A 144179-nucleotide genomic window follows, 5' to 3' on the forward strand; every position below is an offset into this window, starting at 1 on the left:
ATTATCTCACCAAGACTGGTCATTCTGTCGTACCAAAATAATGTTAATAAAAGTATCAACTTACTGATTGTTCGTAGAGTAATGGGAAATAACCATTAATCAATAGTAATAGTAATGTGGTTAAAAAATGTTGTTGTTTTTTGACAAACTTCCAATAAAATTGCAAAATTTAACACTAAGCAGTTATCTCAGACATTGAAAAAAGACAAGTTATGTGATGTGTGATATACATAAATCACAATAACATGATCAGGTATACTGAGTAGTCAGTTCTCTGATCAAACTCAAAAGTAAAATAACACAAGGATATAAAAGTCAGGCCTAATAATAGTGTCCAGTGCACTTTAGCTTATCTACTTTACTTATGACAGTTGTGCACAGCTCTTTAGGAAGTAACATCCTTGGCAAGCTGTTCCAGATTGCCAAATTGAATTGTTCCATCTTCAGCCTCTATGTAGGCATGACGGTAGAGACTTCCTACATACCAGCCCTTAATAACAACACTTGGTTTACTTCCATCAATAAAACTGGATATTTAACATTAATAACTTCAATAACAAGGTCATCAATGCTCCTTTCGATAACCAGATTTGATGTGTTTGTATATGTCATTATAATTTTATCCAGAGCTTCATCATCTGCATAATTTTGAATTGTCACTGTGCCATTTGCTGCAGTAAGGTTGTATGTGTCGTTGCCATTTCCACCATTCAAAATGTCATATCCACTACCAGGAACAAGGTGATCCACTCCCCCTTGACCAACTAGTATGTTATCATTCTCATCACCCAATAGGATGTCATTATGGACAGTACCATAAGCATTCTCAATGCTAGTCAAATTGTCCTTATCATTTCCATCATGCATACAAGTACCACTTGCTAAATTCAAATCAATTCCATTTAATGTACCACCATATATGACAGTATCACTTCCTGGCCCACCATTAACATGGTTACTACCAATACCAGGGGAAATTACATCATCCCCTTCTTCACCATTGAGCTGATCATCACCACTACCTCCTGCAAGGGTGTCAGCACCTGGCCCACCAAACAACATGTCGTCTCCTCCTCCTCCTTTAAGTATATCATCTCCATCTAATCCATATAGTCCATCTGGTGCACTTCCTCCAACTATTGTGTTGTGTTGGGAATTCCCTATGATACAGTTCTGGTGATTACTTGAGCCTTGCACTGTTCGTACTTCAGCATAGTCAGGGATTGCAGTAAGGTTTATGTGTTGTCCAGTTGTTGTTGTAGCTCTGTTAATCAATAATGGAACTGGTTTATAATTAGTGGATGGTGGTATGACAAATGATATACCATCATCTGTCAGAACAGTTAAATGACGAGTTTTATTATCAGTATAATAATCTTTAAGCTTCACATTCACGCACCCATTTGTTGTGTTTGAAGTTAATTGAATATCTCTACCTTGAATAAATGCACTGATACTGAAATATGAAACTGGAAATCTCAGGGTGTCTGGAGAGTCATCTTCAGCATGATTGTAAATAACATTATGTTTGCCATAAGATGAGTCAATGACATAAGTGTCACCACCATCGTTTCCTCGCAGATAACAATTTTCTTCTCCAGGGTCCATGTAGTTGTTTAGTGTATTTCCAATGATAGTATCTCTTCCACCATTTGACCCTATTACATGTTCAACATGTGACCACTTTCCAGTCAGACGGATGTGACTATCTGATGTCATCTTTGAGAAGTCTATTGTTTTGGCTATAGTGGAATGGGGACCATATGAACTTGTTGGTAGCTCAAGTACTACTCCATCAATCGATCGTACTAACAAATGTTGATGACATGGATTAAACCAATCTACCAGTAATATTTTAATCATTTTCACTGGGTTTTTTTCATGAGCTGCAAGTACTAGTGTACCGCATTGGAGCTTAACTTTTATATCAACACAATTAGCACCAAACAAAATTGTATCTACCATATTATCATCAGCATAATTATTGATGATGACAAATCCATCTCCCTCTTTGATTACATAAACATCTTGACCATCTCCACCTTCCAAATAATCTCTTCCTTTACCAGCAGAAATGTAGTTACCTTTATGGTTGCCTAATATGTAATCATTGTCATTTGATCCAAATACTGTTACTACATTACTCAGTAGTGGATCAAGGCTAAGATCAATTTGACGATCAAGGTAAATCTTGTAGTCAAGGTTCCTACCACAAAGGTTTACTTCTGTAATGATGGCTGCAGATTGAGTTTGTCCTGGTGGTCTTATTGGTGCTCTTAATGACATGTCAACAAATATAGGCTGCAGTGATGGGGAATGTGATGATGACACATTAAATACTACTCCATCTTCTGATACAAAAATCATGTGACGATGCTTCTCATCCCTGAACCAGTTGGTGATTGTTGCTCCAGTAAGGGTGCTTCCTCTTTTTGTCAACTTAAGATCAGAGCTTTGCATTTTGATATCAATGTCATCAACGTTACACCCCAGTATTAAGGTGTCTATCATTCCATCAGTTGCATAGTTATTGATTATATCAACACCTTCATTCATACTAACAGTATAAGTGTCTCTTCCATTTCCTCCTTCCAATTTGTCTTGTCCTTCACCACCATCAAAATTTTGACTCATGTCATTTCCATAAATGATATCATCAAACCGACTGCCAACAACTGAAACAACTTGTGAATATTCATGTTCTCTTGTGTCATATACCGTAGCATTAATAGCCATAACACCACTTAGACCATATGGTATAAGTTCAACTTCTCCCATGTTAGTGGCTGATATCTTAAACAACACACCATCTTTAGTCTTAAACACTAAATGTTGGTAAGACACACTAAGAAACCAGTTACAAATTTTAATATCATGTGTACAAGTGTCACCATCCATACTGTACATCTGCAGATCTAGTCCATGTCTTTGTGCAGTGATTTGATTGTAGTTGATTTGAAATATCATATGATCTGTTATGTCATCAGTAGCACTATTGTTGATCTCTGTGTGTACTGCAACTTTATTTATGAAATAAGCATCAGCACCGTCATTTCCCTCAACATAGGAATGCTGAGGACCAAGATAAAAGCTATCATCACCTGCTCCACCATACAGCTTGTAGTAATATTCTGTTAAGGTGAATCCCAAGTCAGCATTTGGGGGAAGTTCTTGAACAGCGATGAACTTATTATTTCGAGAATTACCATAGTAGGTTCCATGCAAACTTTCTCGTAATCGTGTCGTTCCAGATATAACCCTTTGTGAATGTACTGGAATAAACCAAAGAAATTTTACTTTTTCTGTCTTAAAGCTAACTTTCTCTGACTCCCCAATTCCCATTACTATATCTTCCACATTAGCTGTGTTAATTTTTTGTGTTTCAGTTGTCAAGTCATCTTGTGAATTAACAGTCTCTAAAGACAATGTAGATGTGCCAGACTCTCCTAAATGGAAAGTGATGTCACCTCCATACAAAGAATCCAAGCCACCAGCAAAATTTATTTCTGTTTCGCTTGAACCATTCCCCTTTACCACTGTAAAATAGTTTTGATAATTTGATAACATTTTAAGATACTCCTCATCTTTTTGATGCTGGCGATCAAGTTTGTGTGAGCTGTCTATTGCACCAAATATCTGTCCACCCAATGTAAATTCCTTCCAAAGATCTACACCAGCATTTACAATACCTTTGAAGACTGCCCCAATCTTCTGACCAACTGAAGCATCTGAAGGTAGATTTTCTAACTCTTTACTAATGTCAGAATAGAATGTATCAATTGTCATGCGAACAACAGTCAACGCTAAAATAACTGGTTCTGTTTCTGGTCCCAAAAATCCCAAACCTGTTATTGCAGTATCTAGACCTCCATCAATGTACCCAATTACTGTGTGCTGTTGAAAATCTTCATAAATATTGTAGATGCCAAAAGCTGTTCCAATTATAGGAATGTTTTCCATTAGTTCACCAACTCTTCCAACTGTTGAAAGTACTTCTCCCTCAGATGTTAGCAGCAACCGTTCAGCACTCTCTCCACTAATAGTTGAAACAGCTGTATCGATATTCTCAACATCATTTCGTAGAAGATTACCTAGAATTTTTCCTGATTGTCTATATATTACTTTATTTACTCCAGTAAGTTCCCCAATTCCATGGAGGCTCTGTGCTAAGCCAATAGCTCCCTGTTCAACATTGCCATCCTCCAGTGCTCCAATTGAACCCAACAGTCCCCTTGCTACTCCATATATTGCCAGTCCACGATTGATCCTTGAAGCTCTTTCTTGAAGACTACTGGCACCTGATGGTTCTTCATTAACTCCATTAGCTCTTTGTTTAAATTCTTCAAGCAAATTGTTGGAAGCCATCTTTTCTTCTTCTACTTCTACTGTTAATTCTTCCTCTTCCATTGGATTTGATTTAACATGTACTTTGAATTTTATTGAATTTTCTGTGTCTCCAGCTGCAATAGAATCTGGCTGTATCTCATATTCTTTTTCTGTTTGTTCTTCTAGTGACTCTACTTTGTTGGTGATCAATTCACTAATATAAGCTTGATCATTTGCTATTGCTAATGATGCTTGTACAGTGGAAGCGATATCTTCAGTGATGGAGAATTCCTCAATTTGATTGTCAATTGCTTCTATTCTTGGTTCTGCCATTGCAATTGAAAGAAGAGGTCCTGCCAGAGTTAATTCATACTCTCGGAGGTAATTTTTATCGAGTGAAGATGATTGTCCAATGCTTGTAATTGACTGTAAAAGATCACTGGTGTATTTCTCTGCAATTGTTCCTGGTGGTTGGTGCCATGATCCACTGAGACCCTGAGTGTCAAAATGAGATATCCATGTCTTGCTAATCTGTGAAATCCTCTTTGAAATGCTATCAAATAGTCTACGTTCTTTAATTTTATTAATTTTTCTGGATGTTTCATCATTATCTTTTAGCAAATTCAAGCCTGTTTTCCTTTTACCCTCTCCATCTTTAATTTGCTATGTACCTCCACGGGCCATTGGGTGAGTTTTAAATAACAAGTCAACATTCATGTATCCTTTTTCAATTAACTGGAGACTCATCATATTTGTAAAGTGGTTGTGAAAACATCGAATTGATTCAGACATAAACATTGCCATCCCACATTGTGCATGAAAAGCACTTTCCCTGTTTAATCCAATTTTTCCATGCTCTCCATTCATCCAGTGACGGACTTTTTCTATGAATTTTGCTTCATCAATACCTTTTCTCATTGCACCATAAGATTTAGGAACTTCCTCCCAGTTTGTAGTAGTGTAGTCATTAATTTGCTCTTTCTTTCCATCACTGTCTGTACTGGTCACTATGATTCCCTCAACATCAACATAGAATGTATCTAGTCTCATTCCCAGTACCCAGTCTCCAAAACGATAATACTCTTTTGCATTTGCATCAGTTCCTGGTCCACTTTCACCATGATAACGTAACTCTTTCAAGAGATCATCAATCTCATTGATCTCTCTTACTTCCAAGCCTTCTTGTGCAGAATTACTAAGAATATGCACTGTTTTTTCAATTAAATTACCACCTCTGTTATTATCATTATTGTTATTATTATTATTAATTTTATCATATGTGTCTCTTGCTATTCTGTCAACCCATGAGAAACTGTCTTCTATTCTATATGCTTTATTAGAATCATCTTTTGGTTTGACATATATGGGTTCATCTTTTGGTAGAATTCCATAGTAGTATGGTTTAAGTTTAGCTTCATCTGTTGCTAATGTCTGTTTGATGGCAAATTCATTTTCTTTTTCGTTATATTCTCCTATCCACTTCTTAGAAGCATCTTTACGTGACCATTCAATACCATGAGTGGGTTTTCCTCTTTCATCTAAATCAACTTGAAGTTTTCCAGTTAGTTTATTCCCATTTGAGTCAACACTTACAACAGCAGATTGAATACTGACTGATGTCTTAGTGTGACCTAGTGACCTCCAGAATTTTTCAAGATATGGTGGAGCTCCTTGGGTTGGTGTACTACATAAACAGCCTACAATACTTATTTTTCCAACATCACTGTTACTTGTTAGCTGGTTGATTTTTTCTGCTAACTGTTCTGGTAACAATGTTCCTATCGTTTGTGATTCTGTATTACTTCTACCATGCCCAATGACTACAATCTTTGTCTCTTGCCAATCTACTAGAAGGTTGTCATTATTAGGTACAAAGGTTTCTGTTTCATAGTCCCATTTTACATGCTTAAACTCTTGATCTGTGTTCAACATTACAACTTGTGAGATGCCTTTGTTCTTACAAAAAAGAAAGTATCCAGCTTTCTGAACTTCTTTATCATTTTCCATAACAACAATAACTTTTTGATTCAACTTGATTTCATCTCCACTTGAGGCCACTTGATTTAGTAATGAAAAAGCTAGCAGTAGTAGAAACCACTTGCTGTGATCATTTGAGTATTTCATATTCCTAAAAATGATGAAATTTCTTAAGTGTGACTATATGAGCTTTCCTGTGAGTGTTATACTAAAATTATTGCGTGGAAAAAAACAGCACTAGACTAAGTATAGTTCATCTCACACCACTCCTTGAATGCTACACAGTTGTCTTGTCACATAATAGGACAATTATTTGACTAGTGTAGATAATTTATAAGTATCTAGTACTGTGAATTCTACAAAAAGGTGAGATTATTCAAAACTTATCAAGTATGAACTGCATCAATTTATACTATCAATTTCACATACATAATTTTCTTGCATAGTACCATTTTAGGTATAGTTTTATGCGCAGGTGCCCACACATCATTCTATAACTCCTTATGTACATTCTACAACTATTCTGTGTATGTACACACCATAATCATGTCTTATTTCAGATGGCATAATATATCGATAAACTGTGGTACATCAAAATGAATTATAGCAATAAGCTGATGCTGTACAACCAGAAGTCAAAATCATACACTACGATAGTAGTTATAGTAGGGACCACAAAGGAGTAGGCGTGGCCCACGGGATAAGATCACCCAAAAACCAACCTCAATTTCCCTGATGACGATGAGGCAGTATTGGTAGGTAAAACTAAGCCCAAAGTAGCGATTCTGGAATTCCGTAAATTCTGCATAAAATTTTCTCCGTGAATCCTCCATTGGGAAGATGGCACAATTGATTCGCTGCCGTACTAGTGTTTGATCAAACAGTTAGATCGTTTCTAGGGTTTCTGGGGACGAGGAACACGATATGCTTATGATACTAGATATAGCAATTTTAATTTCCTGTACATGCCAAACACTAGAGCTAACCATCAATTAAAATTTTCTCACTACCAATCAAGAACAGAAATCTATCGAAACTCCTTTTCCCCCAAGACGACCATTGAATGGAATTCCTTACCCTATCCTGATCTTCATGAGATTGACGCAGACACATTTATTATTTACTTAATAATGTAATTGTACATTAGCGTGTTACCCCTAAGGGTTTTGCTAATCAATAAATAAATAAATAAAGAAATGCTTTGATAACTATATATATTTTAATACTGTAGCTAAGCATTCCAGTATCCGAGATTTTTTAATAAAAAAATTCTCCGTATATTCCCCAATAGAACCCTGGCACAAAATGACAACTCGTGTTGAACTTGGGATTGCTCCGTCGTCCGAGCTCCAATAAGAGTGAAAATCGCTGTGGGATTTGTCCATACGCTGATCATCATGAAAATCTTAGTTTTATCGTGCGCGTTACATATAAGTAAGTTTTGTGTTGTTTTGTAATCTTTTCAAGCCTTGTAATGTATGTAGAATACTTTAAAACTTTAAAAAACGTACGGTCGGGTGGAAAGTAGTCACTGGTGCTTACTTTAAAGTGCGTAGTTACTTCGCTTGGGTTAGCGATTTTCAGCTCCAGAGCAATTTTCTGATGGTTGTGTCATCAGCTCAAAAGTATAAACCACTTCAAAGTCGGCATAACAATGCCATAATTGAAACCACAACTCCACCTTAAGTATTGTTGCATCATTGTGGCACCTCCACTTTAGTTGTTTACCTTCATAAGTTGTTAACTTGATGTTTTTACCAACTTGAGATAGCCACTTGCCTATGGGCATACACCATTGTATTGAGAACTGTGCAGTAGGTGAAACATATTTGCTCACCACAAAGCATACAAAGATCGCTGAGATCCAATAATACCTGAAGTTACTCTCATTACATGTACAAACTTGCAGCTAGAAGCAACTGCAGTTTCAAGATGGTCCAGATTGCTAAATGGCTTCCTGATTCAATTGTGCCATCTTCCCCTGTAAAATGTATGGGGAGCCCTGGAGAAAAAATGTACCTTTTTTCAGTTTTTAAGCACTGTGCATGCCAAAGTAGCTAATTCCAACCCAACAAACTATATATTTCTGAGATCGGCAATCAATACTCTATCTATTGAGCATATAAAAAGCCCGTTTTTCCAAAATTTTAAAATCAGTCTGGAATGCCTACTGTAGCTAAAGTACAATAACAATAATAATAATTTTTAATACTTCCTTAAACGTATATTCCTTATTAGGTAACTTGTTTTCTTATGACTTGATTCAGCCAAAGAGGAACCTCAGTGAAGTACTTGTGAAGCTAACTGTTGCAAAAAGTAGCATATAGAGAGTATAAACAGGAGTTGCATGATTTAGTCGGAAAATTGGTAGTGATCAGTTTCAGTTCGGTGAGTACATGCGTAGCTATTATAAACTGTTATACGTAGCTATATGTACAGTATTGCGCACACAATAGTAGGGTGGGCCAATGTAACATACAAAATAATCTGCTAACTGCTGTTACATGTTAGACTAGGAATACAGCCACTGCAGTATGTTGTCTTAGTCAATTCTTCGGGTAGAAATCGCATAACTCTGATCCGAGCCTGATTATCCCGATTACGAGCACGTCGAGCCATATTAACTCTTAGTCTGGTACATCGCAGACGAGGGGTCCGCCACGATTCGGAATCGCGTCGAAGACCTCAGGAATCACTTAGTCTTGCGTGGCCAGACCCTTTCCGCGCGGCCGCTTATCGATTAGAGATTATAAGCGGCGCGGCGCGCCGCTTATAATCTCTAATCGATAAGCGGCCACGCGGAAAGGGTCTGGCCACGCGAGACTAGGAATCACTGGAATCAATCAAGGAATCATGGAATCTGAAGCGGAATCAACTTTGTAATTAGAAATATTTTGAAATAAATGTTATGAAAATTATATCGTAAATTACCGTTTAACACAGTATAACACACTCATAAGCTAAAGACGCTAACTCTCACTTGTTTTGCACCTGGTTTTACACCTTGTGTATACGCCTACGTGCATTATAGTGAGTGTTCCTGTGCGTTTCTAGTCAGTGAGGTTTAAGTCTTCGCGAGTGCGTGCGAGCCGTCGCAGAAGCAGCTAACTACAGCCACTATATACTAGCTAATTCATTCTCCGTCGGCTGGCTGTTGGATCGAGGTTTCCCGGATTCCAGAACATCCTGTAATCTAACAATTTTCAATAACAGCTCCTACAAGTTCTCAGTGGGGCCCGGATCCGGTGTTCCCAACAAGACTTATACTAACCCTTAGCTAACTAGCTTGTTAATGAGTTGCAATACATTCTTACTATAATTATTGCAGAACTCATATGGGTGAGTATATTACAATATAGATGTAAAATCATGAGGCTACAAATATAAGGCCACTCCAAATGAGACTGTAGTTTCCCGTCCTGGTGTTTTCCCTATTCGATGCGGGCGGGAGGCTTATTATCATTATTCATTATTAGAGATGTGACTGCTCTATTAGAGTATCTCGATCTTGAGAGGATTTCAAGGTCATGAAAATGGCTTCTTTGCAAGTGAGCAACCACCAGAAACGTTCATTTTTAGGTTTCACTGTGCTTTTTAGCAATGCAAAATAAAAGGCTCCATGAGAAGTTTCCAGAAAGCAGCACAGGAGGTGGTTTTGGAAAAATAATGACAATATTGACATGCAATGCGGGTGCCTAGACGTGATGCGGGCGGAGGACGGGAAACTACAGTCTCATTTGGAGTGGCCTAAGCTATAAAAATAAATTACAATGTAATATGTTTCAGAAGTTCCTTAAAAGTATCTATATTGTCACAATTTATATCACTAGGTAGAGTGTTCCACAATCAAATTGAAGCAGGAAAGAAACTGTATTAATAAGAATCAATAGCTGTGTCTGGCTGTATAAATTTGTAAGTTCACTACTTCTGGTATACCTTGATCTATGAGCTATATAATCAGGAAGTGATACATCCGCAATGCTAATAATTTTATGGAACATCTGAAGCCTTAAATGTTTGAAATGAGTTTCAATGGTGCTCGAGTTAAGACATGATAACATGTTTGATACACTGCTGGTTTGATATTAATCATTCATTACAAAGCGAGCAGCACATCTTTGCACAGACTCAAGTTTGCTTTTGACCGTCTGCTGTAAGGAGCCCATGCTGCAGCTGCATATTCCATTGTGGGCTTGACGTAAATAAGAAACAGGTCAATTCTTTGATTTTACAGGAGCAGTTTGCAAAATTTCTCCTCACAAAACTTAATACAGACTTTTCCTTTTTGCACACATTGTCCACATGTTGGTTAAAAGATAATTTTGAATCAATTGAGACTCCCAGGTACTTGGCACACTGAACCACAGTAAGTTGTTCTCCATGAAGGTGGTAACTGGAGTATATAGGGTTTCGTTTAAGAGTTATAGGTTAAAGAGCAATCAAACTGTCACCAGAACCTTCGTACGTGCTAAGTGCCTCTAAAAATAATTGTATTGCTGGTGTTTAAGACTTTCATTAGTTTCATAGCCTTTTAAACCTTCACAACCATCTGCAAAGGCCACAATTACAAACTAAGGAGTGATCATTGCTGCTTAAAAAATATAGCAACTAACAAGAGAATCTGCTCTCCCCAACCACCTATAACTTATGCCCCTTCCCTTGCCAGCTCCTGGATCTGCCCCTGAGGTGGATATGATAAGACCACATCATAGTACTATATGCAGCCTGACCCCTAGGTATAGTCGTGCTAGTCCGGGATACTCAAGAGTATAGTAAACTGTGGGGTTGAAGTAGGTGATTTTATTTGTCCACTGGACAAGTCTTGTTATAATAGTCTTGATCAGGTCATTATTCTAAATAGCACACAAGAGACAGATGAAGGAAGTAAGTGCTCTGGGGAACTCCAGACAAGACTTTCTTTGTGTTAGATGTGTAATCTTCAACTGAGACTGTGTAAGCCAGGTGATAATCCATGCATTTATGAATGGGTGAGTTTATTAAGTAGTAATTTTTTGTGAGCAACTGTATCAAATGCTTTAGAGAAGTCAAATGGTACTAGGTCAACCTGATAGTGAGAATCCATTGCTTTTAAGATGTCATCCACAAGAAACATTAGTTGGGTATTGCAGGAAAAGCCAGATCTAAAGCCATGTTGGTTTAGATTGGTGTTGTGGGTATTTAGATGTTCCGTAATGGAGTGGAATATGATGTCTTCCATGACTTTGCAGCAAGCAACAGTCAATGATATCAGTTGATAAATGGTAGGAATACTTTTGTTATCTTTTGAAATACTGGAATAATGTTGCAGTAAGCCAGTCATTTGGTAAGGTAAGGTGACTGAATTAAGCAACTGGGTGAATATCACTTGTAACACTGGAGCTACTTGTTCCACCACACAGGTTTTGAGGATCCGTGTGGATATATCATCTGGGCCAGCAGCTTTATCAGGCTTGAGATTCTTTAGGGATACCAATGCCACCGCATGGTGTTAAATGTTATGTTGGGAATTGAGGGATACTGGCTGGTGGGTATTACAGGAATATAATGTTATGTTATCATTTTCTCTGGTGAATAGTGAGAAAAACTGTGATCTGCTTTAGATTTTCACACAAGTGCAGATGGTGCCACTGACTGGAGATCTCTTTACTAGTGACCAAAACTATTAATTTTGTGAAAGAATCATCAAACATGTGCTGTGAATAATTCTCATGAGCTTGCCTTAGAGATTTGGTGACCACACTATGTGCAAATTTAAATACTCAGAGGGGGATTGTGTACATCTGGCCTTGTTGTATATATTATAATCTTTCGTTTCCACATTGGAGCTTTAATGCTTTTGTTGATCCATGACAGGTCTCTGTATGGGTTGATGGTTTTGTGCAAAACATGTAATTCAACTAGCTATAAGTGCGATAAAATATTTTAAAGTCACTTCCAATTACTTTCAACAAAGTATTGATAGGGTTCTTGAGAAAGAAATTTACATGAGAAATGATTCATTTCCTCTATAAAATTCTGTTGGTGCTAGCCCTATACAGTCTTTTCTGACAACACTAAAATGTGATGGGAATATTACAGAAGATAGGTAAGTGTTGTCAAGATGAGATTCACGATAATTTCAGCTCTATGTTTGTCAATGATTGTATGCAGCAATCCTTGTTTGGCTTGGCTTCTGATGCTGTAACAATTCAAGCTTAGGTCAGGAGGATTATTTGTGCTAATTAGACAAGTGCACAAAAAATTTGGAATTTTTAAATAGAGTAGAGACCATGACACATCGATAAAAAGTACTAAAACAAGCTGGAGTAGTGTACGATAATAAATCACAGTAAGATAATAATTATATCCCTACTGTGCTCAAAATACCATAACAACATTTTATTGTTGAGGCTATGGGATGAGAAATCTGGACCTTACATGCAAGCATTACATTTCTCTTATACCTTGGGAACAGTTGTGGCACCTCTACTAGCCATGCAGGCCTTTCATATCACACAATGCCATACCAGATATACCCACACTGATTTATTTTGCTGTTGTACTAAAAGAAGACATCCCAAGTTTTACACAGAGATCATAGACTCTGCAACATTAGTATTGGTTGATGAACATTTGGAGGTGACAGGAATGGTTACTGCAATACTTGTGAATGGAGCAGCACAGGGTGATATGATGTGCTTCCATTAACTGTTGGACTACTTGTTACAAATGTTAATTAGTGTTACTGAGGATCATAGGCGGCGGAAAGGGGGGGGGCTTAGCCCCCCCTCAGAATGATATTACACCGAAATCATCTTTCTTGGAGTGGGGCTGAAAATCGTGATAAAGATCGAGATACTCTAATAGAGCAGTCACTCTAATAAAGTAGTCAGTGTGTAGCGAGCTATGAAAGGATTTTCATGTAGTTTATCAGCTAGAAATGGTAGCTAGTGAGGTGAAAAGCTCTTGTCAGTTGGTTGTGACCTTTTTTTTTTTTTTTTTTTTTTTTTGGTCTCACCTTACCAAACTATAGAAATATATAAGTCTGGGTCAGCCCAGCCCCCCCTCATATCAGCTACTTCCTCCGCCGCTGCTGAGGATAGTGTTCAAACCATTGAGACTACTGGTCTTTAATGTATTTATTGTTTGTACATAAATATATTTTTATATTATTTACCAAAGCAGTGGTGGCCAAACATACTGCTAAATGTTAAATATCATTGTGTATCAATCAATACATTCTCTGTTACCTACATATAATCTTTTGAGGCCAATTTTCTCCAGGCAGGTACCAGTACACTTGTGCTCTTAGTACATGTTAGGCTTTCTAATATCCAGCAAAGCCCACTTCATTTACATGCATCATAAAAACATATGTTTTAAATGTTATGTCAAATCAAAACAGTTGGGCTATACTGAAAGAGTGCAGCTTTGAAGAACAGCCAATTTGATTTCAAATGTGGTGGCCAACAAATGGCTGCCGCAATAGTATCACTGCAGTAGTTTTTTGGCTGCCACTTTTTAACATCTCTCTGCAAGTACTAATTGGGAAAATGCTCTTGTAAGATATATATATATATATATATTGTTGTGCATGACTGCAGTATTATAAGTGGTATATTATCTCACCAAGACTGGTCATTTTGGCTTACCAAAATAATGTTAATAAAATTATCAACTTACTGATTGTTCGTAGAGTAATGGGAAATAACCATTAATCAATAGTAGTAATGTGGTGATAAAAAATGTTTTTTTTTGACAAACTTCCAATAAAATTGCAAACTTTAACACTAAGCAGTCATCTCAGACATTGAAAAAAGACAAGTTACTTGGTGTGTGATATACATAAATCACAATGACATGATCAGGTAGACTGAGTAGTCATCAAACTCAAAAGTAAAATAACACAAGGATATAAAAGTCAGGCCTAATAATAGTGTCCAGTGCACTTTAGCTTATCTACTTTACTTATGACAGTTGTGCACAGCTCTTTAGGAAGTAACATCCTTGGCAAGCTGTTCCAGAGTGCCAAATTGAATTGTTCCATCTTCAGCCTCTATGTAGGCATGACGGTAGAGACTTCCTACATACCAGCCCTTAATAACAACACTTGGTTTACTTCCATCAATAAAAACTGGATATTTAACATTAATAACTTCAATAACAAGGTCATCAATGCTCCTTTCAATGACCAGATTTGATGTGTTTGTATATGTCATTATAATTTTATCCAGAGCTTCATCATCTGCATAATTTTGAATTGTCACTGTGCCATTTGCTGCAGTGAGGTTGTATGTGTCGTTGCCATTTCCACCATTCAAAATGTCATATCCACTACCAGGAACAAGGTGATCCACTCCCCCTTGACCAACTAGTATGTTATCATTCTCATCACCCAATAGGATGTCATTATGGACAGTACCATAAGCATTCTCAATGCTAGTCAAATTGTCCTTATCATTTCCATCATGCATACAAGTACCACTTGCTAAATTCAAATCAATTCCATTTAATGTACCACCATATATAACAGTGTCACTTCCTGGACCACCGTTAACATGGTTACTACCAATACCAGGGGAAATTACATCATCCCCTTCTTCACCATTGAGCTGATCATCACCACTACCTCCTGCAAGGGTGTCAGCACCTGGCCCACCAAATAACATGTCGTCTCCTCCTCCTCCTTTAAGTATATCATCTCCATCTAATCCATATAGTCCATCTGGTGCACTTCCTCCAACTATTGTGTTGTGTTGGGAATTCCCTATGATACAGTTCTGGTGATTACTTGAGCCTTGCACTGTTCGTACTTCAGCATAGTCAGGGATTGCAGTAAGGTTTATGTGTTGTCCAGTTGTTGTTGTAGCTCTGTTAATCAATAATGGAACTGGTTTATAATTAGTGGATGGTGGTATGACAAATGAAATACCATCATCTGTCAGAACAGTTAAATGACGAGTTTTATTATCAGTATAATAATCTTTAAGCTTCACATTCACACACCCATTTGTTGTATTTGAAGTTAATTGAATATCTCTACCTTGAATAAATGCACTGATACTGAAATATGGAACTGGAAATCTCAGGGTGTCTGGAGAGTCATCTTCAGCATGATTGTAAATAACATTATGTTTGCCATAAGAAGAGTCAATGACATAAGTGTCACCACCATCGTTTCCTTGTAGATAGCAATTTTCTTCTCCAGGGTTCAAGTAGTTGTTTAATGCATTTCCAATGATAGTATCTCTTCCACCATTTGACCCTATTACACGTTCAACATGTGACCACTTTCCAGTTAGACGGATGTGATTATCTGATGTTACCTTTGAGAAGTCTATTGTTTTTGCTATAGTGGATTGGTGACCAGCTACACTCCTTGGTAGTTCAAAAACTATTCCATCAATTGAACGTACTAACAAATGTTGATAAAGTGGATGAAACCAATTTACTATTAATATTTTAATCATTTTTATTGGGTTTGTTTCATGAGCTGCAAGTACTAGAGTACCGCATTGGAGCTTAACTTTTATATCAACACAATTAGCACCAAACAAAATTGTATCTACCATATTATCATCAGCATAATTATTGATGATGACAAATCCATCTCCCTCTTTGATTACATAAACATCTTGACCATCTCCACCTTCCAAATAATCTCTTCCTTTACCAGCAGAAATGTAGTTACCTTTATGGTTGCCTGATATGTAATCATTGTCATTTGATCCAAATACTGTTACCACATTACTCAGTAGTGGATCAAGGCTAAGATCAATTTGACGATCAAGGTAAATCTTGTAGTCAAGGTTCCTACCACAAAGGTTTACTTCTGTAATGATGGCTGCAGATTGAGTTTGTCCTGGTGGTCTTATTGGTGCTCTTAATGACATGTCAACAAATATAGGTTGCAGTGATGGGGAATGTGATGATGACACATTAAATACTACTCCATCTTCTGATACAAAAATCATGTGACGATGCTTCTCATCCCTGAACCAGTTGGTGATTGTTGCTCCAGTAAGGGTGCTTCCTCTTTTTGTCAACTTAAGATCAGAGCTTTGCATTTTGATATCAATGTCATCAACGTTACACCCCAGTATTAAGGTGTCTATCATTCCATCAGTTGCATAGTTATTGATTATATCAACACCTTCATTCATACTAACAGTATAAGTGTCTCTTCCATTTCCTCCTTCCAATTTGTCTTGTCCTTCACCACCATCAAAATTTTGACTCATGTCATTTCCATAAATGATATCATCAAACCGACTGCCAACAACTGAAACAACTTGTGAATATTCATGTTCTCTTGTGTCATATACCGTAGCATTAATAGCCATAACACCACTTAGACCATATGGTATAAGTTCAACTTCTCCCATGTTAGTGGCTGATATCTTAAACAACACACCATCTTTAGTCTTAAACACTAAATGTTGGTAAGACACACTAAGAAACCAGTTACAAATTTTAATATCATGTGTACAAGTGTCACCATCCATACTGTACATCTGCAGATCTAGTCCATGTCTTTGTGCAGTGATTTGATTGTAGTTGATTTGAAATATCATATGATCTGTTATATCATCAGTAGCATAATTGTTGATCTCTGTGTGTACTGCAACTTTATTTATGAAATAAGCATCAGCACCGTCATTTCCCTCAACATAGGAATGCTGAGGACCAAGATAAAAGCTATCATCACCTGCTCCACCACACAATCTGTAGTAGTATTCTGTTAAGGTGAATCCCAAGTCAGCATTTGGGGGAAGTTCTTGAACAGCGATGAACTTATTATTTCGAGAATTACCATAGTAGGTTCCATGCAAACTTTCTCGTAATCGTGTCGTTCCAGATATAACCCTTTGTGAATGTACTGGAATAAACCAAAGAAATTTTACTTTTTCTGTCTTAAAGCTAACTTTCTCTGACTCCCCAATTCCCATTACTATATCTTCCACGTTAGCTGTGTTAATTTTTTGTGTTTCAGTTGTCAAGTCACCTTGTGAATTAACAGTCTCTAAAGACAATGTAGATGTGCCAGACTCTCCTAAATGGAAAGTGATGTCACCTCCATACAAAGAATTCAAGCCACCAGCAAAATTTATTTCTGTAGCACTTGAACCATTCTCCTTTACCACTGTAAAATAGTTTTGATAATTTGATAACATTATAAGATACTCCTCATCTTTTTGATGCTGGCGATCAAGTTTGTGTGAGCTGTCTATTGCACCAAATATCTGTCCACCCAATGTAAATTCCTTCCAAAGATCTACACCAGCATTTACAATACCTTTGAAGACTGCCCCAATCTTCTGACCAACTGAAGCATCTGAAGGTAGATTATTTAACTCTTTACTAATGTCAGCATAGAATGTATCAATTGTCATGCGAACAACAGTCAATGCTAAAATAACTGGTTCTGTTTCTGGTCCCAAAAATCCCAAACCTGTTATTGCAATATCTAGACCTCCGTCAATGTACCCAATCACTGTGTGTTGTTGAAAATCTTCATAAATATTGTAGATGCCAAAAGCAGTTCCAATTATAGGAATGTCCTCCATTAACTCACCAACTCTTCCAACTGTTGAAAGTACTTCTCCCTCAGACGTAACTAACAACCGCTCAGCACTCTCTCCACTGATAGTTGAAACAGCTGTATCAACACTCTCAACATCATTTCGTAGAAGATTACCTAGAATTTTTCCTGATTGTCTATATATTGCTTTGTTTACTCCAGTAAGTTCCCCGATCCCATGGAGACTCTGTGCTAAGCCAATAGCTCCCTGTTCAACATTGCCATCCTCCAGTGCTCCAATTGAACCCAACAGTCCCCTTGCTACTCCATATATTGCTAGTCCACGATTGATCCTTGAAGCCCTTTCTTGAAGACTGCCACCCAATGGCTCTTCCTTAACTCCATTACCTTTTTGTTTAAGCTCTTCAAGCAGATTTTTAGAAGACATCTTTTCCTCATCTACTTCTACTGTTATTTCTTCTTCCACCCTTGGATTTGATTTATCACGTACCTTAAATTTTATTGAGTTTTCTGTGTCTCCAGCTACAATAGAATCTGGTTGTATCTCATATTCTTTACCCGTTTGTTCTTCCCTTGACTCAACTTCTTCAGTGATCAATTCACTAATATAAGCTTGATCATTTGCTAATGCTAGTGATGCTTGTACAGGAGAAGCAATGTCTTCAGTGGCAGAGAATTCCTCAATCTGATTGTCAATTGCTTCTATTCCTGGTTCTGTCACTGCAGTCGAAAGAAGAGGTCCTGTCTGAGACAAATCATATTGTCTGAGATAATTATATTTTTCATTGAGTGAAGATGCTTTCCCAATGCTTTCAACTGATTGCAATAGATTTGAAGGAGCACTACTGTATTCCTTCACAGTTGTTTTTGGAGGTGGATCCCATGATCCACTGAGATGTTGAGTGTCAGAATGAGATAACCATGTCTTGCTAATGCGTGAAATTCTCTGTGATATGCTTTCAAATATGTTCTTGTCATTAAGATTGCTGTATGCTGCATTATCATCTTCCAGCAAACTCAAGCCTGTTTTCTTTCTACCTTTGTTTTCACCTTCACTGTATTCAACTTGCCATGTACCTCCACGGGCCATTGGGTGGGTGTTAAATAACAAGTCAACATTCATGTATCCTTTTTCAATTAACTGAAGGCTCATCATATTTGTAAAGTGATTGTGAAAACATCGAATTGATTCAGCCATAAACATTGCCATCCCACATTGTGCATGAAAAGCACTTTCCATGTTTAGTCCAATTTTTCCATGCTCTCCATTCATCCAGTGACGGACTTCTTCTATGAATTTTGCTTCGTCAATACCTTTTCTCATTTCACCGTAAGGTGCAGGAACTTTCTTCCATTCTGTCTTGTACTCATTAACTTGCTCTTTCTTTCCATCACTGTCTGTGCTGGTCACTATGATTCCCTCAACATCAACATAGAATGTATCTAGTCTCATTCCCAGTACCCAGTCTCCAAAACGATAATACTCTTTTGCATTTGCATTAGTTCCTGGTCCATTTTCACCATGATAACGTAATTCTTTCAAGAGATCATCAATCCCACCGATCTCTCTTACTTGCAAGACCATCGGTGATTTATTTGGTAGAATATGTACTTGGTGTTCTGCTAAAGTACCCCCTCTTCCATTAATATTCTTGTATGTGTCTTTTGCTATTTTGTCAACCCATGAGAAACTTTCCTGATCATTTAGTCCATATGCATTAGAATTACCCTTTGTTTTAACATATATGGGTGCACTTTCTGGTAGTACTCCATAGTAGTATGATTCAAGTTCAGCTTCATCTGTTGCTAACTTTTGTGTAATTTCAACTTTATTTCCATCATATTTTCCTATCCATTTCTTAGACGGATCATTGCGCGACCATTTAATTCCATTAAGATTGCCATTTTTATCTAAAACAAGCTCTCCAGTCAGTATATGTCCTTGTGAGTCAACGCTTACGAGAGCGGACCGAATACTAACTGGTGTGCTAGGGTGATCTAGTTGTTTCAGGAAAGCTTCTAGATATGGTGGAGCTGTATCAGTTGGACTGCCACTACCTGAACAAGCTACAATACTAATTTTTCCAACATCACTGTTGTGTGTTAATTGATTTTTTTTTTTTGCTAAACCCCCAGGAAGCAAATTTCCTATCTTTTCTGAATATATATCACCATGCCCAACAATTTGAATCTGTGCATCTTTCCAATTTGTTGGAAGTTTATCACGTAACTTATCAGATACAAACTTTTCTGTTTCAGTGTCCCATTTCACACGCTGAAATGTTTGTTTTAAGGGATCCAGTTGAACAATGTCAGTGTCCAACTTCACAGCCTGTGAATTTCCTTTGTTCCTGTTTAAAAGAAAATTTGCAGCTTTTTGAATTTCTTGATCATTTCCCAGTACAGCAATAACTTGTCGACTCCATACTGAGACAGCCACTTGATTTAGTAATGAAAAAGTTAGCAGTAGTAGCAACCACTTGCTGTGACCATTTGAGTATTTCATATTCCTAAAAATGATATAGCATAACATAACATCTTAAGTTTGACTATAGTATACTAAAGTGGAAAGTGAGCAAGATGCAATCACAAGTAATACAGGTCATCTAAAGTTCGTGCACTCTTTAAATTGCAAAATGGAGTGAGCAAACACTCTGAGTGAATAATCAAATCAAATCAATTAATTATCACTTCTACTCCTAGGGAGAGGATTTCCAAGGGTTTTAGAACCCCCTTCCCACTTTGAATTTTGTTTACAGCAGAAACCTATTAAATATATCATTTAGTTTGGCATCACAAAAATGAGTGAGTAACAACATGTTGTATACAGCACAATGTTTAACAACATGGAACTTGCATGCATCTGTCAGGGAGTGAGGACAAGAGCCTTTTTGAGATGAAACATTCCAATTTGACAAATCATTATCTTCTCTGGTGAATAAGGCAACAACTTGAAACTTAGTCAACTTAATGCTGCAGCTGCATAGCACAATAACACAACAGAGACAAGTGGTTTCATTCATATGGCATAAGTTTACCAAACTTGGAAAGACTATAAGCCTGGTTTTGTCAGAACAGGTCACATAACGTTTTGATTGTTCATCAGTCATTCCTTTTCTGTCAATGAATTCATATCTGTATGTGTAGCCCCACTAGTTAGCTGTTTCACAGGGGCTATACAATTATAACTAATTCTCTATCGCATTATTATACTACTTTGTACATGAATGATGCAATCTGCTGAGTTTTGAACCATCAAACTATCCATGGTCTCAAACAGCGGCTGGAGGCTGTGTCCCCAGACCCCTACTTCTGGTAGCTCAATACTGCAACCCCCTTTTAAAAATCCTTAATATGTTCCTACTACTGGTGATAGAAGATTGTTTATTAGGTCAGACGTTTATTCTTTGAGAAGACTAACTAGTAGAGTGGCTAAGTGAAAAATTGTTCACTTTTTGATAAAATCACCAAACTTGGTACAACATTTGCTTAATTCATATTAGATATGGTGCCATTAAAATTTCCAACCATATCATGCTCAAAGAACCTGAAAAGTAAAATCAATAGAAAATGTATTGGGAAACCATAAAAGTGCTCTGAGCTGGCTCAGTTTGAAACTTTGCATCTGAATAGACAAGCAAGAAATGGTCTCATCCAAAAGCTGAGGTGTCCATCCAGGTCATTAGCTTGCCATGTTAAGAAGCATGGAGAATCATGGTATATGAAGCCATAGATGTGCAAGGTATTATTTCTACTGGATTGTACCTGTACTTTTAATACTGAAACATTAGAAGTGTTTAAAAACAGGTTAGTCAATTTATCACATTTCGCAAAATTTTCTGATTAGACTTATAAATTTGAGATACATTCATGCTATTTAAGCAAAACTCCAAAAATTGAATGAACTTGTATGGTTTCCGGACCAGCTAGAAATGAGCTTATGAAGTTTCAAAACATGCCCTAAGGCAATGATTCAAATGATTTAGTATACCTTACTGAACTTCCACAGAAAATTTGGTGCTTTATCACAAAGTGAACGATTTCATCAAAATTTGTTGGTATTTTTTTGTACAGTGACATCATGAGCGGTGATGCAAAAAGTGCATGACTTATGGTCCCTTATGTTAATTGCAAAAAATTGGTCAAAAGGTTTATGTTTACACACAAAATGCACCAAAATTAATGAGTAAGTTTATGGGGAGAATCAATTGCATTTTGAAAGAAGTAAGTCTATTACATTTTCTTAGTCCATAGGAATGTAGTACATAAACACCACCAGACCACATTTTATACCACTGGGACATTTACTTGGCATATGATCATGAATTACTAACTGCAGAATTCTTCTAGTAAATATTGAACATCACTCAATTTTAATGTAGTTTGTTGCATGGAACAAAGGTTAACAGGCTGGGTGAGTTGCCTGCATGCACCATCAAGTGTGACCATGGTTGCATGAGTGCAAATCATAATTAGATTCAACAATCTTATTCAGGTCAGGCTTTGTTCATCGTTATTGTTACTGTCGCGTTATGCTTGTTTGGTGCTTAAACAGAATTGTTGAAGCCTCAGACAATAAAGGACCTATAAACCTAAAGTAGCAATGCCAAAATTTCCCACCTACTGGCAACTAAGGTAGGTGCAAATTTATGAACTATTAAATCTTATATCTATCCAGTCCAAAGCTGTTTGTGTTATCACTAAATTCTATCTGTCATAAAAATTGACTGAATGTGCTAATCTTTGTTGCAATTGTATATTTGGAATGTTGTTGTTGCTGAAGGCATGTTGTAGTTGTTTGTGTACAGTAAAGTTCAATTTGTGCAGCGTTTGTTGTATAATGTTTATTGTGACTGAATTTTTGTATTGATACTTGCAGCTAAATCTGTTTTACGTGTGAGCAAGTGTTTGCAATTCAGCACATGTGGTGTTGTAATTTTAGATGTACGCAATGTCAGGTGTCAGCACAAAGTAATGCTGGATGCATCTACTATGTATAGGTAAAGTTAACTGTGATAGTGACAATTCATGCCCATTGCATACCCAGGCTGGTACGTCCTACCTCAGCTGCTGTACTTCCCCCACAAAGTTGTATGTATATGTATGTATGTGTGCCTGTAGTACTCTGTATAACTTGTCTGTAAAGTGATGTGTCATTGTAATCTGTTGTGGTCACATGCCATGATGCCATGATGTCATAGAGCTTGGTAAGGGTGATTTGGGTAGGAAAACACGCCATAATGTGCTGTAGTATGTTTGCTTGTACTCAAGGTAACATTTTAAGGTTGGATGCAAAGATTTGGAATCCAGGGTTTGCGGTTTCTTTGGCACTTATAATAATTGCCAATAAATCATGAGCTGCCTGGGAATCAGTGTTGGGAAAAGTTACTTTGTAAAAGTAACTAGTTACATATTACATATTACTTGCAACTGAACTATTTAGTTATAGTTACATATTACCCGTAAAATAAAGTAACTGTAATAATATTACATATTATATTACTTTGGGTCCACAGCCTTATACTGTCACGTGTGAAACTACTACCTTATCACGTGACATGATTGCGTTGTTGGACAATGTGCAAATCTTGGTTATAAGTATAAGAAGCTGGTGAATAAGCTTCATTCAGCAGGCTTCATTAGTGGCTAGGCGTTACTCAGTGGATTACTACCGAGATTAGTAATTTCGTTAATTGTAGTAATAATATTTTGTTACTTGTAGTAATAATATTACATAATATTAGATTCATTACAGTAACTATATTACTTAGGTAACACGTTACATTTGTAAGTAAAGTAACTTGAGTTATATTACCTTTTTTTATAGAGTATTTCGTTATATTACTTAGTTACCACAAAAGTAATAATATTACGTAACGCGTTACATAAGTAGCACGTTACTCCCAACACTGCTGGGAATTGAGTCGCTGTCTGGTTTATTTCTCTTCATTTTCAACGTAACTCCCTGCTGTACTTCAATCTTCTTGTGTGCGCCTAATAGGATTGTTAAGAAACATGAATGTAGCACGATAGCTGTACACCTTACAATTAACAAAGAAAATTTTAATATGAACAAAAAGAGTTCATCAGGCTTCAGAATTTTACAAAAGGTAGTTAACAAGCTGAATGACCGAAGCCCATTCATGTATATATATCTACATATGTAGCTCTCCATCATAACCATTTAAAATCTTCTTGTAACCACATGCAGTGAGCCCCTTGGCCATAATATAAATGGTATATATTGATTGGCTAATCTAACACACAAGATTTTGACTGGTTGTGACGGTGAGCTATACATACATAGTTATGTACATAACTTACTAGCATGCAATTAATGTAGTTTATTAAACTAAAAATATTTTACAACAAATTGGCTCCTCACTATAAAATATCATGTTGTTATTGCTTGCACCATGCACTTAAAATAGAAGTTGCTATTTCACCACAAGCCTTTTATATAAACATTTCCTTTATGGTTTCCTGCATCTTGGTGTAAACAGTATAGTTTCTTAATAAGGTGCTAGTTTAAGGAAAAACATATCAAAAACATACAAAACAGGAAAGTCAAGAATATTAAAAGATATGATTAAGTTATTTGGACAAACAAGACAAACACTTAATATACTAAAAGGTTCATGAACTGACTATAGTAGCATCTTATCAGGTGGCTAATACTATAAGAATTAGGATTGCGGCTTAATACAACCTGATCATATCTGTGCATTAACAGAATGAGACAACTATACAAAATACAAATCTAGAATCAGAAAGGTTATTGTCTCTAGCATTATTGCATTAACAACATCAGCTGCTGTACCTCCCCCACAGAGTTGCATGTATATGTACATATGTATGCCTGTAATACTCTGTATAACTTGTGTGTAAGTGATGTGTCATTGTAATCTGTTGTGGTCACATGCCATGATGTCAGAGAGCTTGGTAAGGGTGGTTTGGGTAGGAAAATATTCCACAATGCGCTGTAGTATATCTGCGTGTCAAGGTAACACTTTAAGGTTGGGCACAAAAGATTTGGATTCCAGGGTTTGCGGAACTTATAATAATTGCCAATCAATCATAAGCTCAGTGCCTGGGAATTGAGTCACTGCCTGGTCTATTTTTCTGCAGTTTCAATGTAACTCCCTGCTATACTTCAACCTTCTTGTGTGTGCCTAATAAGATTGTTAAGAAACATGAATGTAGTACGATAGCTGTACCACTTACAATTAACAAGGAAAATTTTAATGTGAACAGAAAGAGTTTATTAGACTTTAGAATTGACAGTTAACAAGCTGAATGATAGAAGTCCATGCAGATGAGGTCACGTATGTATAGCTACATATGTAGCTCCCCATCATAACCAGTTAAAATCTTCTCGTAACCGCATTTGGTGAACCCCTTGGCCATAACATAAATGGTATATATTGATTGGCTAATCTAACATAGAAGATTTTGACTGGTTGTGATGCATGGTGAGCTATGCATACATAGTTATGTACATGACTGACTAGCATGCAATTAATGTAGTTAACTAAACTAAAAATATTTTCCAACAAATTAGCTCCTCACTATAAAATATCCTGTTGCTATTGCTTGCACCATGCACTTAAAATAAAAGTTGCTATTGCACCACAAACCTTTCATATAAACATTTCCTTAATGGTTTCCTGCATCTTGGTATAAACAATATAGTTTCTTCATAAGGTGCCAGTTTAAGGAAAAACATCAAAAACATACAAAACAGGAAAGTCAACAATATTAAAAGATATGATTAAGTTATTTGGACAAACATTGTGGGGGCATATTCTCAGACTCCCAAGATAAGCATGCTTTGCTTGTTGAATATGCTTTACACACTGTGCAAATAGTTTTAACCAGTTCTCGTGCATGCTTCTTAGCTTCTTCACTTAAATATTTATTGCCATATCAATAATCATGCTTTGAAAGAGACATGATCTGAAAGAGCCAGTTCCCAAATGTAGACATTCCAATTACAATTCTGGACGGATCAGTGGTCAGATTTCAGTGCTGTATCAATAAAGCTATATTGTGTGCACATGCATGGAACATCCCCCATGCCAGACTGATGTTTCTGGAATGTGCCAACAAGGTTTTACACATTTAGTAGATCTATAGGGTATGCTGACTGAGGCTACCCATAAATTAACTGCTAATCATGAGACCGTTTGCCCAGGTGGCTCATAATTAACTATCTACATGGGAATGTGGGAAAAGCCACTAAATGATTTGGCTTACTGTATAACAACCAGCAGTTGGCATATTCTCTCTTCGTTCGAAAATTTCCATCAGTGTAAAAGAAAGTTAGCAAATTTTAGTGTTTCCATTAATCCCATCCATTTTATCACTGTTTGTACCAGAAGGTACACTGTGTTGTTATGCTGATTTGTGACCAATATAGTGTACAACAACAGGTGAGAGGATTCATGATCAGGCAACTGACCATGCAGCTATTAATCTCACTGCAGGTTAGATACAGGTAATCTCATTCAGACATGAAAGAATTTAGTCACAATCTGATCAAACTTCTTCAATGTGGTCATAAATACAATGCATGTAGCATACATACCTGCCACACCACAGTAGTCCAGCGCCCAAGCCACAAAACCGTTCACTTTTTGATAAAAGCACCAAATTTCTTATGGGATTTGTAGCACGTGTACTAAGTGATTTTAGACTACAACAAGTTTGATACTGAAATTTGATTGGCTGAAAACGTGGTCTCTAAATCTCGTAGAGCCACGGTCATGTCCAATAGAGACCACGCTCTGAGGCGATACGAAACACGATAATTACGCGCCTGTAACATTGGCAACGCATGGGCGTTTAAATGGCTAGTAACAGCCCTACTGAATTAGAGGGAGGTATAATGGGCTTGTTTGTACTAATCAACACTACATTACTTGCTTACAAGCAGCTGTCGGGGCACAACAACAGCAACAATGAGTTGTAGTCCAGTCGCTGAGTCCAGTACTTCGATACATAGCACGCGCCTGTAACATTGGCAACGCATGGGCGTTTAAACGGGTAGCAACAGCCACGCTGAGGTCCCGCCATGTAGGGAGGTGTAGAGGGCTTGTTTCTAGCAATTAGCCATACATTTCCCATTTACAAGCAGCTGTCAACTCAAGGTACAATAACGAGTTGTAGTCTAAATAAGTTAGACGTCAAGAACCACTGGGTTCTACGGGATTTAGAAAACCCTCAGGCCCTTAGTAGCGCCCTCGCTGCGCTCTGGCGCTACAGCCCAGGGCCTTCGAGTTTTCTAAATCCCGTAGAACCCTGGTTCTTGACGTCTAACTATTATTTAGAAGGGGAGGCATGTAAAAAGTCCTTTGGAACCCTAGTTTTTGGACCTTGACAACAAAACTATTTGTTTACATGGAAAACATGTAATCAAGTGTAAAGGCTGGATCTATAGGATTAGACCAGTACAAAGCCTGCAGCTGCGATTAAAATGCCACATGAAACAAATTGTTTTCTCAGCCTGGCAGTAAACAAAATGACTGAAAATGCTATAATAATAATAATAATTATACAACCAAGTACTAAGAATAATACGAAACGCGGTTAAAATTACGTCATAAATAAATAATTAAATAAATAAATAATAATTAATGTTTGAGAAAACTACGAGGCCTAGAGACATGAACCAACCGGGGATAGATTCGCCTGTGAATGAAGGCACAAACGTATAATCGTCGCTCCTGTTTGTGCTGATGACTTGACCATACGTGTAATTCTATATAACGCCCAGTACCACACCCTTGCTTACTTACTTACATATTGCGCGAAGAAGATTAGTGATGCCCGTGCAGGAGAGCCAGAAGCCACCTGTGTAAACAAGAAGATTACAAGTAAGTTTTTATGTTTGTAACATCTCAAGTCTCCATGCCAGCTGCCAGTGGATTCATTCACGTAAATAAACAATACAAGAAAACATTAAACCGAGGGGTCCGACACGAAGACCTTAGATTCAATATTTGTAAAACTTTAGTAGGGATTTGGGATTTTGACCAGGATTTAATGTATTTCAAATATTTTGAAATACATTGAAATAAACCACTACAATTGTGCAAAGTATTTAATTACAGAATAGCAGTGCAAGATCTACTAAATTTGAAGAATTCTGAATTATATTTTGGCTTTTTCTTCTATATCTGTTTAACATTATGAATATTCTATTAGAATAGTTTCAACTGCTGCAGTTGACTGCTCTATTAGAGTATCTCGATCTTGTACAAAGAATAAACGGAGAATTGAGGAATAAAATACAAAAAAATACGGAATTTCAGGAAATTTAAAGATATAAAAATTCGTTCAGTCTTAGAGATTTAAAGGATTTTATCCAAGATTTAAGGATTTGAATCCTACTTAATGCTAGATTCCATACGTGTCGGACCCCTGCATTAAACTGACATATGCCACACTCTTTACAATAAGCTTACAGTATACAAGTAAACAATTTTGTCTTGTGCAGCTGGCATGGCGAACTTTCTTTGTGTTGGTGTCAGGCAATTCAATACGTGCTTAATCTTTTTTGCCTTCACCTGGCGTAGCTACTAGGCTTGGCTGTCTTCCTTTATCTGGTTCATCTGGCTTGCATACGCCTACAGCATTGTGTAGCTATCTCCTGAAAGTTGTGTATGCATAACTATAGTGTGTCACCCATCACTGTGCCATTGCTACATCACTGATGAACCTTACTTAGCTCTAGTTGATGTTGATATGCATTGCTGTATATTGGCTAATAATTTTTATCTGCATGGTGATGTTGCCTATAATGTATTGCTGCATACAATACTGCAATAATGTATAGTTCTCTCCTGTATGTTTTGTATACATATACTTTGTACACATCACTGTGCCATTTATACCACACCAATGATGTACTGGCACTTAGCTACTGGTGGCCTTTAGTTACGATGCCACTATTGTGTTATATCTGTCACTACTGTGACATATTGAGTTGATTTGGGGATAATGCATTCACCACCTAATAGCCTCACTGGGGGGCTGTCACGTTGGTGTATGTACTTGGTTGTATGTGACGCGGTCCTAGTAATAATAATAATAATAATAATAATGGCTCGACGTGCTCGTAATCGGGATAATCAGGCTCGGATCAGGGTTATCATGTTTCGATCGATATCTACCCGAAGAATTGACTAAGGCAACATACTGCAGTGGCTGTATTCCTAGTCTAACATGTAACAGCAGTTAGCTAGCAGATTATTTTGTATGTTACATTGGCCCACCCTACTATTGTGTGCGCAATACTATATACAGCTAGCTACGTATAACAGTTAGCTATGTACTCACCGAACTGAAACTGATCCGAGAGTTCACCAACTGCTTCGAAATCTCGTACACCTTCAATGAAATCTTGTCTGAAATATGAAATCTTATAGGCTATGTTCTTATCGTGATTCTGATTCTATAGCTACTCGTTCTGGTACCGTAGCTTACTTTCAACTGCTCCTTCACAAAAGTAAGAATGAAATCCGATGTTCCGCTCCGCTTCGGATTTGTATTAAGCGAGTTGTGGAAGCCGCACAAAACCAGGAGTTGTGGGAAAGAAGCCGCACAAAACCAGGAGGGAATCCATGCAAACTGCTGAAAAGTAAGAATAAAATCCGATGTTCCACTCCACTTCGGATTTGAGTTGTGGAAGCCAAATAAAACCAGGAGCTGTAGGAAAGAAGCCGCACAAAATCAGGAGACTGCTCCTGCACAACAGTAAGGATGAAATCCTATGTCCCGCTCCGCTTCGGATTTGTATAGTAAGCGAGTTGTGGAAGCCAAACAAAACCAGGAGCTGTAGGAAAGAAGCCGCACAAAACCAGGAGACATACAGAGAATCCATACAAAACCAGGAGCTGTAGGAAAGAAGCCGCACAAAACCAGGAGAGAATCCATGCAAACTGCTGAAAAATAAGAATGAAATCCGATGTTCCGCTCCGCTTTGGATTTGAGTTGTGGAAGCCAAATAAAACCAGGAGCTGTAGGAAAGAAGCCACACAAAAGCAGGAGACATATAGGGAATCCATACAAAACCAGGAGCTGTAGGAAAGAAGCCACACAAAATCAGGAGAATCCATGTAAACTGCTCCTGCACAACAGTATAAGGATGAAATCCTATGTTCCGCTCCACTTTGGATTTGTATAGTAAGCGAGTTGTGGAAGCCAAACAAAACCAGGAGCTGTAGGAAAGAAGCCGCACAAAACCAGGAGACATATAAAATCTGTCATGAAAGCATACAAAAAACAAAGGAGGTTGCTTTATACTGAAGTTCGTTGCTGTTAGGCCAATGAAACTTGATTACCAGTTTCTCGCTCAGATTTTTGAAAATTTGATGCGGGCGGGCGGTTATTATTCATTATTCATTATTTTCCAAAAGCACAACACACATCTCAAACATGAAAATTTCTGCCAAAAGGCAGTGAGATCTACATTGATTACTCTTCAGTTGCATTAAATAGCTAAAATACGTTACTAGAATATTCAGCTATTTCTGTAACTCCTAAACAAGTGATTTTTCATTGGAGTATGGCTGATTGCTCTATTAAAATAAAAGTGACTGTTCTATTAGAGTATTTCGATGTGAAATACCAATAATGAAATTCCATGCGGGTGTATCAAAAGCATGCGGGCGATGACGCGAAACTGCTAATCAAGTTTCATTGGCCTTATATAGATTGTTTGCCTTGACTTTGAGGAATGGCTGGCAAAGGATTAGAATCTGAAGCTGACATGGACGAACTGCATGACAGTGATTTTGTACAGATGATGAAGAGAAAGCTGCCCCCTACTGTTGTCAATTGTCTACTAGCCACGGGTAAGCTAAGGTCGTGAGAGCATGCAGGGCACGAATGACCGCGGTACTCACGGTACCGATAGACTCTATATATGCATGCCTTACGTGATACCGGTAATAGCTATATTTACAATGTCATGTCAATACTAATTAGCTCTGACCCTTTATTATAACTCATAAACTTTCTAGTTAGTCAACTTATAGCTAGTGAGATAGCATACAGCATTCACAGATTAATTAATTAATCCGGGCCCTTTGCTGGCGTGTTTGCGGCGTAGCAAGATATTTAGATAGGGGGCTCTAGTTTGGTGAAAAGAGCGAGAGAGAGAAAGAAAGGTCAACACTTGCTAAGAATGGCTGCCCTCCACAGATTGTGTCACTGATAGAGCGCATAAAATCCTTACTCACAGCTTCACAGTTTGCTACCACAGCTTCTCTGAATACTGTGACTGCTTTATTAGAGTTACTGACTGCTCTATTAGAGTATCTCGATCTATTCAAAGTTTAAATCGTAAGGGAGACTCCATGCAGCCCCCTTGCTCCCGGTTTGCTACTCCTATGGTTTAAGTGCAGATTAAAGGGAAAGAAGATTCCATGCAGATCCCACAGGCATTGAGCTGTTGTGGCTCCTTCAGTGCATGCCTGGATTGCATGTTGATGGAGATCAAGTCATGCATGGGTCTGTGATTTTCTTCTGCATTCTACACAGGCTTAGGTGCATGGATCCTAACTCCCTGTATTCACAGGCTTTAGCTATAAACTTCTCACACTGCAGATCTCCAGTGTAATATAGCATTCACTGACAGACAGATCTGCCACTGCAATATGCACGGTGTTGGTGTCCTTATTTTGGTTATTTACAAGTAATTTTGTATAATATAATGCATATAGGCATATAGTAATGTGCATAATACACCCTAACCTCACTGCTATCTATTAATGGCTGCATGTATAATATTCTTGAAGGTTATGTTGACAGAGAGGGAATTGAGCTGATGATAGTGCCAGATAGCCTAAAGGAGATTGAAGATTTTATATCCGATAACTTTCCTGGAGATAAAGCATATTTTGGTCAGATAACAAAACCAGTTTTTAAATTTCTTCCAGCTCATGCCGCAAAGCTGAAAAACTTTGTATCTGAAATAAAGGATGACATCTCTATTAAACCACTAAAGAGAGCTTCAGATCTGCCTAAAGCTCTAGCAGATAAGAGAAAGTGTCAACCAAGTTCTAAACCTGTAATCTTATTTGATCCCAATGACATTTATGCAGCTGTTAGACAGCAAATGGTAAAATGAACTCATGGTCAGCCCAATTTGAATTTGAAAGAAAATTATGATTATGAAATTATTATTTCTCCAGCATCATCTACATCTCAAGATAATCACATTGTGGTGGTGCGGTGTCTGCGCTGTTCCAAGAAAACAAAAACTAGATTATTTCAAAGGGGTTCTGGCTTTATGCTATCTAATTGGACCAAACATGTGCTGAAGTCTTGTGCAAAGGATAGCAAAAGGAAAGATAACTTTACGCAGAAGCCACTATTGTTTACTGCTGTCACATCCCAAAATGAAAGGTGTTTATTTTTTGTTTCAAATGTATATATCTTTAATTGTAATGTTAGCTGGTTACCTCAGTAGCTAATTATGCCTGCCTAACAATTATGTTCGTTGCTTAGCTATAGGCATTGTGTCTTATTGTTGATTGTTTTGTTTTTGCAGTTCCATCTTGTGCAGTTCTGAGAGTGACAATGATTTGACATCCCCTAATTCAGAACGGGAACTACCATTAACTGATCAAGATGCTAGCTCAAATACACCTAGTCAAAAAAATTTTCACCTATCCCCTCCAACTCTCAATATGGATCTAAGTGTCAGGTTGGAGGGGATAAAGAAATGACTATTGACACTGATTGGTCCAGGAAAGCACGTTCATATTTAAAAACTTTGTCAGCCAGTAATCATTCACACAAAATAACTGAATACTTCCCTATTATTAAGCAAATAGACAAGTTAATCTTAGAAAATAAGCAACTTTCTACATTTATTAATTCAAATTTACAACCAAATAAACCCAGTCAAGTTGTTTTTAACTCTGCATTTCTCCAGAAACTGTATGAAAATTCTGTGAGAAATGAAAGTAAAAGGCCAAATGGTCGTCGCCATGATGAAATCGTGATAAAATTTTCTATTTCTCTGTTTATATGGTCAGGGCCCATAGCATATGAATTTTTACACAGAAATATACCTGCAGCCATTCCTTCCATTTCTCTCATTAGAAACAAGATTCATTCTCAATATTCAGATGTTCCGGAAGGAATCTTCATGTTTGATGAACTGGTGTTACATTTACAAAAATTTAAATGCCCATTTGTTGTATTAATATCAGAGGATGCAACTAGAATCATTACTCGAGTGGAGTATGATTCCAACAGTGATCAGTGCGTAGGGTTTGTATTACCTATCAGGGATGGGATGATACAATGTGGAGTATATGAAGCAACTTCATTTGATGCAATTACTGAAATGTTTAAGACAAGACCATTATCTAAGTTTGCATATGTATATGTTGCATAGGCTCTGTGTGATGGAATTCCTTCCTTCTGTTTAGCCTGCATAGGTACTGACAATAGGTTTGACTATCAGTCTATATTGTTTCGTTGGAAATATATTTTTAGTGAATTGAAAAAAAGAAGTATACAAGTGATCAACTTTTCCTCTGATGGTGATTCACGGCTTCTTAAAGCCATGCTCATCATGTTGTCACTTCAGAAAGAGCCTTCATTTGATCCCAGCACAGTGACCTCAGATATTAAGCTTTCATCACAGTAGGTTGATTGGTTTATCCTCCCAAGGCTTTCACTTTTTAGTGTTTCACAAGATACAGTACATTTGGGGGTAAAATTGAAAGCAAGGCTGATGAAACCTGGCATACTTCTACCACTGGGAGTGTATGTAGCAGCTGCTGCAGATCTAAAAATGATATTTGAACACTATGGAAAAGAAGTGCACAACATCAGAATGAAGGACTTGGACCACAGAGATAGACAGAATTTTGATGCTGTTGATCATTTAACAAGTGAAGCTGTTATCACTTTATTAGATCGATGTGGGTGTTTGGGTACAAAAGTGTATCTTAAAATGATTCGGTACATATAGATTCTTTTTTGTGCAAAGACTTAGAACCAAAGAAACGAATTAGTCAATGCTGGACAGCTGTGTTTTTCTTCCGGTATTGGCGACAGTGGATACTAGATAACAATGAATATAACCTTAAAAATAATTTCATCACAAGAAATGCTTATTTGTGTGCAGAAATTAACGGTCACTGCTTAATAAGTTTTTTGTTAGTCTGCAAATCTGTCAACCTCCCTTTAATGCCTTGGCTTTTAGGATCCCAGCCATGTGAACAACTGTTTCGAGCTGCCAGGAGTATGAGCTCTGTTTACTCAACCATGATCAATTTTAGTCTGTTAGGTTTGTTACGACGTCTTCATCGAATCCATATTCAAAATATACTTGAAGCCGAAGGTGAAGAAAACGGTATTTTGTTTCCTAGAAGAGAGCAGCATCATAGAAAGCATGGAACAACTTTTAGTTCTGTACAAAGACTGCTTCAGAATGATGTATCAGCTGTCACAATGAAAGACATAGAAGACTGGATAGAAATTGGAAAAGCTGAAGCTAAGAATCTTTTGCAAGTATTAGGTATGGACATTCTGTTAAAAGCTAACCAACATTGGAATGAAGTGAGTGCTGGAATTAATGCTATTGAAGCAATATCAACTGAAGATCTTATTGATGGGGATGAGGCTGAAGATGACCATGAAGATGGAACTGGTAACACTGATGTTGAATTATGTGAAGAACAGGCTGATGGCATTGATTCTGTAACAATTTGATGGCACTTTTCTTCCCTCCCAGTTGGAAGTTAAATTGCTGATGTTGATTGTTAACTTTGCAAGTTGGTTTTCCATGGTCTGAAGCCTACATTCTACATTATCTTTGGGATGCATTGATTCTGACTGTAAAATCTCTTGTATATTTGCCTCACAGGTCTTGCAAAACCAATGTAGTGACTTAAATTGTTTTATGGCTTTTAACATGTTTGGAGATATCGACTGACAATCACAACATAACCGCAACTTACATTTCTCACACTGTACCAGAGTGTCAGAATCTGCCTTACAGTTTTGACATTCGTTTTCGGAGGCCTGATCAGCAATCTCTTCAGGAGTGCTGTCGTCATCTTTTGTAACTTTTTTTGTGGCATCGTATGGCCCGGATTATTTCTTCTTTCCATTATGATACTTCGTCATCTTGAGTTCTAATTAATTCCTGTAAGTAGAAGAGAAACAGCGGAAACAAACACGAAGTTGGTTCGCCTCTTCAGGTACCGTTCTATGTATTAGAATAGCGATAATACAAAACCACAGTACAAAGTTTGCAGCTTAGATATGAGGTAAGAAAACAGAGCAAAGAATCAGAAAAAAATCCTGTCTGGTTCCACATAGCTACCATACTTGAAAGTATTTGTGAATCAGTTGAGTCAGAAGCAGACCCTTTCAATTAGGTCAATGTATGAACTTTGCCTCGGTAAAGATTTATTCCTGGCTACGCCACTGCTGAGCACTCATATAATATATATTTGTGGTGTGCATGAACCCTTATAATTATAATCTTTCCAGTCATATATACAATGGCGTGTCATAGGGGCTTTTTATTCTAAAGGGAAGATTACATTCTTCTCATTTGCAACCATACACACAGCTGCCTCTGGTATGTAATTATAAAGTGAGTGATCTCCATGAATACATAGACTATAGCTACTCTGTTGTTATGTAAACCAGACTACATATGCCTTGACAGTGATACTTATCAATTATGCAAGTATAGCTTTAATGCCTTATCCTATATGAGCAACTCAGCATGTACTTCACAAATTCATTCAGTGGTGATTTGTATGCACCATTTCATCCATCAAAACTAATATAGTAATCGTTTCATGCCGGCAGATGACACAGAAAGTTTATTAACATTGTGCACATATTTCATATACCCAGCATTGCTTCGTATGGTCATGGAAAATCATTCCAGAAAATATCTTCATGGACACATATGAATGAATTTCAATATTTCATAGAAATGGGACAAAAGTGCTGCAGTGATAATTTTTATACTATAATTGTAGTTAAGTGTGTGCCCCTCAGAATATAATTATATCTGTTTACAATATCACAATGCTTTCTGGCCATTCACCAAGTGATTAAATAAGTTACTCCTGGTAATTATGTTTCTGGTCTAAGCATTTTGAAATCTTTTCTATTTCAGATACTCAACTTGAGATCTGTTGATTGATTGCCTTGCCCAAAGCGAGTCAAACAGTATATTCCTCATAACAGCACTCCAAAACCATTAAAAAGTAAGTGAATACCTTCCCCCCAAGTATTATTCATCCTTCAAACATTCAGTCAAGGCTTATGAGGACAATGCAACATTGACTTGATATCAGATTCCTGTCTCTGTGTTGTAGCAAATTAATTTAAAAGCTGCAGACCTGCTTTAAGCCTTCCAAGTGTCACTGTGTCTCTGTTTAAATGGTCACATGTAGCTGATGGGTGAGTGCAGCCACTCAGCATCTTTTAATTTGTAAGTAGGTAACTAGCTGTGGGAGGGTGGATTTTCCATTAACTGGACAGTAGCTAAAATGACTGAGAGTGAATTTTTTTAGACTGCTCTGGCACTGCTTTATTGAGCACTGTATCGGTGGATGATAAACTAATAAGCAATTAAGTTTATAAGGCCTGAATACTGCTGGAAAGATTATAAGAACTCCCTGTTAGCTACTATGATACCATCTGCATCGAGCTAAGTGTTCTTGGCCATCATCTACAATCATCTCTGCATGTCCTCACTGTGCAATGTTCCAAGTAATATAGACCACAGTAATTTCACAATCTCAGTGCAGGAGACTACTTAATAAAGCTGCTGGCTTATCTGCTATACATTACTGCCTCTGAGTTCTAGAAATGAACTGTGTCAAGAGGTTGGTAAAAATGTGAGAGCTTATTATATTATTTAATTAAAATATATCTCCTTGCCACACCCACCTTATGGTTTTCTATGTAGTGGTCGTTTGTGCCCGAGGGCACTAATACCACACAATCGATTTAGTTAATGTACATAAATTTCATCATCAATGATGGTTTTCTCTCTTTCTTTATATGGCAAAAAGCTCCAGCACATCTGACAATGCCATGCAGGTTCCAAATCTATAGCATGCTTGTGCAGTTTGCAAAATCTGTGAGACCTGCATGAATTATATAGCAATACAGGGGCGGATCCAGAGTTTCGAAAGAGGGGGGGCACCTTTCTGAAAAACAGTTGAAGACCAAAAAAACTTGCTGAAAACCAGTTGAAGACCAAAAAAAAAAAAAAAAAAAAAAAAAGGTCACAACAATAATAGCTAGTTATCCTTACCTACTATATCACGTCTGTTATGTAAAATAAAATCCTATTTGTAGCTTCATAGGTAAGCTACACTGCCTCATGAACATTGTGACTGCTTTATTAGAGTAATTGACTGCTCTATTAGAGTATATCGATCTTGTATGCAATTTCTTGAAGGGGGGGGGGCATTTGCCCCAAATGCCCCATCCTGGATCCGCCACTGCAATAGGCTAATATGCCACAATAATTTCAGCTCATATAATATAGTCGCTGGACTCTAGTAGATCATGTGAGTCAGTCAGGCAACAATGTCTACTAGAGCAGCACCTTGAGTCATGCACCCTATCCGGTGCTCTCAAATTAATTGCTAATCTGTATAGCTATACATACATATTAAGTGAGTCAGTTTCAAATGATCTGCAGAAACATAAATAGTTATATATACCACTCTGAGCATATGGGCAAAAATTTCAGGCACATATAGCTGCATGCATTAACGACTATTACATGAGGCCATGCATGCTTAGTCCCTAGTTTGCATGCATGGCCTTAACAAACATACAAAATAATATATATTTATTATGCCATGTAGGTATGAGTGAAGCATTTTAATTTGCTGCATGCATGAGCTATGATGACTCACCAAACCGAAACCGATCCGCCGCATCAAGTCAACTCAGTCCTGTACAATTTTTAGCACCAGTTTAGCTATATATAGCTGCACTAGCACATTAAGGGTTTCCTCGTATAGCTGACCATAGTTTCCTTAAAAGAAGCATGTTTAAGGAAAGCATAAACATCAAAATAGGGAAAAGTTAACTTACCACCACAACCGCCACATAATGCAGACTCCTGCATGCCAACTCTCATGCACGCATTAGGCGTGAGTCTCACTCTTTGGCTAGTAATCTTATGCTCTCACGCCTGATCTGCTTCATAATTAGCCCTGTGCTTAAAACTGGACAGCCCTGTGCTTATTTATGTACTTTGATAGGGTCCGCAACGTGAGATTTCGACCTCCGAGAATCAACTACCAAACCACCAACAAATGCTAGGTTAGGTACCACTTAGAAAATGCCAGATTGGTGTTATTTTTCATTAACGTCTTGTCGTGCAAATCGGCGAATGTGCTTATAAATTACGAGATTCTTTGCTATATGTTCAAGGAAATGCCTTTTAAAGCTACAATACGCACTCTCAACCTTTCTTACTAACTGTATTCTAAACTAAAACCACCAGTGGCTGCATTGTCTGGAGCAATTTCCAGCCGCAGCATCGCGAAAATGAAATTTCGGACTCGAAAAAAGTTTCGATGCCACTGAAGCACACAGTAGCGATGCCAAAGTAACCCTCCCAGGTCAAACTGGTCTGGCATGGGTCCAACTACTACCACACCAAATATCATGGAATTCCAAAATTGTTTGCTCTGGCTGACCTCGACGGCTGTCAAAAATTTGTCAAAAATGCCGATTTTATTCACTGACGGGAACCTTTGCTAGCCAGATGTGCTATAGTTTACTTCTCAAAAACTTGCTAGACCCATAGCCAGTAGATTTCATTCATAGGGTTGGTCTGGCAGCTCTTCTAGCGACCTCAAAAACCGCCAAATGCCGATATCCACGAATTTTGCCGATATCGACCAATTTACAATGCGTTAAAGAAATCTTGCACATCAAATGTGATGCTTTACCTCTCTAAAGTCATGCTGCATCCTTGTTTAGTTAGCTATATTCGTTCATAGGGTGGCACTGGCGGCTAGGCCAATATCCATCAAAATTTTCATCTCACCATTTGTCATCAGTTTTTAGGAAGTTTTACAAGTCAAACATGCTGGTTTGCCTCTCTAAATCTTTACTGGACATTTCAATCACCTTCGTCTGTGTAGGCACCTTTCTTCAGTCTCTTGAAAATGTCAGAGCACGCCAATGGGCGCAACCATCAACACCACTTACTGCTTATTTTGTTTCATTGATTCCACGAAAATCCAGCAGAAATATTACATAACCCAACTGTTATCCACCATTCGGAACTCTACACGAATGGAAATTTCGATTGTGGTTTTTGATAATCGGAATTTGTATTTCGGTAATCATTTGTATAAACCTGTAGCAGAGATGCCAACCTCTGAACAATTTTAGGAGTGAGACCTCAAACACTACCAGCAATGTGGACCAGATTCAAGTGCAGCTCCAGGATTTTTGGTAGTGAAGACCAAAAAAAAAAAAAAAAGGTCGCCGCATGTTCTAAGTACAAAAATAAGTACAGGTCTGCCCAATTTTAAGCACAGGGCTAATTACGAAGCAGATCAGGCGTGAGAAATGCGTGAGAACAAAGCTGAAAGAGTGAGAAACAGAGGGTTAGGCGTGAGAGCGTGAGATTACTAGCCAAAGAGTGAGACTCACGCCTAATGCGTGAGAGTTGGCATGTCTGCTGTAGAGTACAATATTTAGAGCTAGACTAACTCCATTTTCGCTCTATTACATTTCTGCTGGTTTTCCTGTCATTTTTGCGTGGAACCAATGAAACAAAATAAGCATTAACTGGTATTGATGGTTGCGCCAAATTGGCGTGCTCTGACGTTTTCAAGAGACTGAAGAAGGTGCCTAAGGTGGTTGAATGGTCCAGCAAGGATGTAGAGAGGTAAACCAGCATGTTTGACTTGTAAAACTTCCTAAAACTGATGGCAAATGCATGGCATTTTGATGGATTTTGGCCTCGATAAGAGAGCCGCCAGTGCCACCCTGTGGACGAATATAACTAAACAAGGATGCAGCATGACTTTAGAGAAGCAAAGCATCACGTTTGATGTGCAAGATTTCTTTAACGCATTGTAAATTGGTCGATATCGGCAAAATTCGTGGATATCGGCATTTGGCGGTTTTTGAGGTCGCTAGAAGTAGCGATTTCCAACCAACCAATTTTTCACACATATTTTTGCTACTTAAATTACACACCTTCAATAAAGGTTTCACAAGCTGCCGTTCCAGTTAATGGTAGTCAGTGCTTCGTACTTCGTAATGCACTTTACTGGATTAAAATTCATGCGGTATTTATTGAAATATGTCAAATCAAAGTTTGAGAAATAAAAATCCCCATAGGAATCCCATACAAACAATTGCGTACGTAATTCTAATTGGAAGAATACGGCACCGGTGATAGCCAAAGTTTCCGCGTGAATCTGTGGCAGATGAGGACGAAGAAAGTGTTCCTGGGCAAACCGTATATGCTGATTTCGATTTCGCCGTGTGTTTTTTGATTGGAGGACGATTGACGTTGGATTACGACGAAAATATGGCCCTTTTAAAGGTAAATCGCCATCTAACACTGCTCAGAATTTAGCATTACAATCACCCTGGGCTTCAAGGCATCCCTCTGCATCGATGCAAGTATAGTTTGAAGGTGAGCACTTTGTTGTCTTGCGCGGAATTACAATATGATGTTCAAGGTTGAGCATAATCTTTTCAAAAGTGGAGACTGGCATGTGATAACAACCTTACATGGCTTCACACTTACCTGATGTTATATTCTGGTGTATTTACTGCTGTTTTGATCCATTTTATAACAGCTTCAGTGATTGTAATTTTGGTCAGAAACTATATATAATTTCTCTTTGTAGTATAGTGATGTCATTGTGTCATATAATAATTATTATACTTAGTGCTTACAATGTGACAAACAAAGCTGAACAGTGTCCAAACAAACCTATTTTAATAATAATATTGGTCTTACATTTTGTTATCTGATCGTCTTGTTTCTGAAGTATTTGTTAATTGTGACTTGTGATGCCATTACTTACCATGTTATATTATTAGTGATTTTTCTAGTTAGTTATCCTTGAAAATGCATTAGGTACCTGTGTATACTTAGTATTACACAATACACACAGTTTTATTTGTGAATCACTTGCTTTATTCATGTAATATTCTGAGTGGTCAGTCTACAAAGAAGTGGTCACTCTTGAGAGGGTTTTACCCAGCTCATATGCTGTTCTCCATAAAATAGTTATGTGGTGAAAATTTCATGTCATTATTAGTTTCCTATCTAGATTTATGATACTTTGAATATTGTGTTTGGTGCCATGTGATACATGTAAAAAGCATTGAAAATACTGTACACAAAATCATCACACTGTCAACTTCTTTTGCTTATATCTTTTGATAGAAACCACCAATTGGGGTGGGGTTTGCACTAAAATGACCCTGCAAAATAGCACAATATTTGTAATACCAATGAATGCATGGAATGTTAATTATTTAATTTAGTTGGAAATCTCTACTAGAAGAGCTGCCAGACCAACCCTATGAAAGAAAGCTATACTGGCTATGGGTCTAGTAAGCTTTTGAGAAGTAAACTAGCACATCTGGCTAGCAAAGGTTCCCGTCAGTGAATAAAATCGGCATTTTTGACAAATTTTTGACAGCCGTCGAGCTCAGCCAGATGGCAAACAATTTTGGAATTCCATGATATTTGGTGTGGTAGTAGTTGGACCCATGCCAGACCAGTTTGACCTGGGAGGGTTACTTTGGCATCGCTACTGTGTGCTTCAGTGGCATCGAAACTTTTTTCGAGTCCGAAATTTCATTTTCGCGATGCTGCGGCTGGAAATTGCTCCAGACAATGCAGCCACTGGTGGTTTTAGTTTAGAGTACAGTTAGTAATAAAGGTTGAGAGTGCATATTATAGCTTTAAAAGACATTTCCTTGAAGATATAGCAAAAAATCTCGTAATTTGTAAGCATACACTGTTAAAACAGTTGGTTGCATATCACACCAAACTGCAGATGATATGCTTCCTCACACCGAGCATTCCATTTGTTGTGTGCATTACTGACCATTCTACCCATAGTACGTAATGCACACTGTATTCCCGGTATGATCTACATCCATAATGCATTATTATAACCATTCTAGCCATTGTATGTAATGCAGACTGTTTTTTTGGTATGATTAACATCCATTTACAATTACAAATACATATTTCAAAATATTGCTAATTATATTTATTGTTCTAGGTTTCGACACAGCATATCTGAACATCTAAGATGAATGACATCCATGGGAACTGCATACGGCTATCACTATCTTCTATTTCTGCAGTTGTTTCTATGGCATTATGATATGCATTGTGAACAGATGATGCCAAGAAACAATGTACTTACCATGCATAGTTGAAATCTCTTTCAGAAGCAATGTATAGCTAATTCTGTCAATTATTATAGATTATGAATTATAATGTAAGAATTGTACGGTATAATACCTGTTGTTATTGAATCAGTTGTGTCTTAATAGCATAAGACTGGTCTTATACATTTACAAATCGGTGTTCTGGGAAGAAAAAATGATTGATAAATCATAGCATTCCATAATCTTACCATGTTTGGTGGTCTGGCCATCCTGACTATATAGCAGTATTTCAATCCATGTCACTAGAACTAATTGCTGTTTGCTAGAAAGGATATGATATGTGACATGATAACACCTTTGTTTTGTCCGTACCTGGTGTCACTTCATCCTGACCTGTCACTTCTGTCAACACTTTTCTGTCAGCATACCTATATAAAAACTAAAAGCCACTGCAAGTAACATAGTTACCAACCTGTTATCAGTGCTAGTATGTAATCCCCGGCCGCCGGAACTGAGAGAATGGCAGTTAATTGAACCGGCCCCCTGAGACGCCGGCACAGGAGCCTGCGGAGCGTCTTCGTAAAGTTCATGGTCGACTGCAGTATTTAGCCGCCTGCTAAAAAGTTTAGTCAAGCAAGAAATTATTATCAGTATAATGAAACAAACCGAATAGTCTGGTATGGTTCAACCCAGTTGCGCCAGCTCAGTCCAACACCGGCCTACACCATGCACCACCAGCTCCGACAACTTTAAGTACAGCCCTACTCAACAACCTCCGTTTGTGAATATTCGACTCAACGTCGTATGTCCAAACGGTTGCTAACAAATTGCAGCTGTCGATAGCATCCTCACGTGAGTGTTATAGGGATGGTGACAATTAAATGGAACACGGGATGGAACATCGAATCATGTGAGTACAGCAAGGTTAGTTGTGATTCCAAGTATGTGAAATCTTATCTACTGTACGATTCCTTGTCAATGTAGAGTCACTTCACCATCACTTGAGGCGCCTACGCAAAAATAAACTGAGTCGGCTAGCTACCTGAGCTACCAGACAATCACTCGCTTCCAAGTTTGTGGCGGACTACCGCTACTATGCTGCTTTTATTCCAGGTAGATATGCAGTACTCATGTTGAAAGTTTACATCATCAGATTGAGGTCACTCTGCAATTGGTAGTCACTTCCACACTGCCAGTTGATGATGGGTGATGCACTTTCAACTGGAGTAATGAACTGTGATCATCAATATTTTTTCTTCTTGATCACCATTTTATATAGAGGTTTCAGAAGGATCTGGAAACACATATTTACAGAAAGCCATTGCATTTAAACTCACGTCCGTCAATAGCCATGATGTTTTACAGAACTTAGGTCACTATGGATGTATAAAACATGGGGTGCTCTATTAGCATCTCGAAAACCACCACTGCAAATTGGCCACTGAACAAGTATGTCTTTAAACACTATAACATACCCATAATATTATTGTCTGAGGAGTATTGTAGCTTAATTCGGGCTGGTGGGACAAAATTCACATTTGACCGAAATATTTTTGGCGACTAAAGCATACTTAGTCACTGACTTTTCTCAAAATATAGTGCTGGATAATCTTTGTTTATATGTTTATATATAATACTGACAAGCATCTATCAAGAGTTCATAATATTATGAACTCTTGCTTCCATCCTTCACTGTTTCTTTACACAGTCTCCGAAGTCAAGTTACAAAAATTCATACGTCCGGAAGTCTGAATCACATCTATTATTTTCACATGACTTCCAATGTTTCTTATAGATTGTCAGGGCTATTACATATGACATAAGGTTAGACATAATGGTGTCCTGTGATAATACATGTTTACGGATTCTTCTGAAACCTTTATCATGGATTAAAGTGAAAAACTAGTGAATTATCCTAATTGTAAGGTCCAAGGTTGTGTGTTTCTGCAACACCAAGCCAGCAACAAAACAGTTTCATATACAGCCAAGCCAACCCACGTTTTGTAGTGACAGTACAGGGTCAGGGCCCGGAGATTTTGAGTGGTCAGGGGGTCATGAACACTTTTATTGATCTGATGTGATATTTCATGTGTGAAGCATGTATATGTGTGATTGAATTCATCGCTTTTACATTACATTTTGTCACTTTTGCATAAGAATTCATCATAATTGCATCGTCTGCAGTAAACTAGCCGCTTATCACAAGGTGGATCATTTTACCATAGAGAATACCACTTGAGACACTAGATACCAAAGGCCTTCAAGTTAATTAGTTTGTTGGCGAGTGACCACACCCATCACCAATGGTTAAGCAAAAATTGCAAAGATGTTAAAGAAGCTGTAAGAAGAATTAAAGAGTTGTTTACAACAGTTGTGCTTTAACAAGATTGTCAAGCACTTGCTATAATCTTGTTTTCGTGTTTACTGCAGCTGCCAATCTTGTTAAGGATGATAAAATCAATAGCAAAAGAGAATTCTGCAAAAGTGACAAACTCTATTGCAAATGGGACAAAATCAATTGTAAAAACCTGTAAATTCAATGTCACGTCCTCCAGTAGATTGTATTATTCATGATACAATAAATTGTGAAAGTTTAGTTATTTGAGATTTGGAAGAAATTTGCTTTACTGACCAAACTAAGATAAGGCCACTTCAACTAAATCTTTTGTTTCTCGGGCCCGACCGACCCTATATTTTTCAGCATAAAATAATTATGTTAATCACGTGATCACCTTGCAAAGAGTGATAACGCCACGAAAGAGTTGCAAATTTATCTTTAAGCTCTTAAAAAGTAAGTAACACTAAATATCTCAACATATAGCTGCCTACTCACAAGTGATACAGCAACCGTAATGTAGCTTAGCCACCGCTTGACTCGCAATATCACTCTTCAGCTAGCAAAATAGCCTATTTTTATTTTACCGACCTTTATTTGGCTGAATTTCGCCCGAGAAACAAAGATTTAGTTGAAGTGGCCTAATGGTACTACTTATAGCTGGATCCCAACCTGGCTTACTCGCTACCACGTGGTTCCAAACCCACTCTTTCCATTTTGAGATACCTTTTACTAGAATAAATCACTAATAAATTCAGCTACTACCCCAGATCTACCTGTGATTGGAATAACCTACTCATTGACACTATAGAATCTCAATCTCTGGAAACATTTTTAGGTAACTATAATATAATTCTTATTTTGTGATTTGTAACCTCCCCGAATATATCAGTTATAACTGTACTCTTCAGTATTCATAATCATAAGTGGCTACAGCTATGGCCCTACTTTTTTCACAGAAACACTTTTAATTCAATTAAGAAGAAACCTTTTGCATATTAATAACCATATAATATGTGCGCTGTTCTATTACTTTTATACTAAGTGGCTTTTACTTTTATACTACACACCATAATATTCCTTTGCCAGCACTTTTGAGAGCTCTGTGTGGGGAAATCAAGTATTCCCATGGCATTTTCAAACTTTGTACAAACAGACTGTTAACTATATAGTTTGTTGCATTTAGAATGTGAAGAATATTTGTCATCATATAGTGCACAGTGTGTCTGCCAACATTTGCATGGGCAGTGGTCACAGAATGTACAACAATGACCAGATGGTTTATTACCACACAAACTGTATGGGATGCAAGACTACATTTGGCTATAGGCCAACATTACCTTTTATCTGTCACTGTGCAATGAAACCATTGGACAGTATACATCAAAAATTGTTCTCAACGTGTTTTAGTCAACTAACGTAATCCCATGTTACATACAAATATCCTGTAGTGATTCACATAGAATGAAATGACCAACATTAATTATTCTTGGTCCAGGAATATAGCTATAGTACACTAACACAACAGAATTACTCTCCTTGCACTTGCTTGTGCATATCCAGCAAATTCGTAGCAATGAATATATACTACTCTGGTGAACGATCAGCTTATTACCAAACATGGGAGGAATTATATAGTGCAGATTTTATTTGTGTTTCGTCTTCCAGTTGTATTGGTAGGAAATAACATGCATGTTAGAGGTTTTGCAGGGAATGTTCACATAATATGTGCGCAGACATTGTGGGTGAATGTACATACCGAAACCCACAATACATTACAAAATTCATAGCTACATGTCAACCCTCAACATTATACATATTTGCTAGAGATAGCCACTTGTTACAATGGCTTTTTAGCATATCCCAGTAAAACTTCTCGCTTTGTGCTTTTAAAAATCAATGTAGAATCCTCAATCCACTAGTCAGTGCATACATGGCTAAGGAATGTGTACTGCAAAACCTCTATGTATATACACTGCAATACATTTATTTCATTTTCACAATTTTAACATATATAGTTAACTTTCGTGGACAATGTATTTGTATTTGTGTGGTTATCTGCACAGTATGTGTACACAACCAAAAAGTTCATGAGTACTACACACAACACAGCACATTGATAAATGACTGAACGCCTTGAGAAAACAGTTTTTAGTTTCGTATGGTTGATGAAAGGGATTCAGAGAATATCCCTCACTTAGACCTGTGTACAGAGTTGCTGTATGTTGAGTACACATTAGTTGGGCCAGTTGCCAGCATCATACATAAAGCCCGTATGGTCCAAGTACATCCATAAAAACACTGACCACAGGTCGGGGAAACTTTGCCTCAACAAGATACCAAAACTGAAAGCTACGTATTCTATTGTTATCTCCATACTGAAATAATATTGCAAACAGTACAGTTCATACAAAGTTATACAAGAACAAGATACATCTTTTGTATCACTGTTTCAACTGGTTGACGATGATCCAGTGTCAGCTCCTATCAAATGAGATAGCTTTCACTCTACATGCACAACACCACATATAATACACACAAAAAATGTTTAATGAGTGTTTCCACAGTTTCTAAAAATAATTTTACCATCAAAATATCCAAATAGCTACTCTAATAGAGCAGTCATACTTTTCAACAAAACATTTGTCATGCTAAGTGTTAGTATGGGTGTTAAATAGCGGTTAACCATGCATGGAAATAATACTGTATAATGGGAATCATTCGCAGAATATAACGTTTGTGAATTTGTGATTTTAGATGCATTCATGAAAGGTTTTTAAATTGACAAAAATGCCCCCCCTCTTTCCCAAAAAAGCCTTTGTACTAATCTCCAATCTTCCCCATATGATTCACACCTTAGTTCATGCAGTACTGACATAGTGACAAGCATAGTGAATGCATGAGTGGATGATACTATTAAAGATTTGTTGTAGCTACTTGCTAAACTGCTATGTATGCGTGACACTACAGTCAGGCACAACATGACACAATTTGAACAGAGATATAAACTTCAGTGACAGTAGTTACGTAAGGTGACAGTGCAAGAAAGAAACCAGTGCTATATAATCATGCAAGAGAATTGGGATATTTCACTGTGATGTGCCCCCAGGCTGATTGCCCATTTATATTGCGAATGTTACCTGCTTCTCTGCTTAAAAACAGCCATCTATGCAACACATCACAGCCCTCCCTTAACAATCAAGTATGCATCCATGATTTACTAGTTGTAGGTATGTGCCCAATCCGTAAATTACTTCACACAATAATTTGCAAACATTTTCTCACAAACAAGGAAAGGATAGACAATTTGTGGATGTTTTCTTCCATGAATTATTCTCCCATTATACAGTATGCATGAATGGGTAAAGAACTGGTCTTGTATTTCAGACCTCAAAACCAGTGAGCAAATTTCTAGTCCCGGACACACACACACACTACACACACACACACCTGCATGTGTGGTGCGTGCATGCGTGCGTGCATGACACACTGCCACAAAAACAGACAAAAAAAAAGTCCAGGTAAACTGGTCTAGCCAGACTAAATTAACTGGTTGAGCTCAAAATAACAGCCTGTCATCTGTCATTTTTCCAACCCAAAAGTCGCAATGACTGACCAATTTAAAAATGGTCTGACATTATCACCTATCAAAATAGGCATTTAAAAAAATACACTATATATGTAAACTGTTACTACGTATCATGTACCAGTGGCCAACCATGTTGCATGTTGGTCTGTCATTTTGACAGATCAAGTCATTGTCAGACTGATTACATTCAACAAAATTTATTCTGGCTGAACCATTATTATTTATTAGCATTCTAAACTGATGGTCTAAGCATGTGCAAATTTTATAATTGGTTAACAACTAGCTCTTGCATATGTAATGCAGCATTGCTTCAGTCCATGGTTGAGCAAATAGTCAATGCACAGTGCTACAAGCACGCATACAGTCGTATGCAAGGAAATTCTGATCTAAGAAAAATTTGACGAATTGGTTTAATTCGTCAAAATTAAATGTCAAATATCCATAAGTGTTTTAAAAGTACATGCTTTTATCTACAATTTCTTGATTTTTGTAATTCAAATCTAACGAAGTATGAATTTGTCAAACAACATTTCCTTGCATACGGTACCCCATAGCTACAGTTATTGTAACTAGATATCAACTGGCCATGGTATATCATTAACATTCATGGTCACTGCTTGAAGAAAGCTGTTTTACCATATTTTACTGTTAGTAAATCACCCTTCTGTTGATTTACTAGTTGGTGTACTGCAAGTAAATCATCAGTAACCAAAACGTTCCTATCTGTTAGTTTACTGCTTGATTTTTATGGTGATATACTAACAATAAAACATGGGTATTTTAGTAGTTACCAACAAGTTAACAACTAGTTGATTTAAGCAAGGATGGCAAGACCTAAGGGAGTCAAAATGAGGGAACTCATACAATAAATGAAAGTGAGGGGTCACTGACCAAGTATGCATACACAATTTCTAAGCTGCTTCACCTGTCCAAAATTAGCCAACACAAAATTGGTTGACTAAGATAGGTCCACAGTTTTGGTCAGTGATCAATAATATTTTGAATGCCAGAGTTCTGACCAATTTGACTGAAAATGACCCAGCTGGAACAATTTTTGTCCCAGATCTAAATTTTTATTGCAGCAATCAATTCAAACAACTTACCAGTCTCTTCCTTCTAACTGTCTCTACTGTTTCCATGTATATTTGCAGACTTCGCCCTCTAGGAACCAATGTTAGCAAACACCTATTTTAAAAAAAATCTTTATAACCACTCTAAACAGTTTAACACACAACATATAAACCAGGACTTCATTGCCGCCATCCCTTGACAAACTCTCACCCCATTAAATTTTTAACAATGCATCAGAAGCAATCCGAGAGTCTAAAATACCAAAATTTCATGGCGGACATGTGGTACATGAGAATGCACAAGAAGCCACCTATGAGAGTTTAAAATGCAAAACCTGGAGTGGCCTTGCATTCTCATGTACCTGAGAATGAACCACAAGTAATTTGAGTCTAAAAATGGCATGTTATTCTCAGGTAATTGAGAATGCACCATAAGCAATTTGAAACAAAAATACAAAATTTTCTTCACTCTGAGATACCGTACGCAAGGAAATTTTGACGTCAAAAAAATTTGACGAATCGGTTTAATTCGTCAAATTTAAATTCATCAAATGTTTATAAGCGCCCTTAAAAGTACAGGTTTTGCCTACAATTTCTTTATATTCGTCAACATTTTATTCGTCAAATCTGCTGAAGTCTAAATTCGTCAAATTTTTTGACGTCAAAATTTCCTTGCGTACGGTACTCAAGAATGCACCAGAGGCAATTTAAGAAAGCCTAAAATTTCTGGAGTGGCATGGTCATCTTCAGGCACACGACAATGCACCTGAGAGTGCAAGATACATCCTAGGTGGAGTGTGCATAGGGATGAACACGTGGATCTTTAATTATTGCCCACTCATGGTTATCCCCCCCACCTTGAGTCATTTCCTAGATGAAGACCTGTATTAAAGGCAAGGCTTAGAATCTTTGTTTATGTATAGGTTATTAATCCCACTTGTGACCCTCGGTTTTACCATAGACTTTCTCTACGTGGATATCGAATACTAAAAACTCACCCTGTTACTATACCAGTCCGCGCGCAATTTAGTCAACTCGTTTCTTCATGATCCTTCAGTCTCTAAGCCTTACTCCTTCGATTATTTCTCCCCCAGACCCTGATGCTGACGCTCTTGCAAGTGCCTATTCCGGCATAAATGTTCCAGATAAGAGGCGCTTATTCCTGTGGGTATGACGTCAGCACAGCAGTTATATTACTATAGGAAAAGTATAAGATGTCATGAGGTAAGAAATAACTTTATTTGTACCCACTCCAACATTTGCATACAGCTCCATGCAATCCATCCTAAGAATGTTGTCACCTGATGAAGCAATAGAAGCAGAAATGCATTGTGACTGCTATAAAGCTCTTAGTTACCTGACTATTGACAATACCATTGTCAGTGTCTACAGGCATTCTAACTGTCTTTACAGATCTAGAGTTCCTCTTTTGTCTTCAATTTACTCTCTGTACCAATATAATATAAACAAGTTTATTTGCATATAAACTAACTTTTGATAGTTTATTTCCATAAGTAGAAACTACGAGGACTTGTAAGCCTCCAGTCTCCTGGATGAGTCCACCGTTGTGATCACAGAGACACCATCTAAACTGAATTCTCGACAGTCATTCTCCAAGGATACTGAATATACCTTGGGTCTGTAACCATTTAATCAGGTAGAGTCGATGCCACTGAACCATATTATTCAGATAAAATCAACATATGCATAGCTACTCTAAAATAACAATCATACATTTCAACAGAGCAGTCGTCATGCATACGTGTGTCAAACAGTAGCTAACCATACATGAAAATATACACCTAAATAAGCAAAGCAACTACTCCATGTATTTCAGAATTTGAAACCAGGTGAGCAACATTTCTAGAACTAACCCTGGACACACACAAAAGCAAACAAAAAGCAAAGCCTTCAGCTGTCATGCTAGTATGGTCATGCCTACCCAGTGAACAAGCACAGGAGTCAGTGCAGACAAATCCTAGGACTAGTAACCCCGCAGGAGGCTGTACCATATCCCACAAGTGAAGGTGTAGGCACCTGAAGTCTCACCTCACACACACACACACACACACACACACACACACACACACACACACACACACACACACACACACACACACACACACACACACACACGCTGTACAATATTATCTAGCATATTCCGATTTAATATCATTTAAAATGGTTACCCATATCACTGTGTGAACAGTCTCCTCCACCTGATACTACTGTGCACACATATCCTAGTCACAGCTATCATTGAAATCTATATTAATGTAGTAAAGGTAGGCCATTAACAAAGTTTATCAGTGAGTTATATCATTAGGTGACAGTACAACCATGCACTTGCTTAGTTGTGAGAACGTTAATTGAGCATGTACAGTGTATCTTAGGATTAATCTAAAATTTCAATACCACTATATATGAACCCATAAACAATAACTATATCTGTATACATCTGCTGACTTGCTTTTGAGGTTACTGGTCCATAGTTCTATTACATGAAAAACAATCTGGTTAATCAAGTGTTTTGAATGTAGGTAATTAGCTGGACCAAATTTGGATATCAAACTGGTCTAGCCGGACTGATTTTGTTTGACTAAATGGCTGGACCATTATTAGCATCTAAATGGGTCTACCTATAGGCATATGTAAATAATTATTATAGCCAACTCCAGCTAGCTCCTGTTTGTATAATGAAAGCCATAGAGCAGAATAGCAAGTTATATTTAATGTAGCAAAAAGCCAACATGCAGTTTTAAAAGATTGCATACAGTTACCCTCTACTGTAACTAGACAGAAACCGGTGTATCATTAACACTCACCTGCAGTACTTCAGTGGCTACCAAGGGCTGAATGGCTAGTTACACCATTGCTAAGATGTACTTATATTACAAAAGTGCATGACTGCTCCAAACACAAGGCCACTCTAAATAAAGACTCTGTTTCCCGTCCTCTACTGGGCATACATTTATGCAAGCACGCAGTCCATTTCCATTATAAAATTGGTAACTTTTCCTGAACATAGCCAGCATAAAATTAAGTTGCAGGTAGAACAAAATGTAAATTTGTAGAGACTCAATGCACACTGACACATTATAAAATTGAAACTGTTCAGTATGCAAGAAAAAACGGAAGAATTGTAATATTATTAGTGACACGGATGCAGGCAGTGGACTGGAACAGAGAATTTATTTGGAGCGACCAAAGCAATGCAGTTTCATTGTAGAGGCATGCATGAAGTTAGTCAACACGGATCAAATTTAAATTCGATTGACTAAGATTCAGCCAAACTTTCATTGGATGCCAAAGCTGGTTGACTGAAAATGGCCCAGCTGGGTCTGGGTATGAGACAGATGGTATTCATTATCAACTCTAACAGTTACACAACATATAAAGGAGCTTGGAACAAGGCTTAGAACCGAACCAGAGTTTATTTAACCCACACTTGTCACGGGAGTTATAATTGTAATCTATGGTTTCCTGAAACCTCTTATCAAATACTAAGAACTCACTCTGTGCTTCAGTTTACTCGACTCGTCATGATCCTTCAACCTCTTTCCCTCGAGAGTTTCTAACAAGCTCCCAAACCCATCTCGCATCCAATGTTTTGTATGCGCCTATTCATAAACGCTCCATATAAGAGGCGCTTATCTTCCCATATAAGAGGCGCATATCTCTGAGCTATGGCGTCATGGTATGCTCACAGGGTATGATATTTCATACCAATATGTTAGTGTGATATGCTAACATTTTTAGTATGTAATGCATGCAGATCTGTTTCATACCTTCTAGTGTAGCAACTCAGTATGTAATGCATACAATTTTGGTATGAAATGCACTCAGGCTTTTTAACAGTGTATTCGTCGATTTGCTCGACAAGACATTAATGAAAAATAACGCCAATCTGGCATTTTCTAAGTGGTACCTATAGCCTAGCATTTGTAGGTGGTTTAGTAGTTGATTCTCGGAGGTCATTATTTCACGTTGCGGACCCTAACTTTGAGCATCCAGCGACTTTTCTTTTTTTTTTTGGTCTGTACTACCAAAAATCTTGGAGCTGCACTTGAGTCTAGTACACATTGCTGGTAGTGTTTGAGGTCTCACTCATAAAATTGTTCAGACTCCGGTTGGCATCTCTGCATAATGGCGGAGTCAAGTATCCGTCAGGGGTGGAGGAAGTAGTTGATATGAGGGGGGCTGGGCTGACCCAGACTTATGGAAATAATCTACGTTGTCTCTGGTTTGGTAAGGTGAGACCAAAAAAAAAGGTCACAGCCAGTTAAGAATAGCTGCCCACCTCACCAGCTACGCATTTAGTCTGGCGCCGCCCGCCCCTTCGCAAAAAGTAAGGGTCTGGTGAAATACAAATACCTAATCATTTCAAAAGGAATTCAATTAGACAGCGTACGTATTGCTTGTTACGTCAGATGATTGCACTTCAATTCGAACAAAAGCATTGTGTTGCCAACGCGATTTCTGTGTGAACGTCATTGGCATGCACTAATTGGCTAGCGCCGAATCTGGGCGCTAGAAATGATTTAGTATCTGTATTTAACGTTAAATATAAATCGTATATATATATTTTTTACAACATACTACTACTCATTACCTAACTATATACTTATTACTACCTATACGTACTTAACTTAACCAATGTCAAAGTCAGGAAATTCGTCCTCAACAGTAAGCGAATACTGGCGGAGTATCATTTTTGCATTGTACCCCCACAAAGTCACAGACAGTTGCTGGAGAAGTTGGCGCCTAGCAAACTTTCGAGGTATCTGTATTTCACCAGACCCTTACTTTATGCGAAGGGGCGGGCGGCGCCAGACTACTACGCATTTATAGCTGATAAAATTCTTACGGCATAGCTCGCTACACACTACTCTAATACTGTGACTGCTTTATTAGAGTGACTGCTTTATTAGAGTGACTGCCTTATTAGAGTGACTGCTTTATTAGAGTGACTGCTCTATTAGAGTATCTCAATCTTTATCGCCGCGGTTTTCAGCCCCACTCCAAGCAGGATAATTTCGGCGTGATGTCATTCTCGGAGGGGGGGGGGGGGGGGGGGGCTTCAGCCCCCTAGCCCCCCCCCCCCCCCTCAGTTCCGCCGCCTATGCCGTAAATACTTGTAGCTAAGGCCACTCCAATTGGTAATTATGTTTCTGGTCAACCGCCCGCATCCTTTTTTGGAGAATGTTAAATTTCAGAAATACATGTGTAAAATGCCTGCATCAGCTTTTTGAAAAACCTGGATTTCAGAAACAAATATTGGGCTGCAACAAGTATGCCAGGCTAAATCTAAGTGTCATAATTTGTATTTTATCAGTGAAAACCTACAAGAAATAGGCATAGTGCATCTCGTAGTGCATAGTACAGATCGATATACTCTAATAGAACAGTCAGTGAATCACAAAAAAATACTCTAATTGAGCAGTCACTTCATTGTTGCTTTGTTGCTGAATTCCGCCCGCCCGCACCTAAAACTGATTTTCAAAGGACCAGAAACATAATTACCAATTGGAGTGGCCTAAGCGCTCTGTGCCTTCCGTCGCTGCCGGAGCGGTTTAGCCATTTCTCCCATAAGGCCAATGAAACTTGACTAGCAGTTTCGCGTCATCGCCCGCATGCTTTTGGTATACCCGCATGGAATTTCATTATTGGTATTTCAGATTGAAATACTCTAATAGAGCAGTCACTTTTACTCTAATAGAGCAATCAGCTATACTCTAATGGAAAAATCACTTGCTTAGGAGTTACAGAAATAGCTAAATATTCTTATATGGATTAGTAACGTACTTTAAGAGTAACCAATGTAGATCTCACTGTTTTTTTTTTTGGCAGAAATTTTCATGTTTGGGATGTGTGTTGTGCTTTTGGAAAATAATGAATAATGAATAATAACCGCCCGCCCGCATCAAAAATCTGAGCGAGAAACTGGTAATCAAGTTTCATTGGCCTAATATATTTTTGCTTACGTTAATAGGTGAAATCAAAATAAAGTTCGTGAAATAAAAATAATTCAACAGCAATGCATGGGACATAACACATGTACATACTGAAAACTACACCATACTACTACTTATTACCTAACTATATACTTATTACTACCTACGTACTTAACTTAACCAATGTCAAAGTCAGGAAATTCGTCCTCAGCAGTAAGCGAATACTGGCGGAGTATCATTTTCGCTTACTGCTATAAAAATAATTACTTTTGGAGTAGTGCCGTAAAATGCCGTATTTTTCATGAAAAATACGGGATTTACGGCACTACAAATAGCGATGTCCAACCTCGTAATATCAGCACGCTGAAGATTCAATCTTGCATTGCCTCAATATCGTTTAGTTGGATGGTTTCTTGTTCTGCACAGTGAAACCCTGATGACCGCTGCAACTAACAAACTTTACTGCGCGTAATTCCGTTTTGTATTTCAAAAGTTATAGTATTTCAAAAATACGAAATAAAATTTTCCTGTAGAAATTTTAGGCCTCGAATAATAAGAAACAATTTGTATTACGGTCGTGGCACCTGCGACATGTTGTAGTGATTATCGTTTCCGGACTATTACAGCTGGAGTTTGAGTGGTTTACTCGTGCTATAGGTTTTTGACGACGCTGATCTCGAATTTGGCAGCCGTAAAACGCTAAAACCTAAGGTAACATTAGTATAGCACCTGAAAACGCTGGTTTTTTGGTGTTACTTTGTATACATGACGATATAATGGGAATGTTTCAGCTGGTATTGTAGTTGTCATCATGTTTTTAATCTGTTAATGTGATTTTTTCTATGAATAAAGCGTGTTCTTACTCCGCGCAGTGTTATATAGTCGTTTTATGCATGGTATAACTGTGCACAATGTAGTGATTGTCAGTAATCTATGGTTTATGTTTCTCATATCAGAAATCAGCTAGATAGTACCATAGGAAAGTGTTGTGAAATTCTAAATGATTGCAGTGCCTTAATAGCCCTTGTAGTTTGCTGGTATAGCAATATCAATGCACTGGGTGCTGTTGTTCTTACAGCATGGATGTCAGTAGTCCTGGACCTCTGTGTGAAGAGCTTGGCCTTTGTGGAGAGATACTGGTACTGGATACAATTGGGTTGATGCCAACTATTGATCAAAAAAAGATTACCAAAGGAGTCGTACTTGAGTTGAACCAGTTTCGTAAAGGTAATAACTTGTCGTGGAATCACTTTCATGCATGGATGATTGCACTGTATTCAAGATCCACTTTGCCTTCATTATCAGTGATTAGATCATCTATATACAGGATAGAAAACAAGGTCAAACAACTAAAACGAAATCACCATAATGATGATATAATTATATTGACAAGTGAGCCATTCATTACAGCATGCAACAAGGACTCCTCCAGCTCCTTTGGGCCAGACGATGAGCATGCATGCAGTAATGTTTTGACTGGCACTGATCAGACAGTGCTAGCTGAAGCAAAGACATGTAGTGATAGCCATGAATTAGAAGTGTTAACAACTGTTAACAAAGAGCTGGCTGGTGAGCTGTCTAAAGTTCAAAATAAATTGGAGCATGAAGTATCAAAAACAGATGACCTCACCACCAAGTTGAGCAAATTGAGTGTGCGTAATACCAATAAGAAACTAAAACGCAGAGATGAAAAGATAAATGAATTAAAAGAACAAGTTAAAGATAAGGAGAAATTGCAACACAACTTACAACAGGCTACAACACGCGTTAGAAGTTATCAGAACAAATTAACGGTAGCCACAAATAAATACGATTCCATCACTCAGAAATGTGATCACTTGCAAATGGTTACTAAAGATCTTAATGAAGAATTAGAGCTTGCTACAAGGTCATTGTGCGATTCAGAAAATAAATATGATTGCATGCTAGAGAGACTACAAGAACTACAATGTAATACATTTGAATCAAAAGTGCACCAAATGAAATACTTAGACAATGTTAGACAGTGCTGCATTGAACTTCTGAGTTTAAATGTTGGGGTCAAGAATGTTGAACCTATCATCAGGTGTGTTCTTAAGCATATTGCATCTTTTGAAATTAAAGAATTGCCACAAAAATCCACTCTTATTCGTATGTTTGCTGAAATGAAAGGGCTATCTTGTCAACAGCTGAGTGAAGAGTTGCAAAAAGAAGATAACCTTACTCTCCATAGTGATGGGACGTCCAAGTTTGGCCAGCATTACTATTCTTTTCAAGTCTCCACATCACATAGCACATACTCCCTAGGGTTAGCAGAAATGCTTAGCGGAACAGCTACTCAGGTATTGAGTACCTTTCAACAAATTTTATCTGATGTGGAAGTAGTAGCAGAGTCAGGGTCAGGCAATGCCATTTTATCAAAGATCAAGAACACCATGTCAGATCGGCACATTGTTGAAAAAAAATTTAATACCTTGTTGGAAGGATATCGTTTAGAGATTTTGCCCAGTGTGATCGATAACTGGAATGAAATGAACACTGATGAGCAACAGAGTATTGGCACACTTAACAATTTCTTTTGTGGTTTGCATTTGCTTGTGGGGATGGCAGATACCGCATCATCTGCCCTGCTGCAATGGGAACAAGCACACTTTGAAGAATGTGTCGGTGCATCAGCTCTTCCAAATTCCTTCAAGAAGTCTGAATCTGGTGTGATTCGTCTTGTCAGAACAGCGTGCAAGGCTCTCTGTAAGCATGCCAGTGAGCAAAGTGGTGTATACCAGCCATTTACTTCCTTTTTGAAATCAAAAGGAATAAACAAGAATCCTTTGGTGTCTTTCCGTGGCAATCGTTTCAATATAGTTTTTTATGATGCTGGAGCTTTGTATTATATTGCCGAGCATGTCATTAATTTTTTTAAGGAAGTGTGGCAAACCCCTAACCAATTACTTAAGGCTGTTTTCAGTGACATACAAGTTCCCGAATTTGTGGCTGGTTGCCGTGCATTAGGTCTGATTAATAAGATCATAACTGGTCCATTTTGGCGTGTGGTTGAATGTTCAGATGTGACCATTCTAGAAATGAATTCTTACTTTGATACTTTAATAAGAAAGCTTGATACCTGGTCACAAGATGCCAGTATATTGCTGCAAGGACATGCTGAGCTGTACACAGATTATCCGCCAAAGAAAGATGAGATTTGGAACCAATTGATTACGCCAACTGAGTTTGATTATGTTACTCAAGAAGTGCTAGAGGTATTATGCCATTCATTTTCAGCTCTACTCTCCCGACTGGTAGAAGATCATTTGCCTGGTGGCACACATTATGCTCCCAGTGCTCAGCTTACTGTTGAGACTGTGTCAGTTTCAAAGAGCAATGTAGTGAGTGAGAGGGATTTTGGCAAACTTGATCGCTTACTACGTGAGAAGCCAAATGCTACTACATTGTCTTTAGAGGCAATGGTTTTGTTTTCCAGCAATAAAACTATGAAATGGCTTAACACAAAATCAGCAGAAGAAGTAGAACATCTGCTGCAGATAGCCAGAAAAAAGGCCCCAGAGTTCAAGAAGCTTTTTAAGCAACGTAGAGAGGATATTCTTGAAGGACGTATCAAAGCACTTCATGAAAAGCAACATGCTTTAGATGCTGCCCGCAGAAGAGGCTTGAAAAGAAAAGAAAAGTTAACAGAAGACATCGTCCGTTATGGTTTGTGGCAGACCAAAGAAGACATTGTTAGAGGTGTGGCCAAACAAAGATCTAATACAGCAAAACTTAATGCTCTGAAGGCTCAACTGAACTTTAGAAAACAAGTTTTGGACCAGAAAAGTTATCTTGATAAAGATTTATTTTTGTTTTCTAAAAATGGGAAGCAGTATTCTGCTGATAAACTGGTTGAGAACCTTACAAAGTTGATATGTGACAAAAGGTCAGTGCAAGAAAGAGCTAGCTACATGCAAGAGTCCCTTGTTGGTAAGAAGATCAAGCATAAGTGGAGAGATGAAAATGGTTGTGAAAAGTGGTATTGTGGTGAAGTCTTGAGCAAGGTTATAGGTACAGAAGAATGGTATAATGTACAATATGAAGGTGAAGAAGATGTTCTAACTCTAAACTTGCATGAGGATTTTGACTTAGGAGATTTAGAGGTTGTTTCATAGTTACAACTGTATAGACTCTATTACCCTATTTTTAAACTGTGTTAAGAAGTGTGAAAATGTGTTATTATGGCTTGTTTCTTATTTGTAGCATCATAATATCATGAAATATTTTCCAAAGTCAGAATATTTGCATTAAATCCAAAAATCAGTTTTTTCAGTATTTCGGTGCCATTTTTCCTATGTAAAATGAGTGCAACAGTGGCTAACATTTAAATAGCTATAAATTTCCATACAAATATAATATTGACCTGAAATTTTTACTGCATTTCTCCAAGCACATGACAATACTTTGACATAAGTTTGAGGTGCTAGCAATTAAGTTTAAATTTTTGTTGGACATCGCTACTACAAAAGTTATCGATCGAGTTTTCCTCGAGTTTCTGTGGTCTGTGAGACTGAAAGAGTCATCCTGGGAAAAGTGCATGGATATGCCGTTGATTTTGAATTTACCATCCGTTTCAGTGGCGGATCCAGGGGGGGCACGTGCCCCCCCTCCCTTAAAAAATGTATATAAGATCGAGATACTCTAATAGAGCAGTCAATCACCATAAAGCAGTCACAGTGTTCATGGGGAAGTGTAGCTTACTTAGGAAGCTATAAATAGGATTTTATTTTACATAACATACGTGATATAATATATTTGGTAAAGGATAACTAGCTATTATTGTTGTGACTTTTTTTTTTTTTTTTTTTGCTCTTCAACTTTATTTCACCAAGGTGCCCCCCCCTCTTTCCAGACTCTGGATCCGCCCCTGCGTTTTTGACGTTTTCCGGAAGTCCATCACGGACTGACGGACGAAAAGGTGTATAGCATCATCTAGGACTATTCTGAATTCTGCGGACATCCATCAATCCAAGTATAGGTTGAAAGTGAGTAGTTTAAATTTGTTGTGTTACCAGTAACGAATCACTATGGCGTGCAACAGCATGCACTGTACTGCCAGAACAGCATAAACAGCGTGACACGTTACCTACCTTGTAAGGTTTCACAAGTCACAACTACCTGATTGGATGTAATACTGCTATATATGTTGTCAATTTTGTTGCAGATGCAATGTGGGATTGTAATTCTTGCCAGAGCAGACAGTTTAGGCCACTCCAAATGAGGCTGTATATATAGTTTCCCCGCGTCTAGATGTTTTTAAGATTTGGTAGACTTATTATCATTATTTGTTGTTAGTTTATGCGACTGTTCTGTTAGAGTATCTTGATCCTGAGAAGATTTCAAAGCCAGGAAATTATAACTTCTTGGTGGGCAACCACCAGACTGTTCTTTCTATTTAGGCTTTTATTGTGTTTTTAGCAATGTAAAACAGGAAATCAAGACTCACAGTAGTGAGTCGTGCAGCCAAGAAACTACAAAGCGCACGCCCATATAAAAGACATGCAGCCACTACTGTGAGTTATTTACATGTAGGGTCGGCTTCACAATACTAGGGCTGGATTACATAACATCTCTCGATAGATTTGTATTGCATTACGTGACAAAAAATCTTTAGGAGTTGTCATCATCATAGTCTTGCGACCTCGCTAAAATAAAAAATAGGTGTATTTACACATTTTTCACTTTATTTCTCTACCTTATGTTCACCTACTGTCATGTTATACCAGGCAACATAACCGTGTTTGTGCAGTCCATCTAGCACTAACCCTAACCCTAGGATGGCATTTCAAGAAGAAATATTTTAGATTCCATTTAGTGCCATGCCCATGCAAGTGTTTATATCGCCAGATGTCTTATAAACAAGGTGTGAAGAGCAAAGTCACTAGGGAAGGTGTTTTAAGCATTATCTTCAATTTCTCTATTTAATTAATAGATTAACCACAAAGATAAGGTGAATATAAAAGGCAACAAGCGCAGGGGGTTAACACCTACTACTTCTATGTAGTGTGCACCATGGCCGGAGTTTGTGTTGCGGCTTTCATTAATCATTATGCACATACCATGACGCAACAAAATTTTGTAATGGAATGTGAGTTGTGGTTGCTCCACACAACTTAATTACACAATATTCAAATTTCATGGATATAGATGGCCACGAAATCCATAAAAGTTTACCTTATGCTAAACATACAACAATGCTATTACAACATGTAACACAACTTTAATCAACATCTAGACATTACTAAAAATATTTTAATACCAGTGATGATTTCTTGGATGCCTGCATGACAACACAAGATTAAATGAGACCTATAAAAGAACAACAGGCACTGAACTTTACCTTAAATTAAACACACATGTAACTAACCTGGAATATCGGTCGAAACACCAAAGACACTTGCTTGGATATCTGACAACACAATCGGCCTACAAAAATCAACTAGTTGGCTTTAATTAATTACAATATGCCTAAAATCTGGATACTGGAAAACATGTTTATAGCTAAGTACAGCATGTAAACTGAGAGGGGTATTAGTTTGGTGCCATCATAACAGTACCCCTGATCCAGAAACAGTAAACAACTATATTCCTTAGTACGTACATAGACCGACCTGGAAATTCTACACCCTCGATGTCACTACAGTCAATCCATGTACAGTTGACAATTGAAAACTATAAAAAGAACACACAAGATAATACAATTCCTCTGATTGTAAACTGACCTGAAATTTCCTACGTATATATACCTGGTCCCAGTTATGTATGTACCATGACCACATCCAACTGCTACTGCATACTATGACCAGATTATCTGTAAAAGCTGACAAGCGGGCATTAAATACAGTGCACACAAAATCTATGTCACTTTTACACATTTGAGAATTTACAAGTTGGCCCAGCAGTGACCTTACTACACAGTCAGTCCTGATTAAACAAGTTTCAATGTCATAAATTTAGTTATTTAGACCAGTATGCAATGTGAATAAGTGTTTTTTTTTGTACAAGCATCATGTATAACATTAACTTACTTCTTCCACCTACTTCTAAATTGGCACTACAGTGACAATAATGAAAGTTATTTGGTCTGTACGAGTACACCTTGTCAAAAATCCATCCATGAGATAATTCCAAGCTGGATAATACTGGTATTTGCTGCTACTCAAGTTGGTACCATCAGAAGTTTTCAGCTTGGTATCAGTGAATTTGCTGTGACTACCGTATATGTAAAAAATTTTGAGGTGGAAAATTTTCGTAGATGAGTGACTATGGCAAGGTTCAGAGGAAAATTTTCATAGCTAGGTAGTCATAATAGTTAATTATATGCATAATTGCTGGATTCGGAGGAAAATTTTCATAGGTGAAAGGTGATCTACAAATCATGAAATCTATGAAAATTTTCCACTTCAAAAATTTTTACGTATATGGTAGTCAGTGCAGACATCTAACAGTCTAAAAAGCAATCGCATACAGGCAGTTAATCAGTGTGAGGCGATGTGGCACTTTACATACTAGCCCCATCTTTCTTCACTCCTCCTTTCGTTACTGAACCTCCACTCCTCTTTTCATTACTGAACCTCTATGACGAGCTGAGTAATCAGTATTCTTAACTCTATAATATCCATTCGACTTCTTCAAGCGGTGTACATATTTTAGTTTCAAATTAAGTATGCTTCACCACTCCATTGAAATCCAGTTACAATGTGACAAATGTTTATCATTCATACTTCCCTCTCAAGACATAAACTGCCATCAATAGTTAATATAAACCGCATATCACATGTGTTCACTTGAGGTGTTACAGGGACTATCCAAGAGATTTCTCTTAAATAGGTCACATGATCATTGTCAGTCGGATGGAACTTGTTCTTAGTCATGGCTTTACAATACGGCACACGTACTTTATATATTTTAGTATAGGATATCAAGAATTGTTTGTGCGCTGCTGCATGAAATTTGTTGTGCTCGTGCACTGCTGAAGAAATGTTTGATTAGTAGACATAGACTGCCATCAATAACATTATAAATCGCATATCACGTATTTTCACTTGAGGTGTTACTGTACAGGGACTTTCCAAGAGATTTCCCCTAAATAGGTCACGTGATAATTGTCAGTCAGGTGAAACTTATTTATTTACATTAATGCATCATGGAGCTTGTGTGTAGTGGCTTTCATTAATCATTATGCACACTATCATGGTGCAACAAAATTTGTAACAGATTGCTGGAATGTGGCTCCTGGTTTGTCGTGTATATGAGTTGGGGTTGTTCCACACAGCTTGCACAATATTCAAATTTCATGGATGTCTGCATGATGACACAAGATTAACTGAGACCTGTAAAAGAACAAGCAGGCATTGAACTTAACCTTAAATTAAACACACATGCAACTAAACTGGAACATTTGTCGCAAATTTGCTTGGATATCTGACGACACAATCTAGCAGGCACTGGCTTAAAAAGAGAATGTACAAACAATCAATATTCCAGGCTGGTAGATCCTCATGGCTTACCTATGGAGTGACATGTGTAATAAATGGGCACTAAACAGAATGTACAACACAATTTTCTTTTCTGCAAGAACTTTTTATCACCTAGTAAGGGCACTACCAGTTCACCTACAAGAGCATTTCAAGAGATGTGATATTAACTTGTTTACATCAAGTACAACCAATATATGTGGTGTATGCATGTGAAAATGTGTGTATAGTGTTGATAAGTTGTCCTCAAGACACTACGGTGACTATGGCAGTGGCCGTAGCAGGTTTTATTCATTGATAAGTACAAAATGATTGATATACTCTAATAGAACAGTCAGGCAATAAAATATTCTAATAGAACAGTCATCAAACAATATAACTGAATATTTACATCTCTGTCCGAAAACACTCCCAAATCCCAGATGCAATCTCAGAGTTGCTATTTCAAGATGGTGGCATTCCCAAATTCACCTAGAAAAGCATTCTTTGCAAATTAGTTATTTACACACATCCTTAATTGATAACCCTGACTGTAGCCATTACTTGGCCTGACCGGTAAATTGCAGTAATTTCCACTGGCCCTTGTTCTAATAAAAATTAACAGCTACTATAGGATTGTATGTTATATGCTCACCACTTATCAACAAATTTGTGTTTGGTCGCAACACCTCTACAAGGCAAAATTCATCATACACTCCAATGGCTTGAGCATTGAGTCTGTAAATTATATAACCGACAAAAATTAGTGACATTCCCCCAAAAACACCTTTGCTGTAAGCATCCAAGAAACTACAAGTATCTGTAACCCCATGTAATAACAGCTCGGCTGTAGAAAAACACTCCATGAAGTTAACTGGTAACTGAAAGATCTAATATCTGGAGCGGACAAGAATCAAATGTTACTACAACTGACTATGATCACCAAAGATTTACCAAGTCCATGCAAGAATACCTTGGCTGTATATAAAACAGCCAAATAAAAGTAACTGGCAACCAAAACAGCTGATATCTGAAGCAGCCAAGAATAAAAGTTAAGTTGATACAACTAACTATAATAATAATATTAACTTGCAACATTGAATCTTAATCATTCACCTGTGTCCTATACATTCACCCTCGCTACATCCTAAATTGATTATTTGTAACTCTAATTGGCTGGTAATTTGGCCACCTTTTTCAATATATTGTCAGAGTAAACAAAGAAAGGCGGCCAAATTACCAGTGAATTAGAGTTACAAAGAATCAATTTAGGATGTAGCAAGGCTGAATGTATAGGACACAGTTGAATGATTAAGATTCAATGTTGCAAGCTAATAATTGTAGTTAGTTGTTCATTTTAGCTTATATTTTTAGCCACTTCAGATATCAGCTGTTTTGGTTGCCAGTTACTTTAATTTGCAGCCAAGGTATTCTTGCATAGACTTGGTAAACCTTTTTGGTAATTATAATCAGTTATAGTAACATAGATTCTTGGCCACTCCAGATATCAGCTCTTTCAGTTACCAATTAATTTCATGGAGTGTTTTTCTACAGCTGAACTGTTTTTACATGGGGTTACAGATACTTGTAGTTTCTTGGATGTGCCTTTTTTTTACAGCAAAGGTGTTTTGGGGGTATTTTCATATAGCAGGTCAGGAAGTGATGTTGGAGTAATAATGGCAATAATGACATTCCAATGTAAGTGTCCAGAGGTGATGCAGACGGAAGACGGGTACACACTCTCATTTGGAGTGGCTTTATTATTATTATTCTCTGTTAAGTAGTGATCTTATCATAATATATAATAATTATTATTCTCTGTGTAGTGTGGTAAATATCTAAAAATAGTAATATTGAGCACTACTGATCATATGTTGCAATATCTGAATGTCATGTTTTGCAAAATAATTGTTGTTGTGACTTGTGATGCCATCCAAAAGTAAGCATTACAGTATCCATGATTTTTAAATAAAAAACTCTTCGTATATTCCCCAATAGAACCCTGGCACAAAATAGCAACTCGCATTTAACTTAGGATTGCTCCGTCATCCGAGCTCCAATGAGGATGAAAATGTGTGTGTGTCTGTGTGTCTGTGTGTGTGTGTATGTGTGTGTGTGTGCAGGGCCGGACACTTTTCAGCCACTTGAATCTGCAAAAAGATCGAGATACTCTAATAGAGCAGTCATCACATTATACTCTAATAGAACAGTCATGGTGATAGTCCGGGCTAATAGAGCATTCGGTATACAATATCAATACTCTTATTACACTGGTTGATCTAAGCCATTATATCCATTTTAATTGTCTTCAAAATACTTTCTAGTGAACCATCTGCATAGAATTGCACAATAGGCTAATTGATAATGCATGTTAATATGTATTAACAATTACAATCAAAATTGCTTCTGTATCTCAAAAGAACTAAACTCACTTTGTATCATGAAAGTAAAATTAGCTACTAGCTATACATTAAATTGAATTAATTGGTATACAGTATAGCTCAAAATTACTTGGATATATTCTTGGTGTAAAAAACACAAAGAGACCGTGTATGTAAAATAGCTTCCAGATGCCATTTCAGAACATGTATTTTCAAAAATTTTCCCAGGGAGCATGCCCCCAGACTTCCTTAGCTTAGCATGTTAATACATGCTGTAGCTAGCACACACAAAAACATTACAGTAGATAATGTGATTTAAATTTCAAATCAATAAAATGTAGTGTGCATGACTATGTATGACCTCCATTGTAGTCCATGTGGAATGGCCCGACCACTCAAAATCTCTGGACTCCGGCCCTGTGTGTGTGTGTGTGTGTGTGTGTGTGTGTGTGTGTGTGTGTGTGTGTGTGTGTGTGTGTGTGTGTGTGTGTGTGTGTGTGTGTGTGTGTGTGTGTGTGTGTGTGTGTGTGTGTGTGTGTGTGTGTGTGTGTGTGTGTGTGTGTGTGTGTGTGTGTGTGTGTGTGTGTGTGTGTGTGTGTGTGTGTGTGTGTGTGTGTGTGTGTGTGTGTGTGTGTGTGTGTGTGTGTGTGTGTGTGTGTGTGTGTGTGTGTGTGTGTGTGTGTGTGTGTGTGTGTGTGTGTGTGTGTGTGTGTGTGTGTGTGTGTGTGTGTGTGTGTGTGTGTGTGTGTGTGTGTGTGTGTGTGTGTGTGTGTGTGTGTGTGTGTGTGTGTGTGTGTGTGTGTGTGTGTGTGTGTGTGTGTGTGTGTGTGTGTGTGTGTGTGTGTGTGTGTGTGTGTGTGTGTGTGTGTGTGTGTGTGTGTGTGTGTGTGTGTGTGTGTGTGTGTGTGTGTGTGTGTGTGTGTGTGTGTGTGTGTGTGTGTGTGTGTGTGTGTGTGTGTGTGTGTGTGTGTGTGTGTGTGTGTGTGTGTGTGTGTGTGTGTGTGTGTGTGTGTGTGTGTGTGTGTGTGTGTGTGTGTGTGTGTGTGTGTGTGTGTGTGTGATATTCATGTATAATTAGTATTGCACAGAACATATGCATGCAGTATTCTTAGCAATTACTGACTCATGATCAATCATTAATATTATATGGGTGGTTGTTCTTCACTTTAGAGAGATTTTACCATGGATGTTATTACATTGAGTGGTTATATTGCGAAAACTTAGGAAATTAATATCAAAATTTATGGCACTTTGGATATTGTGCTTGGTGCCATGTTAATCAACAAAAATTAATAACCATGAAAATGTCGCACACAAAAATTACTGCTCTACTGACTTCTTTTGCTTGTATCTCTTGATGGGAACCACCAATTGAGGTGGGGTTTTCACTAAAATGATTCTAAAAGATTGCACAATGTAACTATAATTACCAAGGAATGCAATTTAAATAAATCCCTAGTTTTAGTATCCCCTGTGCTTATTATGTAATGGTCATGCCCTTAAATGAATGGTAACAGGGAAAACCAACCCCGACTGTGAGACAAATGACATCATTGCACCTTTTTGGTGGTCAATTATTTATTTAAATGTTTTTCAACACACAAATTACAACAGGGCATTTGAGCATTCTATTAGAGTATATCAATCTTCTACATGGTTTTCAGCCCCATTCCAAGAAGGATAATTTCAGCAAGGTTAAGGGGGGGCTGAAACATGAAGCCCCTTGCTCCCTCCCCCACCACCTTTGTATTATATAGCTATGTGCATGTGCACTTGCTGAAGTGCCTGAAAACCAGATTTTGAGATAACCGCTTCAACTGTCATTGCCATATTATGATTGATTGATTGAATGATTAATTGATTGATTGATTGATTTGTTTGAACTCCAAGTACTCAGCCAAAGGCTGTTCTTCCATATTGGAGTGTACACAGAACATTACACACCTAGACAGTAACTACGGAGTACAAAACTAAGACAATGTGACAACAAACTATATGCAAAAAAAACAAAATAGTGAACAAAAACAAACCACAGAATTAATTAACAGAGTCATGTAAAAGGTAGGTGTAGAGGCTGCCACGAAATTCATTGATATCCTGAAATATGCTAGCAGGAAGGGTATTCCACCATGTAGAAGACTGGTGTCGAAAATGTTTCTAAGTAAAAGCTTTATTTACATTACATGTAGTAATATATGCAGGACATCTAGTTTCGTAAGAATGTGCGTGTCCAAACTGGAAGGCAAGGTTGAGAGGAATGCCACCACCAAAATAATGGTTATGAAACAGTGTCAGAAGAGCGCAGTACTTTACAAGGAGTTTACAGGAAGCCAACCTAAACATGCTCTATGCTGTGACCATGGGTCATATTTACAAAGGCCACAAGTCAATCAAACACCGAAATTTTACATGTGGTTTTTCCCAAGCCAATTTTTGCACTTTGAAGTTATATAACAACTTTGTGGTGTAACACATGCACTAATTGAATTGCTTGTTCTAGTAGTACTTTTTAAAATATATTATAATTATCTTATGGTTTTAAAATAATATAAGTTATAGCAAGAGTTCATAATAATAAAGGGAGGGAGAATATCCATGCCCTTTAAAAACACACTGTGTTATAGTGTCACATCATAATTGCATCATATCCAAATATTTTAGCATAATTTCAGTAACTGCAGCACAAGGCTTCTCCGCAAAAGAACTGTTGCATTGATATATCAAAGGGAAGACCTGTAATCGCTTGAAGTGCTTGATATTACCAAGAGTTCACCCTTTGTATTATTATGAACTCTTGTAACGTTATATATAACAGTTTAAAAGCAGTAGATTGGAACCTCTACAAATTTGGTGGTGAGGCAGTTAAACCTCATCAGTGTATAGATTCCTCAAATTGAAAAGCTGCTATACAGCTAAATTAGTGCTCTGGGACCACTGTGTATCTTGATTCAATGGCTTAATTTAACTTTGTAGATGACACCATGTACCCTTATCTGCTCTGATTTTGATTTTGACGTAGTGAAGAAACTGTTCCCCTGACTTGGCACTGCTGTCTCATCAGATATCTGCAACCTAAACATCAATGTAATGAGGTTTACAAAGCATGCATGGAATGTCTTAAGTCCCACTATTATGTATTGTTATAATGAGAATCAGCTACAAGAAGTCCACCATGTATGCATGCAGAACGGAAGTATGTTTTTGATAAACATCTAATGGGATCCTCAAGTTAATGTCTGCAATATTATCTGCATGCATTAATTAAATATTCATCGCCATCATCGGAAGTCTTTGAGATTATTCCTAAACTGTTGACTGAATGACTGATCTTTTCTGTAGGATAACCTATGCATTGTCATTCTTTAAAAAGGAATCAGATTGCTCGCTTATGTATAGCAATTACAAAAATCATGCGGGGATCCACATCACCAAATTGATAATTCTGTAGAGAGTTGAATAGTTACCCATATCTAACATCACACAACTACAATTTGCTTTATGTTATGGTTCACTGTTATGAGCAGAGACACTAGCTACCATTAGACCATCCTATTAACTTAGGGCATGCACCACTGACTACATGCATTTTGTGGTGTGAACTCATATATATATATATATATATATATATAATATGTGACCGGATTTTACAAAGCCAGGTTTCCACACACATCCAATTCTTTGACTTCAACTGCTTATAACTTTACCAGTCAGCATGCTATTCAGGGGCGGATCCAGGGGGGGGGGGGGTTTCCAAGGGTTCATGGAACCCCCCTTTTGAAAGAGCTTCACTTACTCGATATACTCTAATAGAGCAGTCACAGTAGTCTTTTGAGGAGCAGTGTAGCAAGTTATGTATCTAGATATAAATAAGGAAATATAGTTGGTAAGGGTATCTATGGTGAGGGGCAGCTGTTGTCAGCAGGTGATGACCTTTTTTTTTTTTTTTGGTCTTCAACTTACAGCTAGACTGAAGTTGCAATTCCAAAAATGGAATGCCCCTTTTTAATAGTCTGGATCCACCCCTGCTATTCCCCTACAATTTTCACACAATTCTCTCATTGCTTTATGCAACAAGAACACGAAAAAATTGTTGGAGTAGTCCATGATATTAAATCATAGTAAAACAATAAAAAGTGTTATATCGTTATATCCCTACTGTGCATTTCCATTATGGTAATTGAGCACAGTAGGGATATAACACTTCTTATTGTTTTACTGTGATTTAATATCAAGGACTACTCCAACTTGTTTCAGTACTTTTTATCGATGTGCTATGGTTCCTATTCTGGTTGAAAATTCCAAATTTTTCGTGTAGCTACTTGTTTGTTAACTTTTTTTGCAAAATAATTTTATTATGACTGGTGAACCCACGCCGCTATGATACCACATCTGAAATGGCGCCGCGTGCCCCAGCTATATATCAATTATTGTCTGAAAAGTAAAGTATCCATTACGCTTCGCTGTCTGCTATGTTCAACCCGTTACACTGTTTGAAAAGCACCTCTACTATCAAAATAGCCATTATGAAAAATGCAGACGATTTCTGTTACGATGGGAAGCCATCACATGCTTGTGCCAAATCGACACCTTTCCCTGTCAGCAAAGATGAATGGGACACAAAGGAGGACACTGATAAGTCCATGAAGAATGCATTGTACGTACTGTGGTATGCCAAAAGGCACCTGTCGGGACGAAGCAACGTCGAACCGTGAAAAAATCAAGCCCGTAGTATTGTTATCGAGTTACGCTTGTCTGAAGGCACCAGTCAGTTACTCACTAGAAAATTCCGTTAAATAAATTATTTAAAAAATTCTGTAGCAACTTGTTGAAAGCATTTCGGGTCAATCTGAAAGCTCATTTGGGACTGCCTTTTTTGGGTGATATTATTTTGTGGGCCACGCCTACTTCTTTGTGGTCCCTACTATACAGTTACTATCATACTGCATGATAACAAGTAAAATTTTATAAGTGATAGCTTATTACTACATAGAGTTATGATCCTTTAAAGTCACGCATCTGGATGTGTGTGGAAGCCTGGTTTTGTCAAATCCGGTCACATATAATCTCTTCAGAACTATTTTGTTGCAGTGCTTCAGTACCTGGAATATATCAAACTGAATGTCATACAGGGGCGGATCCAGGAGCTTTCAAGGGGAGGGGCACAAACAGGCTAAGTTCAGGTGGTTGGAGAGAGCAGGTTAATTCTCTTGTATTTTTCAAGCAGCAAATTATCACTTTGCATATAGTAATGTCTCACTGTTGATTTTGCAGACATATAGTTGTGAAGTCTTAAAAACTGCAAAAAGGCTATGAATGTGTTACACCAGCAACATGATAATTATTTGCACTAAATTGACTTCGGTTTCGGGTGAGTCTGTAATAAACGGTAGTAGTATGCATATTTGTCATGAGTTATATAAATTGATTTTGGCCTCTACCATAAATCAAGAAAAATTTGTTGTCAAAAATTTTTTTTTGCTGGCTAGCTGTATCAATGAAAACTAAAACGATGAATTTTTTAAAGTATACCAATAATTTGTACATAATATATAGTTATTCCGTCAAAAAATTTTCATCAATTATGCCAGTGACGAAAATAAGTTGCGTCGAAATTTAATACACGAAAAGTTTCTACGCCAAAGTTTTCCTGATTTACAATATTAGTACTTTAGTCTTTGGTAATGTGAAAACACATGCATATTAAGTGCTGCACATGTCAGGATTGACAGCTGGATGTCAATGATTGGAACTGTAACTATAGAGCATCATGGCATTGGGAACATCAGGAAGAAAGGGTTAAATTGCTGTAACCATAAGCTTGCACACATTATTGTTGTATGATTGTAATCATGTGTATATACTTTTGCCTTTTGATGTAATATGTAATACTGAGTTCCACTTTTTGTATTATTGTTGTTCACGGAATGTAATTGTAACTTGCTGAAGTTGTATAACTTTTTCAACCGTTGTATTGTGATTTGATTCATTTTGATTATTAAATGATCAACAGTGTATATAACAATTGCATCACCAATTCTATACATTTGAACCTCTTGCATAATTTGATTACAGTAAATTATTTTTGCTGAAGTAAAAGTTTTCAGCATGTGTGTTGCTGTTAGCTATATACATAACTAAAAGTACAAGTACACATTTAAAGAGAAAATACTACTCTTATCAGTTAATGTTTGAAATTTCGTGATTGTGTGTGTACATTATGTGTAGTTTCTATATACAAACACATCAACTGTGTAAACCTACAGCTGGCATGATAGCTAAGTGGCAAAGAATGAACACCATAAAATTTTTGCTATGCAATGGTGTGAAAAATTGATATCATGACAATTTCATGTTAGCTGTCAATGAAACCCTAATACACTAATCGTCACATTAATGAAAGTGAACTTGTCAGACTACAGTTAGCTGTGCTACCAACTTTCACTGGCTATACTTTTAAGCATGGAGTGTTCAACACATTTTGATTTTCTTAGTCAACCACAACCTGAAATCAACTGTAGGTGGTATCTCAACAGATAGAGGGACTCAGGTGAGTGGGTCCTTATTGCACTTTGAATTAATTCCTGCGTTTCACATGTATATGTATGCAGTTCTGTGCACATATGAGAGGACTTCGTTGTATTTCATGTACTTATACATTGACTTAAGTACAAGTACATTACATTTGTACAAAAAGTATTTAAGTATAAGTACAAGTACTCTAAAAGGTGTATTTAAGTGTACTTAAGTACAAGTACCAATGTACTTCACCACAAGCCTGGTAGTACATATTGAGTTATGTATTATACCCGTATATTGTGAGGCTTGCACTCATTCAATCATTTGTTGTTGTCAGGGACATATTTAGGGGAATTTCTGTAAATCCCTTCAAAATTTGAACTTGTGGGCTTGCAACAAGAACACTAAACTACCATAGCTTGGCTGTATAAATATAAAGAAAGATGGGAATAGAGCAGAGCTGCAGTGCATGTAATAGGAAACTTGCTCAAAAAGGCTTTAGGGAAAACAAGAGTATGAATTTAACTATACATATAAACGGAAAATTAAAGATTGAGATACTCTAACAGATGTATCCTAATAGAGCAGTCAAATATAACACATTCATAACGAAGATAAATGCAAGACAAGCTTGAAACATCAAATTTTGAGTTTTTAACTAGAGAATTTGGAATTAGCTATTTGGATCACTACAATATTCCTGACCAGCCATATTAAAACCATAACTGATAGGACTAAAATGGAGCTAAGCAACCAAGCATATACTGAAAGTATTTGCATTATCCATAGAGTATGAACTAGTAAATTTTGATGTTCAAAATCTGTCATCAGCTGGGACTGTGCCCCATGAATAACTTACTATCAAAACTGGAAACCGCCTTGGAAAAAAATCCTGATATGCCCCTGGTTGTACACCAAAAATGTGAGCAATAACAATTACATGTACTGCAATGACAATAGCTAATAGTGAACAAAGAGATTAGAGTAGCATATATTTGTACCAACATAATTGTAGGTATCACACCAGCTATAATGTCACAAGCCCTATGTGTAACATAAAAACCCTTTGCACATTATTACAGTCTGAAAAGTGGCTGTGGCATGTGTACCTGATAGTTTTCCTTCGAAACTTTTATCAGTAGCTACTTTAAGACCAGGATATGGCATGGGAAAACAGTTCACTTCCTCAAAACATCGTCTGGTGTGGTCGGAAATTGGCTGTTATTTTGAAGCCCGTTTTACTTTGACAATTGATTTATGTTGAGTGGAATTACAAATGAAGAACATGCTTGATTTTCAAATTTATAAAAGTTTAGTCAAGAAAGTAAATTATCTAATAATTTGCAAAGCATAATTATTACTGGCATCTGAATAAACTACACTCACTTCAACTATATTTCTTGGCCATTGGTGCCAATGTTTTATATTTTATGTCATGTGGGGCTCATAGTGTACTGGAACAGCAAAATTTGTAGACTAGTAACTTTGCCATTGAAGACAATTTGGCAATTGCTATAAACTGTGTGTGTGTGTGTGTAAGTAGCGCATAGTGTGTGTGTGTGTGTAAGTAGCGCATAGTGTGTGTGCATGTGTGTGTACAGTGTGCATGTGTGTGACACTATATTATTTATTTAATGAAACTTTATCATAATTGTAAGTTCTAGTATTCATCACGTCACATCAATCACAATAGTTATCCTTGGGTGACCGTCCAGGTTTTCATTAAAAGTATTAAACTTGGTATTAAACTTGGTATTGGGAACTTAACAACACTGTGTAGGTCTACCATCATTTCTTACATTCCAGTTTGAAGAAACTTTAACGACTTCTTATAGTTTTGAAAATCAAGTCCTTCCAAGCAACGGTACACTTGTGCTCTCAGTATTAACTGTCTGCTTTCCTCTCTCCAATCTGCTTCCCCTATAAAATGGTACAGCCAACCTTTGGTAAGTCGTACTGGTTGTAACAAGGCACAGTCAACTGAAAGGAGACTTGTCCCATCTTCAATACGTATTAAACTATCAGATAAGTAGGATTGAAAGTATCCAACTACGCGTAATACTTCATTTTCATACTTTTTACTATCTTCTCCTTGAATATCAGCCAATAGAACTATTTTTCCAGGTCGTTTTGCCAATGCGTTCATTTTGATCTGAAACCATAATCAGGTTTTCAAGTGCACTTTAGTTAGAATGAAAGCTCACGTGCCTAATCGCGGGAAAGCAGTTTGAAAGGAAGATGAGTGATGTTGCGTATTTCTTGTGTTATTTGTACAGATAACTTGAGCAACGACTTAGCAACTACTCCTTGTATCCTTAACAGTTCAAAAGATTGCGTGTTGAAAGTTTTCCTGAGCGTATCTTTATAATCCAGGCGGGCACGTGTTTCACTTTGCTTGGTAAGGTATATTAGTTCAGTATTGTTGCTAATTTCACTCTGTAGTTTATCTCAATGGCTGGCGCACTCCAACACATGTCCCCAGTGTCGCGACAAGTGCGCTAAAAAGTCGGTCATCAAGCTGTACATTGACTCAAGTGCATCTGATGTTGAAAAAGATGTCGCTGATTTAGACAGCGAGCAACTAAAGGTGAAGCTACGTACTTTACAAATGCAGCAGTAAAGCTACGTTCTTACATGCAGGCTGAACTTACTTCAGCAAGGCAGTCAAAGAAAGAGCAGGGTATGGATATAGTGTTGAATGTAGTGGTAGTGTATTTTATGTGCTGGCGTATGGCAGAGGATGTGTTGGCAAAAACTAAAAGAGAATTGCAGGATGTTAAAGAAGAGCTAGTGGCTTGGCAGTGTCAGTGTAATTCTGCATGTCAGAAACTTGAGCAGCAGAAAGATGTTGCGTCAATGTTGAAGAGAGAAATTAATAGACTAAATGAAGAGCAGAAAACTGCATTGAAGGCTGTTGAAGAAGCCTCAAGGTTGAAGACAAAGCTACAGGAGCTAAGACAGTATGTTTATAAGGAAATCTGCAAATTGTATGTAATATAAATTGCTGTCATGTCTGCTTGACGTGTGATTGCTAGCTTTTATATTACTAACACTTGAAATTTGTTGCCAGCTTACTTTGAAGTTTTCTGGTATGATGCTTTAGTAGAAAATTAGTTAAGTTTACTTACGGTGTTAAATGCGTAAATTTCCTTGTTGAAGTTGCCAAACTCTAGCTGATCTACGTACATACAGTATATTTGTATATTCCAGCTGACATTTCCACAACATGTCCCTTCTTATATGCCCAGTGATCTGTAAATTTGTCTGTTGTTTTAAGACTATGTACTGTTGATTTGCCTGTATTGTCAATTATTATTCTGCTGCAGATTTGTGTACTGTGTTTATCTCTATTTATCCACAGTAAAAATGCATGCATGGGCTGAATAATACAGGCTCTTCATCTCAAGCTATAGAATGCACTCCTGGGTCTGTTTATGTGCCAAAATGTTAAAAACTAAGTTATCTACAATGCTAGAATCTATTATGTGCTTCATCCCATATTTCATTGTCACAAGTAAAGATTCCAAACTGTCATTTGGTTATATTAGCATTCTTAGCACCGTAATCATCTTGTGTATGGTGCACTCTAGAAAGAAATTTCCTATAAGCCAGGCTTGTTTAAATGCTGAGTCCAAAAATCACTTATAGAAAATAAGCACTCAAACCTCCAACAGATAATTGGTTACTCACTGACAATTGCTACAGTATATTGGTTGAACTGTCAAGTTGCCAATTCTCAATTTTGTTACATTACCTTTTTTTTAGTCTATGTAGGCGTGTGTGTGAGAACACTATCTTGCTGTGTGTAGATTGTACAGTTAGGCCACTTCAACTTGGATTATTTGTTTCATGGGTGAGGTTCCTTTTCCACGAAAGCGGTTTGTTGCAAAGTTGTAGCAAACCTTGTAGACTCGGCCACATATGCAAATAATTACATCATCATTACAAATGTAATGTACACACAAACCTTAGGCGATTTTCCATTCCTCACCTGTTATGAAGAATATTGGTTATACCATTGGCATATCAGTTACAGGAATGGGCAAATAATCGGTATCAATAAATGTGAAATGTGTGTATCAGTGCAACACTAATCATTTATGCCATAACGACAGACGGGAGGTTCGTAGATTTGTGAGACGACTCGTACTAGTGTGATTGATAGGATAACAATGACACACTACACTCACTATAACAGTACGCACATGTCCTAAGCATTACATCACAATACACTCTAGTTAATGTCTCAGTCATTCTCTACATTCTCTGGGCTGGGACCTAGTACACCACTCCATTCCTTCATTTTCTGGAGTGCCCTTAAGGCAGCAGCTCTAACTTCACATATGCGAGTTGTTTCCTTAGTAGCTGTCTTCTGTTGGGGCTTGTTACTAGCTGATAAGTCAATTTCTTCTGCAGTAGAGCTGCTATCTGAAGTTTCACATTATTCACTGTGCACCTCTAATGGGTATAACTTGGCTACCGGTTGAGTTGTCGTCTTGTGACTACTTGTCCTGATATGTGCAGCCTGCACTTGACCATCATTCCCCTTGATAAGATCTTCAACTATGGCTAATCTCCACTGAAGTCTTGGCTTATTGTCCTCATGCACAATCACCACATCTCCTGTTCTAATGAGCTGTTTACTACTTCATCTAGATATCTTGTGAAATTCTCTTAACGAAGTCAAGTATTCTCTTTTCCACCGTGATGAAAAGTGTTCAATTAACTGTGTGAGTTTGTCTACTCTCTTCATCAGAAATATACCATACACAACACTGGGGTCAACCAGTTCTTCTGGGTCATTGAGAGAATGGGGAGCTTGTTGTATCCTCCAGCCATAAAGCAAGTGAGAGGGTGTTAATGGCTGCGGGTCTTGTAGATCAGAGTTTACATATGTAAGCGGTCTATCATTAAGCATACTCTCAATTTCTACCACAACTGTCTGCAATTGATCAAGAGAGATCAATCTACCAAGAGTCTTTCTGATGGCTTGCTTGGTCAATCCTATCAAACGCTCCCAAAATCCCATACCACGGAGCACCTTTTGGTACAATCAACACCTTGACGTCCCAATGCTTCCTTGATGTCATCAGATTCAAACACTATCTTCAATTCCTCCACGGCGGCACGATAGGTGGAAGCGTTGTCTGATAGTATGATGGAAGGAAGTGACTTGCAGCTGGCAAATCATCAAAAAGCTAACAGAAATGTTTTTGCAGATAGATCATTAACAATTTCCAAAATAATGGATTGCCCTGGTGCTTGTGCAGGTGAAGAGGCAGGTGTATGCTTTGTGCTCACCATTGGAGTCCTTGACAGCGTCCCAGTGAAATCCACCCTGTTACAGCAAATAGTCTGGGTTCTCCAACACGTGTCGTGGGTAGTGGTGGTGGATCAGGAATCCTAAAAGGTTTCCCCATTGTTTTGGCACAGGTGACACATTTTCTTAGGACACTTCTTACCCTCTGCCTGATGGAGGGAATCTGAAATACTTGTCATAAAGCTGTTACAGTAATAGCTACTCCCCCATGGTGAAGTTTCTTATGGGTGTCTTGAATAATCAGGTTGTTAAATGGTGTTTTGGGGGGCAGTAGTAAGGGAAACTTAGTAGCGTCACTGACTGGGGCATTGTGGATTTTACCACTGCATCTTATAAGTTGATTCTCATCCAAGTATAATCTGAGTTGTCTGGGACGTGAATTCTGATTCTGTTTCTTCAGTAAATAATTGGATTCGATTGGATATCCATTGTTTCAAGGCAGTGTTTGCACTCAGTGGTCCAGTTACTCGTGGTTGTTGTTTATGGGCATTGTGAGCAAACCTATCTACGTATGCAGTGACAGCTACTAACTTAGCAATATAGTACTATAGCAAGTAATGTCCATAACACTATGAATACCTGTTACATCTTCACTGGTCTGGGTAGCTTGCAGCGTGCTTTCATGCTCATCTTCATCTGCTAGTTGTAGCAAGGCATTGGTTGATGTCCATTGTGGCCAGTCTAGACTCGACTGTAGCCATTGGGGCCCCTGTAGCCATAGCTGCGATGAAAGGAGCTGTTGAGTGGAGATTCCTCTGGTCAGTAGATCAGCAGGATTATCACTAGATGGCATAAAGGACCCATGTGTTGGCTGGGAATGCTCCCACAATCTCTGCTACACAATGAGAGATGAAAGGCTTAGAGTTGTGTTGCTTGTATATCCTAGTAACCATGACAGCCGCCATCAGTTCTAGTTTGGGGAGAGTGATTGTCTTGATTGGAGCTACACGACTCTTGGACATAACCAGTGAAGTCTCTTGGTTTCAACAAATGGTAAACAACAGCACCATAAACCTTAGTGCTGGCATCTGCGAAGGCATACAGGTGGGAAGCTGATGTATTCAATGTTGAGAAGTAACTTCTTGGAATGGTGAATTGTGACAGTTTCTTTAGATCAGGGAGAATAGTGAACCAAGTGTCTGATCTCTTTGGGAAGAGGTTTGTCCCTGGTTTGCCATATCTCTTGAAGTAAAAATTTTAGCTCTGGCAGTCGCAGGTGTTACCCATCCTAGTGGATCGCATACCTGTGAGGAGGTCTGTAGGACATCTCTTTGTAGTGAAGGTAGTGTTAGTGGGTGGAAGTTGCTTTGGAGCAAGTGATAATGTGTCTGTGATGGTATTCCACCGAAGACCTAGAAGTCCCATAGTTGGTTTAGGGTTACTTGTTTTGTCTCTTGTTGTGACTGTCTGAAGATGATGACTATTAGATATTAGATGACCATGACCGGAGGTTGAAATTGGCTTGACTCATAAGTTCACGAGATAACTTGTAGTATGATAGTAATTCTTCTTCTGTATTGCAGCCAGACAGGACGTTGTCAATGTAAATGTTTTCCTTCATGTCAACTGCAACTGGTGAGGTAGCTTTACTGAGGTGTAAATCAAGTACTGCTGCGAGCATAAAGGTTGAATTGGGTGACCCAAAGGGAACAACAGCAAAGTGGCATGTGAGAAAATGTTCAGTTGAAACATTTGTACTTGACAGCCAAATAAATCTAGTAAAAGCCCTGTCATCTGGGTGCAATTGGACATGAAGAAAAGTCATTTCTTTGTCTGTTGAAAGAACAAGGCATGGCTGTGAAAATGTAACAGTATAGCTAGCACACAAGTTGTTTAGAAATGGAGGTGCCGCAGTCAGACAATCATTGAGACTATTTGAGTTCCCATTTCCACGGCAGCTACCGTCATATACAATTCGTATGGGTGTTGTAACAGAATCCTTCTTGACTGGATGGTTAGGTAAATAGTGTGTTCTCAGTGGTGTTGTGATTACCAACTGTTTCAATGAAGCCTCTCTGCTTTTGGTCTTTGATGATGCTATTGTAGATGGTTAAAGAGTTCTGGTGTTTGGTTAAGTTTGTTAACTAAGGCGATAGTCCTTTTCTTGCAGATGTTAAAGTTGGAAGGTAAGTAAGGTTTGTCCTCCTTCCATGGAAATGTTGCCACGTAGACAGCCTCAGGTGTTCGTGTGACGGAGGACTGCTGGTAGGCACAAAGAAAGCTTAAGATGTTGTATTAGCAGTTGTCCCAATGGACTCCACAGACCAGAACTTCTCAATGCTGGGCTCTTCAGGTACTACTGTAGATGTCATCTACAATAGGATAGAAGCTGCTGGCTGCGATAGAGAACACGGTAATGGTCCTGATAGAAGATAGCCAAGTTTTGACTCCTGGGCTATTGGGCTATCTCCTCTAACAATGTTGTTCTGTACGAATTGCCAGTAGTAGTCAGTTATAATCAACAGTGAGATACTAAAGCTCTTCTTTGATGTGACTGGATGAGCCCTTTCAGATGTGACGTAGTGCTGACAGAAAGGGGAACAGTGTTCTGGATTGGTTGGCACGATAAGCACTTGCATGGGGATCAGTTCTCCAGTCAGAGTCTCTATCTCTACTGTGACAATGCCAAGCCTCTGGCTGCATTGCCAAACGATGCTAAGGAAATGTCTGTTGTAGATGCTGGTGATATGCCTGATTCTCTAACCATCTCTGTGGCTATGAATGAACGTTGAGCACCCTCATCAAAGAGAGTGTTTGCACTGGTCTTGGTGTGTCTGGCAATGATAGGAGTTACTGCAGTTTTAAGTAGGCAGGTGGTAACTGGCTGTGGTGTGGCACAAGGTGAAGTTGATGTGAGAAGCTCTGCAACATCTGCTGGAGAAGTTGGTGGTGACACCTTGCTGTGTGATGGTTCTCTAGATGGTAATTCAGTGTTGGACAAGGTGGTGTGATGCTTCTTGCATTTCTTACAGTGAAATCTTGACTGGCAATGTGACACCTTGTGATGTGCCAAGCAGTTAAAGCAGAGGTTATCTCTCTTGACGATGTCAATGCGTTTCTTCTGATACAATTTCACATGAATGTGTGGAATGTTACCCTCTGCAGAATACACATACTGGTGCTTTCTTCTTAGGTGCGGAGCGACCTCTATTGTCTCTAGCTTCAACTTGAAAAGCAGCTGTAGTCGAAGTGCTGGAAACTGTATTGTATGGGTTGTGTAGTCCAGCTTGAAGGACATGGATCTCTTTCTGAAGAGCTGCCATTAGGTCTTAAAGAATCGATGGGGTATTTGAATGCTCTCTTGCTAGGTTGCGTCTTACTTCAGCAGTGAGTTTACTCATGATGATTAGAACCAGCAAGTCTCCATAAAAATGTTCAGCTTTCCCAAGTGATGAAAATCAACAAATGTGGCTTTCAATAGAGTCATAAAACATGCGTAAACTAGACAAACTGTTTGTAGGGGAAGCCATGTTCATAAGAGCCTTCATGTGTGCGTTGATGAGTTTATCTGGTTGGTCAAAGTGGTCCTGAAGCAGTGCTATTGAATGTGTGTAATTCAGTTCTGATAAGGGGAGGCCATCAATTGCTCTAGTGGCATCTCCCTGTAATTTGAGCCTTCAGGTAGTTTAATTTCTGTATTCTGCTGAGGCTGGGGTTGGCATGGATTGCTGCATAGAACAAGTCCCAAAATATATGTCTGCCATGTTAAGGGGTTACCTGAAAAGATTGGTAGGGAGAACTTAGGTAGATGGCCAGTGGCAAAATGTTGGGTGGGGTGACTGATGGCTACTGGCAAACTGAATGTTGGCTAGTGGTAAGCTGTTGTTATCCCACTGATGTTGGCAATGGTCCCAAATGACTCACTGATGAAGTGCTATATAGGTTTCTGGCCAATGAAATTACTGTAGTCTGCTGAATGGTAAAACTAGTAGGTGTGTAAACAGCTGGAATCAAGGGTTGTGGCCCAAAATTTATAGTATTTGTTACGCTTAGAAGTCTAAAAGGCAGTTTGCGGATGGAACTGATGAGTTGATCATGTGATCTTCCTCTGATGTCACTGTGGTATCTAGCTGTGGTCGGCCAGTGTTAATTTGAACTGTACTTGATTGTGCCTGGCTAGCTTCTAATAGTACTTGATTTACACTTGTTATAGATTCACTCACTTGTGATTGACTGGCTTGTGGCTGACTCTCTAAGTGGTCATTGTTCTCTTGTGATACTATTGTGGACTGTGATGTCAGTGAAAGTTGCTGATCAACTGGCTCTGAATGTCTGTCTGAACTATTCAACTCAATAAACCTTCAAGCTCTGGCGATCTTATCTGTGATATCTTGCAACTCTTCCACTTCTAGCACTTTCACTTGTATTATGCTCGGATATCTTCTTAGTGATTTGCTTAATGACGTTGGTCAAAGAAGTGGTTGTATACTCATTGAATTCTCCAGTAACTAGTTCATCTATCTTGTTGTACAGTTGTGTCACGTGTCCCTTGTATCCGCTACTGGATACTTGTAGACGAGTCTGCTCCTCCATCAGTCCGCTAAACAACAACAAACAAATGTTCTAAGGAGAGATGCGGCTTACCTCTTGGGGTACCATTAAAAGAATGCCACGGTACGACTTCTGAGACTGAGGTTAGAATAATGTCGAGAGCAGCACCAAAATAATTGTCATAACGACGGATGGGAGGTTTGTAGACTGGCGAGAAACAACTCGTACTAGCATGATTTGATAGGATAACAATGACACACTGCATGCACTATAACAGTACACACATGACCTAAGTATTACATTCACAATATACTCTAATTAATGTCCTAATTAATGTCTCAGTCATTCTCTACAATTTATATATGTGTATTTCTTTATCCAGTATAGAGCATGTATTGGAGGGTAGTGAAGACGAAGTTGAGAGCATGGTGAAGAGCTACCATAACTCTGCTACTGAGCTAGCCAAATATCTCGTTGTGCTAAAACAGTTAAGTATTATCAGTATGAATGTGATTTGATATACATCACCCTCTCTTTGGGGGTACCTAGGCTGGAATGTCCTTAGTAAAGAGGTGTCCTGATTTCAGAGTGGAATTTGTCAATATAGACACTTGAAATGGGGACAACTGCATTAGCTGGACTATTAGTTATTGCCCCCCCCCCCCCCCCCCAAAAAAAAAAAATCAAATGTCTCTTAGATTGTAATCTGACTTGGAAAATCAGGACACCCAGATAATCTGGACACGTCCATTATACACAAGTTTCATTGTACAAACAAGTGTAAAGTAACGTGGGAAATTTACAAGCTACAGTAGTAGAGATTATAGATTGCGACAAAAAATGTTTGAACAAGTGAGATCATTACTTGAATTAATGTTACTGCAACCGTACATAAAGCACTTTTATTTAAGTGATCATTACTAGCTTGTAAAAATCTTATTCCCCCCTCCTGGCTTTTTTCCTAAACTTTTTTTGTTAAATTATTCATCATTAATGAATTTTCATAACACCACATCAAAGGAAAAATGGTGCCAATGTATCAGCCATGCTATACTTGTACAGCAAAATGTGCCCCTATGCTAATTACTAATATGCAATGTAGCCATTTCACATGGTTTCTGACTATGTCTGTCCCATGAAGCTAGCCTATAACTTAGTCTGTTTACTGTGATTGTTGAAAATGTGGCACTAAAATACGGTTTAATTCTTTAGTACACAGAGTCATTAATGCACTACCACAATTGACACCTTGTGCTATCAGTGAAGTCCGTTGCATTGCGTGTATTGTTGTATGCTAAAAGCACCTGTTTAGCTGAAGTGATGTCTAACCGTGACAAAATCAAGGTGAGTAGCCTTAGCCATTTATGAGTTATGCTTGCCTAAAGGCATTATTAATAGGTTAGTCAGCCAGTAGAAAATTTCACTAAATGAATATATTTTAAATTTCACATTGGTAGTGTTTCTGGTCATATTGAAGACACTTTTGGACTTGACCAATACTGCCAAGGTGGTGTTATGAGGCTGGTTTCTGGTCAATACTCTTTTGTGGAAAAGTGCTAACATTCATGATCCCTAGAGTCTGCCGTACTATACGATAAACCTGTTTGTGCACATTTCACGGTATTTTTTGGAGGTTCCACTGTAGTTAGTGTGTTGTTGTTGTTGTCCTCAGGAACTATGAGAGCCTCAAGGACAGAAAAATGACCTTGCAATCACAGAATAGCTCAATGAGCTTAGATCTCACCAACATGAGGAAAGCGGTAAGCAAGACATAATGTGTACGTTTTAAGAGAAATGATTTTAGACAGTTATGATACCAAAAAAAATTGTGTTTGATGGTTTGTTTGTTTTTTTAATAAAATAAATCTGCTTAGTCTGTACCTAATTTGTAACTTGCATACCTGCTCACATTGTCAGATTACCCTCATTCCCTTGTAAGGGTTAAACCAAGAGATTACCATACAGTACAGTAGTACTTATAATAAAAATCTCTCCTAAACAAACTGGTGCCCCCTTCATCTAGATGCTGTTATTTAAAAAGCATATGAACAACAAGATATCCTCATGGAAGAGTATGTGTATCACATCAAATTTAACAGTAAAATACAAGACAATATTTTTAGAAGCCACATATTATAATAACTTGCTTACAATTTTGCTCTACTTTCCAGCCTGACTATACTGTTGTTCTGTTGAGACCACTCCACCCCCTTTACTAGTTAGTGTCTTAGTTTGTGCATCCTGCTGTCTGCTAATTTCCGTTTGTACAGACCTACTGATCTTATGCATCCTATGCTATCATGTTTCTTGTTTCATTACTTACATAGATATTCCTTTGGTGTTTCGTTGTGTTTATTTCACTACAGTGGAGGAGGACGAATGAAGAGCTCATTCAGTCGCAGAATGATCTTGCTCTATCTCGAGAAGAGGTGAAATCACTTGAAAAAGACAGATGCAGTTTACAGCGAAAGGTTATGACTCTACAAGATGCGGTGGACTCTCCTGGATGCAAGGCATCATTAAAGAGAATGTTAGAAAGGTCAGTATGTTCAGTAGATCCTTGGTTATCTGAACTGAGCACCAAAACTAACTGTTCTGTTAGAGTATTTAATCGATAGCGTGCGTTCTATTGGAGTAATTGGATAGAGCTCTGTATACAAGTCAATGGCTTTAGTTATCTGAACACTTAGTGAACTCTAGGTGTTCGAGGATCCACTTAATTTTCCATCTTGCAGTTATGTGTACTATTATTGTACAAGTATTTGTGTAGTGTGGTATTTTTGTGTGCAAGCGCTGCACTGACTCATAGTACCTGAGTAGTACACAGGTGTCCCAGAGCTGGTTCACTGTGTGTGTGTGTTGTATATCTACACCCTGTATGTATATGCAATGTATGTGCATTTATTCAAATTTGTGTTTTATTTTGTATCGATAGTCCTGCACCTGAGTATGTGCTGTCAAAGAAACAGTGTAATGGTGATCTTCTGAAGGAGCTATTTCCGGATTCAGATGAGGAGAATGAAAAGCCAACAGAAAATGCTGGAGCTGGCTGCAGCAGTAGTAACACAAGTTCAAGCCTCATGGAATCGTTAGTTACTCCAGCAATGTCTCTGTCTGTGTGTAGCTGTGATTCTAATCATGGTCTATTACAGGTTGGGTGTGGAGGCTAACGTTGCCATTACATCATACTCTGCCAAAAAGAAAAAACAGGTAGATTACATCACTACCACTGTGCCTATAATTTTATTTGTCTATCATTATTTTGCAGTTTGCTCACCATCAGTCCACTTCACATGATGTACTGGGTATGTTGTGATATAAATTATGCTCAAATTTCAGTCTTACTTTTATCACAAGTGTAAGGAAAAATTGGAACCGTACATTTTTGAGTAGGAAAAAAAGCAATGAAACAAGCAGTTATACTAGTTGACATTTAATTCCTAATTCAGCCTGTCAATATAGCCATGAGTGAAGTAGGGGTTAAATGTCAACTAGCTCTACTCAATTGTCTTTTTCCTTATACTTGTTTGTTTACTTTTTACAGCAACAGTTCGTTGCCATTGCATACTGCATCAAAAGGAAGGAATGGTGCCTGACACTTCAATTTCATGACTGAACGTGTACCTTGATTATCAATGACTGAAATATGAAGTCATCACTATTCCGCTTCTTTTCAGCTGTGTTTCACTTGTTCTATTGTTACAAACTAAGATCAATACAAGAAGTACTTCTGCAATCGATCCAGTCACTACAGAAATTATGGTTTCATGTGTACCCCAACTATCAATTGTGAAGTAGCCATTTTGCTTCTTTTTCAGCTATGTTCCACTTGTTATACAGCATTACAAATGAAGAACAGTACGTGAAATGCCTCTGCAATCAATCCAGTCACATAACGGGAAATAAAGCACTGAAGAAGTGTCCTTGTGTCATAATAAAACTTTAATATACATGGTTTCCTTAATACACAAATACACAAAAAATAAAAATTGGAATTTTCAACTAGAGTAGGGACCATAGCAAGTCTATAAAAAGTACTGAAACAAGCTGGAGTAGTCCATGATATTAAATCACAGTAAAACAATTAGAAGTGTTGCACGGTACACTCTTATTGTTTTACTGTGATTTAATATCGTTCACTACTCGATATTGTGCACTACTCCAGCTTGTTTCAGAACTTTTTATCGATGTGCTATGGTCCCTACTCTAGTTGAAAAATCCAAATTTTTGTGTACTTGTTTGTAGACTTTTTGTAAAATAAAATTATTATGACTGGTGAACCCACACATATTGCATCAAAAAGAAATAGCACCTTGCACCCCAGCTGTAAATTATGGTCTGAAAAGTGAGATGTCTATTACACTTCGTTGTCAGCTATGTTCAACCCGTTACATGGCATTATGAATCAAGAACTGTTTGAAAAGTACCTCTGCAATCAAACTAGCCATTATGAAAAATATGGATGATTTCCGTTACGATGGGAAGCCATCACGTACTACAACAAAATCAACACCTTTAGCTGTCAGCAAAGATGAATGGGACACAAAGGAGAACCATGAAGAATGCATCGTACATACTGTGGTATGCTAAAAGACATTTACGCCATCGAATAGTGAAAAATGAAGCTTGTAGCCTTACCCATTGTTGAGTTATAGGTTTGGGCATGGTCTGTGAAAAAATATCACCCCGAAAACCAGCCTCGTTTCCCCCTGATGACGATGAAGCTAGGTAAAACCCAAGCCTTCAGATCAACCCAACATGCTTTCAGCAAGTTGCTATGAATTTTTTTTTTTAATTATTAAACAGAATTTTCTACTAAGTAATGTCTAAAGCATCAGTTTGACACTTTGTTTTCTTTTGCAAGCTTACGTACTTAGGTGTTTACCAGGGTTAAAACCAAGTTTGTTTTGTGAAAAGTGGTGCATGTATCTGTTAGTCTAATTACAACCTTGAAAATTGTTCTTACAGCTATTTTTCATATCACTGTGTCTTTCTTTCTTAACAGTTCCTATTAACATTCAGGCAAAGGCAAGTTCTAAACAAGAGGTATGTTGTTATATCAGATAGTGTACGTGTGTATACATAATCTATCATAAATATACGGTACACTTAAAGCTGTGACTTAATCGTCAAATAATAACCATTGAGTGTTAGCTGTAGGTTTATATGTGTGTGTATATACTGTAGTTTCACAAGATGGGCTACAATGGAATGGGAGGACAGTCAAAAATTACAATACTAGTAAGTAATATGGATTCAAATATGTTGTGATTCTGTGAAACAAGACACATGTATATGTTGCTGAACGTTATTAATTTAAAAATGAAATAGGGTTCCAGCAATGAAAAGTAGTAAAACAAGATATATGGATGAATGAATGATGGTAACTATTACATACAACATAGTTATGTGATAAAATCCCTATTGCCACCATCTGTTCAATACAAAAGTACGTATATAGCAGTGTTGTAATAGCTACCATCACTTGTTTCACTACTTTTAACCCTACTTCATTTCTAAAATCTTGAGTGCATCTTGATCTTCCTGCTTGTTTAGAATGAGTTACATAATAGAGTAAGGAGTGTGGTTTGCCATGGCTAGCTTTTGCAAAACTGCAGCTGGGGCGTGATCATAGAGTAGTGCACTGATTGATAAGTACAAGGCATATGTTCTGATTGTTTAAGGGTGTGGTTAGATCAGCAATTGTTTCTTACTTGGTTTTAAAGTGCATATAATTACCACTAGGTGTTTTAATTCTGCTTGGTATAATTGGCTGTAGTATTAGTTGATGAAGACGGCTGTTTTTGTTATCCATGCCGGATATTTGGTGCTGGTTCCAGTGGTAGCACAACATGTGAGCCTACGTTTGCATCAAAGCTGGAAATTGGCAAAACTGGAACACTATCTCATCATGCCAACTGCCATTCACATACGCTAACTCAAATTCCATGTTAACAGATTCTCTACCTTCTCTGGCCATGTAAGCCAATATATTGCCACTACTTACCTCTGCAGTGGTTTTAATGTAGTGGTGATTATTTGAAATTGTCACAGGCCTATCACTGTTCATCCTTCCAGAGTTTATAGTTCCCTTTTTTAGAATTTCCCTATTTAGATTTTATCTTGTACTGCTCCCAGGGGAAGATTCTCCATCTTGTGGCACAACACGGTCCACTTGTACAACACAGACCCAAAAAATGTAGCGTACAGATCACCTGATATTCAAAATGAGGTGTTGGTTATAATGGCTGGCTTGATGCATGTGATGAAGTTAGAAAAGCTGGTGTTTATTTAATACTAGCTGACAAGACCAAAGACTGTAGTGACGTTGAACAACTTGCCATTCTTTAGTATGTTGACATACATTCTGCAACTCAGCATGAGGATTTTTTAACTTGCGCTTATGTTGAAGCTAAGGCACAAGATGCTGAAAGTTTGTCAACATACACTATAAGCACATTGCAATACCACAAGTTAGATGCTTCAGAAAGTCATATCACAAGGATATGATGGCGCCTCTGTAATAAGTTGGAAAATATCAGGTGTATAACAATTTATTAAAGTGCATACACCCATGGCTGTTTACATTCACTACTATGCATATTGCCTTAATCTTGTTTTGGTTAATAGCACAAGTTAGTTCCTAAAGCTTCAGAATTTTTCACATTGCTAGAATTACTCCATGTCATTATGTCCACCAGTAAAGCACATACAATTTACACTAACCAACAGGCTATTCTGTGTACCAGTACGACAATTGCAGTGTCTTTCAGATACACACTGGGCATATTGGTTTGATGCAGTATACACAATATGTAGCACTCTTGGTGTCTTCAGATTATCGTGCATGGCAGGGATACAGCGAAAGCCACTGAAACCATGGGAATTTATACACAAATTAAAATTTTAACGACATTAATACTCTTTCGACGAATCTTGATGTGTACAAAAGACTTATCTGATCAGTTTCAAAAGCTGCTGAGTTAGTAACCTCAACCCTTGAACACTACAAAGTTTTTGATCAGATGAGGAGTGGGAAAAACTTTATCAATATGCAAAGGATGTGACAGCTTTGTGTGATATCACAGAAGTAGCACCTAGGCCTCAGCATAAAAAGCAAATGCCAAAACACTGTAATGTTGGGATAGTATTAAAAACAACTGGATCTAGGGAAAGTATTGATAGCAGATAGCCAATTTTTACTTTCCAACAATCTTAGATGCTGTGATAACTGAGATGCAGCGCAGATTTGACCATAAATATCTGAAGTGTTCCAGCAGAAGCCCATAATGGCTGCAAGGCTTGCGTGGCACTTATAGGCTCCTGGATCCAGTGTTGTGTGCCTGACTTGCCACTTTTCCTGGATATAAAGATCAATTGATACCTGTCATTGAGTTACATTAAAAAGAAAGTCTGTGACAATGGAATGTACCGTCACCGAGAAGATGCTTAGGATAAGGAAATTGCATTCATCAATGATATTCTGTTAGAAATTGTTCCAATGAAGGACCCATTCCCAGTGCTAATCAATCTGCTGCAAATTTCGCTCACAGTTGCTGTAACCACAGGAGAATGTGAAAGATCGTTTTCAAGTTTGAAGTGGATTAAATCATATCCATGCTGCTCCATGTCTGAGCAACAAGGGGTTAATCTGGCTGTATTGTCTATTGAAAAAGAACTTTCCCAAAAGCTTTGTCTGGATGAAGTAGTTGACAAGTTTGTTGCAGAGGATAAATACAGGTGGATAACTCTGCCATAAAGTCTATTGATGCTAACTACTTAATTGTAGTATGTAGTGTAGTTACTCTCTCATTTTAATAGTTAGTGCTAGGCAGTTTACACAGGATGAGTAAACCAGTCTAGTAGATAATTACAGTTTATTTTGTAGTCAATACTGTGAGTAAGATATGCCAGAACCTAGATAGTAGAGGACCAGAACACTCCAGATCACTCTTCAATGTGCATTAAACACTAAGAATATTATACAATCATGTGATCCAAGTTTTGAAATGGCACAAAGCTTTAGGTGTGAGGTCAACTTCTGGCATCAGTGGAGTGCCTTATGCCTGGAGACAAGGAGCTACTTGTGGTGATATGATTAAATGGATTTGAGCATAAAGAATCGATTCAGTGTGCTGGTGGTATATCTCGTCTAGTGACTCAAGTCCAGTCCTGGTTAGCTAAGTTGCAATGATGGTCGTCATGCCGAGTTGGATGTGAGTAGGATAAACTTCCAATATTCCACCAATTAATTTGACCACTGAAACATCAAACTGAGGTCTACTCACAACCACAACTGAGGGGCTGTAACACACAAACCAAGGTCATAGTAATTAGATGTATGCGTGACACGTCTAACTGCTGTTTGTACTCATTTTGCACAAACTGTAATGTGTGCCATAATCCAGGCAGCCTTGTATTAGTTGTAAGTAGCATCCCAGGCCTTCACTTAGGGTAGGTATTTAGTTGAGAACTGTCACAGTACGTTATTTCTCCAGTGCCAGGTGATGTGTACATACACCCCTGTAGTTGTAACCGAATAAATGTATATGTGTGTTTGTCAGTGTCTTGTGGCAGGTTGATTGGAAGTAGTCACATGATCAACTACTATGGTTGTCAATGAATAGCTACCTACAAGTGAATAGAATAGCTGTTAATAGTTACTTAGTTTATTTTCTTTACACGCACACACACAGAGAGCTGCCCAGAGAAATTAAGGGGCCCAGGGCAAAGAGTTAAAGTGGGGGCCCAGGTTTCCATTCTGAATCACAACTTCACCCAAGCTGTAAGTTGAAGACCAAAAAAAAAAAAAAAAAAAAAGTCATTACATGCTAACAATGACAATAGCTACCCCTCACCAACCATATCTCCTTATTTTATAAGCTTGTTACACTGCTCCTCTGAAGAATACTGTGACTGCTCTATTAGAGTATATCGATCTTTTAAACAGGTATTCATGGGGCCCTGGGCAAAATGCCCCAGTTGCCCCCCCCCCCCTGTGGGCGGCCCTGCACACACACACACACAGAGCATACACCATAGCACAGCTAGTTATAGGTCTTAAGTGTACTTTTTAAATAGTAGTTAGACATTGAAACACAGGTTTCTACGGAATTTAGAAACCCAGAAAGCCCTGTGTTGTGGTGCACAAGCGAAGCGAGGACGCTACTACGGGGCCTGAGGGTTTCTAAATTCTGTAGAACCCTGTGTTTTGATGTCTAACTAATTTAGACCACAGCTCATTGTTGTACCTTCACTGCTGCTTGTGACATGAGACATGTAACATTAACAAGCCCAATGCACCTACCTGTAACTTGTAATGCATGATACCTGTAAGTAGCCAATGAAATTCAAATATTTCACCTTACTGTGGTCTAAATGTTTGATAATTCCTCACAAGAATGTGAGCGTGTTTCTTGTGCATTTGTTTTCCATGATGTTATGCCCAACCATCAATTTATGGCTGGCTACGCCTGTGTGAAATAAAAGGAAAGGCAAAGCGCAGAAGGCAAATACTTGTTACCAGTTTGTTATTTTGGTAATAAGGCAAGCGGACGAAAATACGGGTTTCAAAAAAAATTCAACATCTGACCATCTGAACATTTAAAAAAAATTTTTTTTAATATGCTGGATTAGAAGTTAGATACACTGAGGCTATTCTGTAAAAGTGAGTCTCTCTCACGCACACACACACACACACACACACACACACACACACACACACACACACACACACACACACACACACACACACACACACACACACACACACACACACACACACGCACACACACACACACACACAACACACACAATTGTCAATCATAAAGGAGTACCCTTTTTGTCATGTGTGTGACTATGTAGCTGAAAATGTTGACTAACATTTTGTGTTGTTATAGCCCAAGGGAAGACAACCAGCTGCTGTTTCTAATAATCTGGACAGGAACAAGAAATTGAAGTTTGGTCCTGCCAAAGCAAAGTTAACAAAACCAATTTCCTTGTATCCGTAGACATTACTATCAAACATGTAGTCTACATTTGTACACAAAATGCATTTATCAAGTTTTAGTTGTAATTCAATACAGTTACAGTACTTGATTATTTTGTAATGCATATGGTCATCAAATCTAGTAATGTAGAGACAAAGTTGTTGTGAATTGTTTCAGTAGAACAGTCTCTGGCTCCAAGTTTTGTAAATGGAACACACTGGAATGAACTATTTTAATGCTTACAAGCTGATACATTCATTTACTATGAAGTTTGTACACAAGTGCATGTGGAACGAAATAACATGACAGAAGTCCAGATACAGTGGAACCTCAAACTTTCAGTTAACCAAACTCCAAATGATGAGTTCAAATTACATAAAATTTTACAGAGTGGCTATTCATATGATGGTGCCATATGGATACTTTTTCACTGCTCATATGGCAATCATCCATTTACTTGCTGTCTTCTTCACCGGTGTATATGACTAGCTATTATGGGTTTATTGGTCCACATTTTTAATTTATAAGGTATAAATTAAGGGAGGTCTGACTCTAGCTAGTAGCAAAGTGGTAAAACTGTAGCCTGACATCGGGGGTCCCATCTTTGATCCTCCAAAGTGTTGCACTGTTTTCATTAAGTTTTGGGACCCATTTTGTCTAAATTTTATTTTAATCTTGTGGCTGCTGTACGAATAGAAATTTTATTATTACTCTGAAGTACTGGGCCATTTTAGCAGTTCTTCTTTCAGCAAAATTCACAGGTTGACACATGTGCTATGATATATAACCTGCATGCAGATGCTGTGATGTCACTACTTTCAAATTATTGGTGATGGTACAGTTAAGTTTTAGTGATTGCATGACAATTTTACAATGTTGAATGTTATGGACGTCACCTTGTTTAACCTAACCATTTTTACTAATTAAAAGAGTTTGTAAGGAAAGAAACAACTAATACGTATAAAGTAATTATTTTTAGAGGTGCTTAACATGGACAAAGTGGACATAAAGCTGTTAGACAAAATTAATGCTATTTCTAACATTTATTGATTGATGTTAAAACAAATGTATTGCATGTTTGCTGCTTTTAGTTGTCAAGTTTAAAAGTTTTTAATCCAAAAAGTGGTGAGGCTGCACTAATTTGATGCCCTCAATTACAATCCTTATAAGAAGTCCTTCAGCTACAGCCCTTATATCCCTTGAATTTCTTCATCTGTACTGACTGTACAATATGTATATTGCACATTGGATCACTAAAGGTGTCTATAAATGAACATACTCTCAACACACACTGAAAGTAAACATTATTGTAATATTTAAATGCACACAAGTAGTTGCAGCACATTATAAAGTTAATGTTAATATTTTTATGTGTTTTAGTACATTTTAAATTTTTGTTTTGTTTTGATTTTCATATTTAAAATTTTTATTTTTATTTTCAAAGTTTTGAATTTTTTTTGTTTCTGTTTACTTTCAAGGATTCTTTGCTGCTACTGTTCTGTGGGTGTTAATTTGAGTTTGTTCTTCTTTCTCCATTTTTCTTCCAATTCACGCAACTCCATGATATGTTCCCTCTTAATTGTGCGTATTTCCCACTTTTTGTCTGCCATCAAATATCGAAGCTTCACCTCCATATTTGGCTTATTCTTTTTCTTCTCCTTTTTCATTTTCCTCTTGTAGTCTTGTTTCACTTCCTTTATCTTCTTGCTGTGCTCCTTTTCTATCTCATTCACTTTAGATTGTTGTTTTGAGGTCAGCTGGTAACGTGTACTCAGGTTATTCTTTATCTCTTGTTTTTGTTTTTTCTTAAGTGCTCGTTTTACTCTCAGCTCTTCATCATACTTTTCCCTTTCTGCTTTCAAGTTGATTTGGTATTTCTGTTTCATTTCATTTTCATTTTCTTGCATTTGCACCATCAATATTTCTTCAAAATCCTTCCTTTCTTCCATCAAAATTAGTTGGTGCTTTTCTTCCACGTCATCAACCATCTTTCCAATTATTTCATACCACTTGTTTAGCTCTAGAGCATGCTGGAAAGCAGTCTCCTTAAATTCTGTTAGTATATTTAACAATATACGAATGTATTAACATTATCAGATTCAAGTATCTTGCCTTGTTTAAAGGATTGCAATTGTCGCTGTGATGTCTGAAGTTGATCATTCCACTTCACTTCAGAATCATTGACAAAACCCTTCCTTTGACCCATCAAATAGTGCTCTTCATCTAAAGTATCAACCACCTCCCCAACTGTCTTAAACATCTCATCAAATCCTGTCATTTGATTAATGACAGTTTGTTTGAACCCTGTATACCATAAGTAACATGTACTAGGATTATATTAAGTGTTCTCTTACCATCTTTAAAGAGCTGTAGCTGCTCTGATAGCTCCACTTGTTCAACACAATCCATCATTGAAGTATATCCTTCATCATGAGGACCAAATGATAGATCTGATGAGATCTTGTCACCAGTAGTAATATCCACCTCTGTGTGTTTTACATGTAATACCAGTGTGGTAAAACCTCTCTATAGTAAACACTAAAATTGGCCATGGCCAGAGACAAATAACAGTACACTGGTCATAATGTCCTGTCATGTGCAGGCTTGATCAGTTGCGGTGGACAGAGTGGGATGTTTCAACTAAGAGTTAGATTGTACATGGTTATCTGTTCACATCGGGCAATTGGAAACAGTGGAACTGGAAACGGAAAGTGGAAATGGAAAACGGAAATGGTCAAATCATCATATAAACGTACCCTAGAGTGAAACCCTTGTTTAGTGGCCACCTCTTAAAGACCACCTCCATACAAAGACCACATTGTAATTAGATCTCAAAGATACTGAGCTGACCTTATAAGACCATTTCATGGTCCATTGAAAGACCACTCTCTTATAAAGACCACCTCTCACATTGTAATAATAGCTTAGATTTCAAGCATCTATTTCATGATTTTATCAAAACAGCTAGGCTCTTATGGTCCTAGGGTAAAACCTCACTTAGTGTCACTTTTAAAGACCACCTCTGCACAAAGACCACTTCTATGCATAGACTACATTATAAATAGGTTCTAAAGATAGGTAAAGTCACTTCATGGTCATCACCTTTTATAAAGACCACATGGTAATATTTGATAAGCTTCAAACATGTATTTCATGACTCATAGAAGAGTTCAATGTCATCTCCCATATTTTGGTCCACACTTCACTTTTTTTTTTTTTTTTTAGATATCTATTTTGTGCATAAAATAAAGGACGCATATTTACAAGCACATGAAACAAATATAAAGTTAGTCAGGTGAAGCTGAGTCCAGCCTGCCTTCACTTAAGTCATCTACCATTATCGCTTAGTTTGTACCAGGTCCTTAGTCCATGCAAGTGAAATGTGGCTAGCACACTACAACCTACTGTATCAACAAAAAATGAGAAAGAGACAATGACCTTAAGAGTGTAGTATTTTTTAGCTGACCTAGCTGTTTTGATAAATCCTGAAATAGATGTTCGGAACCTAGGTATTATTACAGTGTGGAGAGGTGGTCTTTGTAAAAAGGGTGGTCTTATAAAAGGTGACCATGAAGTGGTCTTATAAGGTTAGTATGCCTTACCCATCTTTGAGATCTAATTACAAAGTGATCTTTGTATGGAGGTGGTCTTTATGAGGTGGCCACTATACAAGGGTTTTACTCTAGGGTACATTTATATGATGATTTGACCATTTTCCACTTTCCGTTTCCATTTCCACTGTTTCCAATTTCCCGTTCACATCATTCATTGCTCTTGTTGTGAGATACTGTAACATTGCTAATTGAATGGGAGTAGGCCTAGTACATTTATGGCCACTCCCCCTTGGGGTTGTAAGAATGTATATAGCAGTACAGGTCATAAACCAAAGAGATAAACTGTATTCCTTAGGCTCCATCCCTTTTTTTGATATCTACGACATTATGTCTGAGCCAAAAAATATCTCAACAATTGTATACTCTATTAGAGTAGTTGAACAGTGCCTTGATGGGCTTCATTTATCCCAATAAATCCTACAAGTACATATGAAATATACAAAAAAAAGTCAATACTATATATGTACCTTCATTGTGGACTCCACATAATTACCTTCATGATCAGATGAATGATCTAGTGGTAAACCAATGATCCTGTAATAGAATCATTAGCTCATGTAATGATATAGTAATCAAATTATATTAAGATCAACTTTTATATTGTATGTACTACACTCTATAATGACACTTTGAGACCCAGGATTTTGGGGTGATACTTGCTTCAGTATTGAGGTGTTTCTTTTGATGGGGTATATCATACAGTACAATAGTACTGTATAGTAGGGACCACAAAGGTTTTGGCATGGCCCATGAAAAAACATCACCTAAAAACCAGCCTTGCTTTTCCCTGATGACAATGAAGCAGTATTGGTTAGGTAAAACGAAGTATTCAGATCAACCCGAAACACTTTCAACAAGTTGCTAATATGAATCTTTTTTAAATTTATTAAACGGAATTTTCTAGTGACTGACTGACTGATTCCTTCAGACTTGATAACGGCTAAGGCTATGGGCTTGTCCTCCTTTGTGTCCCTTCATCTTTGCTGACAGCAAAGGTGTCGATTGATAAGGGAGTTAGTGCACTAATGAGAACCTCTAAATACACAACTAGCTAATGTATAAGTTGATTATGGCCTACATGTACCTGTGTGAACTATTACGTAAAAATAAAAGTAATCTGACTAAATGTGTGCATATCTCTTGAACAGTATGTTTAAATTGATCCATTTTTAGGTGTAGACTCTTGTCATGTTAGTGGTTAGGCTGTTTGTATAGTATATTAAAAATTATAAATTTATAAATGAAGTAGAAATCCAAGCGATAAAAGTAGTGAAACAAGAGATGAACAATGGTAGCTATTACAGTGGGAATCCTACTTTGGCATTCAACGCAAAATAATTGTTATACCATGCCAAGTAGGATTTCCCACTGAGCTATACTGTAGTAGCTACCATTGTTCACCTCTTGTTTCACTACTTTTTATCGCTTGGATTTCTACTTCATTTATAAATATATAATTTTTAATATACTAGTTTGTTTAGTTTTTTTGATAAAGTATACAGCTAGCTATAAACATTTGACTGTTCTATTAGGGTGACTGCTGTATTAGAGTATCTCGACTTAGCCTGCAAAGATGTGTGCTTTCCCAAAAAGGAGTGTGTTCATCGTGGTTTCGATTGATTCCTAGTATATTAGACTAGAGTATCTTGAATCATCCTACCAAATTGAAGGTGTGTGGTCACAAATACAGCTAGCGTAAAAGGGGCGTGGTCTTGATCAATAGATTGGTAATACGTAGAATAAAGAATGGGCGTGATGTTGTGACCTATCGTGGAGTATCGGTACCTCCATACAGTAGCGTAGTCTAAGCGCCCTAAATAATTTTGTGGCGTCTATTATGCTGCTTAAAGAAAGTGCTGATATGGAAAATTAACGCCACGATATGATTTTGTTGGATGAAGAAAAAGACAAGCAGCCTGATTGAAGATAAAAGAAAAGAGAAGGCACACAGGGCATACACTCGTCAGAACCCCAAAAGGCACATCCCACCGGCGAGTTTGTTGTTGTGGTGTAAAATGGTGACCGTGCACTGCTTCGTTTGGGCTCTAGGCTTGCGACTGTGGTCAGTGAGTGAGTGAGTGAGGCAGTGAGACGAAATTTCAAGTTTTGGAAACTTTTAAAATTCTATATCTGGTCACCGGTAAGTGTTTTCTTGTTTTTAATGCTGTATTTCATGATAGATGGACTAATATTATTCTGTAAAGGTGATTTTCGTCATGTAAGAAGTTTCTAAGGTGGTTTTTAAAAGGCTATATTTTTGCAGCACACGTCATTTCAGGGGGGGGGAATTCCTACTTAAACAGTACTACTGTACTGTTTGATAGTTTTATTGCTTGAACAAATTCATAGAAAGCTATGCTCCTTTTCTTGGAGTTGGTCGACATATAGGTAAGTCGATAATAGGTAGAGATGGTTGATAATTCATTGACACACGCCTGGTGTAATTTTCAACCTTATCATACTGTTGGATAAATTTTTGTTATGAGTGCTGGGAGATAATACATGTAGGACTGTCAAAATTTCGCTGTTCTACAATGTTAGGTGCTTGAGTTATGTATAAAATCTTAAATGGTAGATAACCAGTGAACTACACTACTATAGTAGCTGATGTAGCTGTCATAGTAAGAAATTACTGTTTAAGGTTACGGTATACTTTAAAATGAGTAGGTTGAACAAATTACAGAACCTGCTCTAAATCAAGCAAGGAATAAATAATTTCACCAACTGTGTTGTGGAAGTAATACAACTATTTGTACTTGTTTGTTTATACTGCAGAACAACAACTGTTTTAGGGTGTGTGTTCCACGATAGCGCGATGTTTTTCAAAAACACACTGCCAAAAACCAGACTAACAGCATAGATATACAGACAAGTACCCGGGATTGGAATCATCTGGTTTTTCGTGCCGGATCATTGTTACCAGAAGTAGCAATATTTTTGAATTTATCACCCAGAAAACTCTTGTGAGTACTTCCTAAAACATTAATAATAAGTTGCCGTGCGTTATAAATGTGGTTCCTTCAATAATGGTGGCTACTCATCGGCCAGCCACATTGAGAGACACACCTACAAACCAGGCCCTACTGCTAATTAATTACCCCCTTTTGTGAGGAAAGCTAACCAACAACTAAACAAACACTCTCACATATTGACAATTTACAGAAACGTATTGTGAATGGTGTATTTCACTATCCCGCCTTTTTCAAAGAGGGTAACAATGATCCGGCGAACGCATTTGTATTGAAGTTAATGAGCACACGTGAGATGATTCCAATCCCGGGTACTTGTCTTTACATTTATGCTAACAAATTACTGAATCTCTATAATTTTGACACAAGTAACTAAGCAACTAAAATATCTAAGTCCTGTGGAAGCAATATTTTAAGCTAATATTTGTGAAGACATTTTATTAAACTTTTAGTAGTTTCTTCAAGTGAAACAAGCTCTTTGAAGGCTTGTATCTCTGTCACTGGGAAGAAATACGCCAAAACTGTTCCACAGGACCTAATAAATTTAATGTACAGTATCACCATGCCCCAGAACCACCCATAGAGCCTACAGCTAAGCGGAAAAACATGGTAGTGACAGGTGGAGCTGAGCAATGTATGGCCTGTCTTGCTACAACAACCGATTGCCCATGACTATGCTGTAACCTTTATTATAAAATAGTTATGGTGTACCCTGATTTGAGAAGCTCAAGTCCCAGCCTCTGTCATGCAATTTTAAATGATTGTGCAATCAGCAATATATATATGCACTCATGTTCCGTATCACAACTATTACAAATACCATCTTAGGAGTGCTTAGTAATAGTAATACAATGTTATAGCTAATGCTCTTGACAAGTACATGGATAAATACAGAGGTAAATAAACAATTAGTTCTTATTACGCATTGTTTATGGAGAAGTATCCTTGTTGAAGACATCTCTGCAAAGCTTGGTCATCCTTTTATAATACAGAAAGGAGGTCATGATAACACACTGCTGTATGGACAGCAATGTAGCAGCAACTGTCCCACCAATATAATCAACAGCAAAGAACACCTCCAGCAGAAAGATGAATTCAGAGATGCCAATGATTCCACCAATGGAAATGGCAATCTTGAATAGAGCGCGATTCTGCTTCTTAGCAGCCTCCGAAACTTCAGTGATGCTAGTGCTGAACTTGTAGTAGTAGCACAGGTAGACTATAAACAATGCTATTTGAATCATTTTATTGACAACAGCATTGGTACGTGGGATCAATATGGTATCATAGTCTGAAGCCCAATAGCTACAATGGCCAGTTGGTAGAATTGTGTACCTGCCATTACCTGTTTGCAGGTCACGTGCTAGTATGAAAGAACCAAACAGGATGAGTAAGCTTATACTATAAGTAAGGCTGTATCTAAAGAAGCGCTTGTCCCTTGATAGAGAGTGCTGCTGAAATCTGTCGCTAAGATACACTATGTAGGCAAGGTAAGCCAGGATGCAGGTAGCGAAAACTTCGATGGCCATATCCCCTTGCATACACAAAAAGAAGATGAACTGGCATATGAATTGTGAGTTGGTTGGGATCCGAAAGTGTGTTATCATCAGAGTAACAGCAATAACACACTGTAAGCATAGGGCACCATTATACAGCATCAGTAGCTTTCCAAATACATTGTGCAACTCTTTGTAGAGCAAGTGGACGACAAAAATATAACCACTCACTACCGCTATCGATGTTCCTATCGTTACTAATTCTACAAACTCAGCCGTTTGATCATCAGCAACCATTGTCATACAAGGACATTGATCTTCATTCTTAGCAATGACCATGGAGGTTTGGTTACCAGTTGGAGTGACTACGAGGACGCTATCGGTGATGTAGATGATGTCCAGTTGTTGTCCAGTGTCGTTCCTCTTGATGGTGCACTCATCAATGAAGCAATATGGTATTGTAGTAACCTGTTGGAGATCAAGGACACCACTGCCACCAGGTTGTTGATTGGAACATTCTTCAGCTACTGCCTTACCAACAGTAAGGGTGAGGAGGAGTAGAGCACAGTAAGCCATCAACCTTCTTCTGCTGACTACAATGAAGTATCCAGTGAAATCAATATAGAAAAATGTGACACTATAAATAGTAGTGATTGAGAAGTATGCAGTAGTATAAACAGCAAAGACAAATAGTGTCAGTTGTGTTAATGACATCATTTGACGTGAACATTTTATGGTGTGATGATCACATGTCAATCCAGTTTGTGTTATCAAGTGTGATTGTGTGGTATTTAGAGGTGTAAACTTGTGACAAGTTTTAAAAGCTGCTCAGAAGACACACAGTCACACACTATCTGGGAAATGACTAACAACATAGTGATGGATACTATGATGTGCTTTATCATAGTGACTACACACACTGTACAAATATCTGGTAGTATGTAGCTACCCTGTGATGTGCCACTGGACAACCATAGCTGCTTTGCTATAACAAAGATACTGTACATAGACAGGCCTGGTATTTTCCCCAGAAGTATTGTTCTCTGCTTTTTGCTGCTCTATTTTTTTGTTCCACCAGAGCATACGATTCTTTCTATTAACAAAATTGTTTGCTACAGTAGCAGTGACATAAAAGCATTAGGAACTAAACCTTTTATAAGGCACACAAAGACATTTTATATGGGGAGTTGCATGGTTTCTACTGAAACTCCTGAGAATGTACATGCCCAAATCAGTTAGCGGGCAGGCAGATGAGACTAAGTATAGTATGTTCACGTTGAGCTGAATCTTCAATAACTCATGGATGCAATTACATGCGATCTTGAAATTTGGCTCATTTGTAGTACTGCTTGACCCGCTAAAAATATTTCAAAATCTTGTTCAAATGTTTGACATAATATTTACAGCCAATCAAAATTTTCACAATACATTTCCTATAGGAAGCCATATAAATACAGTGTCCATTACAGCCCTTTCTTGAACTTGTAATGGAGCCAACTGTATGTGTCTGTGGTTGACACCTTTGCTGTTATCAATAATCATCTGGTTGGCTGAAATGTTAACTCTGTGAGAAAAAATCCGCTTTTAATTTTTAGTTGTTTTTCAGGATTCAGCTCAACATGAACATAGTATAGTTTGCAGGCTAGCACTAGTAACCGGCAGCTATGATAAAGCTACATTCTCATCATAGCTATGTATAGTGACACAGTTATCCATAATTCAATGCTGCCACCCTTAACAGAGTGGCAGTGCTGCAGAATGAGACTATCACTATTAAATTTTTTGGCTATACAACTTATAATAATTACTACACTCAATCATTAGAAGTAGGTGATAGACTACATAGTTGGACTACAGCCAACTATACTCTAATAGAGCAGTCAAGTAGTAAGATTTTTAATAAGGAAAGAATATTTTATAGACTATATGTATGACATTTTGATGGAAGAAAAGGTTGACAAATACCAGTATGTAGCCATATAACATATTATTATGTAGTGATCAACAGCAATATTCTGGATGAGTACTAAATTTACATATGAATACCAATATTACACAATTATCTACTGACTTAAATTTCGCTACTACAAAGTACTGGTCGTTTCTCTGACTCAATGTACTTCACTATATGTTCTGGTTATCCGTTCCAGCATAAGGTAGTTTCCCCAGACTGAAAACTTCCCAGCAGACTACTCCAAATGACCACTGGAAAATACATTTTGTAAATTCCATTAGCACTTGTCAAAGTACACATAATGCGTATGTGTGTTCGGTGATCAAAGATTTCAAGCATTTGTTATTATTTCATCTGCCCTCCTGCCTGTCTGATATGCATATCTCATTTCCTTTGACACACAAAGTTTCAATATACAAGTGGGGTGCACCTTCTGGTGTGTTGCTACATATACAAGTTAGGTAATGCAGGATGGCAAACAGTGTACATATGTTCATTTTAAAACGCTTTTAAATCACCAAGTGCAAACATCTTAGGAAACTATTTTTCCAACTTTCTAATGCTTGATTTGAAGCATTATAAACAAACAACCCAGTATACAGGTGCATTTTGCTTGTAAAGACAAACCTACCTTATTCACAATAGTATTAAACTCTATTAGCCAGCTGTCTTTCCTTAGATCATCCTACACAAGTTATCAGTAAGGTCTTGAAGACACACAAGTGTTACCATACATACTTCTGGTTTACATAACATTGTATAAGACTTTCCATCGCTGGCTAGGATACTGATCTTCTTGGGCTTCCAAGATCTCTACCTGAAGCATAACAGCAGTGATAGCATAGTTTTTCTGCCATTGCCTACAAACCTTTTCATTAAACTTAACAATGTAAGGGAGTTCCCCAGGAAAGGGATTGTGATCTTGATGGGAGCCTTTTGACATGGGTAGTGTGACAGTGAGGGATGACTGGATGGGCACCATGATAGGACTGAAACCACTACTAAATGTACAATACACAAAAAATAGACTAAACAGTTGAAGAAACAACCAATTATATGTATAACACCCAGAGTTAATAAAAGAGGAGTGGTCTATTAATTAGTATTTATTAACTCATATAGCAAGATGTAGTTAGGTATATTGCCAAACTACGTAAATCTGTCCATTAAAGAGTTAAACTAAATTTAGTAAATGTAACAAATTTAATAAAATGACACAAAATCGCAATTGGATTGTTTTGAAAAAAAAAACTTACCTACTGTAGCACTAGTCAGTCTTGCTAGTGAGCAGCACATCTTGTCCATAGTGACCATCGCTGGTAGTCTGCCCCTCTACTTATTTGCTATTCACTTCAAGCAGCCTGTCTGTTAGCTTGACTACATCCTAAAATAAAAAAATTCAAAAATTGTTTCGCACACAAATGATATACCCACATCAATCAATCTGTCCATCTGAGCAATTTGGTGCCTACATAACAAATAAATAATTCACACAGTTATCATACAGTACAATAGTACTGTATAGTAGGGACCACAAAGGAGTAGGTGTGGCCCATGAAATAACATCACCCAAAAACCACCCTCAATTTTCCCAGATGACGATGAGGCAGTATCAGTTAGGTAAAACCAAGCCCAAACAAGCTTTCAGATCAACCTGAAACGCTTTCAATAAGTTGCTATGGAATTTTTTTTAAAAACTTATTTAAAAGGAATTTTCTACTGACTGACTGACTGACTGACTGATTGATGCCTTCAGACAAGCGTAACTCAATAACGGATTTTTTCACTGTTTGACGACGCTTTGGCCCGAGAGGTGCCTTTTGGCATACCGCAGTACATACAATGCATTTTTCATGGACTTCCTTTGTGTCCCATTCATCTTTGCTGACAGCAGAAAGTGTTGATTTGGCGGTAGCACGTGATGGCTTTCCTTCATAATGGAAATTGTCTGTATTTTTCATAGTGGCTATTTTGATTGCAGAGGTGCTTTTCGAACAGTTCTTGATTGGTACTGCTGAGTAACGAGTTGAACATAGCTGACAACAAAGCGTAATGGATACTTCACTTTTCAGATGATAAGTGATATAATTGGGGCAAGTGGCGCCATTTCTTTCTTTCGGTGTGCGTAGATTGCAGAGGTGCTTTTTGAACAGTTCTTGATCCAAAATGCTGTGTAACAGGTTGAACATAGCTGACAACGAAGCGTAATGGATACTTCATTTTTCAGACGATATAGCTGGGGTGTGCGGCGCCATTTCAGATGCGGTATGTGTGGACTCACCAGTCATAATAATTATTTACAAAATAAGTTAACAAACAAGTACACAAAAAAATTGGAATTTTCAACTAGAGCAAGGACCATAGCACATCGATAAAAAGTACTGAAACAAGCTGCACGATATTTAAATCACAGTAAAACAGTAAGAAGTGTTATATCCCTACTGTGCATTTTTATCATGGGACCTTGAGCACAGTAGGGAACTTCTTATTGTTTTACTGTGATTTAATATCGTGCACTACTCCAACTTGTTTCAGTACTTTTTATCAATGTGCTATGGTCCTGAAAATTCCTCTCTTTTTTGTGTGTACTTATTTACATGCCACTAAAGTATTTGAATGCATGTTGTCTGTGTGCTGTTTTGTTTGTCCTCTAGCCTTGTGACTGTGGTCAGGCAGGCACAAGCTTGCAGACTGAAAATTGAGTTTTGGGCATTTTATTTTCTTAAATTTAGTATTAAGTTTTCTGTAAGTGTTTTCTTGCTTTTATCACTGCAAGATGCACTAAGACTCTTCCTTAAAGGTGCTTTTTGTTCATTACGGTAAATCTATGATAGTTTTGAACTGCAGCATTTCGGCTGTCACCATTCATGTCAGGAAAAACCTACTGTTTGATTACCGCAGAGCCAGTAGACCAGGGGCTTGGATCAGCAATAGTTGTGACTAGCTGAGCAAAAATACTAGTTTTAAGATAAAATGCCACTGAAATATGTTGTGTAAAAATGCATGCTACATAAATAATTTTATGCACATTTTAATTGCATTAGTAAAATTAATGGTGTAAGAATAATTGTCCTATACACCAGTGGATTCTCCTCTTCGTGGAGAGTAAGAATGTTTTTTGTTTTGTTTCTGTACCACAAAGCAAACTTGAGTTAGGGTTGGCAATGAAAAAATCAACCTCTATAGCTTCTCCTCCAACTCTGGGTGATCAATCTCACCAAAGTCTACATCAAAACCGTAGGCTAATAATATGGTGATTCCCCTTGCTGTTTCTGTAGTGCATATTTTAAATTTTTGCAATTTTTGTGGTAAATGGGCAGTAGCTTCATCGATGCTGTTTAGCACGCTTTAATATTCCATAAATGGTACATTATATGGTGGTCATTATGCTATTGAAAATAGATGCATATTCTTGGGGAAACGGATGCTGCAAGTTTCTAAATCATAGTGTGAGCGAAAGCATCAGCTTGCGTAGGCACATGAACACTGTTAATCTCCACTTAGTAAAGTCCAACCTGGGAAGTAATAAAGGTTTTCGTGAAGTGAGTTTCAGTGGGTTGATTTTGTATTGCAAACCGGTCAAGTACCATTTTAACAAAAAGTAAGGTACAGTGAATCACCTTTTAAGCAAGTGTATATATATTTTGTAGAATACCTCACCCAATAACACAAAAAAGCTTTGGACAACATTCTAGATGTTCCTGCTCATTTTATGAATCTGAGCCAAAAGTCTGTCAAAATTTACTATATCTCAAACAGAAGGCATTTTTGCTCTCTACCAAACCCACCGTCTAAACTACACCATTGGTAAGCTCCATCCCCTGAGTAACAAGTTAATCTAAAGTTGGTTGATTTTTTCATTGCCAATCCTACTTGAGCTAATGCATCTGTTTACATTGCAGTCAAACATAACGTAACTTTATCATAGCCATTTCTAAGCCTTCTTGCTTACCAGCAGGGATGGAAATAGGTCAAAAACTGTAGTTGATGAATGACCCATTTTACGGTGAACACAATGACGCAAGTCCCAACCCTGTAGCTTGTTGTACTCGTGACTTATGATCAATTGAATAAACACTTGTAATTTATTTAGGCTCTGTACAAATAATTTGTTTTGCTCTTCTTGCTGTCTACTGCTGTAACATCAAAAGTACTCACCAGATAAGGCTGAAACTAAACAGCCAACTGATTTTTTTCCTCTAGACAGCAAAGAAGTCTTAAAGCAAAGTTCAAGAAAAATGCAAACTAGTCGGGTTTTCACTTAGCAGGTCACAATTAGCTTTGTTCATTAATTGGTTTCATATTTTTTATACATAAAGCATTATAGTACTAGTGCCATGGAATGGTGAGGCAGAAAAGGAGTAGAAGAATGCATTGACATTATATACATATATACAACAGTATAGTAACTGCTAAAAACAGTATCTAATTTTAACACAATACCCTTGCTGCACTCCAGTGTGGTGGACCTCAAGAAAACTTTTGTACCTTATACACACTACACCACCAACTGTCAATAATGGCTACATTCTCGTACATGGATAAGATGTGATACTATTGCAGTATATAGTGTCACGAGACTTACGTATTAATGATCCACAAGGGCCATGCAACATCCAAAAGTTGTTCTATTCCCAACACTATGTTTGACTGCTTTGGTACATACAATAGCTGGTGAAAACATTATTAGATGTGCAGATAGATAGACAGCTTTTCAATATTATATACACAAGTACACAGAAAAATTTGGAATTTTCAACTAGAGTAGGGACCATAGCACATCGATAAAAAGTACTGAAACAAGTTGGAGTAGTGCACGATATTAAATCACAGTAAAACAATAAGTTATAGTTATATCCCGGTACGAGGGTGATATCATTGTTATTACATGAGTCCGAGGCAGAGCCGAGGACGAGTGCAATAACAATGATATCATCCGAGTATACGGGATATAACTGTTTTATTTCCCAGTGCGCGGGAGTGCGCAGAAGTTTACGGATAGTAAATTAAGTTCCGGTTTGAGTTCCTGTCACTGTGCTCAAGATTTCGTCCGAATTGTGTGGAGATTCTACTTCGTAGCCACAAGAGAGACCTTACATACTGCCTACAAACTGTAGCGAAGGGCGGTGTTATGAAGCAGCGGTTCCAGGTACGATTCGCCTTCGTCAGAAATTGGTATAGTGTTGTCGCGTGGTGTGCAAGAGAAAAATAAAGATCAACAAGTGGCTACCATAGTCCAAGATAGAACGATGAAGCTAGAGGAAGTTAGTTCTTCACCATAGTGACCGTTGGGAGTGATTGCTGGAGCGAAAATCGTCACGTACTATTCTTGACATTTGTTAAACTATCGTATTGGTAACTTGTAGTGTTATTGTGTAAAGGATTAACAGTTTTCTTGTAAGATTTAGGTAGTTTTAAGTGCTGTATTGGTGTATTTTGTATCAATATTTCCTGATTTGGCTCTTTGTTCCATCGGTAAACAATGCCATTCGCGGTTATTATGATGTCACGAAAGAGACTGAGTGGCTCTGCAACAGGGTGATAAGTTAGTTATCACTGGGTGATACCTAATATATCGTACAGTAGCAGTGCCGCTCTGTCTAGCTATATGGTAGTTATAACCCAGCGCAGCGCTTTGATACTCCCACACACTGGGGTTTAAGAAGTGTTATATCCTTACTGTGCTCAAGATACCACAATGGAAATGCACAGTAGAGATATAACACTTCTTATTGTTTTACTATGATTTAATATCGTGCACTACTCCAGCTTGTTTCAGTACTTTTTATTGATGTTCTATGGTCCCTACTCTAGTTGAAAATTCCAAATCTTTCTGTGTACTTGTTTGTTAACTTTTTTGTAAATAATTATTATGACTGGTGAACCCACACATACTGCATCTGAAATGGTGTCGTGCATCCCAATCATATCCAACAATTAAGCGACTTCAAAAAAAATTTTTTTTCGTTCACAAGATACACGCGTCCACTGGAATCAGGTCTTCAAGGCTCTGTCATGGAGCATCAAATAACTTTTAAACCTTTCCCCGGTTCTAGCAGGAATGGCCAGCATGACATCTACTTTCACGTAAAATGTAACAGCTTAATACGGCCTTTTTCATGGTACAAAGTAGGGGGTTTAACATTACACATAAAACCATTGGCAATGAAAATATTGGCTCACCCCAACAATCTAGGTGCGAACTTAACAAATCCCGGTTATACAAGGCTATATCGCTCCTTGCTTGAATACTTCAGCTAGTTATACCGTTTGTGACGAACGGTTTACATGATACAAATAATTTTATAAAAATCACCATCTCAATCCAATAGTTGCATACCCCGGCTGAGCACTGATTATTAGTAACGCGCGTGCTATATTGCGTGGGCAAGTTGCAATGGAGAAGTATTCCATTCGTGAATGTTTAATTCATCAACTTTTCAATGGTCAATAAGCCTTGTACATCATGCTAATAACACGTTTAAATTATTTTGGTCATGTGATCCAACTTTGTATGCTGTACTGGGAGCAGCAGTAGCACCCTATTATAACAATACAATAGTAATCACATCGTCCCATCTAACTACAGTACTGTATAAAAACCACACCTTCACCTCAAAATTACAGCCCATGCATCTAAATTTATTCTAGAAGCATGAATTTAGTAGTTTTCAAAATTATTGCTGCATGTAATAAAATTAATATTAAAAAAAATGGTCATTATAAAACTTTCAAGTTAGCTGTTTGCACATCTCCAGCATGTAAACCTGTGGAAAAAAGGTCACAGTTTAATTGGTGAATTTAAAAAAAATTTATCACGCACACACTACACACACGCACACACTACACACACACACACTACACTACACACACACACTACACCACACACACTACACTACACACACACACACACAAACTCACACAAAGTTAGCTGCTTATCTTCAACCTGCAACCTCCTCCACCCTGTAAACCTGTGGAAAAAAGGTAACATTTTAATTGGTGAATGTTAAAAAATTTTTATCATGCACATGCACACACTATACACTACACACATGCACACACTACAATATACTACACTACACTACACACACACACTACACTACACACACTACACTACACACACACACTACACTACACTACACACACACTACATATTCACATAAAAATAAAACACTACAAGGTATGGTAAGGGTTGTTTACATTAGTTAATTTTGTGGTCCACCACATATAGCAACAAGGGAAATGTGTATCTGTGATCAAGAATTTAATTTAGATTCTAATATCATAATTAGATGGTCAGACTACCTTTGTCAACTAGAGATGAACTGACTTTTGGTAAAAAGCGAGGGGTAGTCAATGCCTTGGGACTCTTGTACGCTATGTGAGAAATCCAATCAGAAATGCACAAATATTTTAGAAACCAAATTCTAAATCATGTAAAAATAATGGAGAAAGTGAGTTTAACAAAGTAGACAATGATCGATCACGAATAGCTAGAACATGTACAAGATGTAGATCAACAACTGTACAGATAGTTACTAGTTAGCAATCTCACTAAATGCTTTTAAAATACATAAAGATTGGGACTCTTGTACACACCATTTGGGTGTTTTGAGTGGACATTGGCAACCCCTCTCGTACACCATTTCGGTGTTTTGCGTGGGCGTTGGCTACCCCTCGGGGGGGAAAAAGACTATACAGAAGATGAGCCCTGTACAGCTACGTGGGCTTCTTTGTACAAAGCATACACTCACTTTATTTGCACACTGCCTAATTGTCATTATGGACGCTTCCACCTCCCACCGTGCACTAAAGTAATAGAAACATCATTAAATAATATAAGCATTATTATAGCATAACACAGCACAATATTACAGCATGATAAACAAACCAAAGTATTCATACAGAAAACTACATCCTAGGCATTTAATCATCTTTGAGCAAGGCCATTTTAACAAAGGCGCAAATTGTGCGTGGGCGGGCAATTCATTACTCTGTTCACTGTTTATAACTATCACTGGCAAGCTAATGCATATACAATATCAAAGAACGTATATATTTTAAACAGTTGCATGATACTTATAGGCTGTTTTTTTTCACTGTCAACTACTTGTGCGTGGGCGGTCCCACCCACCCCCTATATGGTATACGCGCTATACAGGTGAGCATAGAAAAGTTGCTAAAATTAACAGGCTTTTGTAGAATCGTTTTTTTTTTTTTAATTCTAATTGAACAAACAGTACATTTTCATTCTATAGCTGAATGCATTAAAATATATTGAATTATGATATGTTATTGTCTGAAAAGTGAAGTATCCATTATGCCACATTGTCAGCTATGTTCAATGCGTTACGCAGCATTTCAAATCAAGAACTGTTCGAAAAGCACCTCTGCAATCTACGCATACCAAAAGAAAGAAATGGTGCCGTGCGCCCCAGTTATATCAATTGTCATCTGAAAAGTGAAGTATCCATTATGTTTCGTTGTCGGCTATATTAGGGACCGCAATGCGAAAAATTGATATCCTCCAATCAACTACCTAACTATTGTAATGTGTTAGGCTAAGTGTAACTTGAATAACACCAGCGTGGCAGCCAAGTTTTTCACTTTCTTCTGGTAGAAAACGATACAAATGTCTTAAAGTCATGTGATCTTTCGTTGCAGTGGTTCGTAGGATTCTTCATATGCCACGATATTCACTCTCAACATTGTTAAAGTAGTCTATCATCAACTCGAAGTATTGGTGGTTTGATTTAGTGCTGCCATGATATAGAAAACTCTATATCATATATCACCAAGGTTTATATTATGAACATATATTACGATATAGAACTAACTGTAACATTAGCAAGACAAACATATACATACTTTTCACTGTAAGTTTAAATTTAAGTTGGATGTATACCACAAGCAAAAGCTACTCTTGTTTATCAGGTTTTAAATGCATTTTGCTATTACTTTACAGTTGAGACAAGTGGCTGGCGCTACATAGAAACCTTAAAACCTCCCAGTTTACTTTGGGGTTGCCACACTACACCATCAACACATAACTTAATTAAATGTCAAATACCATATGTCTGGCCTCCCCCACATCATTATACTAAGTGGCGCCACTATTGCACAACCATCGATATAACTGATTGGCTATATCATATCACCACCTTGTTATATCAATACCATTGATGTATCAATATATCGTGGCAACACTAGTTTGATTTTATCACGATCTGTGTGGCTTTTTGGCGACAAACAAAATGTTTCTTCCTCTGGAGCACAGGACAAGCAGAGCAGTAACTGTGCCATGGGTCAGCAATGACCAGTACTAGGTAAAGTACGTGCATGCGGAGTATGGTTATAATTGAAGCTTGTTAGCCATCTGGCCGAGCCATCTATATGCTGAAGTTCGGCCAAAACGACGTGATTTTTACAAACAAATACCAGAATGGTTGATACATCAGTGAGACAGTTTCCAATAGCAAGGATACGAAGCTTATAAACACCTAACAATACAGCTATCTCGCCCAGTAAACACATAGAGCAGTCCAATTCATGTAATAGTCACTCACATGATCTAAATTCAAATCGCAGAAATATCCATGAAATGGCTTTAATTTCTGAATAGGAACCATGCAGTGTACTCCTTTTGTAATTATTTGTGTTATTGTTCACTCATGATTAGGCATGGTCTGGGCCAGTGCAGGTGTGTTTTATGCTGTGATAGCATCATAGGGAGAGTCTTAGACTGCTGGGCTAATCGAGATGCTGAACCTAATGCATACAAACTGATTGTCATTTGACTCCAAGTGATTTAAGGTCATTGGAATAGACTATGGTTGTATTTCCGAGATTTGAATATCTATCATGTGAGTGCCTATTTCATGAATTGGATTGCTCTATGCGTTTACTGGGCAAGATAGCCATATTGTTAGGTGTTTATAAGCTTCGTATCCTTGTTGTTGGAGACTGTCTCACTGATGTATCAACCATTCTGGCAAAAATCACGTCGTTTTGGCTGAATATCAGCATATAGATGGCTCAGCCAGATGGCTAGCAAGCTTTAATTATAACCACACTCCGCATGCAGGTACTTTACCTAGTACTGGTCATTGCTGACCCACCGCACAGTTGCTGCTCTGCTTGTCCTGTGCTCCAGAGGAAGAAACTTTTTTTTTTGTCGCCAAAAACGACGCCACACAGATCGTGCTGCTACCAGAAACTGACCAATAAAATCAAACCACCAATACTGAGTTGATGATAGACTACTTGAACAATGTTGAGAGTGAATATCGTGGCATACGAAGAACCCTACGAATCACTGCAACGAAAAATCACGATTTTAAGATATTTGTATCGTTTTCTACCAGAAGAAAGTGACAAACTTGGTTGCCAGGCTGGTGTTATTCAAGTTACACTTAGCCTAACACATTACAATAGTTAGGTAGTTGATTGGAAGATATCGATTTTTCATGTTGCGGACCCTAGCTACGTATGTTCAACCCGTTACACAGCAGTGTGAATCAAGAACTGTTTGAAAAGCACCTCTGCTATCAAAATAGCCACTATGAAAAATACGGACGATTTTTGTTATGAAGGGAAGCCATCACGTGTTACCGCCAAATCGACACTTCGCTGTCAGCAAAGATGAATGGGACACAAAGGAAGACACTGGTAAGTCCATGAAGAATGCACTGTACATACTGCAGTATGCCAAAAGGCACCTCTTGGGCCAAAGCGTCATCGAACAGTGAAAAAATCAAGCCCAAAGCCTTAGCCGTTATCAAGTTACGCTTGTCTGAAGGCATTAGTTAATCAGTCAGTCAGTAGAAAATTCCATTAAATAAATTGTTTTTTAAATTCCATAGCAACCGTTTCGGGTCGATCTGAAAACTTGTTTGGGCTTAGTTTTACCTAACCAATACTGCCTCATTGTCGTCAGGGAAAATTGAGGCTGGTTTTTGGGTGATGTTATCCCGTGGGCCAAGCCTACTCCTTTGTGGTCCCTACTATACAGTACTATCATACTGTATGATATAGAGCATATACAGAAACAGATAAATAAAATGTTGTTCACATTAGGGTAAATGAATGTTTGTTTCTAATCTATGGAGAAGTTTCTTTCTGGAATTTGTTCTTGCAAACTTTGACCATCTTCTTGCACAAGACTGAAAACATGATTATTGACTGTTGTATCAACAGTATAAACGCACCGAGTATTCCATTGATGTACACGTTGCCAAATATCTTGAGCAGCCAGATGAATTGGGAGACACCGATAGTAGCACCCATAGCAATTGCAATCATGAAAAGCTGTCGATTGACTTTTGTGTGCTGCCTACTAGAGCCCGGATCATCACTACTCTCAGCATTAAACTTATAGTAATAAACAAGGTAGATCACAAAGAAAACAATCTGGGCAGTTTTGTTGAAAGCTGCATATGCTTGAGGAATCTTCATGGTAACATCGTAATCTTGACCAAGAAACATGCAGTGACCACTTGGAAGAATTGTATGTGCGCCATTGCCAGTTGCCAGGTCATATGACACTACAAAGAAATCAAACAGTCCCACTGTGCCTATTGTGTAGATGAGATAATATTTCAGGAGCTTCTTATAGTCTGATTCAGATATGGCTCGCAGTTTGTAGCTGTAATACACGATATAGGCAAGGTAAGCCAGGATGCATGTGGCCATTCCTTCATGGCCCATATATCCTTGCATGAACACAAAGAATATTGATTGGCAAGTCATTTGTGACTTTGGAGCAATTTGAAAATGTGTTAGGGATAGAGCAATGAAGCCGACAAGCTCAACACACAGGGCAAGGTTGTAGTATATCATCAAATTTCCAAACGGATTCCGTAACTCTTTGAACAGTAGGTGCATAGCGATAATGGTACCACTGAGTATTCCAAGCAATGTGGCAGTTCCTATTTGTCCTATTAGTGGGCCTAGGTTATTGTCGACATCATCTGATGGGCAAACTGGTTGATCTTCGTCCTTGGAAATGACCATGGAGGTTTGGTTACCAGTTAGAGTGACTATAAGGAGACTATCGGTAGTGTAGATAATGTCCAGTTGTTGTCCAGTGTCAGTCCTCTTGATGGTGCACTCATCAAAGAAACAATATGGTATTGTAGTAACTTGTTGGAGGTCAAGGACACCACTACCTGTTGACTGTCGATCATGACATGTCGCTTTGCTGCCTGTAGTAACTAGGAGAAGAAAGAACACAACACCAGCAACCATCTTTCCTCGCAAAAGATGAATATTTATGCATAGTGCCATTTTATACTGTTTGTGTACAAAGAAACACAATTGTGAAACTTAATGCTATGTGGTCACATGTTGATCAATACATTCACACCACTCAGCTTATGATGTCAATACATTCACACCACTCAGCTTATGATGTCAATACATTCACACCACTCAGCTTGTGATGTCAATACATTCACACCACTCAGCTTGTGATGTCTATACATTCACACCATCCATCACTCAGCTTGTGATGTCAGTACATTCACACCACTCAGCTTGTGATGTCGATACATTCACACCATCCATCACTCAGCTGGTGATGTCAGTACATTCACACCACTCAGCTTGTGATGTCGATACATTCACACCATCCATCACTCAGCTTGTGATGTCAATATATTTCTCCAACAGTTTACTCATTTATGACTTTAAAAAAAAGATTTATTGTCATGCCTACAGGACAAATCTCTTCAAGGAATAAACTGAAAATTTGGTTTGTAGATAGATCAACCTTTGTAAGAGTGCCTTTTGGTGATTTTTTTTTTTCGCCACCACGTTTTATTTCACAACTCTTAACTCTGATTTTTGTTGGGGGGGCTGCATCCTTTTTACACCGCTTGGCTATTATTGATAAATCATGAGCATGTTTGCTACAGAAGTAACATGACAGATGCTTGAATCTTGATACAGGTAGAATCTGAAATGATATAGATCACAATAGTACTATCTAAACAGATAGATCTTTAGTTACTGTATTATGTTGCTTTCTCAAGATGGTCACTATATTGTTCCATGAGTACTTACTCTGTAATCACTAGTACATACATTCTCTCCTGTATACATCACATATTACTTAAAGTGTAAACTACAAGCATTGTAAAATCTGTGATACATTGCAAGGTGACCTTGTGAATCTTCACATGCCGTGTTACTTGTGAGCAGTACTGTGGTGCTAATCATGATGTAGTTTGTTCACTAGGCCATTCTGAATGAAAGGATGTTGTTGCTGTGGCACTTACTGTAAATAAAATAACATGCACTATCACTATGTGCATAGATCACCCAGTTTGAGATTTACTATAAGATTTACTGAGATTGCATGTAGTCGTGTTTTACCTGAATAGTTTTTAATACTGGCACCTGCTAATGCCCTTAAATGCCCCAAGCTGTTTATCAAAAGAGATTTTGATGCCAAGTCAGGTATCAACTTTAAAAATACCCTATAGCTGCATCTGTGGTGAGCTGACAATATACATAATAAATTAGCAGTGATTGAATTAATTACGTAATTTGGTATATTTATCCTGTTGCGAACGCATGTACACGCACACAAACACGCACACACACACACACACACACACACATTATATACATTATACACATATAGCTACATACATGCACACTATACATACAGCCTCACACACCATGTGCACATTATACAGTATATGTATCGTCAACATGTATTCGCATGCCATTTTATACATGTGTTGTTAAATGTTGACTAATGTTTTGTGTCTTTTATAGCCCAAGGGGAGAGAACTAGCTAATAATCTGGACAGAAGCAGGAAAAGTCCCTAGTCCTGCCAAAGTGTAGTCAACAGCATAACTTGTTTGTATCTGCAGTCAGTACACCTATGTATGTAGTTTACATTTGTACATGATGAGACACATTTGTTAAGTTTGACTTATAATTTACAGCACATGGTTATCTATGGCCACCAAGTTTAGATGTGCAGCTAGATGCAAGGTTGTAAAAACAATTTCAAAAAAATAAACCATAAGAATAGAGATCACTGGAAAAAATAAAACAAGTCAGTAGACCATGTCAAACCTATTTAGCCTAAAACACTTGGCACAGATGGGACTGAATGGACATGGTACATACCCTGCCTGATGGTAATACATGTACATGTATCATAGAAAAGTTTAAAGAGTTCTTGCTATAAAATAGAGCTGGAATGAATGTACAAATACATCTTCCGAAGCTTCTTTTGAAAGTGTTACTGAAGCTTCGAAGTCAATAATTGTAATGAAATAATTGATGGTTATTAGGGTTTACACTATAGTACAGGCTTCTATACTTTGTTATAGCTCCAGTATAACCACTGTTTAAACTATAACTATACCAAAAAATACACAAATTTCAGAAGTAAAATACTTGTGCACTGGTTTAACATGTTAGTATCCATGGTAACGAAGCTTTGGTGGGGTAAAGCAGCATCTGAATGTTATGAAACCAAACGAAGCTTTGAACCATTTGTCTCAGCTCTACCACACAATAATCTCATATTGGTATTTGCTTGCTAGCACATATTATATGCCCTTACCATCTTTAATAATAATAGCCAAGATGTGAAAAAACTTCCAACCTTCAATAGCCTTGGTGAAAAAAGTTGTGACTCAAAGGTGGCAGATGGCTCTATGTAATATCATTGCAGCCATTTCTTGAATTGGCTGCCACCTTTAATTTCACAACTTTTTCGCCATTTCTTGAATTGGCTGCCACCTTTAATTTCACAACTTTTTCACCCATGCAGGCTATTGAAGGCCACACCCTTTTTCACAGCTTGGCTGTTTTGGCCTGGAATAATCAGTGCTTTTTCTTTTAATTTGTGACTTAGATTCATCGACTCTGAACAGAGATCTGTGCATGACAATTCCAAGTGTTAGGCTTTAATGATGGTCCATTATAATTCTATTGACTTGTTTAACTTTTGCTCTTCTTTTTTTTGCAGCGATCTCTTATTTTTTAGAATTATTTTACACTAATTTGTGTACTTTTATAAATTCATTTGTGGATAAATATGTACCAGAAATTGTGCATAACATGAGAAGTGTCTGGTGCTTGATGTTCCACAGTATCAAACATATCCATCAAGTTGCATATATCAGTATAGTTATTCAGTTGACTAAAGTCATTATCATTATTCAATCAAGCCAAAGTTACCAAACAACAGTGTGCTGTCCTTTTGTAATTTAACTATTTATTTTGTACTAATCTATAGGCAGTGTACAGCTATGGTCAGCAATGTATTATATAATATGGTCTCTGGTAGCACTTTTGGTATCATACAGTACAGTAGCACTGTATATTAGGATCATGGAGGTTTGTATTTTTCTGTCCAAAAAACATCACCAGCTTCACCTGGAACCTTGGCAATATTGGTTAGGCATAGCCAATCCCAAAAGTGCCTTCAGTAGCTACAATATTATAAATGCTTTCAATAGATTGCTACATAATCATTCAATAGAACTTTCCCAAAGGCTCCAACAACAAAAACATCTACATGTGCTCCTCTCAAATGATTTTGAATCTTTATTTCCCCCATGATTCAACACTACTAAATGTCAGCAGTTAAGTTGTGTTTGGAGTCTCCAGGCATCTCTTGTTCTAGGAAAACTTCTCCAAGTGATCATGGAACAACCCGCTGCGGTCTCTGGAGGATTTCATTGTTGCATTCCCTTACTAGTCCCATCATTGGGCAACAGTGATTCAGGACTTGAGCCAGTGCTTATTTACATTTCTATTGATCTTCTCAGTGTTGAGCCATCCCTATGATGGTAAACCAGTATAGGTAGCAAATGATGTGTACTGGTCCATGGGTATCCAGTGGTTGCTACTAACTAGAATGAAGGAAATCTTTACTTGGTGATTGGCTCTCTTCCATGCTTCCAAGTGGTGCTGGTTGAAGCAGTCCCTCGGTATTCCAGACACTTTGTGGTGTTGATTAGCTACAACTGTTGTGTCCTCCATCTTAAGGTCTAGGGTACCACTTCCTTTGCATAACTTTGCACCAATTGGGTTCAAGTAACAGACTCCCATACTGAGAGGTGTGTGTGTGTGCTTTCAATGCTTCTGTTCACAAAGTTGCAGGACGTGGGAAGAGCATCTTGCCCTTGCTCTGGTGGTATAGTAGTTATTGTGTGGCCACACTCTTCACATGGTTATCTTCATTGGTGAGGTATTTGAATGCTTGGGAGGCCCATGCAATCTGTAGGTCCTCTGCAACAAAGGGATAAAGAGAAAGGGAGTTAGTACAAAGGGAATTATTAAAGAGAACAGTACTTAAAAGTGGGGGGCAAGTCATGTGGGGTGGCTGTTTAAAATCATTAAGTGTACCATATGCGAAGCATGCCAATACTACTAGGGTCTGGGGGCATCCTCCACAGGAAATTTTTGAATGCTTTGAGATTGAATCGAGAGCATTTTCAGTGTGTACTAAATAAGATACTCCTATGACAATGACTATCATTTTTTAAACGTACTATAAAATTTGATACGTCGGTAAATGAAGGCATTTCAGATACACTCATGCTCTTGATTATGTATAGATATATGCGTTAATGGAGACAGATTGAAATAATTACAACACTGTAAATTGATGGTATGACTCCTGCAATCACATCAAGTGACCACAGGAGTCGTACCATCAGAATAAACTTCAAATTTACAGTCAATGATTCTGCTGAGTGTTCTGTTAAAGTAGCTAAGTGACTGCTCTATTAGAGTATCTCGATTTCGTGCACTCCCAGCACTGATTCATGCAGTATTCCATTCTTGCACAAACTTTAGCGCAAATCCTAATAAATTAAGTTAGCTAATGAGTACAATAGACACTTTACAATAATCAAAAGTGCATTGGAAAAGTGAAGGGAGCGGGCAGTTGCCCGCTCTAGCATTGTTTTGTTTGGTTAAGTACCCCCAAAGGGGGTGTGAGCTACCCAGGAGGTGCTGCAATACCTGGGTAACTCGTGGAGAGGGTGAAGCAAGCTTCAAGCTCCTCTCCAAGTTCCACAAATTAGAGTAATATCAAATAGGCTAATAGCCTATGTGTCAGATATTACACTGACAAGAACAGTTATTTCGTATGATCTTAGCCGATAGGCCGAGAAGCGATAAAAACTGAAGTACTTTCATTCCTTTTATACCTCCACATGCTAGTTGTACTTGTGGGATGAAATTCCCACGCTTGACTTACGTTATTATCCGTTTATTTCAGTGAACTCTTGGATATCGCTTCAAATATTTGTGATTGTGGCTCAATCAGTTGAGCCAACGATACGATCTACCTCTTCACGTTCTCCAGACATCTTAGATAAACTGAAAAAGACGTCAGTCTTGTCGATGTGAGCCAATGGAGGAGAATACACCTGGTGAACGTGACACAGTGGCCTGGGACTGTGCGTGGTAAGGGTAAGTCATTGTCGTGAGTCCATTCGACTACTGACGCATTTCGCTCATGGATCACTGTTGGATATGCTTGGAGTGAATGGCCGTTTTACTGGAGAGTGACCGTGAAACTGAGCCGCATAATATCGGATCCAACCCCCCCCCCCCCCCCCCCCCCCCATTCCCCTTCCCAAAAACTTGTGCAAGATCGAGATACTCTAATAGAACAGTCATCACATAACACTATATTGACTAGATATGTGAGATCTAGAATCTTCCACAGTTGCTAAATATGAAAACTAGCATCTGCAGCTAGCTAGACTTATTTTCATGCCTCTATATGCTCTCCAGGGCCTGATACTCTGCACTGATAACAAACAATTTATTTATATTGTACTGGACAGCCAGTAATTACTGCATGATGCGTCCAGGGGGACCAGCCCAAGGAAAAAAATCTAAATACACACGTACATTATGATTAGCTAACTACTTGCAATTACATTAACTACAAATAAATCAACTGAGTCTAATTCAATTAAATGGCGTAAGTAATTCCAATCTTCAATTGTTCTAGGGAAATAACTAAATTCATATGAATTGGTGTTTATAAATGGTGTTGAGAAATGTAAGGAATGATAAGATTTGGTCGATTGCACTGAAGTTTCTTGATTATAATAATCCGAAATTTCAATCTATATGTCTGTTAATTACAATTAAGTTCAGTTGATTTATTTGAGTTAATGAGAGAGTGTGATTTGATACAGATTTATAATCACATTGAGGTGAGCTTATAGTATGTTCACGTTGAGCTGAACCCTCAAAAACACTTAATAACTCATGGATGCAATTACACACGATCTTGAAATTTGGCTCATTTGTAGTACTGCTTGACCTGCTAAAAATATTTCAAAATCTTGTTGTTCAAATGTTAGACATAATATTTACGGTCAATCAAAATTTTCACAATACATTTCCTATGGGAAAGCCATATAAGTACAGTGCCCAATACAGCCATTTCCCAAACTTGTAATGGAGCCAAACCGTACGTGTCTGTTGTTGACACCTTTGCTGTTACCAATAATCATCTGGTTGGCTGAATTTTTAACTCTGTTGAGAAAAAATCCACTTTTAATTTTTAGCCGTTTTTTCAGGATTCAGCTCAACGTGAACATACTATAGTCATTGGGAAGTGGTAGAATTATCCAGTAACTAGCCTTCATTGCAACTCTGTACGTAACTGTTTGTTGGATACTCTCTCCTGAGGTGTCAGATCTGGTGAAATAAAAACATTCTTGTGTGTACTACCGTTTCGTAAGCTTTTAGCATTTCTCAGGATTTGTCTTCTAACAGAGCTATTAGATAGCATTATCAGTAAGGGTCTTGGCTTATTATTTCGTTTTCCCAGACGATAGCATTTAATTGTCTCCAAGCTGGTGATTTTAAATTTAGAGTGAACAAGCTCTTGAATGCTGTTCAAATCAGCTGTCTGGCATTCAGAGCCAGTAGGGGCAGATGCTTCAAGTAAATCATAAATGATAAGACTTTGTTTGTGTCTTTTACGATCCATGTACTCATCTACAGCATTAAATGGTGAAGCATGAAAAACTGTGTGAGCCTGTTCACTTAGATGAAACGGTGGAGGTGAGTTGGTTTTGTGACTGGTCATTGTTAGTGCAATTAATCTTTTCTGCTAACTTAGCTAACTCAACATAGCTAGTTTGGCAGTTATCCTCTTTAGATGTAGCTACATTATATTTATCCTTCGTCATGTGATCTGTTCCACTCAAGGATCAACTTCTTATACTGGCAAACTTCATTGCACCAATCTTTCACATTCTCTTGCTACAATGCACAAGGTAGCTACTGTATGAGTGATGCAGTCTTGAAAACTGAACTGCATATTCTCAATATTTGGTTAATCACTCTTTAATAATGGGGGAATAGCTACGTGCAGCAGTAAAAATACATGTGGGTGCTGATGAAAAAACAAAATTATTATATAGCTACAATATACCTTCATGGTGGGCCACAAAACTCGCAGGCTACAATCTGAGTGTTTAACTACTCCATCCCCTGACCCTCAGCCATAGTACAGGAATTACATCATTTCCTCCTACATTTTAACCTCTGTGTTGATGCGGTTCCAGGCAGTGCAACTTAAGTTTTACTGTATTATCCCAGTATTTTATGTCCTAGCATTTCACATATTTCCAGAGAAGCCAAGTTCAGTTCTACTATCCTGTGTTAGCACTTCCGCAGATTTTCGACTTCAAGAGCTAGGAGAAGAGCTAGGAGCTTGGAAGTATTCCTTTGAAAACACTTGTCTAACAATGTCAAGTCTAACCGTGAACGAAGCTCATTTACAGACACTAACAGTCCAATCCAAATTCAGCGACTTTGCTAAATTGTGACACTATTTTGGAAAACCATACATCTGGACACATTGGCCAATTTTGTTTTTTATAGCTACAATGAAGCACTGAGTGGTTACCTACCTTGTGTGAAAATTTTGTGATGATACGTTGAAGCATTCCAAAGATATGGCCAATTTACTGTCTAATACATTACAAACTAACTTTTCATTATCAGTTTTTTGAACTGAATAGTGATCAGATGTGACAAATTGATGACAAATCACTTTGTTGACAAAGATCACCATTCTTACAATCTAAAATTAATGAAAAGAGATTCTTGAGAGTTTAATCATGTGTTCTTTGTGCTTTTTCTCAATTAAATCACTTGTAATATTGTGTAAAGACAGGAAAATGTTTGGTTTTGGGAATGAACAAATCACCTCCCACGCATTGTGAAACTACTACATGGTCTGATATAATTCAGTATATCTCCTAGATAAAAGAAGCTATGGGTGTGAAATTTCACAGCAAGAAGGCTTAATAGTTGCTTTATCAGAATATGTAAAAAAAGTAATTTAAAAAAAATCACTGAAATTTTCAATTGAGAATTTCCACAAATTTTGCATGTGCCTAGATGTATGGTTTTCCAAAATAGGGTCACAATTAGAGAAGTCGTGTAACACCTGGAACAGATTGATGGCAGGATTCCATCCTCATTTTTTCTGTGAACCGCTTCTGATACATTGCCAACTGAAGTTAACTTATAAGAATTATGGTGCATTCAGTCTGATGTGCGATGTATATACTTTTATGTGGCTCTTCCAGGCCTACAACTGCCCACAACTTAGGTGGCATTGAATCAACAATGCTATAGATATATACCAACATGATTTGGTTCTCCATCTTCTTGCCTCTAGACTTGTGGACATGTTTGTCAGTTGTTCATGTATCCATGTGTATGCTGACATATCAGGCTTGCGAGCTAGTGAAGGTCCTCAAGCAACTGTCCCATCAAACTTGTTGATACTTACAGAGCAGATATCATTGCCTACAATTCTGAAACATCCACTGTTGCTTTACTGGAACTGACTTGTCCCTTGAGCTCTGAAAATCACATTCAAGCAGCTAGATCTATATAGGAAGCAAAATAAAACTAACCTACAGCTGCTTGCAGAATTACAGATTGATAACTATTATGAAACAGTGGAAATTAGTGTGCTACAGGCCACCATCAGCCTATAGCTAGCTGTATTCAGAATTTCATACGTTTTTCTGACTTTATTCCGTCGTCCGTTACCACAAAATCTTCTATTCGACAGACTCTTGATGATACAGCTAATGTATATCCTGTTCACAAAAATATTCTTGGACACCTTAGTCAATGTAGTAATGTGACAAATTTTCTATTTTCATAGTTTACATTTTTTTCTTAACCTTTCCGTGCCCACACATAATATGAAGTCAGGTTGTACCGAGGTCTCATCCTAAATATTACATGTTTCTTCATTTAATAATGATGGTTCTCTCTTTCTTATAGCATAGATGTTGTATTAAAAGGTACTTGTTCATGCAGCACAACTATTTGAGATATATTCTATAGTTTAAGTGGTATTTAATTAAATTTTGTGACCATGCAGATTTTTCAAAACCGACCCCACTGTAAGTATAGTTGCATACCTACCCTTTGGTGGGTCTAAATTTCACTGGAGGTCACTTATTGTTAACTTTATGTTTCAGATCCCCCTCCTGTAATGCTATGTCTCACCGCCTAAATTTGGTGATTAATATTACATCATGCAAGTTTTCACCATTATTCCATCCATCTCAATGTATTGTGATTAATAGAAGTTATAAACTAACACTACCAGAGACATGTACATGAAGGCTAGATGGGCTGAAGACTAACCTCAATGTCAGGGAGGAGGTTTTAATTAATAACAATCTTACATACATACATCTAATTTATTAGAGTTAGCTGAATGCTCTATTAGAATATTTCAATCTTCAACCATCCTGCTGATTTTAGAAGTGAAAGGGATTTTGCAAGATTGTAATAAATAGCATAACGAGTCACTTGTCTGTATTGCATTGGTTAAGCAAACTTCCTGATTTGAAACATAAAATTGACCATGGCATAGTCTAACAGTTAGAACAATCCTAACAGAGCAGTTTTTTTCTGGAGCATGTATTCTAACTCCTTATTCCACATGGTGATAATGATTATATTTACTCCACGCAATACAGATACTGATAGTAGTCTCTATAGAACTTATATAATTATTGCGTTTGTCCTACTTATCTATAGCTAGTTGCTTTCTCTACCCCTGAAATATAAATGAAAATTATATCTGAGCTGGCACATGCATGGACTATACATCATTATCTTAAGCTTTGTTCAAAGATCAGTTGTTTTAGCTGCATTGAAAATGTTTCATCTAGTGATTTGTAAAGCAATCAACATTATAAACTATTTGTAGCTATACTTCTGAATGACCGTACCAAAACAGGTATGCAGTTAACTAAATTTAAAATTCCAGGGTAAAAAAAAAGTGGAATCACAGGAAGTGGCCGTGAAATGGCTACCAGCATTGATGTTAATGCCAATCATGATCAATTTTGGATTTTAAATGATGGCATTAATTATCACAGCAGTATTACAATTGACATTGCAGCCATTTCTTGGCTGCCTGCATCTTTCATTTCACACAACTTTTTTCACCCTAGCTTTTTATAGGGGATGCATCCTTTCTACAGCTGACCATGGGTTGTTTGATTTTGTTTTGTATTTGTAAGCCTAAAAGCCTGCTATAGCTTTTACTTGTCTTCTACAGGAACAACAAAGAGAGCATGTATAACTTTATTTATGTTTATAATACAACTGCATGTGATTGACACTCTTAAAGCAACTGCTCAATTGGGCACTTCACGCATGTTCAATTTTATAACTCTACTATTAATCTGATTTCTTCCCAGTAAACCGCTATTCTACAATTATTAATTCGTCTACATACCAATTTTTCAGCTCATTCTGTTAAGCAATTTGTCTGGTAGATGACTAAGAATGGTAACAAATAGTATTTTATTCACAACTTCAATTTAGCACCTTTACACATGTTTGGTTCTGTCAATGTTTACAGGATCAGCATGCAGCATCATAAACCAAATATCACACTGTATATGATTGGATGATGTGCTTATGTTTATGGCTGTTTTTCAGTTTTTGTAAAGTGTGTGAAAAGAAGAAAAATAACAAAGAAAATCCCCCAAAATTTGTTGTTCACATATTGGAAATAACTATAGACTACTATGTCTTTGTGCCTTGATCATAAATATGCAAGTTTGTGAGATGACTTCCCATGTCACTCAGAATTACAGTAGACACATTTTACAGTGATCATGCTGAAAGAAGAAGGTCATGTGAGCTGTTGAATGATAAAAATCGTAACCTGTTTTAGTGTTTTTGTTTCTACATGGCTAACAAATATTGTGTGCAACCAGATGTTTTGAGGGACATGCATGGTTTCACAGTTTCATCATTCTCAAAACGCTTCTTTAAAATATGTCCAATAATATTCCCTCCTAAATTTTTGTACCTGTAAAACTTCTAACTATATGATAACATGGATAAAAACAGCAAACATGTATATATTTGCTACATGATATAATGTGTGGCTCATTATAATTCATTGTGACTTGTAGGAACATCTCTGTCTTCACCATCAACTTCTCTTGAATATCTCTTGACAAACTTGTTAACTTCTGCTTCAGATGGTACCTATATAGAGGTGTATAGAATAGTATTTAGTGTTGTGGTTATTTTTTATGCATGTAAGTTGGAAAATCACTAATATATGGATGCATTTATTAATAACTTACCAGTCCTCCGACATGAGAATACAAATGAATTTTTTTACCTAATACCCATGGCCTTCGAGAGTATCCATAGGCCAAGATTTTTTTATGAGTGCTGCTGTAACACAAGTGCTTGCATGGGAGTCATGGATTGGGGATAGTGGAGTGAGAAACATCTAGAGTTTAAAATGTACAGGGATGGGATTTGAAAGCAGTAGGCCAAAATATGCCTGTCAGGAGTGGACTGAAATTCACAAAACAAGCATGTGTCCCACATTTAGTACTGACTCTACTCATCTCTCCAGTGCATCCGGCCCTGGCCATCAAAACTGTAAATACGTCTGGCACGGTTGTATATACAAGCTAGCTGTCAGATAACTAGCTACTAGAATTCCTACTAGAATTCCATTACCTCCAATTCAAAACCACTCCACAAAATTGTTGGCTGTTTTTCTGCTGTGATTCAATGATTAAGATACTTTTCATAAACTATAATTCTTCTATGCACCTTATCTTATTATCCATACAGATCATTCACTTTAATGATCCTCCCATGCAAAGTTCAATAGTTATTACAAGACCATGTTAGTGTTTTATGAATAAAGCACAGGTACTACTATTTACACACCATAATAATAATAACACTCCAACTAATGGAACATGTTACAACTATGGAATACTTGTAGTTGAATACAATACAAGTACCTGACTACCTGTATATCACCATCCCAGTCATCATTATTATTGTAACTGATAGGACCATCATCATCCATGTCATCTTCATACTGATCTTCAATGTCTGATGGTTCTATGAAGGCTCTTAACACTTGATATCTCTCCTCCAAAAATTCATCATCAAGTAGCTTTGATACTAGTAATTTTCCATTACATCCAGGATCAAGAAGATCAAATACCTAACAGAAAGTGTGTATTGTAATTTGTATACTGTGGTAATGTGGCTGTTCAAGTCATGTCTGGTAACTTCAGTAATAATAATTTTGTGACCATTGCCATGAACACTAGGAATTTCATAAAAGTTCTTTAAAAAACTTGGCAGAAATACAAACTGATTCATGCACTTCCGTACAAGAAACTTGTTTGAAGTTATCATACGAATTTAGACTGGGCCTGTGAAACAGGACATGTGGGCACATAAAATTTACCTTCTTTTTCAAACTTTCATCAGTCATACTTTTTTTACATCATTATGCTATGGCCATACAATTTTTTTAAACATTTAATTGGCTATATGATACAAGCTACTGAATTCAAATATTCTATTCTAATATTGAGATATGACCAGTTGTGTGGCAGGGTGCATGTAGTTTTCAAGCCAGTCAGTCAGTCACCACTGTGTACACTAATGTACTCAATACATCAACTATATGACTTACATGAAGCATAGTCTCTTTGTCATATTCTGGTGGTAGCTTGATTAACACATACGTACAACACACAAAGTAAACTATTAAATATTATTAGTCTACTTTGATGTACCGTTGCCAAAAGATCTTCAGCATACGCATATCCATCATCACGAGCAATATCTGTGAACATTGCTAGTATCTGTTTCTCTGGACGTAACTTGAATTGTGCCAGTGGCATGAAAGGGGGAACTTCACTTAAGTCCTCAGGGCACTTTTTTCTCTGAAATCTGTGGTGCATGAATCACACTTAGTTCACGATGGTTAATATTACTTACTCAAACCAACTCCACCAAATGTTGACACCCAAATTACGACCATGTGATGCCACCTGGAAAAATTTATTTGATCATCTTTAAATGGCACATCCATACATCAGTTCTAACCCTCGAGGATGTATGTATGTATATGATTTTAAAATACAATGCACTGTACATGCATGTGTTTCGATGGTGTAGTGTAAATCAACATTAATTGATTTAACATAAAGATTTGTAATCTCTTACCACAATGCTAGTATGGACCGTTCAATAAAGTTGTCTTTACATGGTCTCCTTTGATACCAAGTTTAAATTAAAATATTTAATGATACAAACTACTGTCATGTTATAAACAAAGTTCCACAGCTTATTGTGTAGGCTAACACTGTTGAACATCAGTTTCACTTATGAGAAGTTCTACCACAGTTCGGAGGGTTGTTCGATTTCAGTGAAATATAAAGAACTATACATGTTACAGATGTTGATGGAATATGCTGTTCAAGAATTAGATTGGAAGCCATTCATTCTGAATAAATATGAATCTGCACATACATAGTATGCAAGCTTAGCCTCAAGGATGTTATAGCAGTACTAAAGGAAACTATTTATAACAGTGTTTTGTTTGCTATTACAATGCATTCTATTGTTAGTTAGTAGTACCTGTCAAACGGCCTTTTATTTTTGGTATAATATACAGGTGACTTATACTACATAGCTATAGCAAGCCAAAATAGTTGTGCACTCTTCCGAGCAAGCTATACTCAACAAATTAAGCCAGTGTTCATACACTCACATGGTGTATCCAATTGAAAGGTATAAACAAACAGTCTCCTGGTTCCACCCTCACATAGTACCATGGTACCTCCATCATTCCTGGATGTGATGTCATGTTGACCCTGGTGATGACAAACATGGCTGACATAACAGCGACATTACATACTTTTCTACATCAATGTCATAGTATCCCTGTAGGCCATGCTCTGGTCCTATAATCTCAATATATTCAGGAGGAATCAGTACAAACTCTTTAATGCCACTGGTAAGACAATGAAGATTCTGGTAGGCATCAGTGTGAAGTACAGACTTGGTTCCACCACTACTGAACCTGTAACAAGGAACTCATGCTAAACAAGTATATCATGTTGTGTTAACAATAATAATTATTGTCAAATTCCCCTATGTGTATCAATGCACAAACAATGCAGATAGATTCCTCTGCATGCAGTTACATACTGTATCAAATAGAGGGTTTGCATGACCGCTTACCATATATAGCAGAAGTTAAAGTATTCAGTATATCCACCACACAACAGACAACGTGGCACCATCCACTCTTGCTGCATACCCATGGGCATATCATTAACCAGGTATATGTCCTCACTCTTGTAACGCTAGACAAATGTATTGTTGATTTTACACTGTTGTTCATCGTAACATGACCAAACCTTTAAAAATTCTGCCATTGTAGTTTCGTCAGTATCTCCAGTCCTGTTCTCTTTCTTTCCAACCTCAAGATCAACTGGTTCTTCACCAAATGAGTCACTATAGCACACGTACACATATTAGTAGTCATGCATGCACATATAATGCTAGCATCGTTCAGCTACACTAAACTTATACCAACAAGTACATGTCAGATTATGACACATGAGAAGAGGGGATTGATGTTATTATCAAATGCAAATTGTTAAGTGCCGGCAGCATTGTTAAAAGAAATATTTTAGTTTCATATTTATTAAATTTAAATCCGGAGCAATTCTTAAAAGATTAAAATTTTCCATTCGTAGCTAACAATTTACATCAATGAATATAATCTAGCCATTTTACATTATGAGAAACTGTGTTAATTATGCTAACTCTTTGTAGCTATCACAGCTTGTTTTCATTATTATCAATAGGAGCTCATAAGTACTGCAAGGTACATCTTTGGTGCTTATAAGCTCCTGTTACCATGCATCCTTACAAAATCCAAAATATACAGTACTGCAGTTCCAAAGGACTTCTTACATGACTTCTCTTCTCAAAATATTTATACACGCGTAGCAGCTGGCTAGAAGCCATCACCATCTACGTGATTAAGTCATGCTGCAACATGCTAATAGAGAGTGACAATAGACTACTGATTACATGCACCTTTCCATACCACAATTATAGGTAAACAACATCTGTTCATGTCTTCACTTTTTTATAAATGTTTTACATATTCACATTGTTATCAGTGGTCTTCATAAGAAATAAGAACAGACAGTTTTCTCAAGGCCACAGTGCCTCTTACCTACACACATTATATTACAGTATTTAGCATGCATGTGTACATTGTACATTATGCTGGAATCAATAATAGCACCTCTCAAGCACTGCCAGGATAAAGTAAAACTGGAAAGATACTCTAATAGTAAGAGCATCCAAATAATAATTATGTGACTGTTCTATTAGAACATCTCCATCTTTTCAGTTATAGTTCTATGTTTGCTAGTTGCTGGTCAGCTGCTGAATACATCTGCAATAACTCTAGCAATAATTTTGAGAACATTTAATATAGATGAAGGAAAAAGAGTCACCAGAAAGAATAATAGGAAATCTAACAAGCACAATGTGTTCAAGCTTATGTAGCGTGTGTGTCCTCAGAAAAATTTAAATTAATATGCAAGTCATTGAAATTTGGCTCATCTGTAGTATAACTTATAACACTTTGTTGATGACTCAACTTCCCAAATATTAGGAACATTGAAGTAATTTAGCTGCTATTAATTTGTTAACAATTAGCTGATTCCCTACATTATAAAGGCCAAACCGATGTCGTTCTTTTAGATTTTAGCATAAAGTTCCACACCATCTACTTCTACTGAAACTACAGCATTATGGTATACAAGGTCATATTCTAAATTGGATTCCAATTTCTTATCTGAACGCACTCAACGCATAGTATGTGGTGGCTCCACATCCAAACCTATCAATGTAACTAGTGGTGTCCCTCAAGGAAGTGTATTAGGGCCATTGTTTAACATACATAAGTGACATCTCTGATAACTTATCACCATCATGTCTCCTATTTGCAGATGATTGTATTTTGTATAGAAACATCATGTCAGCTACTGATGCTGAAATCCTTCAAGAAGATCTAAACAAACTTGCTACCTGGGCAAAAACTTGGGGTATGTATTTCAACATTGATAAATGTGTGGTGCTACGAGTAAAGCATAATCCTTTTACCACTGAATATTTTCTGGACAATCAAAAGCTCAGCCCTGCTACTAAAGCTAGGTATTTGGGTGTTATCTTCAATAACTAAATAACATTTAATCATCACGTAGATTTGGTTTGTCCGAAGGCAAATCTCAACTTTTTAGGTCTAAAATCTATTTTGTACGTGCATACTGAAATGCGGTTATTGATGTTATACAAGATTGTACATAAATTCTCCTTACCCAGCTACATCTCCAATAATAACAGATCACGTACACAAGGAAATGAACATAAGTTTAATCTACCCCACTTCACTGTCACTACTGGACATATTGCCTATGAAAATCCAATCAAAAAAAATGTTCAACCTGTGAAAAGTGAAGTTTTCATTGGGTGGTCCAATGAAATTTTATTTTCATAGCATTATTTTTAATTGGGAAAATTAATGAAAAACCAATGAAAACCTTATGAAAAATTACCACTGAAAACTCTGTGAAATACTTTTCATGGACTTTTCATTGATAACTTTTCATCAGTTTTTCATTAATTAAAATGCTATTAAATTAAAATTTCATTGGGACCACCCAATGAAAACTTTACTTTTCACAGGTTGAACATTTTTTTCGTTGGATTTTCATTGGCAAAATGTCCATTAGTGTGTTGATTCTTACAAATTTTAGCTTCTTTCCTAGATGGATAAATTCGTGAACCAAATTGCCAATTACTAATGATTATACACTAACTGAATTTGAACAAATATTCTGACTATATTTTATGAACAGTAATTATTTAAGACAAATTTTTGTGAGTTTTACAATTAATTTTTACAGCTAGCTTCAGATACGTAGTCTCGCTCGGTTAGAGTACACTTCCCTACAATGATGGGCAGGGGGTTGTTTGTATTTTGGTAAGGAACCTACCCGCAAAGTTTTCTCTGTTCGCTGCTACATGACGATGCAGCCACGCCCATATCTTCAAACTTATATGATTTTTGTAGCCGTACCTCAAATACTCGTCATTGATCCACTTGGTTACCGCTGGAGTACCTGCTATCGCTCCCTTCATTAACACTGGAGTGTGTGTGCCCATGTACTTCTCGTAGAACTCCAGTGGGTCGGGAACACTGTTAATCACCAGTATACTTTCCTCTGGTGGTCTGTGTGATCCTATTGGCTGCATGTGTCCTGGTAGATCATCTTGATTAGTTCCAATAGATATACTAATGAATTGTAGTAGAATAAGAAATCGCATGTTGCTAACGTGTTGAATCTAGTACTGAAAAAATTTAGAATACAAGGATCGTGGATCACGTGCTCTCACAAACTAATGTCAATTCGATTATGATCAAAGTACCGGTAAAGGCATGCACAGCCTGTATACTGGAAAATCCAACATTATACAAAAGCATAAAGTCTATTTAGCTATCTAATTTAAGGTTTCCAACTCAAAATAGGAAGGTGCTTCTTTTCTTGTTGTAGTTTCTGCTATGGTTTCTGGTGATTTTCACACAGACTGACCTTTAAGACAAAAAAAGCAAACAAGTGTAAATTTATTATTAGATTGTTCGTAGCATTGAGTATCAGCATAAAGTTAACACACAAAACATACAAAAAGTGGTCACGTGACCAAAAATATTATAATAGTTAAATTGGGCAACTTATAGAAAATCTTTGTATTGAATTGTAGGGTTACTGTCACAATTAGTGCATTTTCTTGCCTTATAATGAAGACTTCTACATCTTCATGGGCGTAGGAACAGGGGGGCCACGGCCCCCCTAGTCTGTGGCCAAGGATAGATAGAACAGGCAAGGGCCCCTCCAGTTTGCAGCTAGTCTCGCGTGGCCAGACCGCTTTTTTCCGTATATTGGGTGGGGAAAAAAGGGTCTGGTGCAACTCCAATAGCTGTTTACTTCTGAGCCGTCCCCACATTCCGGGGACGGTAATTGAATAACATTGGTCACAAAGGAGGTGCCATAACGTCAGTAAGTTAACTAGAGATCTGTTTATCCTTTAAACGAATCTTAATTTGCTCCGATGTCTCTTTTATAGCGTCTTGAAAGTTAATCCTCATCGTGTAACAAGACTCACAACCGGAGCAGGAGTGTAGGAATCGAGGTAGGAATACTTCGTAGTTTACTGACGTCATGGCACCTCCTTTGTGACCAATGTTATTCAATTAGCGTCCCCGGAATGTGGGGACGGCTCAGAAGTAAACAGCTATTGGAGTTGCACCAGACCCTTTTTTCCCCACCCAGTATACGGAAAAAAGCGGTCTGGCCACGCGAGACTAGTTTGCAGCAGGAATCATTTTTACAGTAATGCACCATGTGACACATAATAATTTATAGATCATTGGCCTACCTGGACGCTGATAACCTATGTTCCTTTCTCACCGATTAAAATTTGATCTTGGTTTATTTGAAATAATATTAGAGGCGCTTAAAGTGATAATAAGCTACGTCACCTTACGTGTAATTCGTGTTAGAAAATAATTAAAGAACTGTGCAGCTGCAGAGAGTTAACTTATGTCTCAGTCTCACTACCAGAAAACTCTGTCAATTAATTCGTAGTCGTGGTAGACCTATTTCAAAGAGTCCAGTTATCTATCCGTAGAGAGACAAACAAGACACTATCATCCCTTGCATTTTATCCTGCCCACACCATCAACAACATCTTATCAACAATCATTTTACTCAAGATCAATCAAAGAATGGAATGAACTGCCTGTATTTATTATAGAGATGACAAACTATGATGAGTTTACAACTAACTTGATATCACACTTTACAAACAATCAACACCACATTAGTTAGTATATAATTGTACCTAATACTGTGATTCCCTTTTTTTTTCCTGGGTACACCAGCTGTGCTGACTGCCCAGTAATCATAAATAAATAAATAAATAAATAAATAGTGAAGGAGCTTCTAGCAGTTCCAGAGCGGTTCTAGTGGAGCGGGTAGTTTGTTCTAGCCCTGGCTCCCTAATAATGAACCTTTGATGGAGGAAGCTGAATCAGAGCATCCCACTTCCCAGAAGACTACGGATCTGCGAAGTAACGCAGAATGTAGCTAATACTCAGGGGGGAAGACGTTAATTCATTAATTCATCCCGCATAGCTACAAGTAATTTATAACTTCTGGGGGGTATATATAGCAACATGAAATTAGTTCAAGTAACAGCCTCTTATTAATTGTATTTTGTGATGATCATGTCATTAGTCCTGTCACGTCATTAACATGGTAGCTATACAAGGTTGCTATAAGATTACTTATCTAACATAACTGTGATTATGATTATTGGCTAAAATTGCCTCCAGATTCAACTTCATAGCACCTATTTTTCAAAATTTCCCTTGGGGGGGGGGGGGGGGGGGCATGCCCCCAGACCCCCCTAGAAGGAGAGCATGCTTTGGATGCGCTTCGCGCACTGTGCATGTACCCACAAGTAGCTACACCCTCCTCCGCCACTGCTTTAGTTACCAATAGTGGCCCCCCTATAGTTTTTTGCTTTGCTACGCCCCTGATCTTGTAGTGTTATAGCACATCCTTTATAACTGTAATGGGATTGTTGGTCACTTTTTGGGTATTTACAGTTAAAACTGCACTGATAGTGAAAGTAATAGACAGTTTAATAATATATTAGCACTTGTTTATTTTATCTTAAGGCCAGCCTGCATGAAAATCATCAGAAACAATGAAAAAGGCTGAGGCATTGTCTTATTTTGCAGTGGAAATCCTATATGAAGGGATTTTTGGTCACATGACTACTACTTTTCTGATATTTACACATGTTAAAATTGTACTGATAGCGACTGCTGCAAACATTCCAATAACAAATTAGCACTTGTTTAGTTAAAGATAAATCTGTGTGAAAATCTCCAGAAATAACAAAATGAAGCACCTTCCTATTGTGAGTGGAAACCCTATCTAATTAGATCTAGATCTATAGCTATGTGTGAAAACTTAAATAACTTGAAAAAATCGCTGTCTAGTAGTAGCTATAATGGAGTGGTATTATATGATGTGGAGAAGTTTGAACTAAGTAGTGTGCATAACTGATCAAGTCCCAGCTCTGTGGTGCCTAGGCCTTGCTGTTGGCTAGAGATGCTGGGCTGGTAGTTGAAATATGGATAGTCTCTCACTGTATACGACATGAATAGTTGGTATCAATCATGTGGCCCTTTGCTGAACTTTTCCTTTGGTCAAGGATAAATAAAAGACCCCATACCACATTACATGCAATGTTCTAGCATATAGAAAGCTTGGCTAGCACATCTGAGTCTATAGATGACCAAAAGACCGCCTAAGCCTTGGCTTTAGCAGCAACATCTGTGGTATGTGTGTAGAACTTATAGTTGATGGTCAAAGATGATATCAATTAGCCCTTTATGGGATGAGTGATGTAGCTACTGGTCCAAAGTGTAAATGCTGGCAATGTTAAACTTCAACTGCCAACGGATTATAACCATTCATAAAGCAACTTTGAAGTGTTCTGTAGTCTTCATTGCTCCTTACAAAACTGAAAATCTTTGTACATATCATCAGAGTATTGAACATGAATGTAGGGCTTAAGAGGGTATATCATTAACAAACATTGTCAACAAAGCACTGATCCCCAAGGGCAGCCATTTCAGCCCATTTATAACAGGAATGGAATGAGATTTCTATTTCTGTCCATTTAGCTCTACTTGTTGTCTTCTAGCCTTTCCCAAGAAAATCTTCTAATCGATCCAAATGAAATTAAGTTTTAAAATAAATGACTCTTTAACTATACAGACAAAAAAGATGTAGGACAGACTGGATGATAGTTGGAAACTATAAGGTTCTAGCACATTTCTTATGAATAGGTGTCACAAGTGTATTTTCCAGTAAGGTTCCACTGCTTAATTTGTTGTGAATAACTTCTTAAAAAGAGATCTGTAGATCACATATCCTGCACATTGTATTTACAGGTGTGATAATAGGTGTACATGTATATAATTACAGCAGGAGTATAATTATGAGAGATGATTTATATTAAGTGATAATATCTCTATTTTAACAGAAACAACTCAAGTTGGATACACAGGTTAACAAGTATGGACAAAAACCAATGCAGTTTCAAGTTTATAGGTACGTACACATGTAGAGGATCTATTTGCTAGATAAACCCATCATTGTTTTAAGGCATAAAAAATTTATTAGTGTGTACAAGTGCATGTGTGTAATTTAGTCAGAAAATTTATATTTGTAGTAGCAATAACTTTAGTGGGGAGAATAGCCTATCATAGTTCACTACTCTTTTAGAGCAAATTGATTTTCAATAAGCTTTAACTTTAAATCCTATATGTGTATGATTTTGACCACCTGAGACGGATTGGATTTCTTTCATTACCCATATGGCTGTATGGCTTCTATTCGCTACCTGTATTTAGCTGAGCCGTTACCTCAAGAAACTTTTTTTATAACTCATTGTACTCATGAATACTACACAAACAAGGACTTGCACTGTTTTACAGTACTAATTGATCTGCAGTTCCATTTGGAGATGGTAATCTGTATAATATTTGTTGTTCTACAAAAAATGTGATAAATGCTATTTACACGTATGTGTACTTGCTACTCAAACGTCACAATACATAACACAACCAAATGTTTGCCTACCGTAGAAAACTAAGATACAAAAATATATCTCCTCAGTAACAGAAAGATCAAAGCCAGTGCTATCTGGCAGCTACAAGATAATGCTGAGCTTGAGATGCTGATGGTCTTTCTTTACTATTAACTTGCAAGCACATTCGTACTAATTTAAGCAATCCATCATCATTAGAAAATGGTTGAGTTGTTTCCAGTTCACCAATCTTTATGCAATGACACAAAAACATAATAATACATGCTATATAGGTTATAGCCATACCTTAGTGGTTTTTTCCCACAGTTCCTTTGCACACTGATGTGTGGTACTTAACAATAGTGATGCCTCCTGAACAGAAACAAATCATTAATTGTCAACTGACAACAGTATATATTTTTATAAATCTGATAATTACCAGAATTATTCTCTGACAGGGGCAAGCTCTTACTTGAAGCACTTCTTCATGCAAGCACTTGCAAAAGGGCTTAAGTAAGTACAAGCACAAACACTTAGTGCTGCAAGAAAGCTAAGCACTTGATAAAGGTGTAAACTATTTTGAACCTGACAATATATTTGAGTTAAGAAAAATATCATTGTGTATGCTGAGAACTTCAAGCAAAAAGAAATATAACCAATCCAAATAACTATAACACTTTTATTGGTTACCTCTCTCTGTCTCAAAGCTGCAGTCTTGCCAATGCAAATATTCAGACAGAGACATCCAAATGACCACATGTCAACTCCAAATGTGTACAGTGTTTCATAAGGACCTGATAGGGTGATGTGCATGGATACCTGTACAGGAAACAATCAAACATGATGTCATAATAATTATGATGTTACTAATCAGTACATTAAAGTGATCTACCGTATAGTAAAAAGCTTTGGTGGTAAAAAGTTTGGCGAAAACCCATGCACTATTGCAAAATTGACAAAAAAAAACTTTGGTGAATGGGGCTTCACCTGAAATTTTTTTAGCTACCACGTACTGTACTGCACTGCTCGAATGCAACATTGCTACACATAAGTGATTAAACAACTCACCAATTAAGGGGCATGGCAGCTGTTGTGATTGCGAGTCTTTATCCCTCACATTGAGGGATGACGACTCAAGATGGAAACAGCTGCCACACCCCTTAATAAGCAAGTCTTTTAATCGCACGTAGCAACATTGCATTCAAGTAGTAGCTACCGTACAAGTGTAAGCATTGTTTCCTGGTTCTTGAGAGCAATTTTTGGATTTTTGTGAACTCTTGTGGGACAATGAACCTCGTGACAATTGAAGGGAACGCTTGGAAATACCCACGATATACTTGTCACGATACTTCAATACCCATCCTTTCAACATGGCTAATCTGCTCTTGTGATTGCTAAAAATAATTGGCGAATAAAACTTTGACGACTGTAATGCTATTTGCCAAATTTGCCACCAAAGTTTTTTACCATACGGTATATTGGAATTTTAAATAGGAACACTGATCTGTATCTCTCCATCTCTAGCTACGGTACTGCTCAAACGTAACGTCGCACTCGCTCGATTGCAAGTGACTAAAAAACTCATTAATTAAAGGGCGTGGCACCCATTTCCTTTGTGAGCATTCATCCCATTTCATTACATTTGTGCAGTACCGTACCTATGTACACAGTATACCATAAAACAGTTTGAAAGTATAAATAAATGTGAAATTGCCAGTCATAAACTACCACAATTGATTACATGCAGCTATACACTCAGTGGCCAAGTGACAATCTAACATTTCCACACTTCAATAAGTACACAGAATCAGCTAGTACATTTAAAATGAACTACTACCCTACAATTTTACAACTTGTAGTATCATTTTCATAATGAATTACCTCGGGAGCTCGGTATCCTGGTGTCCCTAGTGGCAGCACAGAGGCAAACTTGATCATCTGATCAGTAGGCTCCTTGATACCAAGTCCTGGTACAGTACCAGCAGAATCAAAGTCTCCAAGTTTGACTTGAAATTTTGAACTACAATTGCAGTAGAGTGGATTACACTTGCATCTCATCCTAATCATAATGTTGCTAGCTGTACAAATAGTGATGATAAGATGAACACACATGATAAAATGCTAGTTATCATTACCTTTTACATCTCTATGCACATAGCCATTCAAGTGAAGATATCCTAAAGCACTGAGGGTTTCCTTTAGGATATGTTTGATGTTGTTGTAAGTGTTTGTAAATTTGTCAGGTTGTTTTGAACAATGCGCATAAAGATGCTTCAGACACCCAACATCTTTGGAAGATAAGATTTGACGCAAGTCGTAATCCATTTTGGGCATAAAATGGAAGCAATAGAACCTTCCTGAATGACGTTCATGTTTCTCTCCCATCAGAACTGCCACAAGAGGCAGAATGTTTTTATGTTTCAATGCTGAGTGAACGTTTACTTCATTTGGTCGATAAACTGTCTGTTTAGGTAAAAACAAGATTATAACAAAATGAAAGTACAATATATGTAACACCTTTTTGACTGCATATTGCTTCTTCTCATAATACATTGTAAATACAAATCCATTTCCTCCCTTTCCTATTCTACAATCTGTAGCTTTTCCACTTGGCAGGGGGTACTTGAAATCACCACGAAATATTTTATCACACTATAGGGAACATTAATGAATTGATTGTAATATTGATCATAATGATGAGAAAATGACTATAATAATAGCAGTAGTTTTTCATACTAGTTTACCTACAGAGTTTAGAATGGTGCTTCACAAAATATTTCTGTTCCACAAAACACACCTGCTATTACAAGGTATTTATATTTATGCATATGTATGTACGTATTAGCAAGAGTATATACAACCATGTCAGCAAAAACTTACCTAGCTTGCTGCACTTTGAAATTTAAAAATATTGGTGAAATTATGCATGCTACAAAGAAAAAATATGTGCAAGTTTTAATCAAGGGATGCCAATTATGTAAACCTATACACCACCTTATTCGCCTGCTATTGGAGATTTTGAAAATGTCTGCTTCATTTTTGTAGCCCCAATGGTATGTGTGTCATGTGCGTTTGTTTACAATGTGGTAGTCATAAACCAGATCACCATTTCTTCAATAAAACTGTCATCAAACTCATATGCACAAGTCACTACAGGATAAAACCATACCTTTGTTGATATGCCAATCCATGGTGAACATTTTAAGCTAACTCCCAATGCTGTAGACTATTGCAAACGGAAGTTGTAGATGCAAATGTAAGTGTCTGTGGTTTATTTCAGTACAGTTGCGGTACAAATTCATTTCCTTGCTCTAGCGCTACAATTCCAAAACTACTCACCACAATGACCACAATAAGCTGAAACTTAGGTGATACATTCCTTGAATGCTTTAGATAATGCTGAGAAAATAAAAAGAAATCCAGAAGTTGTGCAAACTATCTGGGTTTTTGCTGAGGACACGTATAATAGTAACCAAGAATATCGAACAGCATATCAATGATTGCATCTCAGTATTGTTCGTTTACGTGGAATGGTAATTTGAAATGCATATACTTTACCAGTTTTTTCATGTTATTCAACCAAGTATTCAACACTTGGTGTACAAGGAAAGTGTAGAAAGAACCCAGCTAGCAATTGTGGTTGAAATTAATGAAAATAATCTTTATAGTAACCCTGAGGATATCATAGTTTTTAAAAGTCCATCATAGGATGATAGAGTTATAAGTTACTAACATTGGTACCTGCTCTCTACATGCAGGTACCACATTGTAAGAACAACCAAGCATTAAACATCAGTGCCATTCATGCCCTGCAGCATGCATGTAATATACCACCATCTTGCAAAGTATTCCAAAATGATGGGAAGCATGCAGGTACTCCTAAACCTCCAGAACTGCAGTAACTAAGCTAAAACTACTGTAGTAATGTGTATGCTTATAACACACAGGTGTGAACATTCCTGTGGATTGTTCTAGTAGTATCCTGTCCTACTATGCAGGCTATACATGTAGCATCATTAATTTTGATAATATATTGACCACAAAAGACATTAATTTATTGGTACCTGCCCTACAATGCAGAAGTTGCCATATTGCATATTATATGTTGGGCACATGTAATGTAATGGAAACCATGCATTAAAATTCATTGTTGCATATATAATGAATAACACTTTTTAAAGAACATGAGGCCATCCTACAAGTACACTGGAATGGTAAGAGCAGCAGAGCTGTGTGTACGTAGCTACATAAGCAAAGACAACTGTAATATTGTACTACCGTGCATACCTATAATATTATTTCTACTACACAAGAGCAAACTATACTATGTGGTGTTAATATAGTACCTGTCATGTAGGCCATGCACATATTACATTTAACTTACTGACAACAAAAGGAAACTACATAATGTAGGATGCAATATATGCCTACGGTGAAGGCTGAGCTTTGTATGTTAACAATACTACACTCCCTAATGTTTCCTTTACTACACTACAACCTATATCTATTGTCATCGCCTCTACAACCTCCATGATCCCTACATTTACAGCACCACTATACTGTATGATATTTTAAGTAAGCTACTACTTACTATTATCACCTATTTTCATCACTTTTGTGCAGCTACTATCAACCAATACAGTGGAACCTGTTAATCAGGACACCTGCATAATCTGGACACTTGGCAATGGTCCTAAAGTATCCCTTAGCATGTAAACTGACCTGAAAAGTGAGGTAACCTTGATAATCAGGACATTTTGGTTAGTCCCTAATACACAGGTTTCACTGCAGAGTAGCAAAAAAGGTTGTTGAAGAAAGGAAAAGTTGTAATAGCCCGACAGCCGGTAGACATAACCTTGTTGTGATGTCCATAGTAGGTTTTTTGGTGGATGTTTGTTCAGGCCACTAATATCAAGGGAAGTTTACTGGACATCTGTCAGTATTGAGCAATTTTAGATAACAAAATGGATGCCATTAATTGAAGCAATTGCAATGAAATAGTCTTTAAAAAGTGAATTATAAGCATTTATTCACACAAAATGGCAATGCTATCACTGTTGTGTTATTGTTTGTTCATTGTAGCATGCAGTTAAAGTCTGGCAAGCACAGAACATTGTGCATACTAGTTTCGCACGGTTACATCCACATCTTGAATGGGGTTTCGCTCGAGCAGGTACACCTGATCATCTGCAAGATCTTACTAGGAGCTAGGAAAATGTCTGACGGTACTGTAGTTGGCTGCAATGACTTTGTACTCTGTTCTTTCATCCACCCATAGTCCGTGGGCTCCAACTTCTGAGGATCAAGTTGCAGTGCATTCTTCCAAAGAAAGGTTTGCAAATGAGCTCTCCTGACATTCTCAGTAAATGCTTCGGTAGTTGGTGGCAGCGAGGCAAGCTTGGGAACACATGTTACTCCAAGCTTCCCAATTTGAGCAGTCCACACACTAACTTTTGCTTTTGACATGGATGTAGCCATTGGCTGTCTATAACATTCAGCTGTGAATTTTGTTGCTTGTGCCATCACATCAGACCAATCTGCTTGAATGTTGCCAATCATGTCCACAGACACAACATTTTTTCTCAGCACTTTCAACATTCTTCCTTTCCCTACTCCATAGCGCATGCTGCCACAGTGTCACAGCCAGACAGAGCATGACAAGCCAATAATGATGGAATTATATTGTGATGTTTCTCCATAGTAGCTCATATATCAATTACCTTTCTCTTTTTCTTTAATAGGTGATGCCATCACCATTGGTGATTGTAAGCCTTGTTGCAAGTAATGATGAAGTAGGGGGGTATACACATCTGTATCATCTGCAAGAATAGTCAGATGCTTCTGCTCATTGACTGCAACCTGTATGGCTTGCTGATCAATGATATTATCAGCTTCTTCATGAGTAGTTGCAATATCATGACTTTGTATGACCACACCACACCTGATTTCAATGGGACCCTTCTCTTGGCCAGTTATCATGAACTTGTGTTTTTCTGTATTCTTCTGAAAATATGTATCATACTGAAGATCTTTGCATATGATATCTATCAATTGCTTTTTGTTTTGTATGATTGCCAGAGTCACTTTTTGAGAGGGCAAAGGTGATGTGAGTCTTAGCTGAAATACTTTACATCCTTCTGCCATTCTGGATGTTCTGGTTGAAGACTTTGTATTGAAATTTTCATATCTGTCAAAGACTAAATATATGTCACCAGCCTTCAGCTTTTCCTGGATATGATGCTTGAACTTCTTCACAAAATCCATTACTATTGGCTTTTGTGTAGAGGTGGACGATGGCCACTGAAGAATCCAGAGGAGTGCACAACCATCAATTACAGTACAGGTTGCTTCTGGTGTTGGATGTCTAGTTGAAACTTCCGCCTTTGTCAGGTTTTTCAACTCTGACTTCGACTTAGAAATTTGCATCTCTCTAGAGTCATTGAATAGTGCAGTTGGTACAGGTGACAGCTCACATGATATAACTTCAATGATGTTAATATCTCATGAACTGGCCTGAAGTCCCATCACTCTGGAGTAAATCAGCTCTGTATTGTGTACACCTTGCTGTCTGCCACCTTGACTGACTTCTTTGTCATTGCCATTGTTTCAACTTTCATTGGGGTACTGTCATAAAAACCATCAGGCAGTTTTCTTTCAAACTCCTCCATTTGTCATGTTCCAATATCAATTGCTTCATCAACATTCACAGAAGATGGACCAATCATTCCATTCACCACATTGATGACGGTCTGTGGGTGCTGTTCTGGGTCCAGTGGATTGATACACATCTCCAACATCTTTCAAAGACCCTCCATGTCAGCCTGGTCAGCAGAAATTCTTCTTTGGGCTTCTTCTTTGTGAGCTCTTTGAATGAAATTTGGTCTTTCACTCTCTCTCAAAATTGATAGATCTTTAAGTAGTTGGCCACATACATGCAGACTAAGTGCCCATGTTTTTAGAGTTTCTGGTTTCAGTGTGATGCCAATTATGCTAGATTTCCCATGCCCATGCCGCATAAAAGTTGTTTCAATAAACTTGTCACTCCACAGACCATTCCATAATCCTGGTACATGTTGCATTACATGAGCACCCTTCATGAAGTGTTCTAGTATGTTAGTTGACAAGTCCTCCATGCCCCTCAGATAATATAGGCCATATCTGGAATAGTTTACGTGCCTAGATGCAAAGAAGTATGGCATCATGAGTTTCACTGCCTGCAGGCGAAGAGGCCAATCACCTTCTTGTTCTGCCCTTACATACAATATCATTATAAGGACTGGTTTTATGAACACATCAACCCACATTTTTGAAGTGCGACTTTTGGATGCCAAGTCTTCAAGTACATTAATAAAATCATGATGGCCCTTCAGCTGACTTTTACCAATAACATCTCTAAGCAGCTTCTCAGCAACCATGCGCATAGCTCTCATGTTCATCGGAAACTTCTTTCCTGTTAGCATTTTTTTGACACCTCCAAAAACAGACTTCAAAATTTCTGACAGGCCAGTCTCAGTCATCAATGTTCCAATAGCACCCACAAACCTCATTAACATATGCATTCCACCCAACCTTAGGATCAGATTTGGAAATAGATCTGGATGTGCCCACAGAACATCCACTCCAATTCTGTAAAGTTGTTGATCAGCTGTGAACACAGTAAGATGTTGTCCAATTTTTTCCATCAATTGCTGTGCTT

At 37.6% G+C, this 144179-nt stretch overlaps 7 protein-coding genes, 5 long non-coding RNA genes and 1 other non-coding gene across 28 annotated transcripts in view; 5 read left to right on the plus strand and 8 right to left on the minus strand.

Annotated features, from left to right (window-relative positions):
• The first annotated feature begins 10498 nt into the window (after nucleotides 1–10498).
• LOC136265716 (uncharacterized) lies at nucleotides 10499–13252 on the plus strand. The gene is made up of 3 exons (XR_010705699.1): nucleotides 10499–11291; nucleotides 11344–11827; nucleotides 11879–13252. It is a non-coding gene; the product is annotated as an uncharacterized lncRNA (long non-coding RNA).
• Nucleotides 13253–14046: 794 nt separating this feature from the next.
• LOC136265697 (uncharacterized) lies at nucleotides 14047–39093 on the minus strand. Of its 7 annotated transcripts, none has more exons than XM_066060592.1 (2): nucleotides 39062–39093; nucleotides 14047–20334 (listed from the first exon to the last, which is right to left on the minus strand). In XM_066060592.1, exons 1-2 carry the CDS (start codon nucleotides 39076–39078, stop codon nucleotides 14274–14276), a joined length of 6078 nt encoding a protein of 2025 aa, XP_065916664.1. In that variant the 5' UTR covers nucleotides 39079–39093; the 3' UTR covers nucleotides 14047–14273. The 7 variants fall into 7 exon arrangements, 4 of the variants coding, with proteins under 4 accessions (XP_065916664.1, XP_065916666.1, XP_065916665.1 ...); XM_066060594.1 differs by lacking the exon at nucleotides 39062–39093 and adding an exon at nucleotides 37753–37795; XM_066060593.1 differs by lacking the exon at nucleotides 39062–39093 and adding an exon at nucleotides 29165–29341.
• LOC136265707 (uncharacterized) lies at nucleotides 27465–35202 on the plus strand. 3 transcript variants are annotated; one of them, XM_066060610.1, is made up of 4 exons: nucleotides 30262–30681; nucleotides 31627–31965; nucleotides 32023–32236; nucleotides 32382–35202. In XM_066060610.1, the coding sequence occupies exons 1-2, from the start codon at nucleotides 30564–30566 to the stop codon at nucleotides 31956–31958; spliced, it is 450 nt and encodes a 149-aa protein (XP_065916682.1). In that variant the 5' UTR covers nucleotides 30262–30563; the 3' UTR covers nucleotides 31959–31965; nucleotides 32023–32236; nucleotides 32382–35202. The 3 variants fall into 3 exon arrangements, 2 of the variants coding, with proteins under 2 accessions (XP_065916682.1, XP_065916681.1); XR_010705693.1 differs by lacking the exon at nucleotides 30262–30681 and adding an exon at nucleotides 27465–27699 and having other exon boundaries at nucleotides 31627–32236; XM_066060609.1 differs by having other exon boundaries at nucleotides 31627–32236.
• A 2898-nt stretch (nucleotides 39094–41991) lies between the features above and the next one.
• LOC136265714 (uncharacterized) lies at nucleotides 41992–43392 on the minus strand. Of its 3 annotated transcripts, none has more exons than XR_010705696.1 (7): nucleotides 42899–43392; nucleotides 42705–42848; nucleotides 42605–42660; nucleotides 42481–42554; nucleotides 42366–42433; nucleotides 42268–42311; nucleotides 41992–42211 (listed from the first exon to the last, which is right to left on the minus strand). It is a non-coding gene; the product is annotated as an uncharacterized lncRNA (long non-coding RNA). The 3 variants fall into 3 exon arrangements; XR_010705697.1 differs by having other exon boundaries at nucleotides 41993–42211; nucleotides 42705–42845; nucleotides 42899–43391; XR_010705695.1 differs by having other exon boundaries at nucleotides 41996–42211; nucleotides 42705–43380.
• LOC136265715 (uncharacterized) lies at nucleotides 43049–46131 on the plus strand. The gene is made up of 3 exons (XR_010705698.1): nucleotides 43049–43156; nucleotides 43217–43345; nucleotides 43512–46131. It is a non-coding gene; the product is annotated as an uncharacterized lncRNA (long non-coding RNA).
• A 795-nt stretch (nucleotides 46132–46926) lies between these two features.
• Nucleotides 46927–52983, minus strand: LOC136266543 (uncharacterized). 5 transcript variants are annotated; one of them, XR_010706158.1, is made up of 9 exons: nucleotides 52742–52896; nucleotides 51416–51492; nucleotides 50859–50942; nucleotides 50719–50812; nucleotides 50584–50673; nucleotides 50478–50527; nucleotides 50225–50422; nucleotides 49260–49341; nucleotides 46927–47051 (listed from the first exon to the last, which is right to left on the minus strand). It is a non-coding gene; the product is annotated as an uncharacterized lncRNA (long non-coding RNA). The 5 variants fall into 5 exon arrangements; XR_010706157.1 differs by having other exon boundaries at nucleotides 50859–51492; nucleotides 52742–52983; XR_010706160.1 differs by lacking the exon at nucleotides 51416–51492 and having other exon boundaries at nucleotides 50474–50527; nucleotides 52742–52898.
• Nucleotides 52984–55751: 2768 nt separating this feature from the next.
• Nucleotides 55752–59474, plus strand: LOC136267117 (uncharacterized). Its single transcript, XM_066062182.1, has 2 exons — nucleotides 55752–55891; nucleotides 56259–59474. Exon 2 carries the CDS (start codon nucleotides 56260–56262, stop codon nucleotides 59314–59316), a length of 3057 nt encoding a protein of 1018 aa, XP_065918254.1. The 5' UTR covers nucleotides 55752–55891; nucleotide 56259; the 3' UTR covers nucleotides 59317–59474.
• Nucleotides 59475–74735: 15261 nt separating this feature from the next.
• LOC136266054 (E3 ubiquitin-protein ligase TRAIP-like) lies at nucleotides 74736–92478 on the plus strand. The gene is made up of 14 exons (XM_066061011.1): nucleotides 74736–74863; nucleotides 74928–74952; nucleotides 74997–75141; nucleotides 75195–75234; nucleotides 75292–75514; nucleotides 82748–82852; nucleotides 84038–84125; nucleotides 84732–84904; nucleotides 85301–85453; nucleotides 85518–85575; nucleotides 85634–85670; nucleotides 87371–87411; nucleotides 87553–87606; nucleotides 92265–92478. Exons 1-14 carry the CDS (start codon nucleotides 74800–74802, stop codon nucleotides 92373–92375), a joined length of 1317 nt encoding a protein of 438 aa, XP_065917083.1. The 5' UTR covers nucleotides 74736–74799; the 3' UTR covers nucleotides 92376–92478.
• Nucleotides 92479–93708: 1230 nt separating this feature from the next.
• On the minus strand, nucleotides 93709–108704 carry LOC136266642 (uncharacterized protein PF3D7_1120000-like). Of its 2 annotated transcripts, XM_066061638.1 has the most exons (11): nucleotides 108571–108704; nucleotides 103822–103855; nucleotides 103644–103771; nucleotides 103256–103388; nucleotides 103126–103204; nucleotides 103019–103072; nucleotides 96436–96502; nucleotides 96332–96385; nucleotides 94709–94840; nucleotides 94467–94658; nucleotides 93709–94407 (listed from the first exon to the last, which is right to left on the minus strand). In XM_066061638.1, exons 9-11 carry the CDS (start codon nucleotides 94764–94766, stop codon nucleotides 93845–93847), a joined length of 813 nt encoding a protein of 270 aa, XP_065917710.1. In that variant the 5' UTR covers nucleotides 94767–94840; nucleotides 96332–96385; nucleotides 96436–96502; nucleotides 103019–103072; nucleotides 103126–103204; nucleotides 103256–103388; nucleotides 103644–103771; nucleotides 103822–103855; nucleotides 108571–108704; the 3' UTR covers nucleotides 93709–93844. The 2 variants fall into 2 exon arrangements, 1 of the variants encoding a protein (XP_065917710.1); XR_010706206.1 differs by lacking the exons at nucleotides 93709–94407; nucleotides 94467–94658; nucleotides 94709–94840; nucleotides 96332–96385; nucleotides 96436–96502 and adding an exon at nucleotides 102406–102638.
• Nucleotides 108705–109064: 360 nt separating this feature from the next.
• Nucleotides 109065–111599, minus strand: LOC136266399 (uncharacterized). The gene is made up of 4 exons (XR_010706104.1): nucleotides 111256–111599; nucleotides 110142–110196; nucleotides 109309–109358; nucleotides 109065–109154 (listed from the first exon to the last, which is right to left on the minus strand). It is a non-coding gene; the product is annotated as an uncharacterized lncRNA (long non-coding RNA).
• Nucleotides 111600–119353: 7754 nt separating this feature from the next.
• LOC136267838 (U2 spliceosomal RNA) lies at nucleotides 119354–119543 on the minus strand. Its single transcript, XR_010706801.1, has one exon. It is a non-coding gene; the product is annotated as a U2 spliceosomal RNA (small nuclear RNA).
• Nucleotides 119544–125767: 6224 nt separating this feature from the next.
• On the minus strand, nucleotides 125768–132142 carry LOC136265704 (bifunctional peptidase and arginyl-hydroxylase JMJD5-like). The gene is made up of 10 exons (XM_066060606.1): nucleotides 131895–132142; nucleotides 129151–129247; nucleotides 128972–129096; nucleotides 128646–128810; nucleotides 128499–128601; nucleotides 127724–127776; nucleotides 127519–127675; nucleotides 127416–127451; nucleotides 126735–126935; nucleotides 125768–125944 (listed from the first exon to the last, which is right to left on the minus strand). The coding sequence occupies exons 1-10, from the start codon at nucleotides 132140–132142 to the stop codon at nucleotides 125846–125848; spliced, it is 1284 nt and encodes a 427-aa protein (XP_065916678.1). The 3' UTR covers nucleotides 125768–125845.
• Nucleotides 132143–136426: 4284 nt separating this feature from the next.
• LOC136266019 (uncharacterized) overlaps nucleotides 136427–144179 on the minus strand; it is an 18790-nt gene continuing 11037 nt past the window's right edge. Inside the window, exons 4-9 of the mRNA XM_066060974.1 lie at nucleotides 139001–139135; nucleotides 138619–138946; nucleotides 138365–138561; nucleotides 137174–137302; nucleotides 136790–136855; nucleotides 136427–136733 (exon numbers count right to left, since the gene is read on the minus strand). Of these exons, the coding sequence (XP_065917046.1) occupies nucleotides 136596–136733; nucleotides 136790–136855; nucleotides 137174–137302; nucleotides 138365–138561; nucleotides 138619–138946; nucleotides 139001–139135 (993 nt within the window). The 3' untranslated portion in view covers nucleotides 136427–136595. The remainder of the gene's footprint in view (nucleotides 136734–136789; nucleotides 136856–137173; nucleotides 137303–138364; nucleotides 138562–138618; nucleotides 138947–139000; nucleotides 139136–144179) is intronic.

This window comes from Dysidea avara, chromosome 9 (genome assembly GCF_963678975.1).
Source record: "Dysidea avara chromosome 9, odDysAvar1.4, whole genome shotgun sequence".
NCBI lineage: Eukaryota > Metazoa > Porifera > Demospongiae > Dictyoceratida > Dysideidae > Dysidea > Dysidea avara.

Coding starts and splice junctions, on each gene's coding strand:
- LOC136266642 (XM_066061638.1), bottom strand. CDS start 94,766: ATGATGGATTGTGTTGAACAAGTGGAGCTATCAGAGCAGCTACAGCTC. Junction 94,659..94,708: donor GCTACAGCTCTTTAAAGATG/GTAAGAGAACAC, acceptor TATGGTATACAG/GGTTCAAACAAACTGTCATT. Junction 94,408..94,466: donor ATTGCAATCCTTTAAACAAG/GCAAGATACTTG, acceptor ATATACTAACAG/AATTTAAGGAGACTGCTTTC.
- LOC136266054 (XM_066061011.1), top strand. CDS start 74,800: ATGTTGCGTATTTCTTGTGTTATTTGTACAGATAACTTGAGCAACGAC. Junction 85,454..85,517: donor AGTTCAAGCCTCATGGAATC/GTTAGTTACTCC, acceptor GGTCTATTACAG/GTTGGGTGTGGAGGCTAACG. Junction 87,412..87,552: donor AGGCAAGTTCTAAACAAGAG/GTATGTTGTTAT, acceptor TATATACTGTAG/TTTCACAAGATGGGCTACAA.
- LOC136265704 (XM_066060606.1), bottom strand. CDS start 132,142: ATGCGATTTCTTATTCTACTACAATTCATTAGTATATCTATTGGAACT. Junction 127,676..127,723: donor ATTTGGTGGAGTTGGTTTGA/GTAAGTAATATT, acceptor CATGCACCACAG/ATTTCAGAGAAAAAAGTGCC. Junction 126,936..127,415: donor ACAAAGAGACTATGCTTCAT/GTAAGTCATATA, acceptor ACTTTCTGTTAG/GTATTTGATCTTCTTGATCC.
- LOC136265707 (XM_066060609.1), top strand. CDS start 30,564: ATGGCTGGCAAAGGATTAGAATCTGAAGCTGACATGGACGAACTGCAT. Junction 30,682..31,626: donor CAATTGTCTACTAGCCACGG/GTAAGCTAAGGT, acceptor ATATTCTTGAAG/GTTATGTTGACAGAGAGGGA.
- LOC136265697 (XM_066060591.1), bottom strand. CDS start 26,950: ATGGGAAATGTATGGCTAATTGCTAGAAACAAGCCCTCTACACCTCCC. Junction 20,335..26,753: donor TTGTGCCCCGACAGCTGCTT/GTAAGCAAGTAA, acceptor TATCATTTTTAG/GAATATGAAATACTCAAATG.
- LOC136267117 (XM_066062182.1), top strand. CDS start 56,260: ATGGATGTCAGTAGTCCTGGACCTCTGTGTGAAGAGCTTGGCCTTTGT.